Source organism: Falco peregrinus, chromosome 1 (assembly GCF_023634155.1).
Source record: "Falco peregrinus isolate bFalPer1 chromosome 1, bFalPer1.pri, whole genome shotgun sequence".
Lineage (NCBI taxonomy): Eukaryota > Metazoa > Chordata > Aves > Falconiformes > Falconidae > Falco > Falco peregrinus.
The window spans coordinates 65,133,167-65,259,170 of NC_073721.1; the positions used below are offsets into that span (position 1 = coordinate 65,133,167).

Genomic DNA, 126,004 nt, shown 5'->3' on the forward strand with positions numbered 1-126,004 from the left:
TCACCTAAGGATTTTCTCGACGGCAGCCCTGGGGTCCATCCCTGTGTTGTGCTGGGATGGAGAGCACTGTTCCAGAGAAACCAGGGGGTGGCCAGAGGCTGCAGGAAGCAGCAAGGGCTTAGCCACACAGCTGGGGTGAGCAGATGTCCTGATGACCCAGGTTTCCTTAGGAGTACCAAGTCACCCAAGGTTTCCCTGCTGCCACGTAGTGCAAACAGGCTATTCTGTCCTGGAGGCTTCCGAAAAGCTGTACATCTCCTGCAGCATTGCCTTTGTTTCACAGAGGTGGAAGCTGAGAGGTGCTGAATGCAGAAAACCTCCATTATAACTGCGAGATGCCTAACTCAAGCTGACTTGATGAGCAGTTGTGCAGAGCCTTGCTAGATCCTGCTGAGGGAGGGACATTTGCAGGTACTCCACACTTGGGTTGTCACTAATGAGGCACTCCAAATGGCTGGGCAGTTTTGAAAAATCTGGCCTAAATGATGTGCCTGGGGTGGCAAGGCATGTGCGAGGTATAGCTGGGAGCAGCAGCAGCCTTCAGGCAGTTTCCCAGGTCTAACCCCTTTTCCTTTAGCCTTCTTTTCCTGTGAATCCACCTTTGACTGAAGACCCTGTATCAGTGGTTTCCATGCTTACACTAATCTCCATTTTAATTCTATATAAATATATTAACACAGATTTCACGATAGAGATCAGTATTATGTTCCCAAGTAACTGTACGGATTTCTAAGTATTTGATATATGTTGGGAAGAGGGCAGTGGGTGCAAATGGGTAGTACAGGCACCAAGGCCCTTGAACAAAGCAGCACCCATAACGCCCTCTGCTTACACCCAGCAAAGCTGAAGACTGATATGTTTTACATGGAAGAGATGGCTGTCACAAATCAAACATGAGCTTTGCATCAGGGAGTAACAGGCATAAAGCTATTTTACTTATTTCATTTGAGATATAACATCAAGGGGCTACTCAAAACAAAAATATTTCAGAGAAGTCTTGAAACTCCTCTTGCCTCATCTGTCAAAAATTGGCAGAAAATCTAAGCAGTGCCTTTGATTGCTTAATTTGTAATATGCCCCTAACATAGGATGACAGCAGTGACTATCAAGGTAAGTGCCTCTTTTTTTTTGAATGCAATATTTGTCTTTTACTAATAAGCTAATTGAGCTTGGCTGTTGGAAGCCCTGAGTTTTGTCCACAAGGAACCCTGTATGTATTCAATACCTGTCAGCTAGAGGTCAAAAATGAAAGGTATTTTGTCTCCTCTTTTCCTTCCCAGTCAGAACAATTTTGAAGTGATGGGTTTAAAGGCCCACATCAATTTTATTCGCTAAACAATGTTTTCCCCACATTCTTTCAGTTACACTTTCCTATCTCCAGCAGGATCTAAGAGCCTGACTTTAAATCTCACCCAGCCCTAGCTTTCCCTGTGGCCACAGAAGGAAATCTTTTGTGCCAGCCGCTCTGCTGCTCCACCTCCTGACACAATATTGTTTCATCATAACCTGTCCACCGAGCAAATTGCCTCTTTGGCCCCCTCGCCGTCTCTGCACGGGGCTGGGCTATTGATTGTGACAGTGTGCCGGTGTGCACGGGGCGATTCCTGGAGAGGAGGGGTCGACGGCAGCATAATTGCTACCTCACCGGCAGTGATCAGGACAGGGGGCTGAAGCACAGCTCAGCGGCAGAAAAAAGCTGACGCTGCTGCTGGAGCATCTTCCTTCTGGCTGTGGGGTGTTGGAGTACCTGCCACGGGGCAGGAGACACAGCTACGCTGCTGCCAAGGGAACAGGCAGCGGTTATTCCCACAGCAGTGGTTTTGCAGCCACTTATTGAGAAGCAGAGAACGGCAGGCAAGGGGAGAGAATGGATGAGGGCTTTGCATCCAGAAAGAAGGGAAAGGGTTGGTGGAGAATGACGTGAAGCTGCAGGTTGGTTATTCCCCTAAGGTGCATTGCACTGTCACTACAGAAATTAGGTCTGGAAGGGAGACTTCAAGCATTATCCATCCCCCTGCCCCAAGGCATGACTGACTATACTTACACCATTGCAAGGTGGCAATCCTGGCTTAGGACAGCACAGAATATAAAATGGACCAGAAACCAGCACTCTCACTTTTAAGAAAAGACCGTAAGCTTCAAAGACTGTAGCATACAGTGACCAAAATCATGACAACATACTACATGTTGGAGCAATTCATTTTATAGGCAGCACCTCTGCATTAAAGAACACACAGGAATCTTCATATCTAATGGGTCCATTGGTTCATGTTATTCATACCTTCTATGTTTGTAAATATCAGATGCTTCAGAGGAAACTTCATCAAGTAAAGAATAACTGTTTAACAAGGTGCCTATCAAGAAATTCTTAACACTAAACAACAGCTAACCAATGAATACTTTTAATATACTGTGACTGCAAATATTTCCATTATCCAGATAGGCGACTAGCACCTTTCAGTATTCTGCTAAAATCTTGCTCAGACCTTTCATAGCAAAGCAGCTGAATGTCACCAACACAAAACTGGCCTGGAGTATAAAATAAGGAATAATTTTCTGATGACTTGGAAGATGAGGAATCCATAGTGCTGATCAGAGCAGTGACAGTGACTCAGTGGGTAATGCCAGGGGCCTCATTTCTCCACTCTGTGCCTCAGTTTCTCCACCAAGTAAAGAGGAAAACCAGCACTTATCAGTTAAAAGGAAATACCCCGAATGGTTAAGTTCTAATAAACACAAAAGGCTCATACTTTCTGATTTTACTATCCAAATTAATATAGATGACCATAGATTTTTCTAGAACGGCCTGACATGTGACATCAGCCAAAGAAGGAGCTGATTTAATCCTGGATATGGCTGTATTACAACACACCAGAAAGAAATTCTACTCAAGGGGAAGCGAGCAGCCTTTGGAAAAGACTACTTTTCCTTGTGTAGTAGGTATCACAAGCTAGTTAAGAGAAAATGTTGGCTGGGTTTTAATTTTTCTCATATCTTGTCATATCTATCCTCTTAATTTTCATTCCTGCCTATCAACAGAAGACTCTCACTCAATAAATAACAATAACATTAAACATTTACTATAGAACTGTCAAAGTCCATCATATTAATAGACAGTGTCTTATTCTCGCCATCGGCCAAATAGGGAAACTAAGACATGCACAGAGGGGAAATATCCATTTGACGGCAGGGGCAAGCATGGAGTTCAACAATGCAGGGAGATTTATTTGAACAATACTTCTGAACTGGTATGAAGATGAAAAGTCCTAGATGCTATCTTTTTTTGTTTGATGCTTGGATCACTGGCTTCAGTTTCAAAGGCTTTTGAGAAGGCAGGCTTGCAAGCACTGGTTCCTGCACTCTGCACCACCACCACCTCTGCTGAGCTTTCCAAACACAGACACAAACTCAGACCTGCCAAACACGTCAAACTCTGGACAAACTTAGCTACAGCCAACTCCAGCATATCCCCTACCTCAGAGACACCGGCTGTGGCAGCCACGACTGATAGCTTCTCCTCCCCATTTAACACCTTTCCACATGTTGGCTTGGACGTTACTAAAGCTTAAGAAGAAAATCTGACATGGTGCTCTCATTGTATCCATATTTGTGGGTGACTCTCCATCACTGACAGAGCCTGCTGTTCCAATTCCAGCTTTACAGACTCATCCAGGGAGTAAATGCAGGTGATTTATTGTCTGAACACCTGGTGACAGCTGGGTGCCCTCATGCACTAACGCAGCCAGGGATGGAGTATTTTGTCTCACCTCCAATCAATCAACAAAAATCTCTGCTGCAGGCTTGCACCAGTGATGCCCAGACAGGAGCAATGGTGGTGCAGAACAGGGCAGCCAGGTACGAGTAGGATTATGAAAATCACCTCTCGCTCAGTGTAGTCCTGCAGCAAGGAGTGATTGAGGCACAGTGTGGACTCAAAGGCATCCTGAAAATTAGGTTTCCTGAGACCAAAATAAAGCTAAATTCAAACTTCTTCAGCATACAGTGTTAGATTTGGGAATCCAAACTTGGCCTGTTTTTGTCAGCGCTTACAGTCATTAGATTTTTGATTGCAAACACCAGGGCATTTCCACATCAGGAAGTCCCCTCTCAAGCTGCTGCTATTTTCAGAGCCTGAGTGGAATACCTTAAAGACTTTGCCTCAGAGATAGGTGTAAGCCCAGGAGAGCTTCCACTGGAAGCAGAGCCTTGCAGAATCGAAGCCTGTTTTCAGAACTTGGGCACATTGGGCTAGTCCACTTCCTTTGTTTTCAATTCCATTGCAACGTCACAAATTCATTTCTGCCACACTGATGATGTAAAATCGTGGTATTAGTAGCACAATGCCAAAACTCTGAGGCCAGACCATTGTAGCAGCTCTCAAATCTGTGTGGAAAACCATGTCTTCAAAACTCAACAGTGACCTCATGCCAGCAAGCAGACATCCAGCTGGCCAAGGGCCTGAGGTGACAGCCTCTTCCAGTTCACATTACTGCTTTTCTCACGAGTACTATCCCAACTTTTCAAAGCGCCACGTATTGCAAAAGCCAACATTTGCTCTAAGTGCTGCCTCTGTTTCCCTGGCAGGGACTGGGTGGGAAAGAGCCAACACACTGCTGGTACCTCCAGCTCCACCTGGAAGTGGCAGCACCAGCAGTCCTGCCATGGAGTGTCAGGCTTGGCAGAGAGCAGGAAAGCAGTGTTGGGCTCTAACCACCCATGGCAGGAGACACAGAAGAAGCTAAGCCGGGAAGGCCAGTACTGAAACAGCAGCAGGGGGCTGAAGGAAAGCACCAAAGCCCAGCTTTTTTCCAACATAATGTGCAGCAAGCACTGAAAAAAACAGGACCCAGCTGAACCTGAGCTCTGCCATTCCTCTGCTGGAGAGCCTGTCTGCAGTACAGCTCGCTCCACATACACTGGGAAAGAAAGACAGAAATTGCACATGGTCTCTTGTGTGAGGTTTAGAGATCTTTTGTCTCATCACTTGTCACGTGATGTATCCCCATACATGGAGATGCAAAGTCACTTGCTAAAAAAGAATTCTTAACTCCACAACTTCCCCAAGCTTCATCTACGTCTGGCAGCAGGGAGGGGAAGGAGGCAGGCATGCCAGTTCATGTTTTGATCAAAGATTTGAATTTGTTATTGCTTCATCCAAGCCCATTTACGTCCTCCTACCCCTGAACTCTTCCCAGCATCACTGACTGTCTCCAGTAGTTAAAACATCAAGCTAAAGAAATTCCTCCTCAAAACTCTGTGCTGTGAGAAAGCAAAAGCAATGTATCACTCTGAGAAGCTCCATCTTTTCCATCACACACTGGCCTTCTGCCTTCAGGCTCAGCTTGCAGCAGAGAACAACTTTGTCATCACTTGTAAACGAAGTGCTTTAATGTAGATATCACCGAGGGAGAATAAACACAAACCACAGTGCTGTTTCACAGTTACATCTCTGATGTTCCCAACAGAATGTAGCACTTACGTGGTGCTTTGTCTCCTAAGATCTCAAGGCAGCAGACTTGCTGTCAACTTGATGGTAAAAAGGGCTTCTCCCCACACCTCAGTCCCAGAATGAGATTAACAGCTTAGAATGGGCTTCGGAAAAGAGCAATCAGTGATGATGGGACTAAAGCAGCTGATTTCTAAGTTGAAATAAAATGAGCTTGAAATAGCTATAAAGCTCATTTGGTGTACCCATGCTACAAGATATTTGTGATAGCAGTTAATAATATTACCATTAGCTAACCATACATTATAACCATATGATAGAAGAATGGAAAGACAATCTTCTTCAAATCTTGGCAGACTCTCTGAAGAGATAAGTTGTTATAAGAGGGTAAATCTAAATGGAAAATAACAAAAAGGTCATAAAATAAACCTAGGATGAATATTACCATACATTTATTAGAAATTAATCTAGTCCAGTAATCAGAACTGGAGCACTTATTTCCTTTATCTGCTACAAATTCTTGTAGTTTCTGAAGCTAAATCCAGAGGAAGATGCCCATGGTGAAACAACTGCCCATGCTGGAGGGGACTGTATGCTTCACCTATTAATGGGGTGACCAAGCTGCATCGGTCTTCTAGAGAAACCAAGCATAATTCTTCATGGACATTTGGAAGTGATCTCATACTCAATATCACATCAAGTTTAGAGAAAAAAATCCAAATTGATTGCTATTCATATATCAGATGGGCAAACAGACACCAGCTGCAGTGTCGCCCACTTACTCTGAATTAGCAACGACTGTATTGCAATTCAGCCTTTGAGCTTTTCTAAAATATAAGCAGGGAGAGACCATCATAATGTCTGTGATAATGACTGGGTGTGTGGATCATGGAGCTGAAAATTATTTCTCCTAAACTCCTTTCTTAGAAGAGGACATGTGTTCAGATTTGGCTGGTTGGTCTGAAACCGTGCGTGTGTTCATTCATCTCTGCTACATATCCAGTTTGTTCACTGGGACATATCACAATGCTGATTTCAGTTTGACAATATCGCATCAAAGAGATAAAAATCACACCATAACCTTAAACTAACCTTCCACTGCTACATTATTTAATAATTATTATAATCTTGAAGTTACAATTATACCACATAGAAGCCTGGATAAGAATGCCAATATGATTGCACACTCAAAATATCTCCGCTTTTCAGGAACAGAAGTTTCTACTATGGATTAACGTTATAGGCCAGATCCTCACCTAGCATAAACTGGCAGCACCACTGTGCTGCACCAGTTGATATCTGCTGCAGAAGTTGTAGCCCAGTGACTTTAAAATAATCAGATCAGCAATCCCATCCACAGTGCTTAGCAGAACCATACACAGGTATATATTACACATGCCCGCTCACTGTGGGTTATATATTTATAGAGCAAGCTAACTGAAAGGAGTTAAGACTGTGCACTGTGATGCATTCAGCCCTTTGATGTGAGCAACAGGGGTTATGGCATTGTTATATTGGAATTGAATACGAAGGCATGAACACGCAGACGTGGGTAAGCATGACAGCTGTGCTAATACTCGGTGATCTGCGTAGTGCAGGATGTATGAGAATTTGTAGGTTTCTTGCACTGAGAAGACTTTCATCAGTCTCAGCTGAAGGCTATAGGGGTCTGAGGGTAAGGTGGAACATATGCCTGTTCATATAACACCCTTCTTTGCAGACTGCACCTGGATTTAGTATAAAGGCTGGTATGTCCCCTATGAGCCAAAGCAGCAGTTTTAATGGATGCTGAGTCAGATGAAAAGGAGTACCCTGGTCTTCCACATTCAGGATCAACATCCTAGCCTCATGGGAAAAAGCTACAGACACAGCAGGAACTAGATTTTTCCTTGTGCAGTTAAACAAGCTGAACAAGAGAAGACCAAGCCTGCATCAGCAGACCACACATCGGCTCCAGCTCTTAGCCAGCCTCCCACTCTCCCTTCCCATCCCACACAAGCAGTCTAGCACCTACAAATAACTACACGAGGCAAAACCACAGCTTGTAGCATTTGTGCAAGCTGCCCAATCCAGTCAAACACTCAGCTGCTCCAAGAGTATGAGCAGGTACAATCGGGAGCGCTGAGCATTGAGAGTATAGCTTTGCCTTCACATCTGATTAGCAATGCAAAGTTGCACCCACAGCAGAGTCTGCCTAACATACAAAAAAAAAAAAAAAAAAAGTGGCTTATTTTTTAATGCTCTTATTAGCACTGAATGCCTTCCCTCCCTACCCAGACACATAGCTGGGAGAGCAAAAGACAAGGGCTCTAGCCTTTGTGCATAATCAGGCCGGGCAAGCTATCTGACCCACGTGTGCCTCTGCCTCCCCCCTTCCAGTTAGTGCTTTCGTCATGCTGAGCTCCTGTGCTGTGGTTTCCAGGCGAATTTCTACTCGGTGCTCAGAGAGCTGAAACCTTTAGATTAATCCCAGATCTGTCAGCCTCCATCATTTTCAAGCAGGGCTGTGAGCTCCAGGGCACTCTGTTACTTTCTCTAGCACTGAGGAGCCTTAAGCTTCTTGCTCTCACTCTCCTGGAGAGTGGGCAGCCCCATTCCTCTCCCTCACCAACCTGAGATGACCCTGAGTCTGTGCCCAGTCTGGTTGCAGCAGGATTCTCCGTGAATCAGGTGATTAGTTGGTTTCCTTTCCCTTAATGAATGTCAACTTGATCTGCAAAGTTCAAGCCAAGTAGGAGCCAGATGCTGCCAGCCATCCCCTTTCTCCCTTACACATGGCTGCCCCAGCCCCTGAGCTGCAGCCACTCTGGCTGGTACCGTAATCCTGCTTGTTTGCTGCAGGTGTGGAAATGAGCCCCAGTACCCCACACAGAAACTCTTCAGCCATTTCAGTGACAGCTCAGCACTACTCCTAGGCTAAACTTGAGATTTTGTTCAGCTCTGGCTTTGGTTAGACTGAACCTCTCTGATTTGTCTGCTGGTGATCAACTGCTGGGGAAATTTCTTTCCCCTGCTCTAGCAGACCATCGTTGCCAGTTATCTGGCCCCCATCTCTAAAACAGTGTTCCCCGGTCATGCAGGGACTTTGCGTCCTTCTCTCCTGCTTACCTGTCTTGTTCATTTTGCTCTGCTGCAGGCAGCAGCAGCGATTGCTGACCTGAGGCTGCAGTGTCCATGACTGATGCCTAAGACCATATAGCATTGTCCTCAAGATCTTTGTGCTCACAAATCATGTATGAACCATGGGGACCATGGAGAACACCTCCACCAAGCTCTTACCCTGCTGGAGATGCTGTATAGTTAATCCAGCACCAGCAGGACCCTTGTTAAGTGGCAGGCATGGCCATCTGGAGCAAGCAGAAAGGAAAGAAGATTTGTAAAATTACTCACTAATAACTACATTCTGGGCTTGTTGCTGTACAAAGCACAGGCCAGGAACTGGTCTTTACCCCACTGACCTATAATCTACCACATTTCTTTTCAGCCTGGCCCAGTCTATGGAAGTGGGCTATGCTTACTCAACCTGCAGCTGGCTCTGCTGGATTTCCTCCCTTACTCTCGAGTGCGGCATGGGGATGGAAACATTCTGCAAGAGGCCGAGCCCTGCAGAAGTCACCACTGGTAGAGTGAAACTGTCCTGGTCCTAGCTGCTAGGTGTTCGCTGTGACCCACCATCATTCTGGGAGCTGGGAGGCCAGTGTGAGGAGCTGACTTGAACCAGAGTACGTGCACCCCCATATGAGCTTCACAAAAGTGTCTCAGTCCCAAGGGCCAAGGCCTCCCATATCTGTGATACACCTGTGCTTTGACCCTGCAATGATAGGGAAGTGCTGGGCAAAGAGAAGAGCACGATGCTGAAGCCCATTGAGGAGGCAGGAAATGAAGCAGAAATAAAACACAATGAAGAGCTGAAAAGTCTGTCCCTAAGAAAAATTCTTGCAGATGCTAAGAAAGCCAGATAGTGTGAGCAGAGCAGTGCTGGTAGCCACTGCCCAGGACTCCAGGACTTTTAGTGAACTCCTTCCCTCCACACAGGTGCTCTGAGATGGGCTAAGGAAAGCTGGGAGAGGCCCCATGTGCTGGACCAGGCCATGTCCCCGCCATCCAGCACCCCTAGGAAGAAGAGCAATCCCAGCCAAGGGCTTTGACGGGGAATATTTGAAGCTCCAGGTACAATGCAGGAAGCAAAGCCCCATGCATGCCATCTGGATGCTGCCAGTCTGCAGCCCTTACAAGCCAGCCATGGGCAGCTGTGATCCTGCCCTCCGCAGTACTGCCAAGCAGGGACAGGAGAGCTCCTTGAGGTACCAGGCTCACTGCTTAAGCAATTATCCTTCCTGTGAATACCTCTTTGTGTGTGGAAAGGGGAGATACTTGGTGCTGGGTGCTATGAAAAGAGTTTAACTCTTCACCACGTAACAAATAAATCCCATTGTTCCAGCTCCCTGGCTAGCACTCCCTCCAGGCTGTGCTCCCCGAATCCCTTTCAAGAGCAGCTGAATCAATGTTTGACTTGTACAAACAGCCGCCTGCCCGCAATTTGGAAGGGATTCAGATGGGGATTACGGCAAGGCAGTGGATAAAAATCTATTACATGGCAGTATTTATTCTAGATCCCTGTGGCACTCAGTGTGAACTCTGGCAGCATCTCCTGTTCCTTATTCAGTGGCACATGTGCAGGGGATTGAGAAGAACCACTATCAGGAGAGCGTGCTACAGAGCAGTCAGAGGAGAGGACCAGAATCTGGACTGAGTACACATTTTCAAGTCAGACTGACTTGGCTCTGTAGTGCAACCCCCCAGGGGGTGGGAACATCTTTAGTTTTGAGGAGAATTTGATATTGCTGAAATTGTATTGTTTTGATAGCCGTAAGGACCTGCTTCAGCTCCGGTTTACCAAAGACCAATGGTTCTGGCTCAGTGCAGCTGTACCTGAGATCAAAATCCAATCCTGCCTTCTCCCTTTGGGCACAGAAAAGCTCCAAGCCCTGAGCCAGCAGCAGGAGCTCCTTGGGTGCCGGGAGGCTGCCTGATGTCAAACCACAAGAGTGATGTTGCAGCAAGCCCCACACCGCTGCTCCCCACTAGTAGGCTAGCAATCAGGGGAGCAGTTCAGGCAAGGGTTGAGGGGGGGCTATAGGTGGCAGTCTCTGAGATGAGGGGACCCAGGAACAGGACTGCAAACAGCCTGCTCATTGCCCCCAGGGCTCACCACCAAACCACTGCTGCTGGCCCAGACTGGCCAAGCTAGACAGGGATAGTCTCCCAGGACGGGCATCTGGCCTGAGTACCCTCAGTCCTTTTCCAGCACACACACACACATATTCCACCGGCATGAGGGAGCACGAGGAGCACCAGGGCATTACTGCGAGATGCTGCTGACTTAACAGGCTTTGACAGGGCTGTCCAGCAGCAAAGGGAGGCAGAGAAGCCACCACTCTCAAAAAAGAGAGCTAGGGGAAGGGTCCGAAGGGACTGAATTACCCATCCCCAGCTTCGCCTTTTCTTGTGTTGAAAGTACCAAATTTTCATCTGCCGGAAGCACATCACATGTCGAGGGAGACAGACCTCTCTACATCAGCGCAGCAATATTTTCTCTGCCAAGTGATAGCGCTAAGAGCAAAATAAGCGCTGGCCAAGGCCCCCTTGCCTTGCTGCCACCGACAAGACAGTGTGTGCAAGCACCCCACTCCCTGGCAGCAGCGTTTCTGGGCTGAGCAACGCGGAGATGACAGGAACAAATGGACTGGAGAAGGGCTGGAGGAGCCAGAGCCAGTTCGGGCAGCCCCAGCTATGAGGGACCAGCCCTAAGCACAGCCACAGACTTCAAAGCCCAAATTGGCCATGTCCTAAACACTTAACAGCTCCCTCTGGGGACTGCTCACGTGGCTGGATCTGCACTGGAGTCAGCCCCATGCCAGTGAATGAAGCTCTCCCACAAGGTGCTGACACAAATACAAGGTAGGGGCGCTTGCTAGCAGGGAGCACCACGAGCCTCCTCTTCCACAGCTCTTCCCTGGGCTCTGAACAAGTCACTGTCCCTCCTGTACAGCGGTACGGGTGACTACCTCGATGGACAGGCTTCAAGTTAACCAGCATTGCTGTGGCCTGAAATAACGGGTCATTTCCTCAGCTTCGCCATTTGCATTTTTAGTTGAAATTTTGCTATATGTAAACCAGAGATAAGCCTGACCTACAGAGGTGCTGGGGAATTTAATGAATGGAAAGCTTGCAATGTGCTTTAAGATCGCCAGGGAGAAGATACAAGAGACATGCAAAATGTTGCAGTACATGTAACATTTTATCAGATTAGAACAAATTTTAAGGTACTTCATGCACCAATCTCATATGAAGATGTGCTTTATCATACATAACTTCTTACAGGACCCACGCTGCATCCAAAAGATCTAAACTTCTGGAGGGAAACTAGGAAGAGGTCATAACTCGCAGATTTCTGTCCCCCTGACTTACCCTGTCCACATGGTCGTCTTTTTCCCCTCACTTCCTCTTTCACTACAATACACACTTTTGTTATCCCCCATTTCACCCTGTCTTCCTCTGTCTGCCGTTGTGAAGTTATTGCTCACTGGGTTTTGTTTTCATGCAGAAGACAAAAAGCATCAGAAGTAACATGGAGCCCCAGAGGCAAACACACCGGGGCCGCAGCATTCACATCTCCTCCTATGGCCGCCCCGCCTGCCCCCAGCAGTTGCACCAGGGCTGTGGATCTGAGACTCTCCCACCTTTGTGTGTTATTTCTGCGGCCACGTAGGTTTTCTGCAGGGACCAGGCTGAAGCCCCCCTCAAGAAGAGCTTCGCTTTCATGCCGCAGGAGAGCCTCCTTCCTCGTGAGTGTAATTTGGTTCATCCCACTCCCCAGAGACCCTGGCTTACCTGAACAAGCCCAGGTCATCTGCCCAAAGGGATACACGCAGGCATTATGTTATATATTACTGTTAATGAAGTTGCTTTGTTTGTTCTGTCGCTTAGGGGAGTAAGTTAATGTCTCAGAATGCCCTTTAACAGTATTTGGCTTTGTTTATCAAATATTTATTTTGCAAGATAAATGTGGATAAGCGGCTCCTATCAGGATTCCTTCTGGGAGGAGAGAGCGTCAAGAGTCTTAGAGGATAAAACGGTTATAAAGAACCAGGTTGGGTTCTTATTCAGAACAGCATACATACAGCACCCACCCTTTCTAACAGTATAGAAGATAAACTGTTTTGTCTTCCTAATTCTCAGAGTTTATCCCCAGCAGCCAAAAGAAAGTGGATCTGCCATGCTTAGGGGTCTTGTGCTCTTCTCTGCCTGGGGCCTGACACTCCTTCCCGCCTACGGGTGTAAAATGACTACGCTTCCCAAAACAGTGAGAGGGAATCCTACCGGTTGCCATATAGTTGCTGCTGCTACAGGAAGGGTTTGGCGGGACAGGAGGGGAAAGCAGGTATAGGAAGCCTTCAGCAGCAGTACAGGGAGAAGGGGAGAGGGGAAAATCGCACGGATGGAGCACAGCTAGGATTAGCCTGTTCACTGGTGAGCCTGTGGGCTGCATACACACCTGCTGAGCCTTTCTTTGAGTAAGCAAATGGCAGAGGAAATACAAATAAATGCAACATGTTAAGCAGTTATGACAAGAAGTGAGCACTGTGAGCTATCCTGAAACTTTGCAAGACAGCCTCAAAACTCTTCCCTAGCAATGCCAGCAGAGTTTGGCGGGTCCCTGTAGTCACAGTCTCACAGGATCTGACTGAAAGGGGTTTTAGAAGAGACCTCTCGATGCATCCCAATTCCCCCTTTCTGCCCCTAACACCCAGAGAAGAGTAGGCAGGTGGGAAGTGGTGCTGCTCTCTTGCACAGCCGTGAAGATGCCATCCTCCCTCTGCCCATGCACATGGCTGGCATTTGAATCTGGCCTTTCTGGTCAGATCCCACTGTGGCTGTTTGCAGAGAGATTCACCCCCGTGGCATCCTTCTGCTGGGAGAGTGACTCCCCTGGCTTCTCTCAGCTGGAAAAGAGGAATAGCCATCTCTTCCTGATGTGCACTGGAGTAGGGCTGAGAGGGAATGGTGTGGATTCAGCCTCCAGCCACCTGCTGTACAGAACGGGCAGATCATTACCCAGAGAGCTCTGTAATTTTGCTTTGCAAATGCTTGCCCGCTGGCGCAGAGCCTGAGGAGGCTGCTTGCAGCTCTGCATGCCAAAAAGGCACTTTACCACACATGAGGCCACCAACGCTTCTGCAGCCAGCGACCTTGCAGACTTAACCCTCTCTGCTGCTTCCCAAGCCAGCTTTTTGTGACAGGGGAAGGAGTGGCAAGAGGGGGTAGAGAGGGAAAGGGGCTATTGGAAGGAAAGAAATAAAGAGCAGTGCAGGGAAGGGAAGAAGCCATAATAGCTAGGGAAAGAGGGGTGTGGAGGCCATGGAGGTATGTTGAGACAGGAGTCCCTGTAAGAAGTGACAGCACAAAAGGGAGAAGACTCCATTCCCAAGGTCTCCCAAGCAGGCACACTGCGAGTACCCTCTGGGAACCAACAGCGAGAGTGAGGAAGAGCCTGCTTGGGACTTTCTGCTAAGCACAGCAAAGCTTTGCAAAGCCTGCTGCCTGGGGAAGCCTGGCTCATGTGCATATACTGCTTGCAACTGCAGCAGCCTGCCATTCCTCCTGCTTCCCCCACCTCCCCACAGCTTTTAAATTTGTGGGCAAATTTCAGCTAAATCTTTGACACGGCTACATCTCCATCTGGTACTGTATTTTCACAAGTTTCATGAAAACAGGCAAATGGATAGCAGAGAGAAGCCAAGTTTCTAGGAAGGGCCATGTGAAATGTGAATTCAACAGTATTATCACTCAGCAGAGAACCAAAACAGGACAGGGCTTCAATGAGTAAGTATCACAACAAAGGTCAAACTCCAGCTCTCTAAGAACTATTTTTCAGCCAGCAACTGTGCAAAACCATCATGATTTGAGTAAGCTGAACGCCCAGGCTCTGTTCCACACTGAAACCTTCTCTTCTGATTTGGCTTGAGCCCATTCCCCAGTGACGTCCCCCCTGACATGCACATCAGAGATGGCAGCAAGCTGAACCTGCTGAGAACAAGCATGAACCCAAGTGCTCAGCGATCACCCCTTTGAAGAAGCTCTCCCTGCTCTGCAACCACTGAGCCCTCCCCCCCCCCCAGCCGCCCAGAACCAGAGGATGGCTGCATCCTGTGGAGGATCTCTGCAGAGATCTGTGCGGTTTCCCAGGCAGCAGGGCCTTTACTGCCTTGCATCGCACCAAGGATCTGCTGCAGCTTTGACAGAGGTGCAGCCCAAGAGGTCATGTGCGGTGCTGCACAGACAGGGACTCTACTGCTTCCCACATGCCCCAGTTAATCTTCTGTTTTCTGCTTCTAGGCCTATGCCCAACTGGGAAGAGGGTTTCAGTACAGAAGGGAAATAAGGCTCGATTGCTCACACGCGCATCCAGCTCCCACTTTCCTAGTGATCTGAGAAAGCCTGTCCTGCTAAAGCACCTCTAGATGTTCCTTCTACGTTCAGGTAGGTCCAAAAAGGGCAACCTTTGTGCTTTTCAAATGCCATTCCCCAGCCTTGCCTTAAAGGCTCTGCTAAACTAACCAATGCACCAACATCAGAAACATCTAAGAAAAAAATTGTACGTCACAAACAAGCAGGCATTTGGAATCCATGGCCAGATGCTCTCCTTTTTATAGCAGAACACCTGTTCTCTACTTCAGAAATACTCTCATTTTCTAATAATACAAGCCACAAGAAAACTAGACCCGCTATGCCCACCTGATCTATTGTAGCAGCAAACACAAATCCCAGTTCTGCTGGCACTATTACATGCTCCAGTAGCACCCATGGCTTGCAGGATATTTACTTGGCTTAAAGTTACTTTAAGAAACAATAGGATAACATTTTTAATGTAATTTCATGACATTTTGATGACTCACACCATTTTATGACAACTTTGCATCAGCCCTTATTTTTCTAATTATTCCTAAAAGTGTGCTAGGAATTTTTCAAGCATCTAATTAGGGAATCATTGCCCTGAAAAGCTCCAATCTGACCCCTTGATCCTACACGTATACATGGAGGTTTGCCTTCAGCATCAGGGCTTCAGATGTGAAAATGGACAAGGGACAGGCAGGAAGAGGAAAAAAAGCGAGGATGACTAAGAGAGCATTCTACATGTTGGTCATTCTGATTTTTCTCTTTTCCTCCCTTTCTCCTGATTTTCCAGCCAGCTCTCACCCACTTTCAACATGGTGCAGTGACAGATGAGTCTTTTCTTGGCAGAACTGAGAAACTGAAAACCTGAACTTTAGAAAGAGTCCCTTCAGTCACACTAATGCTATCCTGTATGATGCTGGAATACAGCTGGGAATTAATGGGTCAGAACAAAAAATTTTCCCCAAACTGGACAAAATTATATATTGCTGTTGATTGCTTCATTTCTTTCCTAAGTACATGAGGCAGAGTTCTCGTCAATAAGATTTCAAGAAAAGAAAAGGATAAGAAAAACCCTGAGACTTTCTATATTTAGTAGCTTCTGCATTTTGGCAGATTTGCTTGCTAAAAATACTTAAATGCATTTATTGGTGGGGTGGGGGAATCAGTACTTTCTGCCTTTTACCATCCAATTATCCCAGCAACAAGAGAGGTAGACAACTGCAATTTGAGATTTCCTAACAGCTGCCTGCTGAATGTATAGCACTTAAATGCCCGCGTTTGCAGAAGACAGCGAGGAACCCAATCAAGCAGGCTGCCATTGGGGTTAGCATGTAGCTGAAGCGCTCAGCAGCACACCCAGGTGTGCCAATGCCCAGCCCAGAGAGCCAGCGCTCTGGAAATAAGTACTACTCCTCACCTGAGGGAGAGGGATGGTGCCCACATCCCCCTCGGGCAAGGCAGAGTGGATGGGGCCATAGGCCACCAAAGCCAGCAGCAGGGATGCACAGGGCAGGAGGGCATGGCTGGAGCAATGTGCCTGCCCAAACCTCGGCCCAGGACACCCCTGAGCAACCAGGATGTACAACCTGATCCTCATTCCTGGATTAGGATGTAAGTTAATTCTTCAGGGAATGTGGGGCTACGCTTACTCTGTTTCTTTTAAGCACTGCCCCTACATGGTGTCTGTTTGGTAGCCCAGGGTCCGGCACAGTTGGCTGAAGAGCCGAGAACCCAAGCCGTGAGCCTTTTCAGCCTGAGGAGGTTTGGTTGTCACAACCAGACCCATTTGGTGGCTGCATGTCTGAAGAAAGCTACTGATGCTGCCGACATGCATTAGGGCTTGTAACCTGTCTCACTCAAGCTAGTTACATTTTTGAACCAGGACCTAAAGACAAGTTTCCTTAGGTCTGTTCTTAGGTTTTACCTTCTTTGTGTGTGACTGATCAGCAGGGTTTCCTTGGACTCAGTCTTCCCTTCAGTATAAATAAAATTATTAGTAAGTAACTACTTCCAAGCATGAAGTGGATTTTATGAGCAAACATGAAGCTGCTGAAAGCTATTGGTTTGAAGTCTTTTCAATGGGAGAGCCCTGAATCTAAAGTAGAAAATATTCTTAAAGAAAAACATAACAAACAATATGGATTTGCAGCTCTAGTCACAGTGATCTAGTTTCCTTTTCCAACAATTACTCCAACAGAGTAACAGGTCTTGGGAGGCAGCAGGTGCCATGTCTCGACTCTAGTGAAGCTTTTGACACTTTGACATGTGACTCACGATATTCAAGGAAAGATTGTCTAGGTGAACCTACTGTGGGATAATAATATTTGGTTAGAAAAACATTTCTTGAAAATAGTTATTATTATTTCATTGCCAGATGAAAGATGTATTGAGTGGTGTTCATTGGAGGGTCCAGCACTAGTCAATGTTTCCATTAATGATTTGGATAATGGAATAAAGAATATACTTATTAAATCTGCAGATGACATCAAGCTGGGAGGGACTGAATATGCTGGAGGACAGAAATAGAATACAAGACAATCAGAGCAAATTGGACAAATGATCTGAGAACACAAGGTGAAATTCAACCAGGACATATTCGTGTAATTAGACTTAAGCAGGAATAATCAACTTCATAAATACAGAAAAAGGAACAGCTGTCTAGGTGGCAATTCTACAAAAAGGACTCTGGAAGTTACTGTATAGCACAAGCTGAAAACCAGTAAAAACCACCACAGAACAAGCAACTATCAGACTGGGACACTGAGGTTAGTCTGAGAGACCTGTGATGGAGGTTTTTCCCTAGAAGATTGTGTCCAGTGTTGAGTGTCCCACTCTGAGACAGAGACCCATTGGGGAGAGCTGAGGAGACAAGAAGGGGAAGAGTCAAAGGTTTAGGATCCACGGCCCACAAGAGCAGACAGAACACACAGAGGATGTCTAGATAAAGAGAAGATGACTGGGGTAGGACACAGTAACAGTTTTCAAATATCTGAGCAGCTGCTACAAGGAAAAGAATAATCTGTTTTCCATGCCCATGGTGAATAAGAGGCAATAAATTCAACTTCAGCATGGAAGATTTGGGTTAATCTCTTAAGAATAGGGAAGCACTGGAAAAGATTGCCCACAACTCAGTCAAAATATTGTCAAGGGTAAGGGAGGTGCAGCTGAATATGCCTGGGGCAAGGCGATGGACTAGATGATTTCTCAAAGACCTTCCAATCCTATTTCCTATAGCTTTTTTGATCAGTAGTAGCAAGTTTAAACAGAAACTGTTCACAGAACTCTGCATTCCCCCTCCTTCTTATCAAAATATATTCCACAATGAAAGGGGAGAATTTTGAAGCTTTTACAGTACAGCAAAACACACCCACCCCAGTCCCCACCCGGCTTCAGCAAATCTATTTCCTAAATACGCCAGGCACATATTTAGGTGTTCTCAACCCTATGTGGAACAGAGCTTGACACATTAATCTTTCAGCAACAAAACCACAGTCCTTTTCTAACAAGCCTGTGTAACTATTCCTAGGGGTGACTACAGAACCTCAGAACCCTGCGGCTCACTGCACACGCCTTCGTCATCAGTAGCCACAGCTAAGAAAAGTGTTTACATCCCAGGCTTACTGGTCTGTGCAGTCACAAAAATAAAGGGTTTTCGGGATTTATTTTGATTTTTTAATATTTTCCTGTGGAAACTTCTCAGATGTTAAATCTTATGCACCCACTCAACAAACTGAGGTCAAGTCTAAAAAAGATTAGAAAACCCTAAAACCAGTGTCAGTCTCAGACTCTGAGCACAAGACCGATGGCAACTAATGTTTGCAGGACCTGTATTTGAAATCAGCCACCCTTCTCTTTACGGTAAGAGGAGAAGCCCTTCTGCCAAGAGCTAGAGCTGTTGCGGACCCGTTGCGCAGGCAGCTGCCGCACTGTTGTGCTGAGGGCAGATGCAAATGGTCAGGGAGCGTGTGCAGGGAACGCTGCGTCCTGCGGCGCTCCTGCATGAACATGATGCGGGCTACAGACGTGTGTATTACCCAGAGGAGGAAAAGCGACCACAGGACTGTAACTAGCAGAATGAAGGCAGAAAAAGACGTATCGATTCCATCTTAAGTGATCGTAAAACTTTTCTGGTATGAAGACGACCGGGAGTGCATGAAACACTCCCTCACAACCCATAGATGTGCGTCTGTATGGACCCATGGCAACTCCAAATCGAGGTGGTCATGCTCCCTATTCAGTCTGCCAGCGATGAGGATAATTAATACCATTTCTCAGATCAACCATAAAGTTGCAGACCAGCAGCTAGCAAAGTCAACGAGTGACGTATTTTGACACTAAAGAGCTTCTGAGAGAAGCTGTTGGCTGGCCCCAGTTGTCCCAGCTCCTCCTGCGAGGCCTCAGCTGCTGCAGGGTTTCCCCCCTGCACTGGCACTCTGACTGCCCAGCAAGGGGCTAGTGCTGCCACATGTCAGGTGCCCCCCACTCCCAGGGATTTACGGGAAACGAGAGCTTGGGGAGACCCCTTAGGGGCTGCCCAAACACAGCGTGGAGTAATTTTGATGCGAGACAAAACTCCTGCTGCACCTCATGTGGGGAGATTCTTTCCTTGTCGATGCACTCAGGCAGGGAACAGGGACCCGTGGGGCCGAGGATGATCTCCCAGGCTGGCCATCCTTCCTCTCCCATCTCTCACCCCCAGCATCTCTGAGCGATGCTCCCAAGGCTGGCTGTGCCCCTGCTGCTCGAGTTAATTACAGTAATTATACCTGCACTCCTCAGCTCCAGCTCCCTTTTGTTGTCACTTGCCTGCCCATTCATTTGCAAATCTAATGGCTCAGTGGGGTTTTTTAAAGAAAAAAGGGATAGGGAGGGCAAAGATACAAATGAAGAAAGAAAGTATGATTCCTGCAACAACAACACGAGGGGGAACTGAGGACCCATTGAGCAGCACCAGGTGTTTTATGTAGTGCCCCTGCAAGGGTTGCATGACGCTCCCGGCTGACAGGCCAGCCTTGCCTTGGCTACAGCACTAAACCAGAGTGAGGAAAAAAGAAAGCATTGCATCAGCCTCCCCCACTGCCTGCCAAATTACCTCAATCAAGGTTCATAGCAGAGCTCAAGATGCTGCCCGGTGGGTCAGAGCTTGCTGGCCCAAGGGCAGGAGAGCTTCCTGGGCACCCAGCATTCCCAGCACGGCACGATGCCCACGCAGCCACCGTCAACCTCCAGCAACTGCTCTTCTCAGCGCTTGGTCCTACCCGTTTCTCCAGCAGGTTTCCCGTGGGCAAGGGGTGCTGCAGCATCAGCTGTGGAAATCCAAGTCTCTTTTCATGCCTGGGAGCAGGGGCTCTCCAGCGGTGACCCCACAAGAGCCATTGCGAGAGGTGAGTGCGCAGTTCAGGTCACCAGTCTGGTAAGGATAGATTTGAGGTGAATCCTTAGAACAACGAGGGAAAAACAGCATAACCAGGAAAAAAATGGGCAGAACTGGCTTCCTAACTGTTTTCAGGTGCTCTGAAGAGGAAGCCTGTGATGTCCTCTGCCAGCTAACACTGGGACCGGTGTTATATCACTGCCGCAGCAGCAAAGTAGAGCAGTGGGTTTTGTTCACCCAGTACTGTATACAGTTTCCAAGAGAAAAGTACAAAACTGGTTGGGTTTTTTTTTGTCTTTTACTGCCAGTAAGATAGAGGCAGTGAAAGAGAGCAAGGGGCAAAGAGATAGCCTGGTTCCTTTGCACTAAACGCAGCAGTTTAATTACACTGAACTGAAACACTTCCACACCAGCCATTAGACCAGTTCATCAGTGTAGCCACACACTTTTGAGCTCATTCCCAGTATCATCCCAGACACCAGGATTTCCCACTGTGTGATGTTGCACCACTTCAGCGCTAAGGCCGATTTCTCTCATTGCCCATGCTGGAAAGGCAGCCCAGCTGGCTGCAGAAGTCCAGGAGTCTGAGAAGGTGAGGGTTAAACTAACTCCTCTGATAAAGTATTAGAAGAACAGACATTTTTTTTTTTTTTGTAAGGCAGCTGAAAATAAGTGATGTTTCTCATAATCGAAGTAGATGTTTCTTGCCATCGTATGCACTGTACAGAAAACATTTATAGTCTTGCATATCTGCATAGGCAAAAAAACCACTTCTAGAGAGCGGACAGGAGCAGGAGGTAGAGAGCCTTCTGAATCATGGGCAGGCAGAGAGGTAGTCAGGGAAACAGGTCAGAACTGCACAGCATTTGTATTTGCAGGTAATATCCAACTGGAAATTTTTAACTGAAGCGAAAGCAACAAATTCATTTTAGTATAACGGGAAAAAATGCAGACCCACTAAAGTAACGCCCTGTTTCCAGGCAAGAAAAATGAAACACAAGCACTGCACAGATCTGAGCAACATGTAACCGCAGCATGGCAAACCAGAGAGTCTCCAAGTCCTGCGGATGACATGCTCAAAAGGGTTTTCCATCTCCCAGGAGGCTGATTGCTGGGGGAGGAGAGAAAGGACCTGCAATTAGGTTGATTAAAATAGTGGTCCCAGTATGGTCTTTTCTTCACCGTTGCCAGGAGACTAGAAGGCTGGGATGAACTGTTCAAACTTTTTGTAACAAAAATAGGTGTTTACTTCCCCACCGTATGATCTTGGCCCTCTCCAAGGCTGCGCATTCTCCATTAGTTCTCCAGAAAAAAATCCCAACCCAACCTCACTTTCGTAGACTTGAGTTAAGATGGATTTACCACATCCAGACCCACATGGATTCTTCTCTGCCTCTGTCTTCCCGACCCAGTGCCCAACTCCAGGCTCTCTGCCAACCATTTGGTGGGTTTCTTTCACATTTTATAATACTAATCCTGTCTTTCCTTCTTGATCCAGAGCCTAGGCCCACACAGGCAGGTCAATGCCAGGTTACTCGCCCCCATCACAGGATATACATCTGGAGCAAAGGCTGCCTGCGTAGCTCAGCTGGCAGGAGAGGACACCAAGATGAGCAGACATTCACAGGTTATTAAGTGGACACGCACTACCCGCAGTCAGTGACCTACAGAGGATCTTGATACAGAAACCAAGCCAGGCTATCTTAACAACTCACTCCATTTTTTCCCCTCCCTTTTCCCAGCTGATATGGAAGTAAATGATGGTTATAGTCCAAAGTGAAACCCTACTTTTTCCTTCCAGTCCCTTTTGGGGACCATCAAAAGCATACTGAAAAACAAACCAAACCTAAAGTCAGCAGAAGTAGCTATTCTAAAGTTAAAAGCCTGAAGATCTCCATGCATTTGAAGTGCCTCTATAGCCTGATTTAGGCCATTTGCTTCAAGATAAGTTTCATCTTTCCTAAAGCCAAGTGTATTAATGAAACTGAGCCAATGTGCCTTTTCTGTGACTTTCTCTTGTATCTGCTGCTACAAAGACTGTGCGTGCCAAGCAGCGTGCTTTTTTTTTAATGCCCCAATGCCAACATCCTGAGCAGGAGACAAGGGGCTGCAATAGATGGATGGATAGCAGGCACGACACAGTTTTGGAAACGAAGGATAGAGATGACAGTGAAGATAGAAGATTGCAAAAATTGCAGCAAAATTAGCTCAAAGCTTAAGTCTCTGCTACAAATCTGGTAGCATGCATGTGGGGGAAGGGCGCTTGAATTCCAAGAGAGAGGATCCTTGCTCCTGTTAACACAGCAGTAATCAGGCAATAGCTGGAAAGAGCCATTTAAACCTCCCTGTGTCGCTGTGTTGTAACACACCACATAATTACTCATCACGCTCCTTTCCACAGCCTGCGCAGGCTGCCTGCTGGAAAAGCCATACTGTGCATCCATCTCAGCACGGCTCGGCCGCATGACTCCTTGGGTACCCTCCAGATTAGGCAGAGGGGAATTCACATGAGTACCTGAAAGTTTCCCAGCTAAATCCCATAACATGCACGAGGCTTCCATAGTCACCACACCCAGCTCTCTGCCTCCTCGCATCTGGGTGGAGAAATGGCACCGTTCACGTGGAGAGGTACCTTGACCATAAGGGCAAAGCACAGGAGCGCTACCAGAAAGCCTGGTTCTGTCCTTAAGTCTTCAGAAACTTCCCCAGACTCAGGCTGGACACCAGCCCTGTTAGTAGTGGCCCTTCCCTGCGTTTGCTCCAGCGCACGCATTGCTAACAAGGGTCTCTGAAGAGGGCAGCAGGCGCATCCAGAGATGGGGAACAGGCTCGGGTGGGAGCATGAAGGCACAGCTACATTAGCGGAGGATACAGGGAGCCTCAGGTTTCTCACCGGCATTTTAATAGAAGCATTTCTGCTTCAAAACCACCTTGACTGGATGTCAAGGACACATTATAAAGGCAGGTCAATCTAGGTGTGAAGCAATGTAGCATAGCCATAGCAGCTGGAAGACTGCCAGAAGCAAAAAAATTTAAGAACACACCCAAGAAGCCTAAACCCAGCAAGCTCACTGTGTAATTACTAAATGAATTGCTTCCTGCAACCTCAGATGCTAATTACTTGTGTGTTTTAATTTTTGTACTTAACATTCTTCTGTCCAAATTGAAGTAAATCTAATTTAATGCCCCAACACAAGCAGACTCCAAGTGTCTTTTCCCTTGAAGGCTTTTGCTGCTAGCCGGTACCTAGACACCATATCAGGAATAGCATTATTTTAACTTCTAAGTGGCTTTTGTCTTGGGTGTTGTGAACTGGGAAGACAGAAAAATTGTGCAAGAGGTAGAGAAGGTGCCTTCACTCCTGTCTGTCTACTAGCTGTAGCTATCCAGCCTTCAACAAAGGCTACTGGGAGGGTAACACAGCCCAGAGAGACACACAGCTGTATGTTCACAGCATCCAACAGACGCTTCCCAGGTTCATTTCCTGGTTCTGCTGGAAGGGAGAGCCAGCCACAGAGCCCAAGGCTGCTTTCCTAGCCTATCTTCCACAATTCCTTTCTATTTACAATCCTTCTTGGATAGCAGTCTCCTAGCCTTGCTTAAACTCCTTCCGTCTTGGATATCACCCCTCTGACATTGTTCGCTCCTCAAGCTTCTAGAGAGGGTCCTTGCCGCTAAGAGAAACACCCATCCCCTTTGTTGCAGCATCCCCAGCCCCAGCAGCCACACCAGCCGCACGGCGTCAGGCACGGAGGAACCCAGGGAGGGTGCAGAATGGGTTTTCTACAGAACCTGAAAAAAGTCAGAGACTGCTTTGAAAGGTCTGCACAAGCAAAAGCTGTTACTTAGCTTCTTGACAGCAAAGCAGGTGGTGAATTTACAGAACGCCATCTCCCTCCCAAACAGTTTTGCCACAAATTTCTGGCACTTCACGAAAGCTCTTCCCTTCCAACTTGATGATGACCTTTGCCGCTGATGGTAGGAGAGGAACCTGTTTGTCTCAGCAGAGAGCTGGCTTTGCAGCCACAGAGGAATCAGTGAGGCTAGTGAGTAGCTGATGGGGTGGAGGGCGGATAGCTTAACAAGAGCATGGGTTATCTTCATAAAAAATACAGCCTGCCACAGATCTCCATATTTAAGAACATCCTCTCAGAGTCATTAGGCCTGGTAGCTTTGGTCACAACCTAGTATTAGCCCCAACAAAAGTGTCAATTCCTGCTTAATAAAACACGGTTTGTGTTTTGAGTCTCCCAGAGACTTTTCTACCTCAAGCTTCTCCGCACGTGGCCAAAGCCTTTCAAAGCCCAGGGAGCAAAACAGAGGTGCTGGTGAGCCAACGGGCAGCAACGTTTTGAGCTTGTGTGTGCCACATGTTGGTGCACAAAGTCAAAATTCCCCTCAGTGACATGGGTTGAGGAGGAAAACAGGCAGATAGGGGCCTCCACAGAACACAGCAGCCCCCAAAAGCCTCAGCACTGCTTTGCTTTTCTCATACCTTCTCCCACCTGTCCTCAGCTGCCATCACACACCGTCCCAGGCCCACAACCTACATAAAAGACATGATGAAAGAGGACCTCTTACGTACTCATTGTCAGGCTTCCAAAGAAGTCCGAGGAGATAGACACTGTCATGCATTCAAAAGACACCACCATCTCCAGGAATGGGACTTTCCCCAGCCACCCTTCCCTCAACTTTTTCCGCAGACAGAGAAGCAGGGAAATACTTGCCTTCTCCAGATCACCAGGCAAAACAACCCTGCTCCCTGGGACAGCCTCACTGCTCCTGGCTCTGTCCCCTTCTCCCCTTCCTTCTCCACATCACCCACACGTCACACCCAATGAGCTACCAAAGCCTTCAGCAGGTGCACTCGTTACCTCCAGCAAGAGAAAAAAGTAGCCATGACCCAGAGTTGCAACCTCGTTAGAGTTTGTAATGAGCTGACGGGAAAACATTTCTCCCTGATTAGAATCCTTAACAAGCTCCTGATTATTATGAGTGGAAGTTGGCTGGCTTCCTGCTTTGTCCCATCTGTAATGGCAGGATGGCTTCTAGCATCCCCCATGGATGTCTTCCCCTCAGCCCAGCAGGAAGAAATACAGTCACTCTTTACCGATCTGTACCACACCCTGACAACAGCAAAAGAGAAATACTGCCAGTACTAACATGTCAGCCCTTGCTGTAAAACAAGGGTTAAGCTTTCTGCTGCTTGGGAAAAACCTTTAGTCACCAGTGATGTCACCGAAGAAGCCAGCCAAAGGCACTGAGTCATGTTGCACCCCAGAGAGTGCTGTGGTTGGGGGCTCTAAGACCCTTTAACAAGTGCTTGGAACCAGGATGCTCTTTATCCATTGCATTTTATCTATTTAAAAAATTTCCACACACACCCCCCCTCGAGCAATGAGTACTGCCAGGTGATCTGCTAGTGGCAGGAAAACTGCAAAAGATGTATTTCCAAAAGAGGATGCGGTCAGTACTGCACAGTGAGCGCAGGGCTGGGGTCTCCCAAGGCAGACGCGTACAGCAGGTGCTGCCACGCTTCCTCCAGACCTCCTCCCTGCTGGCAGCCTCGGGATGCCAGGACAGGGAATGTCCTGTCGGCCCAGGGGGATCCCTGCAGGGTGGGCTTGTGGTGCATCTGCAAGGCTGCTCTCTGAATCACATTGAGAGTTTTCTTGTCTTCTTTCTGCTTGGGACCATGGACATCCCCAGGAGACCCTGCCCCCTGGCAGCCTCCACGTTACCCCAGCCCTGCAGGCCCACCAGGCAGTGGTGATCAGTACAAGGAGCCAGCCCCTCTCCACCCCACATACAAAGCCTGGTACATGATACTATGGGAAGATCCTCCACCTTCATATCCCATCCATTTGTCTCTGTCTCATGGCCCTCCCTGCTTGCCTCCTCCAAATTCTTCTGCCAAAACCCCTGCAGCCCTCATTCTTGACTCCTTCTCCAAAAGCCACGGCAGCCAGCAGGTCCATCAAGCTACTCCTTTTTCCACAGTGACAGCAATGTCCTTTCTGTAGCTTCCCAACAGTCCTTTCTGCAGCCCAAAAAGCAGGCCAACAAGTAGTAGGGGACAGGAGAGGTGCTCCAAGCCCAGCTTACCTTATAACACAACCGATACAATGGTCACAGGCAGCATCAGTTTGAGTGGAAGAAAACAAACCCAAACACTAATTGTTCTGATTAAGTACAAAAGATGGAGTCTTTACTGTATTTTTTTAAGACTGTCTTTGGAGTTTACTGGAGCAACAGAACTGGGATGCCTCATGTGTTCTTGGTGATTCAACTCCAGCCCACATAAGTACCCAGGATGATCTGGTGATGTGATGGAGCCAGGGGATCCACGTGACTGGGAGGGCTTGCAGAGGACACTCCGGTGACCACTGTGACTCAGTCTTTGCCACTTGTGTCACAAAGAATGGTTGGGCTCAGATAGACATAGCCAACTGGCCAGCCACCGTGCCTTGCACTGGTTACAAAGGTTTCAAGGTACTAATTACTGGAAACAGGCACAGCTGCATTATATGTAAATACATACATACATGTTTATAAATGTTAAGAGGTATAAACTTCCTTGTTAGAAGTTTAGACCTGCTATAAACAGAAGTACGGAGTAGGAAGAAACTTTTCCAGTTGGCAAGTCTTAAGTGTTGTCCCTTTGTGTGGCTTTTCCACCCCCCTCTGGGCCAGCCAGGATGAACTGCTCTTGGAGGCTGCAGACTGGGCTAGATGGAGCATTGGTCTAACGCGGCCTTTAAGGTTCCAGTTTCATGTTGGAAATGGTGGCTTTTAATTGTGACTAGTGTTAATATTTTAATGACTTCTTTCTATTCAGACATCACCGTTGCCCTTCAGCCTGTACAATGCTAGATGTTCGGATCTTTTTCCCTGATTCTCCTCCCCATCACACTGGGAGCAGGGGAGGAAGAGTGAGCGAGCAGTTGCGTGGTAATTAGTCGCTGGTTGGGGTTAAACCGTGACATGGGGCATGTGGTTTGCCCTTCCAGCAAAGCAGAACTAGAAGATTTGTGCCTGGGAATGTTCTACGTGTTTTCTTTCTACACACAGCCCTAGAACAGAGATGGTGAAGAGCCTGCAAGGGCTCTCTTGGGGACCTCAGCCCAGGACTGGCATGGGTTTCCCCTTGAGCTGACATTAATAAAAGACCAAAGCAGAGGAGTGGTGCTTACAAGGCTCTCTCTTTAGGGCCCCTGGCTCTGCCCCAAACCTTGCAAAACCCCTGTGCCATACCACATCCAATTCCATGGCCAAGCATAAGAAAAACAACTTGAAAGACTGTGTGTGGTGGGAGCATCCATTGGCACATGCCTTAACGATATAAACATATCGTGTCTCCTGACACTGGTTATACATTTTTTAACTGGGGCATTAACACTCAGCACTTGTAACACTTTTAATCCATACATATCAAAGCCCTTCTGTGGCAAGAGAGATGCTGCACAGGCTGTTGGGAGCCTAGAGATAACCCATTAAGATTTGGTAATAGTGGCTAATATACTCATTGACCCAGTTGAAGATGTACAGAAAAGTAACAAAACCCTCCGCCCAACATGCAGCTGGTTTGGTGTGAAGCCCAGAATGGCTTCCCTGGAGTAATATAGTGCGGAGTTCAAAAACATCTTTATGTGAATCCTGTAGTAACACAGAGCTGCCTTTTTAAGCTAAATTCTCCCACTTCAAAGTATGGTCTCAAGCAGAATCTGTTGGTCGAATCCATAAGGCATAGAATACCTTGCCTGGGCACTTCCTATCCCCGGCCCAATACAGGCAATGGAGACAGAGATTAAAGGGCGCTCTCTCTGCTCTCCCCACTTCTCCCATTTGTAACCACGTGGCATGTGTTTCTGGGCAGAGCCTGCAGTGTCCCACTGTGGAGAGATCCTGGGCAGCTGTTTTCCATCAAACACATGAGAAACCAATGACAAAATGAGGGTGCTGCTGGAGGCTGAGTCCCACCCTGCTGCAACACAACTCAGTCCTCTTCTGTCCCTCCCAGCCAGACGAGAGCCCTTGACTTTTTGCTCTATGCTGTTATTTTCCCTTTTGCTTCTTCTTCCCCTCCAAACCACGCTGTTTGCTCTTAGAGTTGCCCACCCTCTCCCTCTCCAACCACTGCCCATGCTCAAAGCAATTAACTCTGCCACTTTCTCTGCGTCTGCTCCTCTGAAGTTTACTGTCTCATGTTCGGAGGGGATAATCCATCGGCCACATGGCCAGGGGTCTGACGCAGTCCTTTGGCACTCATGCTGGGAGGTCTCTCCGGATGTATGGTTGTGGAGCATGGAGACGGCGGTGCGCTGGGAGCAAAACCAGCATGGCCTGGAGTTTAGTGTTCCAGCCAGCATGTGCACACATAAGCATAACCACATGTAAGCACGCTCATATGAGCAGCTCCACAGCCTGAAATCTCAGGAAACAGCTGGAAAAAGAGCCTGAGAATCTATTAGCTGTCAGGAGACAACTCGCCTGCTCTCACACTGCAGAGGCCTCCCTTTAAATCAGAAAGGAGAACCCTCCTTGCCAAGAGCTGCGAAGGGTTTCCAGATGACTTATGGAACCTGCATAGCGTTATTATCTGAAGGAAACGTGAACGTGAACAGGAGCTGAACACCGTGCCCGTGCTGAGCCCACAGCCGGTGAGCACACAGGGTGCCTTGGGCCCAGGCTGAGCTGAGGTCTGAGTTACACCACTAGGACCAAACCGCTGATCTTTGGAGCGCTAAAACACACCCAACTTCCCCGCACAACAAGGGCCATTGATAAGCAACATCAGCATCTTCACAATATGGCCTACACCACAGCCAGGCCTCCTTCAGCCTGCCAAGACACCCTGGAGAGGCAAACCAAGAGTGAGAGAAACATCACTGCGGAGGGGGCTCAGAAGGCAGGGTCCAGCCAGCAAAGCGAGAGGAAAATGCCTCGGCACACGGGTGCACCACGCCGTCTGCTCTGGGCAGCTGGGCACGGCCCCAACAGCTTCATGCAGCTGAGATGGGGCAGCATCTGCCTTGCGGCTAAAGCACAGACCCCCAGGAAGCTGCGTGCCCCGTGCCAGCCGGCGGTCCCCCCCTGCGCCCCCTTCGCCGTGCCTGCAGCAGCAGCCAGCCGTGCTGCCGGGTGATGGCACGTGGGCTGTCAGCGCCGCAGAAACTGGGGAGGCACCAGGCTGAGAAAACCGGTCGCAAGTGGGACAAATACGCGAGAAGAGAGGCTGAACAGCTAGATGGAAGCTCCTTGCTGGGAGCGGGGCTAAGCTGGCCAGGCTGCTGGCAGAGTGAACGGACAGCTGGCTGGTGTGACAAGCCATTTAGGAAGTCCCGTTTCCTCTGCTTTTCACTATCTTTTCTTCCCCCTCTTTCCTTTATGTTTCTGATGTTGGTCATTTTTTTAAGGGCAGACGGCTCATCCCATCAAGCTGCCCTGAGAGGAGGGACCAGGCTGTCCGACCCTCTACCAGTTCCCTGCTGATCAAGCATTTATTCAAATCCTTCTCCAGTTCCAACCAAGAGAGAGGCACAGTGATCCCACAGATAATGAAAGTCTCTTAGATCTAATGAAAATAGGTAGGCGGATAGAGGAAAGAGGACTGCCTGACTGTCCCCGCTGTGGCAGAGATTGCAGTATGAGCTAAAATACCAAGCACCAGGAAACCTTCATGGGAGAAACCATGCAAATATCCCAGGCTGCACGAAACACATTTAATCCGCCTCTGTGCTCAGAAGGGCACTTGCAGCTGGGCACGGCGCAGGGAGTCAGCAGGCGATGGAGGCAGGCACAGCCTGTCACGGCTGGATCAGCAGCAGGTCTCCGTTCCGTGGCCTCTGCGCAGAGGGCACGGCTGTCTGGGAGCAGATGCATCCATGGCACCCCGTCTGCTATCGTGCGGGGTGTGGGTTCCCCTCCCAGCACCATTGGCCAGTGCTATGCATTAATGTCCGTGACTACCAAGAGTGTTTAAAAGTCCTCTCCATCTCTCACAAAGGGATGAGCATCCTTATCCCTCTTTACACCGGTCCCAAGGAGACTGTATCCTCTATGCTAACAATGCTGGGCCAGCTCTTTAATGAAGCCACATTGTGCCGCTAATGCTCCTGCATCCTCTAGGCAGAGCGAGGCCAACGAGCCTGCTCTCCATGCAAGTCTTCCCACACCCTCTCCGCAAATAAGTTCATGCCAGGTCATAGCCTGACTCCACCGCTGACTCGGCTGGCATGTGAGTGCCCGCCAGTTCCTTCAGAAGCTGCTGAACAATGTGAACCAGGCTTAATGATGGATGTGACTCTTGCCTGCTCCCTGCAGATTTTCTGTACTCTGCTTGGGAGCTCCCATTTCCCCGCTGAAGGCACAAGGCAGCAAATGGAAGGGCATTATCCCTCCTATTTGCACTGAAACATTGGTGGTGCCAGCACATAAAAAGTGGAAGGAACCACACACCTTCCCCTTTCAAAAACCAAAGGTCCAGGATGCTTTCCAAGCCTAGAAACGAACTTAAGGCCAAGGCTGACATTTCAGGGATCATTGCCGATTAACTTAATGAATAAAATTCTCCTCTTCAGCCATGCTTTGTGCATGCAGGAGAGGAGCTGGATTGTTTTCCTGCCCCAGTTCTGGATAATAATTTTCACTGCATTCACTCGGAGACATCTGTCTGTTTTCATGCCTGCAGTGTAAGCTGGTGTTGAAGTTGCATCTGCTAAGGAGCCTCTCTGCTCCCTATCCTGGGGGCTATTTCAGGGCAAAAATATCCATTAACCGCTCAGACTGAAGCACACACTCAACAAAAGCATGAGCAAATAACATAATGATGCATCAAGCTCCGTACATAACCCATCAGCTGTGGCCGTGCCTGGAGAGATGAGGGAGCGGTGGCCCCGAGCAGGGTGGCTGCCCAGGCCCCCCGGCACTCGCCGGAACCCAGCCCGGCTGCCACGGCTCGCTCCCGGGGCATCGTGGTGCGACTGAAGCCCCCAGCAGCTGCTGGGGTGGCTGGGCTGGGGAGGTGGCTCTCCCCGCCTGGGCCAGCGGCGGGCAGGGGGACACGCACCGCTGCCAGCCCCGTGGTCCCACTCCTTCCCAGCGGACCCGAAGCCACGTCACCTCCACGCTCCTCCCGCCACCGCCGAGGCCCTTCCCAGCCTCGCAAGCGGCTCCTTCACCCACCGCAGCTCAGAGACGCTGGGCAAACCAGCGGCGGCTTCCCAAACCCACCATGAAAAGCGAAAAGGAGCTAGACACGCGGCCGGGTGCGGTGTGTGTTTCAGGGTGTACAAGTGACTGGAAACCAACCCCAAATCCCTGAAAACTCAAGAGAAAACAGGAACAAAAGGTGGGAGAAAACCACACAAGCAAGGGGGAGGCGGTGAGGAGAGGGGTATTGATGTTTGAAACGGGCTCTTTAAAATGGGAGATAATGACACTGAAAATTATTCTGAGCTTTTCAAAGGCATAAATGACCAAACTGCCTCCTGACTCCTGACTTACATTATCCAGAAAGAACTTAATAGCATGTTATTATCGCTTCTCCTCGCTGACAGGATTTCGGCACTGAAAAGACAAACAAGCAGCGCATTCATAATTGCAGCCACGTTCACCCCTGCGATGCGCTGGCCGCAGCTCATTTCAGGTAAGTGTCTCAGCGGCCGGCCAGGGGAGCCTGGCGGGGCTCCGTCACCTCTGTCACTGCCCGAGGGGGACCGGCTGGGTGTCCCCAGGGATGGCCGGTGCCCAAAAGCTGCTGTCTAGGGGAGAAAGGCATGGCCTGAGCTGGCTGGTGGCAGCTGATGGGAACTGAACCCAGTGGGTCACGGTGCCCCCCTGTCCCCACAGGTGCCTGCGAGGGGTGGGGGGCTGTGCGGTGGGTCCCCATGTCTGCTGCCACCACGGCTCTGCGGGCCGGCTGGGGGCTTACAGGAATGGGAGCAAGACAGGAGGACACAGGGATGCACACAAGACAGGAGGACATGTGCGAGGGCTGGGGAGTGTGAGCAAACAACCCAGCCCGAGGTGTGCAGTGACAGCCCCAGCCTTTGGCAGTTGCCACGTACGATGACTTTTTGTGACCGGCAGCCCCAGAAGTAGCAGTGCCGCTGATCCCCACAGCTGGGCGGCCTGGCAAGCCCCTTCCCACTGCCCCTGCCACCCCATCGCCACGTCCTGGTTCGGGGGTTGGAAGGCAGCTCAGCCACACTGTGCTCCTGCCCGAGCCCCGGCCATGCCCTGGGACAGGCACCGTCTCAGCGTAAGCTGGGCACAACCCTGGCGTCACGCAGCACCACTGTGCCACCGCGCCACCACCTGAGGGGCACCACAACGCAGCAGCTGGCTTTGCACCCATTCCTGAGGCACCTTTCTTTACATTTCCCTTGTGTTGTATCAACATGTGCCACTGCTGTCAAAACACCTCTCTCACAGCAGGTGCCCCATCTCCTTCTGAACCCCCCAGCGCTCCGAGACGGGGCCAGCTGCAGCCCCAGCAGGGTGGCACAGGAGCTCAGCCTGGAGGGAAAGGGACGGGGAAGGGAAAGATGCAGAGAGCCGTTTCGTGGGCTCTGCTTGGCTGCCACTGCCTCGGGATGCATCTGCACAGGCCCACCCGGGATGCAGAGCGTGACCCAGCCCCACGGGCTCCCCGGGCAGAAGACCATCACTACTACCATGCCGGCGTGATGAGGCTGAGCTAAACCCCAGGGGCAGCCTCGGCACAGCGCTCTGTGGCCTGCCCATGATTTACGACCCAGGTTTAACAACATTTCGTTTTAGCAGCCATGCGCTGATGTCCAACGTGTAGTCATGATTTTTTTCCCCCGGTAGCACAATATGGCAAATAAATAATCCTTCTCCACTCCACTACAGAGGACAGGCTGTAGAGAGAGCTTAGGCAGCGTGCCCAGAGCCATCCACATCACCAGGGTGGGACCCCCCAGCCTCAGCCTGAGTGGGAGGCTCTGGGAGAGGGGCCATAGAGGAGCACCCACTCCCTTAGGAAAACTCAGGTGCTGCCAGGGAAGGGCACATGGCACAGGAGCACCCAAGCAGCTTTGCTGCCCTGTATCCTCCTGCAGAGGCTCCTCCAAGGTCTGTCTCTTGCCTGGACACTGCTTGGCAGAAAGCGCAAATGCAGCAACCAAAGAAAACCATGGGGAGAAGACCTGGGACAAAACTCCCGAGAGTGAGGTAAGACCATGGAGCAGTTTCCAAAATAAAGGAGTTGCAAGAACCGCGTAACCTGGGCAGGGTGAGGACTGAGGGACAGACTGCTGGGAACAGCCCCTTGGCCAGCGAGGGCTGCGAGGACAACCTTGCACAGCCTGCACAGCTCTCCGTCCTGTTCCCTGGCTTCAGTCTCCCATTCTCGGGGTGCACAATTGAACAGGCAAGTATAATCGCTCCAGGCCGAGACTCTTCTCCCATAAAACTGACTGCTCGGCCTGCCCTGCAAAGTCAGCAGCGGTACCACGATTTTAGCCGCCGGCCCACACCCCATCAATCTGCATTCTTCCCTCTGACATCCTCTGGGGCTCTGTCCAGCTCACGCCAACGGGATTTAGGTGCGCTGATACCCTAAAGTAAATCCCCAGCCCACATCACCTCATTGCTCAGGTCTCCACGCTGGCTGTTGCAGAACAGCTGTTTCCTCACTGACCTCCCGCTCCCGGTGGCTACGCTGGTGGGGTCACCCTGCTCCGGTTTATCCGATAGTCCCACGACGCGGAGGAGCAGCCGCAGTCCCAGCGCAGACTGGGCGCAGCACAGCCGGCTGAGGGACTGGCTGCCCTGTGATATATGCATCTTATATTGCCGAGTTTTCCTTTCAGCCTTATCAGCATGATGGATAGTTTAGCCATGGTGAAGTACAAGACAGTAATAACAACGGCCACGATTACTATTTTTCACGTTTTTTTTTAAGAGCGATATGATATTCCCAGGTTTTGTGCATGTCTCTGTTTATTAGCTACCATTTGGTTATCTCTTCCATCTAAATCTTTGCTTTATTGAAGTTAGAGGCACCGTTGGGCTGAGGGGAGAGCAGGGGCTCCCGGGGCAGCCACCCTGGGGGGACGCTCGCTGACATCCCCACTGAGCCCAGAGCTGCAGCCTGCAAGCCACCAGCAGCCAACGGGCATTTCACATGCAGACACATCCTGCTGGGTCAGACTGAAGTCTTGTTCCTTTCTTTGCAGCGCTCCAGTTATAGGAAGAGGCTTTATGGGTGTTATTTATGCTTATACATATCAGAGCAAGGAAAAGTAGCCTCAGCAAAAAGAATCCGAATCAAATGAAAATAACAATGAAGTAAAATAAAATATAGTAGACTACCAGAGCTCCTCTCTACTCCACACTGCTTGTGTGGTCTGGGCGAGCAGTTTTTACCAGACCACAAGAAATCAAAGCACCTGGGCTGCAGCGAGCAGCTCACGAGAAGCCGTGCAAGGTGCAGCCAGTGAGCAGAGCCTGTGGCCCACCTGGACTGCCGCGGAGGATGGCAAGCACAGCGGTGCTCTCTGGGTCACACAAGCCATCCCAGAAAGGCCGTTACCCTTTGACAAGGTCACCCTGAGCTGCACAGGCTCTGCGGGATGCAGGCGGGTAAGTGTGTGAGGAGAGCAGGATTCTCAGGGGCAGCAGGTCTCCTGCAGCAATGGAACCTTCAGAGCTGGAACGGAAGCTGCAGAGATGGCTGCTGGATGCGGAGCAGAGCACAGCCCTTCTGCTGCTGTGCTGCTGACATTAAGAAGGTGAAGAGCAAACTCAGGCTCCGGTTGCTCCTTCCCTACACCCCCTGCTCCACCTTAGGCACCTCTATTCGAGTGGTCAGAGGATCAGCAGCCTCAAGCAGACCCAGATCTGCCCTGAGGGCTGGCATTCCGCCTCCCAGCACAGGGCAGGGCACCAGCCTGCACCCCCTTATCTCGGTGCCGCTGTTTGCTCCGTGCCATTTGAAAGTCGTCATGCAGACTTGTCACCATCACCCAAGACAAGCACGTCCCCTGGCTGAGATGGGGATGGCCAGAGCTTGGGCTGCAGGGGCAGGAGCCAGCCACAGCCTCCTGCTTCTAGAGAGGAGCCAAGGAGGAAGAAATGTCTGTTCCCTGCTTCCTAGCCATCCAGGTGTCGGGGGATGAAGGGGGAAGGCACTGGCTACCCTGAGGGCTGCACCCCTCCAGGCATCCCCCTCTCTGCTCCTGCCTGCATCCCGGGTGTCCTGGCACAGCCCGCCGCGTGTGACAGCTCCTTGCACGCTCCAGGACCCCGCAGGCTGCCCACACGCCTTTGGACTCAGGGTACAGGGTGGGAGAACGGTGCCGGGGGCACAGAGATATGCAGGGGTGGGGGTGGGGGGAAGAGGCGGGCCAAGTGATGCATTGGAACGTAGCCCCAGTGACCCACCGGGAGTCGTTTGTGAGGGGAATGACTTTGGCGCTGGCCAGGCTGCGTGCCGGTCACGGTTCATTTGCTCTGGGAAGCAGGGAGTGATTCATTTGGAAAGCTTCTTTGCCGTGACTGCACGAGGTTCATCCGCCCCTGCGAGATGGCAGAGGGCACCATGCAGCCTTGATCTGCAAATCTATATGCCACCCACTTATCATCGTTAAAGTTCACTGGATGTGCTACGTAAAGGCTGTGATGTTTAGCCTGGACTCACGCTCTCTCTGGCTCTTTCTTCAGCTGGATGTAAATAAGCCTGTTTACTTCATACCCTCAATTCTCGCAGTTTTGCATGGCAACATCATTTACCCCAACTGCCCCATTTTCTACCTCCAGCCAACCTAAAGATGGCACATTTAGATGCTAGATGAGATGACTGCTGGCTCCCCAACACTTCCAAGAGCACTGAGAACCTTTAGGATGGGAGATGCTCCGAGGCCGCAATGTATTCATATTACAGGAGCTGAAAGTTGCCTACCGGTTTTGCACCCCTGGCCCCAGCTCTTATCCCCTACTTGTCAGCCCTGAGCAAGTCGGGGGGTTCAGCAGCCTGCTGGGCGGCCAGCGTTTACTGCCTGCGCCAAACTTCGGTTCACTCACAGCCAAAGCTGGGCAGACAGCAGCCCCGGTGCTGCCGGCAAGGAGAGCAGCAGAGGCTGTGTTTGCTGGTGATGAAAATACCAATAAATGCAGGTTGGAAGGAGAGGCCAAGTGCACAGAGCTGATCCAGGTTACCCATGTTTGACAACCACAAATTGGGATGAGAAAGTGTCTTTTCAAAACCCTTTTAACACATTCACCTTCGAGAGCTTTCAGCAAAAAGACAAGGCAGGAATGTTAAAGGGTCAAACTCCGGGTGTTTGCTCGTTCTTTCCTCAGGCAAACCCTCATCGATTGGCTGTGGGAAGGGTGAAAGCTGAGCACAGCTGACGGAGGAGTCCCACTGCTTTACACCGAAGCACGCAGCCTGCCAGCAGAGACTAATGACAACAGACAAAGCTCTTCTAAATACACCTCACTCTCTGCCTGCTGCACGCCGCCAAAAAATGACAGTCTGAGAGGCTGCTGGTTCCCTACCACTTCTGGAGCCAGAACCTTCCCCAGGCAGCGGGACTAGCAGTCACAGGGGGGGATTTTGGAGGGTGAAAGACCAGGCAAGGCTGAGAGTGGGCTGGGGGCTCACCAGTCAATGCAAACACCTGCTGCAGGGAGCCTCTCTGTAAGACAGAAGCCTCTGGAAATAAGGGATAGGTCCAGCGTCTCACTGCGGGATGAGCTTTCATGCACAGATGTTCGTGAGACCCAGGCAGTGCTCTGGCCAGTATATCCAGACATGAATGGGCAAAGGCATTTGCAGGGGCAGCTACAAGATGAGGGATGTGCAGCCAGGGACCATTACTAGAGGGTCTCCTGGACTTTACTGGGTACACCAGGCCAATTCCGTGAGTGAAGCTCTACTTGTGAGGCAACCAAGAGAAGCCCACCCACACTGGCCAGCCTACGAGCCGTGTCTCAAGACAGGCACTGATTCAGCCAGACTGCTCACGTGAGCAAAGATTACTCATGCAGAGGCTGCAGGACAATACTCCAGGGCCCCTACAATTCCTTGCCAGCTCAGGAGTCTCGTCACTGCAATTACCATTATTCTGTTCTCTGACGCCACCACACAACCCAGAAGTCAGAGGAATCTCTCTGACGTGTCATTGCACAGGTTGAGGACAAGCTTTGCAAGGACAGTCAGTCTTACTGGGGTTGTTTTTTTTTTGCTCTTAGCAAGTATGGGAGACCACAGGACTCCTGCGCTGCTGCCCCCATAGCAGGAAGGGCTCAGAGATCGAACACCAGGGTCAGGCGATTGACTGCACCAGAGACCAAACCCCACATTCAGTAACTCCCCACCTACAACTCTGTCGCTCACCACTTCTTGACAGCCCTGAGCCAGCCAGCCGTGCCTACACTCTTGCACGTGTACGCAGTCGCTGTTAAAAGCCACGCATCCGCAGTCACCAACCCATCACGCTCAAGCACACCTGCACTCCGGTACCTTTTCTGGATTACATCCCTTCCCTCTCCCACACAGCCAGCAGGAGGATCAGTTCCTCAGGGACTCACACACACTCACACTCTGCTCCCTGCTTCCCTTGCCATGCAAAGGGACTCACTGCGAGGTGGAGTCTCGCACTCGTACAAGCTGGGAAACTGCACACAAACTGAGAGAGCGCACGGTCTTCTTCTGGCTTACTCTCAGGCACAGGCTGGTGCCCGAGTAACGACCCTCAGCTTAGCAAGCTTGCTGGCAGTAGAGGGATGTTCCCATCCTGTCCTTCGTGTTCCCTTCCACCAAGACCGTTTATGAGAAAGCTGAAATGATCTTAGCAGTCACCTCCATCCATCCACCCTTCCCGGCTGCAGGAATCCTCACAAGCAAGCAGGGATGTCTCCCAGGATCCCAAAGACGTCTCACATAAAGGAGGCCTCTGGGTGAGGCTTCCTGGTAACTATCCCACAGCTGCAGAATCAGAGCCATCAGACCTGTCACTTGCACCACCGAGCAAGTGGCAGGTTTTCGTCTGAGGCAAGAGCAGCAAAACCCCACAGGCAGTGACAAGGTGAAACGCTCAGTGTGTGGCACGGGGATGGTGACATCTCACAGATGAGCTGCAGCGCGCAGCCACTGGCAGGGAGGAGGCAGGCTCAGCATGGATCTGGGTGGCAAGGAGTGGTGCGTCCTCCGAGCAGAACGACGCCCACTCCTCCATCCCACCCCAACACGCATCTGATGCAGCAGCACCAGAGGACTCAGATGTGGAACAAACCTCCTGGGAAGAGGAAAGACCAAACGGCCATTTCATTTGGCTTGCAAGGAGTTAACAGTGCTGCCTGGCATCACTCCGTGGAGAAATGGAAACAGGACTGAGGTTAGAGGCCCCAGCATCACCCTGAGCAACGCAGCCAGGCATCCCTCCCCTGAAGGTCTTTGATACAACACATTTATTTTGCTGTGTGGCAGTACTGTACAGTATACATACATTACCAGCAGTTTCAGAGCCCTGAGTTGTCATTCCGCCTGCCTTCCCTGAATTTCAGAAAAGAGACAGGACCATTGTCCCTTTCCCCTATTTCACTTGCAAGGGAACAGGCCAGGAAAAGTCCAAAAACAGAGGCACTTGCTGACAGGACTGGAGACAAACCTCAGAAAGCCACACTCCCAGTCCACCACTCCCACCGTTACGGTCCCCTCTCTGCACCAGGTGCCAGCTAGTTTATGAGCCAGCCCTAGTGCCAGCTCTCCACGAGATCCCACTCCTCTGAGAAACTCTCTACACACCTGAACAGAAATCAGACTAAGGAGACTGCAAAAACTAACATAAACCTCATTGGATTTTAAAGGGACTTCACCACCTCCCTCTGAGGGTCTGAGAAACGTTTTGGGCAGGGTTGGGATTCTCTTAAATTCTCTATGATTGTTTAAGAAAAAGCCAAGGAGAGGCTTTTGCTTCCAGTGCAGTCCCACTGGAATTTGAGTGGAATTTCCTCTGCTCAGATGGGGAAAGAAAGTACCCTGCCCTTCCAGACGCACGGTATCCCACACCTCCTTTTCCTCACCCCTGAAACGGCAGAGCTCCCGTGCAGACTCCACCTCTCCGTGCCACAGAGAAAGCTAATGCTGTAACAGGCAAGGACAGTGCAGCACGTAACGTGGAACAAGACCCAAAAATAGCCCACAGAATAGACAGAAATAGTCAGAAAGGCAAATGTGCCATGGAGAGTGGAAGGGAGGGAGCGACGGAGGGAGGGAGCACCCGGGCCTCTCCCACTAGTTCATGTCAGTACGTGGAATGGTGCGTCCGGCTCAGGAGAGCAATGACCCAGCTCCCCAGCTGCGACCCCTTCAGCCACAGGAAGAGTTCATACAAGTTGATCTGCCACAGGCTCAGGGCTTCTGTGAATGAGATCTGGACTTTCCTGTAAAACGAGTGACTCTTGCTCCTCTGGTACCTAGAATGAGAGAAACAGCTGCATTAGATCCAGCAGGATGCAGCCTGGTGGGAAGGAGCTCTGTCCTATGTCTTCAGTACAAGTGACCCTCCCCAGCAGAGGGGAACATCCCACATGTGGATAAACACCAGCAGTGCAGACCCCTGGGAGCAAAGTTCCTGAGGAGCTGGGAACTGCCTTCCTCGCATGAATCCAGACAGCCTGCTCCCCTGTGAACCCTGTTCTCTCCCCACTGCATGTAGTAACCCTGGGCCACGGCATCCTCTGCTTCTATGCCCAGCTTCCCTTCAGCTAACAGGGACAGATGAATACCCCTATAGCCTTTCCTGGTAGCCCATTCGTAAGAGTCTAGCAATCCTGACGCACTGATTCCAGGAAAAGTAATTCTCTACCTTTCTTTAGAAGCAAAGGTTAACTGCGCTTCATAGGTCCCTCATCAGCCAGAGAAATAACTGTTATTTCTTCTGCAAGGAGAAGGAAAAGGAGTGCAGAAGAATGCAGACATACATTGACTCATAAGACTCACAGATGGAAATCACTTGCGTGACTCCTGTTCCTGGCTTTTAAACATCAGCCCGATCTTCACAGTCAGCCCTAACCCCTCTATCAGGCTACAGAAACTGGCAACAGTGAACTTTCAGATCTTTCCTACCCACAAATACTTCCTAGAGGTGATGCCTATAATGGGCAGGAAGCCCCTTGCCCTCCTCTGGAGGGGCCAGACCCTAAACCCTTACCCTAAGGCTTCCAACTCCATCCCTGTCCCCACCCCCAGGGTGACAGACCTGTCCTCTGAAGAGGCTGATGGGCATGAGAACAGCACAGACAGTGGCTTAGACATGTAACTGAGCAGGGGTAGGACCACAGCAGATGTGCTAATCAGGGGGAGAGGTCCACAGCTAAGAGTAAGAGGTCAAGCTATGCCTTGTCAGGGCCCTGAGTGGGGGGCTCTAATAAGCTTTAATGGCCCTGACTAACCTGGGACTTCCCCCAGTGCTCTGCTCATAGGCCCAGGAGCTCTGGTTAATCTTAGGCCTGCACTTTGAGTCCCTGCCTGAGCTACGCTGGAGGAGTAATGGTCCCCAGCTCATGTCCTGCTGTGAAAGCCCTTGACCTGGACCTCAACTCATGTACTGACCTCTTGGCTTGACCTCAGCCCTGTCTTGTCACCATGGACCTGCTGACAACCACTGGACCTGATCTACAGATTGACTTTCTGGTTTGACCTTGGACCTGCCCTGCCACCACGATGTTACGTTATGATACAGACTTTTGACTGGGTCTGTCCTGCCCGCCTTGCTTAGCTACTGTGGGACTGGGTCCTGGCTGGCCAGTTGGCCCTGGGATTCCCACCTGCCCCTCTGCTGCTCCATGCCTGCCTCTGGTGCGTGGAGAAGAGACTCACGTGGAAACAGCTCTGATGCAGCAGCGAGACATGTTGAGAAAGGAGCTGGCACTGGCCCGTGTGTGCAGGGCTGACTCAATCCCCCTTAACAGGTCATTGGTCTTCAGCAGCAGCAGCATCTGGCGGGGGACATTGTTGAGGAGCTGGGTGATCTGGGGTAGGTAAGCAGCAGCGTTGGACCGGATCTCCACGTCCTGCGGCCAGCCGGGTCATGGCAGGGAGAAAAGAGAGAGAAGATGAGGGTGTGTGGGAAACCCAGGTGCAGATGCCGTTGAGCTTTGGCAGGAGGAGACAGTTCTTCCAGATCGTGACTCTAGCCCAGAAGCTAAAGAGCTCTTTGTCCTGCTTTCCTGAAGACCCCTGGCTGCCCAAGCCCTCACAACCCAGTCACAGATCACTCTTGCCATATCCCACCTGCCCCTCCGTGGGATAAGGCCCTGTCCGCTCACTGGCAGGACCAGCAGCCTCTCAGGAGCGCAGGGCACCCGCTGCTATCTCAGTTCTTGGCCCCAGGCAGCCCACAGCAACCACGTCTCATTACTGCCCCTGCAGCCTTCCGAGCCTCACCTCAGCACCCCCAAGGCTGGCAGAGCTGCAGGGAGCACAGGGCTGCTCAGAAGGTGGAGGCATGCCGCAGGGACAACTGGGCTGCTCCTTGGTTTGCTGTCCCGTGCAACTGCTGGCTTTATGTTACACCGAAGAAGCTGTTTTCAAGGCCTGGTTTAGTCCTCTGTTCTCAACACAACCCAGCAGCAGAGGGAAAGCATTATGCAGTGAAGCATCATGATAACCCAAAAGATCAAAAACTGTCATCTGCCAGATTAAGGGACTGTTTAGACCCATATCCCGTCTGGCAACCGCCAGTAGCAAACACTTGAGGAACGAGTATAAGACCAAGGCAGGCTGTCGTGGTTTAACCCCAGCCGGTGGCCAAGCACCACGCAGCCGCTTGCTCACTGCCCCCAACCCAGAGGGGTAGGGAGGAGAATTGGAAAGGAATGTAAAACCCAAGGGCTGCGATAAGAATAATTTAATAATTTAAATAGAATTAAAAAAGATAAGAACAACAACAATAATAATAGTAATAATAATAGCAGTTACAATGAAAAGGTGGGGGAAAGGATAAAATCCAAAGGAAAATGGAGAAAGGAAACCAAGTGATGCACAGTACAACTGCTCACCACCCGCTGACCGATGCCCAGCCAGTCCCCGAGCAGTGATCCCACCCCGCCAGCTAACCCTCCAAGTTTATACACCAAGCATGATGTCCCGTGGTATGGAATACCTCTTTGGCTGGTTGAGGTCACCTGTCCTGGCTGTGTCCCTTCCCAGCCCCTTGTGCCCCTCCAGCATTCTGGCTGGCAAGGCCCAAGAAACCAAAAAATCCTTGACTTAGCATAAATATTACCCAGCAACAACTAAAACCATCGGTGCGTTATCAACGTTGTTCTCACATCAGAGCCAAAACACAGCACTGTACTAGCTACTTTCTTCAAGTTAACTCCATCCCAGCCAAAACCAGGACACAGGCACAGGGTGATCCTTCATGTTCCTTGGTTCCCCAGCTTCCAACAAATACACAGGCCATGGTAAGATCCCAGTGACAACTGATGGGCTACAGCCTGAGCCACTTCAGATGGGCTCCCCTACAAACATGAGCACCATGCAAGACAGCCAGCTCCCACTCTTCTGCCTCTTCTTAGACCTGAGTGTGGTGTGGAGCTGATTCCACACGCATACCGTGTCCCTACCTCTTCCTGCAGAGGACATGACACGAATCAGCCCCTGGAACATTTGAAATCTCCAGAATCCAGCGGAACAGATGCGGAGGGCAGCAAATGACTCCTGACAGGAAGGAGGCTCCTCTGTGGGAAAGGACAGTTCTAAAACCTCTCCTCTGGAATGAGGGCTGGCTGGCCTGTATTTCATGATCTCACACTCACTGTGAATTTCAGTCTTATTATAAAGGAACAGACCTGCACAAATCAAGTGTGCAGGCCATGATGGTCAGAGATGTAGACAGCTCACCCACCACCATGGTTGCTTTGCTGCTGACAAATAAATCTTTGTGTCCTGCCTCTGTCACTGACAAAATACACAAAGCTTCAGCAAGAAGATGCTTAGCTCTCCTAAATGTTAAATGTTTTGTTCCATTATTTGGTGGCAGAAAATTCCTCCCTGATTATCTCTTATCCCAGGCAGCATCACTGCACAGCCTACTTTATTTTCCACACATAGGTTTTCTTTTCTATTTCTTTTCTTTTTATTTTTAGCTCCAGCTGCTTGTCCACATCACAAAACAACCACACGATCTGTCATCAGAACTGTCATTTTCTGTCAAGGGCAAAGCCTGTGTGCAGGGAAAGAAATGAGCTATGCCACAGGACCTGAGAAAAGCCCCTTGGCTGCCGCCGCTGAGGCTGCTGCAGGATGCAGCAAAACACAGTCATAAAATCAGATGAGATGAGGCTAGCAGCCGCCCTGAGCGGTCAGCTGCCTGGCCCTTGGCTTAAGGCAGGAACAACTACACCTATGGCAATCCTCAAAATTTGCATAGCCTGCTCCTAAAACTCTACAGTGATGTGACTCAAAGTTTCCCCAGACCATCCACACCAGCGTTTTACTGGTCTTACCATTAGATCTGGCTTTCCTTATGTTTAAGCCCAATCTCCTTAGCTGAATTTAAACCCGGTTACTTCTTGTCCTGTTGGCAGCACTTTAACAGATTCGAAAATCACTACCGTAAGACTTCTTGACCTGTGCTTTATTCTGGACTTTTTCTGCCCTAACTTGCTCAGACTTACCTCATGGGCTGCATCTGCTTGACCGCTAGTCCTTGTAGCTTCCTACTGGACTTGCCCCATCAAACCCCAGTCTTGAGATGCAGTGCCCCAGGCTGGACACAGCACTACAGGTAAGATTTTGGTCCAGGAGCGTGCTGCCTTGTCTCACAAGCCACCCTCACGTCAATACATCCTCAAGCACACTCTCTGGAGCTCTGTGCTGATGGTACCTGCCTACACAGCGCTTGGCTCTTGCTGCTGATACAATCTTTCAAATTCACCTCTAAACAAGGGCAGGCAGCAGCTCATTTCCTAATGCCATAGCAAATCTGCTCAGCTCCCCATTATCTGCAGCAGGATTATCCAGTTTCAGCATTAATTGTGTCATGTAGGCAAAGACAACAGAGCTAGTTCCACACACGCAATTCAACCCAATGACAAAGTTCATTAGCCCACACAAGGCACCATGCGGCTGCAGCTACACCTCTGGCATAACCTTTGCAAGCCAGCTGAGGATGAGCAGTGCTTATTAGCTCAGATTCAACACTGGTCTTGTAGTATTGGAGCCAGCTCTGTGTCGATTTGTCTCGGTGCCTCTGAATTCTTTTATGGAGCTATGAGCTCCAGAACTCACCAGATCAAGCCTCTCTCTGCTAGACAGCCACTATATGTTATTTCCAATATGCAGAAAATTAACTGACATAGGAAGCAATCAAATTACTGGGCAATGGGATCTGTTACCCAAGGTATCTGACCTGCTCATTGCCATGGGTGATGGCAATCCAGTGCAGCAAATTCTGCCACTTCCATCAAAATGAAACACCAACCCAAAAGAATTTCCAGAAGAGAATTTCACAGGACAATGCCATAACACTACCTAAATGAGTTTCATCCTCTCTACTACAAATGCGTGCAGAAAAAAACAAACCATAGGATACCACACGTTCCTACCTACGGGCACTAGTCCGTTGGCTGAAATCACATCACTATATGCTCACCTCTACAAACACGACAGTTGTAGGGGCTGCTGCTATTCTCAAGGTGGTGTGTGCACGTCAGGAGTGCAAGGAGGCACAAGAAGGATCCCAGCATGTGTGGACAGGAAAGGGTGGAAAACGTAAGTGACAATTTCCTAGATTTGCAGTGATTGAGTTGACAGGATCTGCAGTTAAGCAACCTTGACTCCAAGTTAATAGGGTTTCTGATTGGGAGGTAATTTCCAAGGGTTTTTAGGAGTTTGTATCAGTGCTGATAGTCATTTACATGCATAGTGATAATGCATTATCCTTCTCGTGTCTTCCCACCAAGCCTTTATGTCTCCTCTACCTTAACCTATCCTCCTTGATGGTTCCCTGCACAGCTGCATTCAACACTTTTTTAAGAAAAGGCTGATCTACAAATGTTTCCCCTGCCAGAACTGGTGAACACTTAGCCATTAAAATATTATACAAAATTTAAGCAGCCCATGACAAGTGAAACTGGGAAATTAAGTTCAGCCACTATAAAACGCATTGCAGAAGGAGTCCTGGCTTTTTCTAGCTCAGCTGTTAATGCAGAATTTGCTACAGAGCTGCTAGGGGTTGCCCAGCATTGTTGCAGTATCAGTGGTGCAAGTGATTACGAAAAAAGAGAGGTGCCCCAGGAGAAGGAAGGGCCTGTGATAGGGAAGGGCACGCAGGACCTACCTCGCTGGCTGAGACTGGCGACCGGTCAATGCCCCTGTTGACAGACTCCCAGGATCTGGCCGTCAGCATGCAGGCAAAGAGGGGGTACAAATTCCCTGCCCCAAGCCGCTGGCTGTACTTCTGCACCCTTTTCATATCGGCCTTGATGAGGGCCTGCCAAAGGCGGCAGTAGTCCATGCGGAATGACTCGCTCAGCACCTGGGGAGGGAGACATGGTCCTCAGAAGTCCACAGAAGACAGGGAACCGGGGGAAAAGCTTTGTGCCCCCAAGCTGTGCCCTATCCCCCATTTCAGAGCCAGGAAACATCCTTGGAGAGTTATGGGAGTAATAGGAAAAATGTATCCATATGGGTTTAGGAGGGTGAAAGGCTGCAGCTGGCTGTACTCCTTCAGCCTGACGCCCACAGGCAGCCTCACAAGGCCCTGGAAGCCCCCCATAGCTACGTACCTGGTAGAGCCCGTGGTCCAGGAGGATAATGTGGGCCTTGCCAGAGGCTGGGCACTTCTTCACGAGCACGTTGCCCGGGTGCGGGTCACAGTGCACAAAGCCGTTCACAAAGATCATTTCACTGTAGAGCTTCCCCAGGTTGCGAGAGATCTGTGAGAAGACAGGAGACGGTCACACACTGTGACCCACAGCAGGGCGCCTGCCAGGGAGGGGACACAGCCCCCGCACACCAGCACTGCAGGGAGCAAGGGCCTGGCACGTGCCCATGTCCCCGTGCAGAGCTCTTGCAGCTCCCCGCACTAACAAACGCACAGCGTGGCTGCTGGCATCTGCCATGGGGTGATCCGGGGCATTCCGGGAAGGATCCATACAGGAGGCACTATGAAGCTGTTTGAGGAGTCAGGGGTTACTTAATGACACTTCCCTGGCACAAAAAAGAGAAAAGACCTGTGGGTAGGAATGGGGTTTCTGGTAATGAGGATGAAAGCAAGGCAGCAGATAGGGGCAGGCAGGCATTCACAGGGAAGGCATGGGAAGAGCTGCTGGGGTGGGTGAGGGGCTGCTCAGAGGAAGACTCGGGTATTTCCATTCGTGGATGGCAGCAGAACCCAGTGAAGGAGGGGGGGAGGTGACTGAGCCTGTCCATCTGCTTACCAGAATGAACACGGGTTCCCTCTCCTCTCCAACACATTGTCCCCCACTCTCCCTCTTTCTTCCTTCAGACCCACTCTAATCTGATCTGTGATGTCTATGAAGATGAAGCAGAACAGAAAGGCTCTTTAAATCATCCCGTCACTGCTGTGTCCCTCCATGCCGCTGCTCCTTATCATCAAGAGATGTTATTAAAGTTAAAAACCTCCTAGGAGCAAGCACACATCTGCAGGGCCCGGGATCAATCCCTTGCCATGCACTAACACCGCACCCTCGCCCTGACATCCCACCACCAGCCCTCCCCACCATCCGAGAGCAGCATGGTCCTCCACAGTTGACTGCTGAATAAGCAACTCCAAGACAACAGTTATGCATGATTCCAAGCATGTCCCCAGGACAGAGTGTAAGCAGCAAACAGGCAGCTGTTCCCATAAGCAGAGGTGGCAGAAGAGGTAACAGGAATACCAACAACAGCTCATCCTGCAGAAAACCCCACAGCCAGGGAAGGGTTTGCCTTACCCCCCTCTGAAATGCAGCCACCTCTGAGAACAGTCTTCGTTACAAAAAGTGCCCAAGTAACTACAAATAAGGAGTTAGGATGGGAACTCTGCAGCACACCAACAGGCACAGCTTTAGGACCAGGTGGGACAACCCTCCATCCCTCAAGTGGGACTTGGAGCCACTCCTGAATCACAGAAAATGCTGCCCCCATGCCAAACCACCCACACAGGTGGCACAGCCCAGCCCTGTGGTCTCCTGTAGTGCAGTTCCCCTAATGCTACACTGATGCTACTGGAAGTACTGGCCGAGAGGAATGATGTTTCCCTTCTGAATCACCAGCAGACATCCCTGGAGCAATGAAGTGACTCTTACAGGTCTCCTAGATTAACAAGCTCTAGAATTGAATAGGACCAAAGTACCAGGTGCGGTGACCTAGAACAGCTGAGCAGCACTTGCTGACAGTCCAAGGACGTGCCAGCTAGTCCCTCATTCACACAGCCTTCCACGCACCTGCACACCAGGGGGAATGGACTTGGACATCATGACTGACCACAGCATCAACCACAACACCCATGCACACACACTGAGCGAACTGCATTTTGCCCTCTCTGCCCCTGCTGTTTGTCCTCCAGGGACCTGGAAGAGCACAGAATTGAAGGTGAGGACTTGGGGACAACCTGGGGTGGCAATATAATGCTTCACACCCATTAAACACAAGTCCAGACAAAGAGCTGGCAGTTCTGTGAACCTGTTGGTTGGTCGTGGCTAAAGCCTGGAAAGCTGTTCATTTGGGGCACGGGAGTATGGGCTGCTTCAAAGAGCCCGGATTCTCCTTCTGTGCTACGGTAATAGCACAGGCTAGGAAAATCAGGCAGTGGAGCAAGTTGCCCGGAGAGGTTGTGCAACCTCCATCCTTGGAAGTTTTAAAGACCTGACTGGGTAACACCCTGAGTAAACTGGTCTGACCTCACAGCTGGCCCTGCCTTAGCAGGAGGTTTCATAGCAGACCTCCTAAAGCCCCTTCCAATTTCAATATATCCTAGGATCCTACAAAAACACCTCTCACCAAGTTATCCATGCCACCCTCATTACAGGTTCTTATGGTATGGCTGTAGGCTCCTCCAGGTATGGGGAAGGTCTCCCCTCTTGAGTCACCATCAGCAGACAGGTCACTGAACAGATCTGTGGTCATAGCCTTTCGCAGCCCACAATGCAACACAAAAAAACCAGCTCAGGATTCATCTTCCCATGAAAACAGAGGGCTTCACAGCCCTGTTCGGACCCACAGGCTGGGCCATGGGTATAAGATAATCCTCACTGCAAGATCCCCATCCTCTCTCCCTTCCCTGCTGTACTTACATTTACCTCTTCCTCAGAAGAAGAACCTTCACTCCTTAATTCACCGAGACTAGACTTTATCGCTTTTTTAAGAAAGAGGAACACATTCTGTATAATTTAGTTAGCATACAGAAGACATGTTACAGGGATTTATGATATAAGCATATAAACAGTCTTTACTTTTGGGAAAAAAAATTACCCAGTGTTAAGAGATGGAGCTGTGCTGCACATTAAAGTAGTTTCGCATATTTTTGTCTGTTGACATGCCTCTAAAATAGGGTAAAAAGCACCAGTATTGTTGAATTCTAAACAAAAAAGGAAGGTTATGTTTCTAGGGCTTAGAGTGTAATATGTGAATAGTGACCTAGCATTATAATTTAGACAAAAGGAGTTCATGTTTCTAGAGAAAAAGTTTAGGAAAAAAACATGAAACCTTTATATACATTAACTGTCCGGTACTGAAACCTTTATATACATTAACTGTCCGGTACTGTGCCCCATCACTATGGTCCTTTATTCCACCCTTATTGAGAAGGCCACTGGATAAATAACATATACAGAAATCACTTTGGAAGAATGCAGTTAGGTGAAACGAGAAAACAAATGCGTGAAAACCTCCACCCAGGAGAAGGGAGGAATTCAGCGTGCATTTCGGCTGTGGAAGACCTCAGGGTGAAGGTGCACCACAAATTAGACAAAAGGTTGCAATTGTTTACGGAAGCAAAGACAAAAGTAAACACACAGGCATTTTGTCATGACATGGAGAGGTCATCATTCCTTTCCCTGTTTATCATCCAACACAACAAAGCCCTTATCATTACCAGGGTTCCCCAGCATCGTTCTGCGGCACACCATAAAAAAATAATAATCACCCTTGGAATCCTGCACTCACTTCCAGACATCTCATTAACCGACAGTAGCAGACTACACAGAGTGAGTCCAGAGAAAGCAAATAAATGAGCAGGATGCAGGAGGAATTTACTTGGGAAAAAGATAAAAAGAGCTGAAGATTCCAAAGTTGGCTAGGGAATGGCAGAGGAGAGGCAGTCTGCCAATGTTAGGAGGTTTGAATATCAAGAATGCAGAAGCACCTTCTGCATTTCTGTCACATAATTCAGAGGAGCCCAAGCTGCAGTATAGGTAGCACCAGTGATATTTTTCTTCTTGTATAAGTACACAGCTGCAAACTGTTGCTGCCATCAATTTTGAAAGCCTGGACAACCTGTTACCCTCGTATGATCTACTAGGAGCTACTTTTGATGAACCCGTATTATACCCCCTTGTATACAGTACCACAGCTGCAAACTCCTGGGCACACACCAGCCCTAGTACACAACTCTCCTCTTAACAAATCAGCACACCCAGCTGACAGAGCAACCCGACCAGGAAGTCCATCACAAATGAGTATCTTTACAAACACCAATACACAACAGTTAGCAAGAAACCTCTCAGAAAGGAAAGAATGCATGTAAATTTGAGCCTATGAATACTGCCACAGTAAAAAGATGGCACGTATGTTCATGAATAGCTGCACTGTAACAAACCAGCCTGGGTTATCCAGGGAAAGTCCCTGATACTTTCCTGGCCTTGTGAGCAAGCTGGAGTAGTCCTGGCTCCGTGCCTCCAACTGCCATGAAGAAAAAAGGCAAAGAAAAAAAATCCTGTGACACGGTCCTGCAGAGCTGATCTCACAGCCTGCCCCTGATAAGTCCCAGATGAAACTGCCTGATAGGGCATCATCCCTTCCTGTCCCACCTCCATCTGTGACTGTCTCTTTAGATCAGGAGCAGATACGAGTCTCTGGCCTTAATTTGGCTGTAATATTTGCCAATTATTTTAAGAGATGGCGACACTAACTTCTATTGATCTTATTAAAAGTAAAGGTCGTTGTGCAGCTCATTTCTCAGGACTCAATATTACCTCCTCAGGCCAAAATAATAGCATTGATTTTGGAATCTTAATCGAAGGTTAATTGGATTGAAGAGTGCATTGGGTTTTTGCTTTCTTTCGTCGTTGTTATTACAGCCACCATCTAAGGGTTTGCTTAATCCTGCTAGGGCAATCCTGCCCAATTAAACTGGTGTCAAATTAGCAAAAGGTGCAGATGGAGAATAGCCACAATTTGGAGCCTGCTCTGTCTGTGCTCTGAAATGGCTCTTCTCCATAGCAGATTAGGATGGTCACGCCCAAGAGATGGGATTTCACGCTCTGTCCTCTGTGATACAGTTGTGAGGATCAAAACACAGAGCTCTGTAAAGCTGTACTATCACTATGCACTGATCTAGCATCACAGCAAGGTGATGTCTGGACACACATGGTGTCATTAAGATACAGGAATAGTTTTTAGGACTCCTGGAGTGTACTCCTAGCATGCCCCATACTCTCTGTTGGGGACTGAGGAAATTATTTTCCTGCTCAATGCCCCATCTTCCACAGCATTTAAGTGGGGAGAAATATTCTGACTCATCCACCTAGGGAACTTGAGGGACTAACTTGATAAGTTTCTACAGATTCTCAAAAGGACACAGGTAGAGAATACCAGCCATTGTTTATTTAATTGTTTCTTGCATCTCTGTCAGACCCAAAATGGCCATGGGGATCATTTTCCCTCGGCTTTAAATGTAGTCATATTTCCTTGGATTTAATGTAAAGCATCTTGATGAGACTTAAGCAATTGATTGACACCGATGTTTAAGACTGACTTTCAGTAAGAAAGGGGTTAGTGTGTAATTTAACTCTTTTACCTGGTGTCTTTGCACAGTTCAGAAGCTGGAAATGCTGGAGGTCACTATTCTTGCTTACCAGTGCCTTGTGAATTTTCATCAAGCTTCAGACAAGGGGAAATGTATGGGAATCTGCAAGGAAACCTCTCCCCGGACCAAACTGGCAGGTGCAAAGAGCAAGAATAGCCTTTTTCCTCAGAAAGAGTGTTCTTCTCCATGCTCAATTTCATCGAGCACTTGAGTGTTATAAGCACAAATACTTGAGACGTGAAAGGTTTCCACACTTGTGCTGACAAAGGGATCCCATCCTGGGAAATCCCACTTAAATTTTAGCAGTTACAAGGCAGCAGCTACCAACCCTTGGCAGAAGGGTAAATCCCATACTGAAAGCATATTTCAAGTTGCAAAGCTGTCAACCATGAGAAGGTAGCCGGGTTCTTTATTGAGCTAAGAGATACCATTCCAGTGCAGAACCCATTTAGTAACAGAAGGAAGCAAAAAGCCACAGTAGGCTGGAGTGACAGATGGCAATAATTGCGCACAGTAGCTCATCTTAAGTACCTTAGCTGTTTGCTTTCACTTCTCAGCTGGACAAAACACTTTCCTGACTTCTGAATCATCCATGGCTCATGACCAGCCTTTTAGTGAGCTGAAGTACACGGCATCATTTCCTTTCCCTGACTCAAGTCCAAGTCAGGGCGATCATGGGGGACTCTCCACTTGGCTACCCGAGCTGGCTGGTTAGCTGGAGGTGATACAGCAAATGCCACAAGTGCATCTGTAAACTCCACAGCTCCCACAGCCTGCTGATCCAGCAGCCTCTGTGGAGACAGGCAGAGCATCCACAAGGAGGGACAGGGAGGACCCATGCAGCAGATCAGAGATAATGTTAGGATTTGTATACAGACACGGTCTCTCTAAATGAAACAGGTAAAATCAGGATGGGCGCAAAAGGAACATTTGTGCCATTTGAGATCTTCTTTTAAAAGTCCATGCTCTAGGTAGCCTTACTATCCTTTCTTCCCTCCTGCATACAAACGTCTTGAGAACTCCTCAGTCTGTTTTTCCTCCCTTCCCTGCTCTACCCACCTCTTCCAAATGTATCTTCCCAATCAAGCTCTTGTGTCTGGAAACAGGCACAGCCCAGTTTCCAGGTGCTCCCCCCTTCTTAACCCTGCCATGGCCTGGTCTTCCCTCAGAATTCACGCCAGCTCATTTCTCGGTAACTCCCCCCTCCAGGCTTCCCTCCCACCATCAATATCCTAGCTGCATGCTCATCCTCAGCTACACTTGCACATGAATAAGTAACTGTTCCACAGCCAGATATTTCAGCGTTTGCACTTGTCTTTAGAAATCAAAGCCTTCTCTGATTAAATGCCATTACAATCCAGCACTTGGACGGATCCAGAGAGATTAATGTGCTTTTGGGCAGCTTTAATGATAATCCTGCTACAGACGGTATTAAGTAAATGTCAGTAACCTGGTTTGAAGGGAGCTTTCACCTCAGGGATCCTCTCCATTTAGAGAGGAGAGGCTCAGCTTGCTTTTCAAGGCTGCATTGTCACACAAGAGAAATCCTGCTTAGTGAAGACTCCTCTTCCTCCACCCAGTAAAACAAACTGGAATAAGATGATAGAGGGGTTGATAGATAAATAGATTGGGACGACTTATAGGGAGCTAATGCATCTCTTGAAAGCCAGAACTGGTGTATATAATAAGTCATGCCATGGCTTTGAAACCTGGCTGGCCACCCCCTCCTCGTGCTCCTTTCAGTATCCGCTGCCTTTTGCTCACCTCACCATCACAATACGCAGCTCTTTACCCAGGGCAGCAGCAGCAACAGCTAATAAGGGACCTTGGTCATATCTGTCCCCATCTGCTGCACCTTGCCAGGGAGAAGTCTGCTCCTACCTCATCTTACTGTGGCCATAGTAACAGTCCTTATTCCCCATCACATGATTCTGACAGGCTCAGTATTCCTTCCGTTCTGTTGTTGCTTTATGGGCAACAAGTAAAAGTTAATAATTTCAGAAGGTGGGGAGAGAAAAGGAAGAAAGAATAGCTTATCACAGGCACTGAGAGAGTTTGCAGAAATTCAGTCCTACTATGGAGCTGACAGATTGCCAGAACCCTCTGAGACTTATATACAACTTTTTTAAAACTACGTCTTCGCCATCATTCAGAGACCAGCTCAGAATCAGCAAAATGCATGGTCGCATTGCTGCGTGGAACCTATTTTGCCAAGACGTCACAAAATGACCTTCCCAAAGGCATGCATGATCAAAAAAAGTGAGCTAAATTTTCATCCTAAATCTCTCCTATCACAAGCAAAAGCCTTTGCAAGTTAGGAAAATGGAAATTAGCTGCTTCCGTACTTTATTTTGGCACACACTGGCAGCAAAATATCCCACTGAAAGGCTAAAGTCATTGAATTTTCCACTCTGGAAAATTGCAAACAGTGTTTTTGCCTGGGCTTCTCCAGACAACTTTGCTATGTCCAGCCGTTTGAGAAAATTCAAAGCAGCAACCAAAGTCCCGGGTAAACTACACTATGCTAGCTACCTCAATCTCGGAATGGATCTGTTTTCCAAGAACTGCGAGGAAGCCCTGCTCCGCATCTGAATGTACATATTGCTCAAGAGTCCTCCTGCTAATGCATCCAAACAAGCCTTTCTGACTATTTCAAGACTTGAGGAATATTTACCGTTGTATCTGAGCACTGTGGGCTAGACTTGAACTTTGCCTTTATAGCAGAAAAGAAGGATAGAATAAACTCACTCAAAGAAACTACTCTTGCTTTTGACCAGCTGATTTGTCCAGGTGAATGGAGCTGTGTGTTCTGCCACAGACAAGGCTTTTAAAATCTCTCTTGATAGCAAAGTCCATGAGCTACCATGTTCTCAAGAGTCACACTGTGGTGCTCTTTGCAGACCAGATGCATCACTGAGGCACTTACCTTGGTAAACACAAAGAAAGATCATTGGCACAAAATAAACACAGAGAAGGAATTGTGTCTACCTCTGACAATGACCTCTGTGATGCCCTGATGAGAGGGAGGAGGAGGAGAAGTAGTATTCCCAAATGCTCCAAATTCTTCCTGATAGGAGACATGAAAGCAGAGAGTCTGCACTATCTGTGGGTGAGGTTGTATTCATTTAAGAAGTCACTTGAATGAAAATGGACCAGGCATCTTGCAGGGAAGAGAGAGCATTGTTCGCTGTTACCAATTGACTTTGGCTTGTTTGTCACAATTACAATAGAAAGACAGTCTCAAAATCTACTTCAACCTTAGACCTTCCTTTCCTGTATTTCAGTGGAGAAACATGAAAAGGTGCCCACCTTTCTGCCTGCAGGGGTTACTAGAAAATATCTCGTTGACTTCTGTGGGGTGCAAGAGCAGAGGAAGGGGCAAAGAGAAACAGGCGGAGAAACAGACAGGTTACTCAGTCCTCCTGTAATTTGGCTGAGCTCTTTAGGCAGAGCTGCATGCTGACGTAGGGAGGCAGCTGAGAAGATACACTTAACGTTCTCTCCTTGTGTGGCATACCAAACTCACATTTCCCCTCCCTTGAGAGGTCTTTGACATGTCTCTAATTGATGCCACACGAACTTTGCCATGGATAGAAAGGGAGCAGAGAGGAGGAAGAGCAGAGAGAGGACACGTTCAGATTTCAAAGGTAAGTGGATGGACAGATTAAGTACAATTGATTTTATGCCATAGCTCTCTGATAGCCAGTCAACCAAATGCAGCTTCCAGGCCCATCAACAGGGCATAAGGCGAAAGGCAAGCAGAGGTACCTCAGTCAGCACTCACTGTCTGGGAGGGCTAGCTTGACACACTGTCCAATGGCTCAAAACCCTTTCCCCAGCATCTTCTCAGCCCTTCCGGGAAGTAATACCTTCTTTCCCTCAAGAATCTCTTGGCCACCGAGAATCCAAATCTCCCAACTTCATGCCACGTATACAAACTGCTTCGCTCCTCAGGGAAATGTAGCCTCTCCGTAGGGATGAAATCTGGCAGCCGTTTAATGAAGGACTGCAAAACTACACAGTAATGTAGGGCCAGGAAGCAAAGAAGAAAACTGTTGCATCCAGAAGAAAAAGGGAGATTTTGGAAAGCAGAAGAAAACAACCCATGTCAGAATATTACACAGAGCACCATGGCTGAGGCTCCAGCACTCTAGTAACTGTGATCATATAAGATCTATGATTTATATCTCCTGGGTAAGGTGGTAGCTGTTGGGATATAAAAGCTACATCCAATGCATTTATCCAGGAGAAAGTCAATGCGGGAGAAAAAGAGGGAAAGAACAGAAACAGAAAGAGTCAGAAGCTGAAGTTGTTCATTTAGGGTAACAGGATTGCCTTCTTGGCACAAACCACGGGTGTATGTAATATAAAAGCATGGTCATCTTTCACTACCTGTCTGCGTGAAGATCCCTCTAGCTGTGCAGCCTACAGGAGTGTTCCACACAAGGTGTTATGTACTTTTCCCAGAAGCACAAGAACTGAGATCTCTCAGACTGATTGCTCTGTTCACACCTGCATGTACTCCCTTTTCTGCCGCATCCTGTCCGTTTTGCATCAACATCAGTTGATGTCAACATCAGTTTTGCATTGCCCACCATGCCCAATTCAGAGACGACTGAGAAACTACCTCATTGACATTGATGCCATTCCTCTCCATGTAGGCCCTGTCGTTCACCTGTCCCCCTTCCATAAACTCCATGAGAAGGACACGCCTTGTTGAGAGCTCCCAGTAGATCCTGGGGACCTGAAACAGGAACAGATGGGTAGGGTCAAACAACAGGCTGGGAAAGCAAGGAGAATATATCACACACAACCCAGAAAAGGAGCAAAAATGGAAGAGGCTGAAGCAAGGGCTTGTTTTTTCTGGAGCACAAGGGAGGTAAATCCATCTACCAGCCTCTTCCGCAGGACAGCAGTGATGTGTGCAAGGACAACACACCAATTCAACGGCAGCAGGATCTGTACTCATGCGGCATTTCTGGCCATGTTCTACACGACTTTGACCATCCCACTCCCACTGATGTCTGAGAGCTTTCTTATCTGCTCTGCAGCTCCTGTAGCTGGACTGTTTAACTAGCACCTATTGCAAGTTTCTGAATCACCTACTAAGCTCCTTTAGACAGGAACAGCACCTCGTTCGCTACGCACAGGGCCCACTTATGCAGCTCTAAAAATGATAAGCCATCATCATAAATTGTTTCTCCGCAGCACCCCTTGGAACACAAACACCTTTAGGCTGACAAAACCTGCGTACTTAGGCCATCTGCAATTGAACTGGGAGAAAAATCAAGTGTCACAAATAAGGGGCTTGTCACAGAAACTGTGGGAGACCCTAACTATCTTGTTTTCAATGTGACACAGTAACAAGCGTAAAATGTCAAAGCACTTTTCATTCAATCTGCAGTAAATCAAGCTGAGTGAGGTACCAGTAAGAGACCCTGTGTCACCCGGGGAGGCAGTGACGCAGGCATTGCTCAGGCTGGCTCCCGCTTTCCAGCCTCTCTCTCCAGCCAAATTCTTTTCATGATGAAGTCCCTACTGTCAAGAATCCTTTTGAAGTTCCCTTTGGATATTCCTCACATCACTGTGCTGACCAATCTCCCAAGCTGTCCAGATTTGCCTTTGCGCATGGGTGCAGCCACACAGGTACATTTTACCAAAGATACAAGGGAGCTCCACCATTCCCATTACTACGCCCCAGTACAGAGACACACATTTTGGACCCTGTAAAGAGAAAGCCGGTTGTGCAGCCTCCTCTCCTCACCTGCCTGACTCAGCTGCGGACTGCAAGGTTCCAGGACCTCGGGGCAGGCAGGAAGAGGTGGGAGGTGAAGTCCATCTAGTGCCACCAAAGCCAGGGGAAGCAGTCAGGACACCATAGCTCACCTGAACCACTGAACAAGCAGCATTTGTTTCATACTCTGCTTGTAACTACTGACAGTGTCTCAGTTCCACGCAAACTATCTGCTCCCCCCCACTCCTGTCCTAGAGAGACCATTTTCCCAATGTCACCCACTTCTACCTTACCGTGTGTGTGACTCCTTCGCTGAGCAATTCCAATGTCCCTCAGCCCCACCGTTCAACACTCCTGCCATACTTTGCATGTTAACCTTGCCCAGGCTTTGACACCGGAGACCCACTGTGGGCACAGGGGATTCAGTTACTCGCAGCCTTCCCTGCTTACCTGGACGTCCATTCTTTGCAGTTAGATTGGTGAGAAAGCCAACCACCTCCAAAACTACAGTTCCCCAGCTCAATTAGCTCACCGATCCCTGCTGCCTTAGATCATTTCAGATGACACTCACTCTTGTCTCAATATTTACAGAGGTAAGTCAGTGGGCTTTAAAGCACTATCCGTGTTGTCAGAGATGCCCCTCTCACTCACAGCCAAATTCTTCAGTGATTTTTTTTAAATACTCACAGATATTAGGCTGCAATGCTACTGCATGGAAACAATTTATCTCCGGCTTTAAAAGCTCAAACAAGTTCGCAGCACAAAATCTACTTCTCAGCTTTCTAGCTTGTTTAGGAAAATTAATGATACAGGAGCCCAATTCTTCCGTTGCCTCTGGGTGATGAACGTGTCTCTGAATTGGCAGGTCAGACAAGAGGATCCATTATTTAGCCATCTCAAGCCATTTGTTATTGTTACACATATTGATATCATGATAGCTCCTTAACCCAGCCAGGAGGTGATTGGCCGTCTCCATGGGGATTTACTTCACAGTATCCTAGTTACAGCTGCAACGGATACAGCTCTCCAAGGTGCATCACTTCTGATAAGCGCCCACTCAGCAAAATCATTGGCCTTTGGCCTTCTGTAGCCCTGGTTGCTTTTAGCTATCTGTGTCTGAGGAAAGGCCACTGCTGCCACGGGGCTCCAAAAGGACTTCCTCAAACCTGGAGTCGGGTGACAAGGAATTATAGCCCTTGCGTGGAGGAAGCAAGGAAAAAATGGATGCATCAGCCTGTAAAGCCTAACAAAACTCACCTCGTTTCAGACATCTGTCACTTTCATCTTGGGACTTCTGCATAAACGGGAAGTGAAAACCTCATTTTGATGTGTGTATGCAGGAGGGTTCAAAGGGTGCATTTTTTGCTGCCTTTGTGTACGTGCAAATGCAGTTATGTCAGTGACTGCGTCACAGCACCATGTGTGCTTGACCATGCTTGTGTATTTCCAGAACGCACACAGTGGAGGCTTGCACCTCTTGTATGTCAGCAAAAGATTTGTGGGTGTGCGAGTCTGAAGATGTGAGCTTATGTCTTTCCAAGAATGCGATGTGTACATGTCTGATCGTACTTAAGACATTTGTCAGTGACCTTAGTTGGTTTGTAGCAGTGGAGGTGGGGTAGGAGTGCTGGTGAGGAACAGCACAATATGGGTGCAGTTGAGCTTGTGTATGATGGTAACACAAATGCACTAGCCATGGATGTGTATGAAGGATGTGTGCTCAACTCCAGAGTGAGAATGTGCCTTTTTGCAGGAGGAAGGATTCATACAAACATGCTTCCTCCTGAGATACAGTGTCCCCAGTCTACTTGACATCATCAGCTTCAGTCTAGCTTCTCTGGTTTATGTCCATTTCTTGGCCTCAGTTGTGAAAAAGCCCAGGAAAAGGTACCATCAGATGGCTCAGCAAAGAGTGGCAAATTCACAGGTCTCTGGACAAGTTCAGAAACAGTGTTCAGGAAAATGAGTAACAGGCTCCAGAGACTGCTGGCCCCAAGCCACCACTCCTCATCCACTATATGATGCCTACAGTAGGAAACGGACAAGGAGGAAGCATGTCTCAAAGCAGTTTCTGGTCCATATCATTAGAGCAGTCTATGATGAACAACACGGAGGGACCGAACTTCATTCTCCCTCTGTACGGGTTCCTCCAGGTGGTGAATGAGGTGCACAAAACACACAAAGTGAGACTATCGATGCACATACATACACAGAAATATGTGTTCCCTCACCTTCAGGAAGTCAAAGCTCTTGAGCATATGAGCAACCTTCTCAGCATTCCTGCCTTCATTGAGGAAATCCAGCTCCAAGGGCAGATTCTTCTTAGCTTCTTCCACTAGCCACATGAACTCAAAATCTGGAAAGATCTGCTTCACAACCAAGAGGAGGACCTGAGAACAAAGAATCAAAGAATCAGCTGTACCCTGGCTCCAAAGCCACACAGCTACACACAGTGCTGTATTGATAGGATTGTTCCAAGTAACTTACAGATAAAAAACCCCAACCTGCATCCCAAGCGCTCAAAGGGTTCCTGCAGTATCATAACACAACACATGGTGTCATGTCTTGGTTCTGCAACACAACTTTTGGCTTGCCCTTCCACACAAGCACATCTAGGAGTTACATGATGGCACAGAAACCAAAGGGAGACTATCTGCCTGCTGCCTAGAAGTAAGAGAACAAAGCCCTGGAAAAAGAGACCACATGGCCAGATCTCACCAAGGGCATGGCCCAGGACTCTCTTCTGAGTCCTATAATTGTACAAGTCACTGTTCGGCTTCACTCGAACAGCCCTCGGATAATGCAGAAGAAAAAGATCTAAAGACTTGTCACCTCTATGTTACTTCTTCCACTGCTGAGCAAGAATTTTGCTAGCACAGAAAATGGACTGAGCAGTTCAAAGAAGACAGTGGATTTTGGATACAGCGAGTAGGCTAGAGATCTTTAAAGGACACTTCTGGTGGGGCTCAGAGGACAAGGTGCTCCCCAATGTCAGTCACAGCTTCCTCACCAATGCTGAGGTGGTGTTTTCTAAATATCATCTATCCACCACCTGGCATCCCCTTCTTCTTAAAGGGATTACGTATTCAGCTGCACAGGGCCTTGCAAAGGCCAACCGAAAAGTTCCTGGAAATGTTCGCTTGAAGCAACATTAAAGGGGCAAGAGACGGGCAGTCATTCCTGAAGAAAATCAAGATTATGTGATTGGATAGTATAATCAAAACTGCACAGTAGCCAAGCATGCCTTCTGTTCAAATGAAAGGCCAGTTTCTCAACCAATGCCACAAATTTACACAAGCTGACAATCTGGACCACATCTTAAGGAAAATAATTCGTTTGGCTTTTTTTAACTACTTGAGTCACAGAACAAAAATAAAGCATAAAAATGCAATCCACTTTGCTGTCTTTATCCGATGATGTTCTGTACATCCATCTGAAAATGAAAACAGACTTGTCAGTGTGTGTTCCTGGACAGTTTCCCTTTCTAGATCTCCACCACTTAGGTGGGAATTCCTGCACTGCAGGAGGAACATTTAAAGCACACACCAGAAAGCTGCTATCACTGAAATGTATGACAAAAAAATAAGTTTATGAACCATCACTACTCCTGTTCAGCTGTGTAAAAACGTTTCTTCTCCACCCCTGTCTCTACTTCTCTTATCTACGTGTCAGTTCCAAACTCAATGTTCCTTTAAAAATGTAATCACCAGGTTCCAGACACTATTGAATGATTTTTCTACTGTTATATCTAAAGGCATAAATCCTTTCAAATTTATGTCACCCAAATGAAATGTAACCAGCGATCTTCCTGAATGTGTACATAAACTTTATAGGGGCTGCAGGATTACTTCGTTGGTGCCTGATGTGAGAAAATTCATGCATTGTTTTTTCCTTGCTTTAAATACTCTTTTGAATCAATTTGCCAACTTGACGATCAGCAGGGACATACTTAACAAGTATTTGGCCTGTCCCTTTTCTGACATCTGTCTAACATATTGTCTGGAAATAAGTATTGATAAGAGAAGAGCAGTGAGGTATCTCTCTCTGGATTTATCAGATGCTGTACTGATTTTTAAAGAGTCAGCACTGATGCTATGAAACCTCAAGTGAATTTAGGAATTTTCCATCTAGCTTTTCCCATTCAGATTCCTTCCCATCAGTCTCTAAATAAGCCATCAATATTTAAATCAACCTCCTATTTAGCTGCAACGCCTGTCTGATTCTTAAAGGACCAGAACTTCAGTGCACATAGACCAGCTTTCAGTGCAGCTTACAGAAAATCAGTCCCACACAAGGATGTGATGATGCATGTAAGACAGCACTCCGCAAGAGACCCTTGAAAACCAAGACGGCATGTGTCCTGTTGTGAGCTGCTTTCCCCTGGCTGTGTGTACACAACAGATCTCGGGGATGCAAACTAGACTGTCTGTAGAAGATGGACAATACTAAATTGCCAAAAGGAAAAGCACTGGTTTAGTTTCAAGTTTCCCAGGAAAGTTAGTCTAAAAACTGAAGACAGTGATCATTCTAAAATTGTCTTTTACCAGTATAACCAGCAATCATGCCAACACAGTATGAGGGGAGATATTTTTGGCAACAGTCACTGTTAAAAGGGAAAATGTCCCAAGGTGGATCTAACCTTGTTCATACACCATCCTCTTATGGCCCTGGTCTCACCGCCTTTCATTACCTGCTCAGACTTCTTCCTTGATTACTTAGTTTCTGCCATCCTGCCCTGGGCAGGAGCGAAGGATGCCATAAGCCCCCTAAGAACTGCTGTGCATGTGATGACTCACAAAAGCAAACTCATCAAGCAGACCACTGCAGGCAGTCCTGGAGAGGACCCGAACCAAATCCAAATCTACAGATGGACCCAAAGCCAATTCAAACAGTTCTGTGTTCTCAAACCAGCACTGAACCAGACATATCCCATCTTCCTGGGATATCTTTATTGAACCCAAAAATTTCTTTCACTACGAGTTCAAAATAAATATTCAGCTGCAAGCTAATGTGCTTCAGCTAGAACCAGCTGTGCTTCTTTGCAGACTAGCCAGGATTGCTCAAAGCAGGGTGTTTTAGCTGCCTAAAGGAGCTTTAGTTATGTGCTTCTCTGAGAGGGTGCTGGCAGGATCTTTGATTCCTGATCTCCTTCAATGGCTAACTGTGTGTCATTGCATCAGCAGCACCCTCTAAACACTTATCAAACCTCCTCAGCTTAATCTCCCCCTCTTTAGTCCCATGGACATGCCTGTCTGCCAATGGATGTGCACATTACTGTACTGTACATAGATATATGCTTATTAGAAGAGCTAAAAGCTTTACTGCTACCATTTACAGACCTAATCCTTCCCCTCTCCTCCACCTCAGCCCTGTCTCCATCTCCTGTTCCCCACTACACCACTGGCACCTTTGACTATTGCAACGCAGTGCAGTGCCACAGCTTTTCTCCCTTCAATGGGCTAGACTGAACTTTGGGAGATGTTACAGCATTGCACTGGGAACACAAGTGGTACCCACCATTCAGGAGAGGAACAGGAGACAGGCACTGAAACTTTTTTCCTAACTGAATCCCTCATTTGTGCATCTGCCCCTGTTAGGTGACCCTCTCCATATTTCACTGTTTTTGTTTCCAGCATGAATCAGTTCAGTATTAAGGAACTGATCAAGAAACACAACTGAATTACAGCAACCTCAGCCACTGTTGAATCCACATTGGAATTTAACTGAAAAAACACACACTTATGATGGAGAATGTTTTTTTTTCTTGGTTACACAGACCTGACTGCCAGGTGAACTGAGAACAGTTTAATCAACCAGTTAATGGGCACACAAGTTGAAGAGAGACATCAGGACTCTACTTCTTAAATCTCACGTGGACTTACTCTGATGTCATTTACATTTACTTGTCTTCTCCTTCTGCCCTCCTTCACTGCTACCCTCTTTTCAGTCTCTCTGTTCACACAATCACCCGCACTGCAACCTTCACCAACCCTGTATTATTCCTGGTTTCAAAGCTACAGGATGGTGGTGTTATACCTGCTTACACCATGGGTCCCCACTCATTTCAATGGCAATCACTCTGTAAGTCAAAGTCAACGAGTATTTTTACCTCCATAAGCAAAATATCCTTGGAGCTCTGAGCTTGAACCTTTGGGTGCTGGACTTTCACTGCCACTGTTCTTCCATCCTGCAGCACTGCCTTGTGCACCTGGGCTAGCGATGCTGCTCCCAAGGGAGTGTCCTCAAAACTCAGGAAGAGCTCTTTTATCTGCCGGGAGAAGAGAAAGAGGTATCAGCTTGGGATGCCAGAAACTATCCCAAGGAAAACCCTGCCCACAGGCCAGAGATAGCATATGCCAAAGATGGACAGCCTTTCATCCTTCCTCTGTCGCTTGCCTGAGCCTTTTCACTGCTTGGCCTCCCAGTGAAGGAGCATATCAGCACAGTTAATTAGCTCAGAGCCAGTGCCAACATGGTTATGTGGCTTCAGGCACAGAGCTAGTTCATGTAATGCTAGCAGAGGGGGTTTGTCCTGCTCTGTAGAGTAAGGTGCAGACAAGCTCTGAGGTATCCAGAAGTCAGCAAAGGGAACCTGTCCCACTCCTCCCGCAGGCTGAGCTGATTTCGGGTGAACAGTTGAGAAGCCGTTAATTTATGCAGTAACAAAAAAGAAAGAATGTCACTGCATTTTTATAACCTGCTTTTTAAAAAGTAATTAAAGATGGGAGCTGCAGTGAGCTAGTAATTAAATATGAATAAAGACCTTCTAAGCAAAGTCTTCATGCAAAGTGTTAAACGAATATTCTTTTTGCTGACAAGGAAGAAAAATACTAGACAAGGAGCAGCCTGTTCCCTCCTGCAGCTGCCAGGGAATGAGCCCCCTCCCACACCACCCTACCCTTTCTCTCCCAGCCCCTTCCACAGAAAACTATTGCTAGCAACAAACCCGAGCATTTGCTGCAATTAGATCCAACAGAGACTCAGCTGCCTCCAGTAATTCACAAGGAACGTGCATTTTATTTATTTAATTAATTCCCTTTGGTCCTAGCAGCAAAATCAATTAAGTAGAACAACTGCATTTAAAAACAAGTAGTTATGTGTTTTTTAATTACAGCAAGTCCATAATTCAAACCTATTGACATTCACGTCTCAAGAGAAAAAAAGTTTTTTCCCCTCTTTCCCCTCCATCCTTTCTTTTCTCTCTCACTTTTAGATTTTGAGATTCTCATTTCAGATTAATATATAGACAAAAGCACCTACAGGATGACAGATGGCTCAGGGGACATGCATTCAAGACACAGACTTCTATCTATATGTGAAGTTTGTCTATCAGCTGAAGAGAAGACCTGTTAAAGGGAAGACACTTCAGCCGGCCAGGAGCATGCTGGGCTACGAGACCCCATAAGGAAGGAAAAAATGCAAACAGAGAATTTGCCACATGAAGTTGAGCTGCGGCTTTCTTCAACTCTCTGACTACCCTATACACATCCTCATATTAAAAGGATGTACCCTTTACAGAGCAGCAGCCGATATTACTAGTCTAACTCTCATAAAGGTGGTAACATCCTCCAAAAGTTAAAGCACGGGAGTTCACTGGCCTGAATCCAGTAAGGTACATTTATAGTAAGACCATATATAAAATGAAATTCCATCTGCTTCGGATTTCTAAAGCTCTTAATTGCCTACACTGTCAATCCAACTATTTTCACTGGTATTGAATGCATGCAGGGGAAAAAAAAAGCTGCACACATTGCCTGTGGCAGGAATAATATATACAATATCCTTGTGTGACTAAGTTTTCTACAGCAACACCATTTGAAGAAAGCTGTGTCTAGGAGTTCTTTTGGGCAGAAGGATTTCATTAAAAAAACCTGTTACTTAGAACATGAAAGCCAGGTTAGCGGTCATGTCCATAAGAGCCAGCCGAGTGGCCCTGCTGCAATTCAAGGGGGAATTTGTGTGCACCCACAGGCTGCAGGCAAGGGCAGCAAGGTGAGGGACTGCAACGGGGCCAGAGAATTGATGGCTTCTCCCGGAGCAGAAGGGGAGAGCATGCACATGGGGGAGGGAGCATATCACAGCCAGGCCATTACATGAGCAGGTGTGAGGCTGAGATAAAGAAGTAGCAGCACAATTACAGCTGGGCTCCAGGACCCCCCACTTAACAAATCACCCTCATTCATTATGAAATTGTCCTTTCGCAGCTTGATGGAGGCAGCTAGCACCTCTGATGCAGGCTGTGTGTCCCAGGCAGGCAATAGCAAGAGAGAGGCTGCATGACATGAAAGCAGAGAAGAGGTGAGCCAGGGAGCGGGGTACTTCCCAAGGGAAGGTGGCTGCACCCATTTCCTGCAGGCAGGGAGCTCTTGGAGCAGGCTGCAGGCTCTTATTGTTCACAAGCACCCAGCTAATAAGTACCCTTAACAAAACCCCTAACCATCATTTCCAGGATGGATAATTAGCAAGCAAAGGTCTAGGACAGTCTTAGAGCCCACCTGACATGGTATTTAAGGAACCTTCAAGCTTCTTTCAGGCCACAGCTAGCCTCAAAGGGCCTTCTCAAGCTGGCTGTTGCCATCCGTAATCCTGGCATGAGATGAAACATACATAGTTTCCAGACAGGTTTAATAAAGGTTTAAAAGAGAGAAAAGGAACTTTAGGGCTGCTCTTTCAAAGGACAGCCAGCTGCAGGTTTACAGCTGTACAGGTGAGCGGTGTCCCTGCAGGCAGCAGTTTGCCTCACTAGCCTTCCGCACACCCATCGGGCATGTGCTCAACAGCAAATGAACTTATGGATCACTGTACTTCACCTGCTGGAAACACAGTCCTGACTGTTTAATTCTAAAGAATGAAGCTCATTTGATTTTAAATATGCACAATCTTTTCATGACTGTTGTTATTAGTATTCACACCTCAGGGAGCCGATATAAAAGCTTTTACAGGATCTACCTACTTAGACACTTCTTATGTATTTGTGCTGAGGTTGCACCTAGAGACCACCATTAAGCCCAGAGTGCCACCGCACAAGGTGCACAGCCACTCTGGGCCCTGCACAAACTCCTGCTTTCCAGGAGTCCCCAGTTGTCACCTACGCGACTCCTCATGCTGAAGCGCCCTCCCAAAGCACATACAGCTCTGCCAGAGGTGCATGGCACACGCCGCGATGCTGAGCATCAGCATGCCTCAGTACTTGCTGTGAATCCTGTCCTTAAACACTTAGGAAGTTACTGGAAGTCAATTGGATTTAAGGTCCCAAATCCTGAGTCCTTTCTGAAAGTATTACCTTACACGACCTACCCAGCATGTTCTGAGAAGTCTTTGACAGAGCTGGGATTTAACCCAGACATCCCAAGTTCCAGCCTGATGTCTTAATCTCCAAACCATAAACGTTTAACATGCATGTCTCGCTAGCTAATTTCTTTTGAAATATACTGCCTCTTAATCCCAACCTTTTTATATCCATGTGCTGCATAAAATGATCAAATATTACCGCCTGGTTTCAATCTGCCCTCTCCACAGAGAGGTATGTTCCCTTCCCTCTCCGGAAAAGCCGCTAACAAGGTGCCCTTGGAGCAGGAGGCCAAGTCAGGGAGCCCCTTCCTGGCCCAGCACTACATAACATCATCCCGAGTGGGATGTGGTGGCTCTGCTCTGTCACAGTGACCAAGCAGATCAACGGTGGCCGTGTGTCAGCAGTGTGCTCAGGACAAAATTAGAGTGTAGTGGGATGCAGGATCACTAATGGAAAGTGTCTCAACAGCCCAGCCCTGTACAGCTGGCAGGCTGAACCCCTTTCAGCATGGTGCTCCAGTGTGTGTGGTGTGGCCAGAATGGGGCCACTATGGGGGTCTCAGTAAGAATATTTCGCATTACAAGTCCTATCCAGGCACTTTACAGCAGAGTCCAGGACAGTTTGGAAAATTCTGGTTTTCCACAACCACTTACAAAGAACTTTTTCTCAACTCTGCCCGAGCTGCACCAGTCCAGTACAGGTGGTGTCAGTGAGGAGACTTTCAAATGCTCAGCATTTCCCAGGGGAAGAGTCCTTCACCAAAGCATTTCAAAACTGCCTTCAAAAATTTCCCAAGACTTCAAAGGACTCTTCAGCCTGGAAAGAGAGACAATGGGGAGGGAATGTCACAGAACTCTATAAAATCACTTTTGTCACAGAGAACAGGATTGGGAATGCTCGTCTCGTTCACTCCACAGAAGAACTCAAGAGCAGCAAATTGTGGATTAGCACACAAGATTACCAGACAGCAGGATTAAAACAAGCAAAAAGAAATATTTTTTCCCCACACCAATTAAGCTGCGGAACTCATGGCCACAGGACATTATGAATATCAGAAGTCCAGGTGGGTAGATAGATCGATGAAGAAAATCCATCACCAGGTGGTGTTATTAAACACCAAGATCCAATCTCTGGCCCAGGAAACCTCCAATATTCAGATTATTGGAATTGGGAAGATCATAGAAAGTAAAGCTTAACTGTATGCCTGCCACGCCTTCATAGCCTTTGCCTCTCAGCCAACATTGGCTACAGCTGGAGGCAGAGTGGCGGGCTTCAGCTTTTGGTCTGATCTGTGCAGTCACCCCCTATGTTCTTCAGAAGCTCTTCCTACCAGGCTGAGCGGTCTCAATGCCAGCAGGATGGACAATGCAGGAATTGTTTCACCTGCTGCCAGCCTGGGACTCGGTCACTGTTTCACAGCCTAGAAAGTTACTGATAGACCCTGTAAGTTTCTGAGTGCAAAAGGTATGGGGAAACCGCAGCTGGAAGTGACCCCGTCTCCAGGGTAAGCCCTGAGCTCTGGTAACAATGCATCTTCATGAAATGTCTGTCATGTAACATTCAGACAATACAGTTGTTTCTGTTACCAAAAGTATGGTAAATATGCCAGAACCAAGTGTAAATATGTCCACGTCAAGAGACTCTGGCACATCTGGGGAACATGCAGCAGGAGCTAAGACCACCTCAGACAGAGGCCATCTCCAGACATTTCACTGTGCTTTGATTTGACAATCACAGCCTCTCAAAAATTATTCACAAAAAGGGGCCCAACAAGTATGATGCTATTCTATTACCACCAAAAAAGCAATGCAAACTGAAAGATTCAAAACCTCAACCACAATTTCACAGCAGATCTCCTCTTCTGATCACAGTATCCTATAATTGTTCCTGAGTCTTGTATTTTGTATTTGGAGATAGCAATCTATGAGGTGACCTGCTATTTCAGAAGGGGCTGACTAGGCAACACAGGATTAACTTGAACTTCTTGCCTCCAAGATCCTCATCACAGGCCATGATACAACCAAGCTCCATTAACAACAGTATTGTGCCGCGATGGCTGGGAGCAGCTTGCAGTCTCCTAGCATTTTGATGCCATGCAGCAGCACAGGAAGATGCACATGGGGAAGCTGGAATCAATCCATTCAAGACAAAGCAAATCGCTCAGTTGGGAGACACATCCATGGAGGAAGCCGACAGCCAGAAAGTGATTAAGGGAGGTAAATTTTGCACATCTCCTTGTGCTATGATTCTCCAAGCCGGAATTCCCTTGACAAGGTGACTCAATTCATCTGTTTTTTCCATTCCTGATAGAGACAGCACCAAACAGTCCCTTCTTAATCATGGCTCTATGGATGGCAATTTGCTAAGGTGAGCTCCGTCTGCAGGAGCTTTCAGAGATTTACACAGGGATCATGCTGTCTGGAGCCTCCCAGCCAAGACTGCGTGACACTGTGATAATGGGATTTGTGAGTGTGCTGGAAAACAGACCAACACAACACCACTCTGGAAAGAGAGCAGGTTTCCCAGGGAAGTTTTGGGGGCTGCAGTGGCCATCTTAACACTGCCAAGTACAATGTCCCCTCTATTTCATGTGGCAGAATGGCTGAAGAGTTACACAGTTCTATGTCTGATACAGCATTTCTAAGGCTTGTGGCTCACAGAACTTCTAGAATTCACTTTATTGACACTAGGACCATATTGCTCTCAATTCTGAATGCCTTTCCTGGACTAGGTTTAAGGGATGTGAACCTCATCCTAGGCTGGTTATCTTTTCAAGAACATACACATAACTGTCCGTGGCACCAAGGACTCACTGATCCCCGCAAGTCTGCAAGACCAGAGTTCTAGGTGTGAGAAAATATTACCTCGGAGTAGAGCGACCTACTTCCCAGACAGCAAATGGAGGGTTTTTTCCATTGTCTCAGCCCTTCTATCCCCTCTACGAAAACAAAATGTCACAGTGTTGCTCCAAGAATTATTAAGACAGCAAAAACTGAAAGATTAGATTTATCGCAGCAGACAGTGGATTATGAAGAATAATTCATCAAACGTCAGAACAAACAGCCTACAATTTATAGGCGGCTTTGTTGAGTCAGTGAAATCTGATTGGACTTCTCCCCACCTAATGAATGCCAAGCCTAATTGATGGTTCCTAAATGTATCTGTCAAGAACATGTATTTATTAACTCAATATTTTTAATAATATTGTAGATATACACAGAATAGTGGTTTTCTTCTAAATGGATTCCGTGGTGTTCATATTACATATACATGTAAGTGTGCATGTACACAGAGGTATCTACGGCATCCAAATTAATACAGGTAAAAGGTACGTGTGTATTCTGATGCACTGAAACAATTACGTATGGCTTATTGCACAAAATCCCTGCATCTTTCAGTGCACAGGATGGCAAAGCAATGAGGTCCATTTCAAGGGGAGATGTGCGCTAAGATGCCTGCCGAGAATTTGGAAGAGCTGAGCTCTAACATTGTCTCTACCTGATATCCCATGCGATGTTGGGCCACACCATGTCACAGCTCATGCATGGAGGAGCAGAATTAGGACTGTCCAGTCAGCTATAAACCCGCCCCTATTTCATTTTTCAGGACCAAATATGTAACTTTAATATCTTTTGAAAAATCTATCTGTATAATACATACAGAGCAGTTATTACATCCACAGCCACACAACTTCATCTGCCAATGGTACCCATTTGCTTGGGGCATGCAAATCACTGCTAACTTGGTTAATCACTGCTAACATTGCACCGCAATAGCGCAAACCAGAGCTGTCCATCAACCACCAGCCTTTCTTCTGGGAAAAGGCTGTGAGCCAGCTGGGGTATGAAGTCTATCTTTTCCTGTTATTTCTACCTGGTATCACCTTGGTACTCTGCAGCCCACTACCAGCTTCTCTGGGATCCTTCCAACAGCATTTCCCAGTCACAAAGCTATGAATGTTACAGAAAATGAACTCTGCTAAAGGAAAAGTCTTTGATACCATCATCTGGGCACCAAAGCTGGCTCCCTCATTCACTGTCTGATACCTAGGGTCCTGGCTATTCCCTGTTCTGCTCACTTACCAACTTCTGTAGTCTCTTCTGACTAGAAAAGCAGTGGGAAAGCCTACATGAAGCCACCATTGCTGTCATCTCATCCATCCAATAAGCAGTACAACAACTGTATCAGGCTACTTGATATAGTACCTTTAATTGTTACAGAGCCATACTTTTGAGAAAAGGTGCCTTTTGTTCCATCCCTGATGACTCCTGCTTAATAGTCTGCGCTCAGACACACATATGGTAGCTTCATTTATTTTCCTGAGTAAAGTCAGATCCTTAAGACAAGGCAAAACTATCTGAGAATATCACTCATCCTGGATCGAAACCAATCTCAATAGTGACAGCTACAACAAGCATTAACAGCAAGGAGCAGACAGAGCTGACGTACATCTCCTGAGACCCTACCTGTGAGGCAGATCTCATCTCCCACCTCTCCAAAAGGTGTGCCACTTACACATGGCTCCCACAAACAAACAATATTCAGTCCAATAAAAGCAAGGATTGTTGTGGACAGACGGGAGCCTAACTGGCTCAGGAACATCCTCCTGATTGGCACAAGGAGATAAATGTTTTTCATCAATTAAGTTATTGGGTGTCCTACTACCTTTCCAGAGGCACAGGGTGCCAAGATTAACAGACTGGCTCAGTACCCCAAGACTCAATGCTTTCAACAGTTAAGAGTTCTGCAAGTTTTCATCATCACAGCCTCTTCCATGCTTAGCTTCATTCAGCTGTTCCTCTGTCCAGGTGCTGGCTTCACTAAGCACTCTGAAAGCAGACAGTTCACTAAGCACTCTGAAAGCAGACAGACTGCACATCAGGCTTCTGACATAAGGCAGGTATCAAGCTGGATAGTAGGAAAGCAGAGTGCAGTCATTACCTGCAGGGCTAGCACAACGCCTTCGGTATACTGCAAGCACACAGGACAAACCAAAGAGAGGAAACAGCAAAGCTGGGATCTCTCAAAATGAACCTCTAACCCATCCATTCAGTGTACTGAATGTACAGTGTACACTCGTATCAAGTGCTTCAGACAACGCAGATAGCTTTTCCCCCTTGCCTGTAATCCCATGCTCAGAATTAAATTCCAGGCTATTTCCTTCCAAATTGTCCATTACCAAAGGAAAGATTTTGCTGTTCAAAGCTGCATGCCCAGTTCACTTCCCTGTAGAGAAGCTGGAAGGTGGAAGAATGTTGCACCACTGAAATCGGTGATTTCCTCAGGATCTCCCTGAGTGATAACAAAGTACCAGTCCCTCTAACCCTGATGTGACCATTGGGAAAATGCTCATTTCCTGTTTCCAGATGCAGTTAATCAGCACAGTGACTTGGCTTGTTCAGTATCCCATTTCTTTCTACCTCAGAATAAACATCTTGTACAGATCACCGCCTTCCCACAGTCCCGAACCACTTCCACAGCCCAGTCTGTCTGTGACTGGCCTCCAACAGCAGCCAGTCACAGACTGATCCAGAGAGTCAAGCCAGAGTCCGCACCAGCAATGATGCTTGTGTGGAGATAAATGTCTCAAAGCACACACTAAACAGTGTCACTGTGCACTCTATTTTGCATGATATAAACATCTTATAGTCTATGCAAAATGCACAGACCAAAACAATAAAGCTGAGGCATGTATATACATATATCTTCCTGTTCCCTTCTTCCCATTCCATCATGCTGAAAAAGAAAGTAGTGACTTATTCCCCCCAGTAGTGCAGGCTATGGAGGAGATGCTCCAACCTGCCACATGTTCCCTTGCCCTCCCCTTGCACATACCAATGTTTCCCTTTATTTGCTCTTTCACCTTGAGCTGTCCCCCACTTGAAAAATGCTCATTAAATTCACTCTTTTCTCTCTGTCTTTTTAGAGAGATATTACTTCACCTGCATCTCTCTTGTCTGTGAGGATGGAGCCACACTTGTCAGTCGTTCAGACTGGAATCACAGTCCTTCAAGACCACACAACTTCTCCAGTCCCAGCCATTTTTTGTGTTTTAATTGAAAGCACACTTTCTCTTTCTTTCTTCCCCTGCTAATAAAGAAGGCTTTCACTTGTTTCACAGTGTGCAGCGAGAGCAGCGCAGAAGACAACTCTTTGCTGCCAGTAAAATTCTTTCTACACCCTGTCTGTCCAAAGGGACTCCTATTCCATTGTTCAGTAGGAGCAGTGGCTGCTTCTACTGAGATCTTTGAAACTTACCGAGCTCTCTGCAGCTCTTCAGCTCCCAAGCAATAGAGCTGAAAATGCTAACATAGCAGGAACACCCCTGTAGTTCCTAGGGAAGGGAGCCATTTCCTCAGCCTTCTGCTCTTCTAATGGTTCTGTTAGCATGTCTGAGCAGCTTCCTTACCCCTTTCCCAGCTTTCTGGAGATGTTCCACAAAGCTCTGCTCACAGCCCCTACCCCCACCACTGCACCTGGATAATTGCTCACATAAAATTTCCACCCTCTTTCTGGTGGCTCCTAGTTCTACCTCTCTACTCTAGTTCAGCCTGCCTCTAGCCAAACTAAAATTTCAGCCTGTCTTTCAGGTAGTCACCTCTCTGTTCACATTCAACAAATCTAAAGCATGGTTTCTAGTCTTCTCACTCAAACCATCCCTCCTGTCTCCTTTCTCCTCACAACTGACAATGTCACCAACCTTCTGTCACACGTGCCTGCAGCCTTGGCTGCGTCATCAACATTGACCTCCTCGAGATATCATTTCCAGGCCAGGTCTGAATCTAGTAGTAGACATGGAGTACTAATGCTCACAAGTGACAGGTGACAAAAAGCCAGCTGTTGTCGTGTGTCCCGTCCCCCCCCCAGGTTCTCATTTCTCTTGAGCTACACACAAACTAAGACACATGGGAGTCCCTGAACATACTCAGAACCCCTGGGTCAATTCCTGCAGGCATATTCCTAAATAACATATCATGCCTACAGATGCCAGCAGCCTGCTGCAAAGACAGCACACTTGGAAAGAATCACCAAATCATACAACAGCTCAGACTGAAGAGACCTCAAACGATAATCTGGTCCAACTTTTCATGGGAAAGGGAACCTAGATGAGATTATCATGTCCTGAAAACCTACAGAGGTGAGGACTCTACCACATCCCTGAGGAAAGTTGTTCCCATTATTGACAGTTATCTACATAAAAAATTTCATTCTTATATCAAGATAAAACCTATCCCAAAATGCCACAGAGACTGGGCCAGTTGGCACATTTAGGAAGAAGGTAAGACTTAAGGAAGTACCCCACGCAAATGAATTTTCAAGACAATTTTGGCTTCAGGCATAAACACATCCCTGCCACGCACTGGCTGAAACCCAAGTAGGAAAGGGTCAACAAACCCACAACAAACAGGCTCCACATTAGTCACAGCCAGGCAGAGGGAGGGTCTGTTGAGGACTGCAGAGATGCCCCAAGGGCCCTGTCAGCAGCAAGCCTGCACAACAGCAGCAGCCCTGTGAGAAATAACCAGCTACCAGAGCCTGAGGATATACAGGGACCTTCGGGAACACACATCACCTGTGCCTCATCTCAAATGCTTCTGATTCAGCTTTGAAAAGTGTATGAGAGAAAGGGTAGTGGTGGAGAAATGTCTATGGGCAGGTTTATGTGACTATATGGAGTGTAGTGGGGAGATGTCTGGGGGTATGTGTTTAGAAGAGGTGGGCTACAAGCATCTGCTTGACAAGCAAAGCTGTGCTAGGGCTTGCACAGTAAGTTATGGAGGGGGAACGGGGCTGTGCATTTGTGTGTACAGCTTGTGTGGAGAATGATAGGCAAAATCCTCCATCCACAGAGAGGCAGGAGAAGAACAGGGTCAGGACAGGTGTTTGCATGTGAGTGTAGAGGCAGCATGTAGATATATATCGAGCAGGACAGCACTGCATACATGTAAGTATATGCTACATTGACAGACCCTTCTACTTCAGCTCCTAAAATGGAGAGAGAGGCATACTCCCATGAGTATTATGTGGAATGCTTTGATGTGTCTCCTCTGAAAGGGATCAGGACCTAGGACAAAGAACAGGAACAATCTAGCAGTCTGTCACCAAGGTGGACAGAGGCACAGTACAATGAAAACATGCAGAGGGCAAACCCCAGTCCCAGACAGATTCTGCCCAGTTACGTTCCTTCCTCAGGCTTCAGTCATAATTACATTGATGTAAGCGTGATAAAGTTCTATTGAAGCATAGCATTGTCCCAGGGAAGCAGGAGTGAGGATCTGAGGTAGACATGGAAGTACATGTAGCCTAGCAGATGTGGGCAGCTCTGCCTGAATTGAATTCGTATCAAGAAAGGGATATAATGAAGTCACTACATTAGAAGAAAGATGCTAAAAAGGTAGGAAAAGCCCTGCTGAAGATGTAAAGCTCATAAGCCAGTTACTGGTGATGACTGTACCATGATGAGATCTTGAAACATCAGCACACCTAGCAGGCCAGTCGATGCAAAGAGGTGCAGCTGTACAGCAGTCCACACCACAGAGAACAAGATGCAGGGACTGAAGAGAAGTCAAGGGAGAATAACTTACAAAAACATCCGGACGGGACCCTGGAGTTCCCACTGTTTGCAGCCTGCTCTCAGAAAAAATGTGTAGAGATCCAGAGAAGTCATTTGAGGGAGACAACTGCATGGCAAATTAAATCCACAACCAGCTGCCAACAGCATCATTGGCACCATGCTGGGGAAGGGGTTCTGTATACTCCCTAACAACCAGTCCTATAAGCCCTGGAGCCCAGAGCTCTCTGCATCAATCCAGAGAGGAAAGTCCCGTGCTAGGCCAGCCACATCATTACCTGCTTCTTTCTTGTTAATCTCTCCTCTGAGTATCAACCTCTCCTTTCTCCTCCTGCCCATATTTCCTTTATTTTTCATGTCTCTGTTCTGATCCATCTGCTCCTTCTATGGTTTATTATTTATTTATTTTTTATTATTATTATGGTTATTTATTATCTGTCTCTTCGTCCTCTGCCTCCCATGTTTTTTTTTTCCTTGCCCCCAGATCTTCTTGGTGGGCTGCCAGGTCCCTGGTTCAGTGGTGTAACTCAGCTGATTTACTCTCCTTAGAGCAGTATCTGCTCTCATGTAAATCACACTCCAAATCCAGCCTGTGAAATGGGCTTGTTCACTAAACTCTATGAATAGGAAAGTAGGCACAGCTGGCCTATTCATAATCAACATAAAAAATAGATTAGCACTTTACAGATTAAACATTATCGTTTCAACAGTTAACATAAATCAACTACACTTACAGGCCCAGCGTTGCTGCTGCCACTGCAGGGTGACAAGCGTTGCAAAAGGAAGGGCTGCCAGTCCGAGCTGCAGTGGGAAACAGCTTGTTTGAACGTAAGTTACCCTCTGGCACCCCCAGGGTGTGCCGCTAGAGGTTGTTACAAGGAGAAAAGTGAGCTAAGGAAACAAAGGTAGGGGGTTAATTTTGATTAATTCACATGCATTTCCATGCAATATAGCAACCTACTATTCTAAAGCCAGAATCCAATTGCCCTGCTTCCCTCCCTATGGCTGATGCAGCTCAAAAACAGATGGAGCAACAGAGTCAGTCTCTGGAATAGGAACAGGACAGGGAGCCTCTAAACACTCACTGGTATTTAGCTCTGTCTCCTACAGTTTAAAATCACTGGGCTCCTGTGGATGAGGTAAAGCAGTTTGGTGGATTCTATCAAATGTAAGCAGGGGCACCTATCCCAAAAAGCATCTCATCATAATCCAGGGAGCCACCTTACCAAAGAAGGGCTGAGACTGGGATCCACTCCAGACATACCCCACAGAGAGCAAAGTCAGGAGAGAGTAGCCCAGAGCCTGCTACTGGTCAGCCTGCACCTCCTTTTTCATTGGGTACAGGACACTAAGACACCGCAGAAGCTCAACCCAACACACTGTCATCAGTGTGCTACAGTTGTGTAGTCAACAGAGAGGTAAGACCCACAGAACCAGCACAGTCCATACCCTTCCCTTCCTTCCTGCTCACTCACTGAGAACCATCCAGTGTCTCAAATGTTTAGCTTGGAGCAGCCGATTTATAATTCCTGAGCTGGTCCTTATAACTGCAAGGGAATGGCAAAGGCCTTTGACAGGATATCCCATTAAAAACCAGCCTCACAGCTCTTTCAAACAAAAAGAAGAAAAAAAAAAAAAAAGAGGAAGAGGCTAGGTTACAGTCCAAAGGACAAAAGACAGCCTGGGACAGGAGGAGTGGGTTTAGGGGTTTTCTTGGCAGCCAGGGCAAAGATACTAGCAGTTGACAAAGGAAAAGGCAACAGAAGTTACATGAAGAGACTTCTTTAGTATAACCCCTCTTAACAAGCCCTGGTAATTTTAATTGCTCTAGCCTCCTTCTAGCCTTTCTTGATAAATGGGAATAAAAGTCAATAGACCTGAACCAATAAGTTACATCCAATAAGGTGTTTGGCAAAATTAGCTTTGCTCCCCGCTCACAACTGATACCACCTCAGTTTCATTCATTATCTCAGATGAGCCAACTAATGTATATATTCTACTAATCATTTGAAGTTTGGAAGGGTTGGTGCTGAACAGACTCTTCCAAGAACTTGCCAATTTCAGATGGAGTGGTTATGGGAGCTTTGTAAGGGAGAAACTCACGGGTTTGCTTCGGCTGAGCTCTCCTGGCACAAGCAATATATCACGTGAGTTTATTGCTTCAGTTGTCACAGACAGCTTCACAGGTTTGGCTCTGAACCATGCATCCTGTAAAACCAAAGCACTGCAAAGCTTACAGAAGATAAGTGCAAAATGCGCTTAATGTTCACAAACATAACTTGATTTCCAAAGGGAACATGAGAAAACTTCCTCTCTCTCAGACTGGCCTGCCTACTAGGGACTGATGCCCTTTCTTTACTAATGGTGGAAAGACCTTTGAGACCTCTTAGGTCCCAATTTTTGCTTCAGTTCTCAAAACATAAAAGCATGTTGAGTGTGAGGCTTCCCATGAGGAGAATTTCCAATGTTCTCACCCACAGCAGCTTTTTCACAGGGAAGAAAACCTAGATTTTTTCCTCTAGGAAACCTAGGCAGGGTTGAAGTGCTTTCTATGGTTCAGCAACCGTACATGGAACCAGGAGTTGTCTCAGACAGATCCCAGAAGTGCCATAAAGCAGAGCTTATTAGATCACTGTATATCTTAAAAATCCATAAAAACACTGTGTCTATTCTGCATGTTAGGAAAATGCAGATATGTCAAGGTCAGACCCTATAACTCATTTCACCTTATGTCATCTGTTTCATCTACAAATAACATTCTGCCATGCCGAAAGTCGCCAGACTCACTGCATCATGTGTTCATGTTCCTGATGGGTCAAGAGCCAACTGGGTAGATGTAAAATTCTGAAAGCAAACAGGAGATGCTAACCAGGCAGGATCAAGTAGGATATTAAAAGATCAGTGAGCAAGCAGATGACAGGATTCCCTGCTCTCTCAGAGAAAAATCAGGCATACTAAACTCAGCCTGAGTCTAGATCAGAGCATCAAGTGAGAGTATTCCTGAGTGTATCAGCAGCAGGCTTTGAAACAGAAGCCAGTCCCGCTACATGGCAGCTCAGTGTTTCTGCCCCTGCCCAGATCCTGCTGTGTCATAAACACACAGACACTGCTGAACAAACGAGACACAGACTATGTTTGAAAAAAAAAAAAGTCTCCATATGCAAGAAGGCTACATAAGGACTATTAATCCCAGTTACAGATAGTGATTTCCAGTGATTTGTTTGGAACTGGAAGGGTTACCCATGCGCTGAGAGGTGGTTCCTGCCGATGGCTAGAGCACTGTTACGCAGCACATCCACCACCTCTGCAAAACGTGGACACTGAACACAGCCTGACACAGCTGAGGTGTGCATTGCCAGCCAAGATTTATTTGCATCAGAGCAACACTTCAGGTGTCATCAAAACTCTGAGATAAACCATACCGAAGAGAGCGTACCATCTGCACACAAGACCCTGTGAGCCAACAAATTCCATGCAGGTATGTCATACACTAACCCTCAGGCACCTAAAGAATTTGTAAATTAAAGAAAAAAATGTCACTAAGCATGCAGATTGGAACTACTCACTAGGCCATTCCCCATCGCATCTTCTGATCTCAAATCTTCCACTTCCTTGCAGAAGGCCCTCCAAGAAATCCTTCAGAAAATCCACCATCCAACCTCCTGTATCGTAAATCTTATTAACTTGAAGGAAGCCAAAGGAGATTATCCCCTAATCTAGCCACAAAACCTTCCCTCTCTTAGGCAACGGGGCTTTGAGCACCCAGGAAGAGGCTGCCATGAGCAGGGCTCAGCCAGATTCTCTCCCAGCAGCTGTGAGCGGAGAGAAAACACATGGAACGAGGGAACAGCCTGTCCCAAAGCTCCCGGGGCAATAAAGACACCAGCTTGTCCTTGGCATGACTCTAAGGGTCAGTAACACCAGAGCTTGCAAATGGAGCGAGCAAGAGGACACAAGGAACCAAGCAAGGTGGACCACCCAAGCCACACAAAGCTCCCCACTTTCCCCACCTGCCCTTGACAGTGGAGCAGCGGTGCTGGGCAGCTACTGCCCGCACACGGGCTGGGTGTGGGGGCAGCCACGCTGCGGTCTGTCAGCAGCTGGGGCCTTTCACCCGAGGCAGGGCAGGCAGAGCACGGCGGAGGCTGTAGCAGCAGCGGGACCCGCACAGGCAGCTGCTCTTGCCTTTCAGTTGAGTAATGCAGGCCCATTTGTTCTGGGTGACAGTAATGCTATTCACCATCCATCTCAGACTCTTTAAATTACCTTTTTATGGCCAAAATCCTTTTCGTAATTGATAAAAATCTCTTTTTTATATCCCGAGTTATTGAAAAAAAATGTGAACTTTTTTTATTCCTCATTATAGTTTTAATACAAATGTGTTTTTTATTGACGGCTGCTTGGAAGCCCTGACGGGCCTACTGAGAGAGGCTTAGGGGGCGGGAGAAGGGCCAAATCCTGCTGTCCCACTTCCCAGCCCCTCACACTGTCAGACTAACGGCCACCATAGCCCAGCCTCCCCTCTGGTGGGTAATGTCATGCAGGAAGAGATTTCCTGTGATGGCCATACCACCCACAGCAGGCAGAAGAAGCTCTTGCTGACCTAAATCTACTTTCCCCATGTCTGTTAACGATGTATGAGAGATCCAACTTCACAGAGCACCCCAGCACAGCATTGCTGGAGTGGACAAGCTACATGAGACCCTCGTGTTCAGCAGAGCCACGTAGCATCAGTCCCACAGCCCCCCAAGCAACCACGAGAGCAGCCGTGCACTGACTGTGCCACACATCAGTGCTTTTGGGAAGAACACTTGACCACAAGTTTGTGCAACACTGGAGGGAGTAGGCACATGTCCTGGCATCCTGCATGGGTTAAGACAACACTGCCAGCTTGGGAAGAGGCCTTCTGGGGCCATAACAGGATCTGCAGCATCGTGACCTGAAGACCTTGTGATCTAGCCGGGTAAATGAATCTTCTATAGGGCAACATATGGAGCCAGCTACAGAAAGTGGCTCCTACTCCCTTGGGAACAACTTGGATGCTGTAGGACATGCACTGTAATACCCAACAGCCTACTGGAGGCCTAGCTGCTTTCCCACAGGGCTCAGCGCTGCTTCAATAGTTCTGCAAATCAGAAGTAAGCATATGTCTTGCCAGAGCTTAAAATGCTAATTAACAGTTCCAGAAGGAAAGAAATCAGTCCGTCCTTCTCCCGTCTCTGACACAGCAGAGGCTGCCATGCTGTACCAAGAATGCATACAGAAATAGGAGTAAAAAGAGGAGCCTTTTCTATTCCGTCTGTCTTTTCCCATACTCCAACAGTTCCAGGGCAGGGAAGTCTCTTGCTGTGGGGATTAGCACCTTGCTGCGGTCTCATTCTAAATCTTTCCCATGGCAGGTTCACATGGGCATGTGATTTTTGTCCCTCCCTGTCAAACGACCGCATGGCATTGCTGCACATCACTGCAGTGACGACCATGCTCCCAGGTGTACCATCAACAGTGGATGAATAATGTGTACCCGACCTAGAAGACACTTTGGGAAACTTGGGAGCAATTTAAAATAGAGGGACAAAGGGCAGTAACCTTATTAGCCACAGTTTTGCTGCAGGGACAATGGCTTCTCAGACAAGGAGTATCTGTTTCTTACTGCATAGCACTGGTGCCATGCCAGGTACAATGGTAGGAATCCAAGGAGAGCAAAGCCCTTTAACCTAAGGCTGAGTCCTCCAAACATCTCTGTGAAAATGCATCTTGCCTCACAAACCTCAGCACAGGAGGTTCCTCTACCACACGTGCTTTGCTTACAAATCACAGTCAAACCGTTGACATACCCTGCCCTGCTCAATCAGCAAGCTCCATTACTGTATGGCTGCAGGAGGTTTCTTGCAAATGGCAAAATAGTCCTTGAAAAACAGGTAAAAGCTGCAATTAAATGTGGATGAAAAGGATGGTCTCCTTGGAGGTGCTGGCTAATAAAGCAATTAGACACTACTTCCCATTACCTGCACTCCCACAAAGCAGAGCTAGACTGACATCCTTCCAAATGACTGTCTTTCCAACTATTTAAGCCCTTTATACAATTTGGCTTCAGCAAAGACAAGCCTTGACCTCTGGGGTCTCCCCAGCCCTTTCTCCCAGCTTTGAACACAGCAAGCACTGGAACCAACACACTCAATCACTGCTGGGTTCTCCCTACGGGACCCTGTTTTGCCTCTCAGCCTTCCTGAAGCACAGCAGACTGGTGGTATAAGTATGTATGCAGATGTGGATACCTGAGGTCAGCATTTCTTGGGGTCCCTCAACAGCATCTGAGACTACTCAGCTTCAGCAGTTTCCATTCATCTCTGTGACAGCTTCAACAACTGTTAGCAAGAGGCCAGAGATGTGAGGATAAATCAAGGGGCAAGGAGGAAGGAGAGACCCTCACTCCCATGGCAGGCGAGACAGGCCCAATGCCCTGTACCAGCCCCTCGCCCCCCAGGCAAAGACACAACCTGGACACAGAGCACCTGGGCAGCCATGCCACACAGGTGCCCTACCAGCATGGGAAAGACCCTACCTGGGACCACACTGGCCTCAAGGAGATGCTAATTTTATCCTGGTCCTAATCCCCAGCTGCACAACCTCAGACCAGACACAGGAGCAGAAACCCGAGAACCAGCCTGATGGGAACCAGCCAGAAAGGAGCACAGGTGGGGGAACTGAGGTATTTCTAAAAGGACAGTGCTGAGAGATGTGTAGGGAAGGAGTGTCTCCCCTCAGGAAAAATTACCTTCAACGTGAGTTAAAGCCTGGGTAGAGTATGGAGTACACAACACACCAAGAGGGACAATAAGGAGTCTTGGGGGGGAAAAGTCATAAAGTTGATTACAAGATGCCAATGTGTGAGGATGGGCTGGAAGGTGATGAGCAATGGGCTCTGGAAAATGATGTCTTGCTGTATACAACAGAGGGATTACAGTGGTGATGAGGGGGTAGAGCTATGCTGTGGCCTACTGGGATGTGCAATATGACTGCAAACAAGGAGGTATTTTAGGACTAGAAAGAGGTAAAAGAGCATGTTGGCATAGATAGGAGTATACAATGAAGTGAGGAGATGTCACAGTATCTAAACTCATTATCATTGCATAGCAGCAGAGAAGCAAGACCCACAGAGCCATATGAGGGACTGCACTGGACAGTACCAGAGCCAGACAACAGAAAGGCACCAACAATATTTAGAAAACCAGGGCTGTAAAAGCTGCCAAGTCATTCTGCAGCTATTCAGTCCTATGAGGAGGGATGCTCTGGAATAGCCTTGATCAGAGCAGAGAGAAGCAGATTTACTTTTGAAAGGGGAGAGTTTCACAACAGTCTGACCAGTCTTTAGCAATGAGCAATTAGCTCCTCTGGGCACCCTGTCCATGGAAATTACATACAGAAAGACCTACAGGAAGCCTTTCTGACAGACACCAAAGGGCTGTCAGCTGGAACTGGCTTGGCCAAACTCAGAGATGCCCTGGGTTCTGCATCTCTGCTCTGGGACTGAACTGGCATCGCCTCCCCAGTATCCCTGTATCCCATAGCCACAAACCAGTCCCTTCCAACAGACCTGCCAGAGGGAGGAAATGCCCTTAATCCCAGTGCTGGTAAAACATTACTTCCATCATTTCTAGTTTCTAAACACAATGATTTTGTGCTTGTAAGGTGCAGCCACTCTGAAAGATTTATCTTCCAGAGCCCCTCATCAGTCTTTCTCCCTGAATGTCTGGTGTCCACATTTCACCAGAAGTTGCCTGGCTCTGCTCGCAATGCACTTTGTTGAGTTAGAGAGCTCAGCTGAGCCAGCCATCTTTATCTGTGTCATTAATAGCTCTGCAGAGAAAAATACAGTTGTGGGGTAGGGAACATACACATTTCACTTTCATTTTCCACACTTGACACCTTTTCATTTTCAGAACCTTGTTCAAGCAAGGAAGATGAAAATAGAGTAGGAAAGACTCTTTTATTCATATCTCATCACCCATTTTATGCACCCATATGCTTTTCCCAATTGCTTCAAGGAATCCAGAACGAGCCCAGCCTGCGGTATCTCCACTGTCTCCCCAGAAGATTCTTACTCTATGATCTTGCTAGTGATCCAGAAGTCATTGTAAAAATTTCTTTCTGCAGCCTCTCCCACTGCTGCTACTCATGTTGCCCTCAGAATCCCACCCTCCATCTCAACCTCTTGCATACAACACTCAAGAGAATGATCACTGCCCATCACCACTTAGCCAAACCACTGTGGCCAAGATCAGAAAGACAGCATCTGCTCACTACTGATTATTTTTATCCCAATGATCCCTGATAGCTACACGGATTCCCCCTAGACTTAAAACAGGGTTTGACAGGTTGCCCTAGTCAGCATATATGATGCACCTTCTACGTCAGATCAGCACACCTGCCATTTGCCTTTAAATCAGTCCATTAGCTCATATGGCAGAGCTCCACACTGCAGCTCCCAGTCTCCAGCCATGATGCTGGCCAAGAATGGGAGATCCACGATCACTAGGGTGTCACGCAAGTCTGTAGGGTGACAACAACCACATTGAACTGCTGTAAATCTACCTCACAAGCCCTCTGTCTTTGCTCAAAGATCAGTCCCATTGGCATGATCTCCAGTTATGCCAGTTTTCCCACAAAACCGCTTCATTTGTCAAATATCCAAGCCTCTGATAAGATTCTCCGGCATAGGTCACATCAGAAGACAGACTGCTCCTAATTGACTGAAGACACAATGCTTCTACACATAAAATTGGCTTTTTTTGATCTTCAAGCCCTTTTGGAAGCTCTTGCCTAATTTGTCGGCTTGTCACATTCCTCCCTAGGTATCTCTGTATTTCCAGTTGCAATTTCTTCCATTTGTTCTGCATGGATCCAAACCGTATGTAATTACTTCTTGCCTACACTTGAGATTCATGTGAGGAGCCAGCTCTTGCACCTGATGGGGGAACTGGAAGTCTTACCACTGAATTCGAGAGCAGCAGGGTTAGGCCTAAGTGCCCTGGGAAGCTTCCCTCACTGTTATTTTCTCTTCTATTTTAATTCATCTGCAAGCTCCCAGGTGAGATGCTGGCCCCAAGGGGGAAGATTTCAGGATCCATCTTTCCACTCTCCTCTACCCTGACACTCCACCTTGCCCTTCTGCCATTTATATTTCAGCTAAGTACATCATATTTAAAATGTACTGAGGATGTAGCTACGTGGGAATTAAATTTGTTCCTGAAGTCACCCTATTAAATCCTCTGGGCTCCAGCAAAGACAACTTTGGTGCATTAGGTTCCCCCAATCCTTTTTGTTTTTTAAATACCTTGCAACTGATGAACATGGGCATTTACCTCAGCTTTTAATACTGCCCAGTTTCAACAGCTCCTTTATGTCTATACATGTCATTCTCTTCATTTGTGTCTTTTATCATCACTCTCTCTCTCTCATTAGCGTTTCCCCTCTATCTCCTTCTTCCCATTTCTACCTTTTTTTCTCCCCCTCTTTGTCTCTTCAAAATTAAATATTGCCCAGCACTGCCCATGTGGGTGAAATGAATGCTAAGAGGGAAGGCTGCTGTGGAGACTGATTTCGAGCTGCCTCGCTGGGAATCAATGAGGCATGGAGGGTTCATCTAGCTCCCAAAAAGCTTAAAGAAACCAGGGCGTATCAGTGGCAGCTGAACACGCACTTCAGAGAAAAGAAAAGGGCCCGTCTCCGAGCACCTGCCTCAGCCTCTGAGAGATGCCACACAAACTGAGCCATAGGTGGCTGCTCTGGTAATTTAATGGGGTCTAATCCTGGGGTGGCTTTCCACAGCTCCTGCAGAGGACAGGCTGCCGGATGGAGGCTCACAGAGCAGCAGGGAGCCTGCAGGGAGCAGCTAGCCTGCCCTGCTCCATCTATCCACTGAGCTATGAAACACAGCTGGTACCGGCCAGGCTACAAGGCTGCAGTGCAGAGAGAGGGAGCATCTTGCAGGTCAGGGGCTGACATTAACCCTGCCGTTAAACTTCAGGGGAATATTAATTGTCATTGCTGACTGGACAATACCTAGACCCTTAAACTACACATGGGCAGACCCACCCCATCCAAATCTGCCCATAATATACCCACTAGGTGCAAATACTTCAGTTACCCCCTCACATTCCCCACATACCTCCTTACCACACAGTCAGACAGACCAGAACAACCCAAAACAGCCCCACAAACCTCTACATATGAGCAATAACAGATGTACACACTGCTTGCCTTCTTCAGCCCCCTGTCTTCCTCCCACTCACACGCACCTTCTCTACCATTGCCTTCACACACTGTTGCCTCCTGCCTCTCTCTTACCATGTCAGTTGTGATCCTTGAAATATCTCTCCTCAACATGGGCTGGAGTGAGGGGATATCTTCTTGTAAAGGGCAAGATGCAAAATATCGGAACATCCTCTCTACTGCAGTTACTTCCCTTACATCTAATGAACACAGGCACCTACATCTGATATCAGTGCTATGGGTTGCTGAGGGTTAATGGTGACATAGACTTCTGGGCTACTGTGTTACCTGACTGTAAGCACCAAAAGTGATTTATGCTATTATTTTCTTTGGGGGTTAATTAGGGGCTTGAGAAAGTAAAGGGCTGTCACTGTTAGATGGAATTGGTCCAGTGCAGCCAGAGGAGAGCAGTCCCTCACAGAGCTCTGCTAACATATCTTCGCCCTGAACACGAATACCTCCAGCTCCCACCCCTCAGTGTGGCAGATGGCCCTCCACCCTGAACTCCAGCAGCCCTGTGAGTCTCGGCATAACCTCAGGGTACGCTGCTCTGCTGAGTCCTGCCATTTCCACCTGCAGCTTTCACATCCTTAATCCACTCTTACCTTCTCCTTTCCTAAACTTGCTAATAATGCCCAGCAATGGACAGGGAAAATTCACATGGCCTTCTCCCAGGGGCAAGGAAGAGATACCTCCTGCTTGGTACCTCTTGCCACTGAGAACTACCAGGGACTTCCTTGCTCCTGTTTTCCTTCCTCTAGCTGCCCAGGGCTCGCTGAGGCCTGAGAGCCAACACAGGCTGTGGCTGCCCCTACCTCTTTGCCCAGATCCTCACGAATAACTTGCTCAATCTCCTGCCTGGTGCTCTGCGGGGCCTGGCTGTGCAGCACTTTGAGGGTGCGAGTGTACTCCTCAGGTAGCAGGTAATCAAGTGCTCCCAGGTGCTGTCCCACTTTGATGAAGGTGCCTCTGTTGGTGCAGCACAGGTCCCGGAGGCGCTCAGCAGAGCGCAGATGCACCTGCGGAGAGACCAGAACATCAGCTAAGCCCTTTTACTGTCTGTTACATGCACACATCCATATATATATACCTTTATATGTCCAGTATTCACACAGCCCAGGAATTTCCTTTCTTGATTTTGGGCATCATCATCTAATGTGTCAGCTAAATATTAGGACTCTGGCTTGATTTAGAGGGGCTGAACCAGACCAGGACAAGATGCTCCAGAGTATAAGGGGCTTCAACACTTGTTTGCACAGGCACCACGATCAGTGACAGCACATTACTTTCTGGCTCTGTCCACACTACCTCCTTACACAGAATAAGATGTCTAACCATGGGACAGCATTGGTTTGTCACTGTGCTCCACCGCTATGATGCACAGATTGGGAACCCTTGTCAACAGGCAAAAGTCAGGACCAAAACCATGTATGTTAGACTCTTAGTATGAGTGCCGTGAATTAAAGCAAGAAAATGAGATACCATTCCAGAAACTTCCAGGAACTTGGAAGCAGAATCTGTTAAAAATCAAAACTACAGGTGTCTATTTGGCAGTGAGGACGACAGCACGCAGGCAGTCCTTCATCCTTCTCAGCTCACTGACACACCACAAGGGGAAATCACATCCCTTCAGTCCACCCAGGTCTTGGTCTTACTGTTTACATTGCCAGCAAAGTCTGCAGTGACAGTGGTTTTAGAAACTAAGAATTAGAAGACTTCCCAGCTTTGCTCACATTGGCCAAAATGCAGCCATCAAATTACAAAACCTATCACCAACCATTTGCTTGGCCTGGATTTCAGCTCCTGAGGTTCATTCCGCCTTTCAAGAACAGGCCAGCCACCACATCCTTCAGTGACAATGATTTATTCTGCCTTTATTACTCTCACTAGACAAACCTCCTGCCAAGGACACAGCTACACTCAATATTCTTTAATAAACTTCAGATAAGTTTACTCTGATACATTAATAAAATCTAAGCACATCAATGATGAAAAATAACTCCGCACCCATCTCCCATTAATGCCTGACACCTATCTGCATGGAGGCTCCTAAGTCCTCTCGCTTCTGTGTCAGAAGTCATTGAAGGTCAAATCCTGTATCTGCAGACCTCATCTGCCCAAGACCCTGTGGTGTGGGACTCCACCAAAAGCCTCAAAATATACGGCAGAAAGGAACACCACCACAAAGGTGGGAACACCACACACACCCCATTCCGTGGCTATCTTTGACTTCTGTGCAAAGCAGTGCTGTGTCACATCATGGACAGGGCGAGTGTCTTGCACTGGGGAACATATCAGGGGAAAGACTGGGTGCTGAGCTGCAAGTGCATGAAACACAGGCCTAGGGGAGTGTGAGGAGAAAGCCTAATGTGCAAGTCTCACACTTAGCATGTGAGACTTGACAGCTTGATGCACACATACGCACGCGTGCACACACACTTTCCTAGGTGGGCACGCACAGGCAAGCATAACTTGTGCTAGGTGCGTGAGTTTCCCCCAGCGTATTGCCTGCTCAAAAGCACTCACGAATACATAGGCAGAAAATAACATCCACGAGCATACCTGAAGTCTCCCACATTATTGTGCTGCATTTTACACACCAACTCTAAAGCTCCTGCTGTAACAAGCAAGCCTCTGACCCGGCTGTTTCCCTGCTCCCCTCCCCTGTTGTGTGGCAGAGGCAAAAGCAGGCCAGAAGGGGACATGGAAAGGAAGCTGTGAAAGAGGATGAGAGAGCAACAAAAGCAGGGAGGGAGTATTGGGATGAAAGAGAAAGGCAGCAGGAAGGAGGGAGCCAGAGCAGCTGGGTATTTTGTCACAGCATCAGGAGTGCAGCCCATTACAGGGAAACAGCTTTTATGCAGCTTCAGTACTCACACTCTGCCCGCTGCCTCCAGCCATGGGGGAACTCCTCCAGCAGCAGCAATGGGGAAGGGGAGCAGTGGCCGGCCGCGCTCCCCCAGGATAGCCCGGGATACTGGCAGGACACAGTGGCAAGGCTCCTTGCAGATTCGTTCCAAAAACCCCAGCACTGAGCATGAGCCAGCACAGCACCCTGCAATCTCCTGCAGGCACAGCAGGAGCCCCTCAAATGACTCCAGGCTGCAGCACGGCCCAGGGCAGAGCGACAGCAACCCTGAGGCTGCAGCGCAGTGCTGGGCATGAGGCTGGGCAGCCAGCTCGGCATAGAGGTGCTGCCTCCAATGTACCTACCCATCCCACACAGATTGCCAAGGGAGATGGAAGAAACAGGATGGAAAACTCATAGCTGACAATGCAACTGGTTGTAGACACACTTGGATGCAGGGTACATCTCCATGTCGGTCACTGCTGAGAAGGAGGGAGAAATAGTCTCTCCTCTAGCACCAAGCGAGAGGAAATTTTGGCTCTTCCAAACATATCTACCCTGCAGAGAACCTGGTTGGCCTCATAGACACAGCAGTCCCAGCCAGGAGAGACAAGAGCATCCTTACAGAGAGTTCCAGGAACAAAACAGGACAAAACTCCCATGCACAGCATAGAGGGTCTCATGTTCTCACAACTGGCTTGGCTAAAACTCCCAAGAGACAGCTGCCCTGGCTGGCTGTCCAGACCAGGGAATGCCAGCTCCTGCCCCTGCTAGACAGACAGAAGATGACCAGACAACTTGTCTCAGAAGAAGGAAATCTGTCTGTAGCCCTACATTTTACAAAACTCCAGTCCACGTTAGAGGCAGAAGTACAGTGAGAATGAGGCAGGACTGTGAATGCAGCTACCAAGGTCTCTTTTCTTACCAACCAGGTCAGGATTTTTAGCAGAAACATCTATAATTAATATCTATTAATTGCCTGGATCTCCCCAAGCTAGGTCATGGTCCAGATGCAGCACTTGTTTCTCTGATAGATGACCTCTCCTAATCATAGGCAAAGCAAGAGTGTCACTTTCCTACAACTGTGTCCAATACTGCTGACAGGTTTCTGTCCTACCTTGGAGAAACTGCAGGGTAAATGGAAACCCATAGAATGGCTCAGAGCTTTTCTCTGAGGAATCTCACAAGATATTGCTCTTCGTTGCACAAGCAATACCTTGAAGACTCTTCTTATCAGGAAAAAGAGCTGGGAACAACAGCTGGTTAGACATGGACCTGCTTGTATCCATCATGCCTAGAAGCACACTGCAGAGAAAGGAAGCATTTCACGTACCAAGGATTACCAAGAATAAGCCTCCCTTGGGAAACACTTCAGATCACAAATGCTGTCTGAGTGTGTATATGGTTCTTCCCTCAGTCCACCTGGGCATCTCCTTCTGTCTCAAATCCCCTCCCCAAATTTCAGCAGGACAAATTCTCCGTTGTCCCACAGGATGGCCAACAGACTCCTGTAGTCTACCTAAGCCCTGCGTAGACTGGGATTAACATAGATTATTAAAATTGTTCCATACGGGCCACAGTGAAAGTTTAACAACTGTCAGGTATGGAGAGGAGGCACCTCTGGAATGAAGCACACACTCAGCAAGCAGAGCTTTAATTTTTCCTTGATGTACAAGCAGAGCTGGCTTCTCAAGACATATTGATGCTTTTGAAGGAGCCTTTATTCACAAAGACCTTGGCAAAGAACTGCTCTTCAGAGCACCAGACATGCAGGTGTCACAAATTGGCAGATACTAATCTCGTCTTAAAAACAAAGGAATTAATTTAGAAGAAAATAAATACCAAAGTTAAAATAGTCTCGTGAAAGCTTGAGTATCTGCTGTCTGGTGACAGACCTGGTGACAAAAGGGCTCAGAAGAAAGGCCACTAAAGACAGTAAGGTATGTGGTGGAAGCCACTCGTATCAAAAATCCTTCAGAAAAGTCATTCCAGCCCTGAAGGGCATACTCATAGCTGGCAAAATGTGAAATGAGGATTAGGAATGCAGAGAGAAAATTTGAAATTCAATTAGTCAAAGACATAACAAACAAGTCACCACAAATTCCTGGTGATGAGTGCTGCCTCCAGGAACACTGCAAACATAGACATCTCACAAAGGACATCAGGCTGGATTTCACCCAGAGGACAGGGCTAGAAGGGCTGCTCCTCTTCCCACCTCCATACTGGACAGCACTCTTGTACAGGGGAGCAGGAACAGCTCCACACCACGTGGTGCCTGCTCGCATCCCACCTACTTCCAAACTGAGCAAGGGAAAGGAGGCGCATTCTCCTTCTGCAAGCAATTCCCTGAACAGAGCAGGATGCTGAAAAGAAGCCTGGCCATCACTGCTTACAATGGAGTTACACTCTCCTAGACAGTATTTCAAGGAAGATGTCTTCAGAAAATACCTTGAAAATTTCAATCATATAACAATTACAGATTAATTCAAAAAGTAGCTGAGATGCTAATAATCATAATAAAATGGTCGCACATTAAAACCATTAGCTTCCAGAGGACTGAAGGGGAACAAAAGTTACCCTGTTTTTAAGAAAAATCCAGAGTAATCTGGGGAATTATAGTCCTGCAAGCTTTTATTCTGTATCAATTAAATTAGTTGAGATAATAATTATAGAGTCCTAAAAATCATCTAGCGAAATGTGATATGACTGAAAACAGCCAACAGGAATTTTAAGAGGAAAAAAATCATTCTTCACCAGTCCGCTAAAATACTCTAAGCATGTTAATGCAATGGTCAATAGAAGAGAAAAGGGGGATATCTACTGGGACTTTCAAGTGGCTTTCAACAAACTCCCACACAAAGAGTGGAAAGAAAACTGAGTAATTATCAGAGAAGATGTGACATCGCTTGCTCATTTTATCCCATTCCCAGCTCAGCATTCCCTCTCTGCAACACCAAGCCCAGCTCTACAGACGTCAGCAGTGGGGGACTCTAGTTAGGACAAGGCTGCAACATTTAGTGATGTTTTTACCACAGCTTGATTTCAACCTGCTCTGAGCTCTTTTAGACAAGGTGATACTGTGGAAGCCTTGCCTACCTTAGCACTTGCAATGTTGTTACATCCAGTGAGGCTGAACCAGCACTGGAAACACTGAGAAATGTGATGGAAAGGCAAACAGGTCTGGGTAGCACCCACAAGGCAGAAGGGTGCTAAATGAGGTGATACTGCAGAAGCCCTGTCCATGTTAGCACCTGCAATGTTGTTACTTCCAGGGAGGCTGGACTAGCGCTGGAAATACTGAGAAATGCGATGAGAAGGCAAACAGGTCCAGGTAGCACCCATAAGGCAGCAGGGGCTCTCTACTACAAATAGACTGACCCACATCACTGTCAAGAATAAAGAGCAGTGTCCCATTAAAACCTTTCTTACACCAAGATTTAATTTCCCTGCTAGTGATCTGGCAAAGGAGACAGTGGTGCAGTGACAAAAATTCCATGAGATGCAACAGAAATTATTCACCGCTATGGAAAAATAAGCCCTGCCAAGTCCCTACCAAAGATAAGTGAACAATCAATAGACTGGCAGCTCACCCTCAGCATAGATGGCTGCAAGGTTACACATATTGGAAGGTGCGATTTATCCTCCCTGCACACACTGATGGGCGCTCTAAATTAACTGTAGCCACCCAACACTTGCATCACATTGTTGTGGATGGCTCAGTGAAGGTACATGCTCAATGCACAGTGGGGGTCAGGAAAACCACGACAAGCTGTTTGACTGTGTAAAGAAAGGAAAAGAGAAAAACATTAAAAATATTAAAATGTCATTATTTAAACTGAAAGCACAACCTCACCTTGGATTCTGGACATCCCATCACAAAAAGAGGTACAGAAGAAAAAGAAGAGGGCAGAGAAGAACAAGGAAAAAATTAGCATGGACTTGAAAAGAGTCTATGAAAAAAAGAGATCTGAAATGCTAGAGGACTGTTTAGATTAAAGGGAGCTGATGCATAGGAAAGAAGAGTTCTATGAAATAATAAAATATCCCATTCCTATTTCCAGCTCTCACAAAATGGCCAATAGTCGGGCATTCCACAAAGCAACAACCTTTTCAAAGTTTTTTTTACATGCCATTTTACACAGTACAGCATTAACCAGTGGCACTCACTGTCAGAGGACAAAGAAGCCAAGAGCTTAATGGACTTCAGAAAGACTTTAGACATTTATGATAAAACAACCATACCTGACTTTATATGGAGCGCTTTTCATCTCTACAAGTGCTTTTACAAAGCTCTTTACAAAACTCAGGATTGCTATCCCCCATTTTACAGACCCGTAAGAACATTACATGTAATAAAATGTCTAAAGGGCTTTAAACACTCTTGCTCAAGGCATCAAGAAAAAAAATTACCCTATTGATTGGCCACAGCGAGAGGCAGAATGCAAACAGGGTGCACCATCAAAATCTTTAAAGAACTTATTTGGTGTATCCAGCTCCTACATTGCAGTTAAATTGGCCACCCCTGCTGCTGCAGTTCAACCTGCTTCCAGGGGTCTTCTGTATTTACTGAATTACCTGCCATTGCAAGGACTTGGGACATTGGTGATGGACTCTTGCCTTCTTTCCATGGCACTGCAGAACTGCTGCTTATGGTCTTTCATATTAAGCCTTTGCGATGCTGGGAAGTATCTTGTGGCACACAGTCTGTGAGAGCGTCCCAGGCATATATGCTGTCAGCCATCCTGGATGAGACAGCTCTTCCAGGAATACCTGCAGCCACAAGAGACTGGACTGGAAAAGCATGGCTGTCCCTCGGACTCCATACAGAAGGAAGAGAGGATGTCATTATACCTCTGTAGCGGGTATCCCCAAAACACAGTAAGTCAGGGAGGGAGAAAAGACATGTCAGAGAAGATAGGAAAGGAATCTGGTCCTTTTCCATCCCAAATCATGACAGGGCCATATGCACACGACTGGTAAAACTACAGAACAGTTTTAGATGACCCAGGACAGCACAAACCAGAGAGGAACAAAAGGATGCCCATCTCATTTTAACACAGTGAGAGCCTGAAATCGAGTGTCAAGCCAAAAAATCTGTGAAGATGTTTAGGGAGGATGCAGGCTGGTGAAGTGACTAGGGTACTCGGGTGCTTTAAGAACAGCAATAGAAAACCTAGAACCTGTTACAATGACAGTGTACTTGTGTCTAAGGGGCCGTTATCTCCTCTTTCAACAAATTTGAATAAGCATACAGTTAATATAAACTACTATAGCCTTCATTACCACTATCAGCCTGGTAATCAAACTGACTGACAGCAGGGATGCTGCAGGGAGACACACAAATCTATGGAATTGTTATTGCCTCCTTTTTGTATTATCCTTCCTGCCTACCTTTTACAACAGCTCGTTCCTAGGCACACCAGGTATTTCCCATTCAAATGCTTCCTTATACCAATACCATGGGATCATACTGCCGATCATGGACAGATCCCTGTCTTTGGAACTGGGATAACTCCTGGTGCAATGTACCCCACTAGGTAATAATTCATTATTTGTGTAAGTTATATATAACATTCCTAAAGATCTTCCTACGGGTCTCTGCCTGCCCACATGAGAGTAGGGCATTCCATATGTTCCCACATTATCTTTTCAGATCTTTTTAGTTAGTTCCCCTTGGTGTAAATGCTGTCAAAAAGGCATCTCCCTAATTCTGTTGACTTCCATAGCTCAAAATAGTCCAAGCAGAGATTGATATTCTTCAGAAATTCTGGCACAACAGTTGGTTGCCAGTGGGACAGGCAGACGTGAGAAAAACAGCTTTACAGCTTGCAAAGGATAAAAGACAGAGATGATCCCCTAGACTAAAGCAATGTTTCTTAGCTTCAAAGTTTCACAAACATGGCAACAAGGAGTCACACAACTAGCAAGATAGCCAGTGAACCCTGGATAAATGGAAGGATATACATAGGGACCCTGCATAAGGCAGCTGAAATCTGGTGTTGGTGCTGTGGCATTGTATCACCAGTGCTAAAGGCAGCTGAAATTAAAGCAAACACATTTCACGATTTGTGCAAAATTTCCCTGGAGATCACAAGGGACTTTTCCAAACCTAGGTCAGCCCATTTCACACCAAACAGACACACAAGCTTCCACCCTCCAAGCCATCAGGACTCTGAATTTCAACACACAAGCACACACAGATATTGACCTCCCCCCCATGATCTTCCCACTAATACCCTGATTCACAACATGGTTCCTCACAATCTGTAGAGGTGACTAAGGGGTAGCCTAGCAACAAACCCTTAGCTTGAGATGTCACTTGGTTCAGGAAATATTTACGCTGGGTTGAGGTCCATCTCTTCAGCCAGTCACTTCCCAAGCTGCTCTGAAAAGCAGGGAGCAGCATTGCTCAACCACAGCACAGAGCACCAGCAGTCACCTTGCTGAACCCTGCACTTGCTGGCTGGTGTATGCACAACCAGCACCGATTGCCTGCTCCGTGTTCCATCTTCATTTTGCTCCAAGCTCGGTCATTTGTGCTCTGATTATCTCTCATTACTGACGACCTTGCTGTAATGAGTTTTAATCTGCCTCGTATTAATTAGAAACATTTTCATTAGCCAGCTCAATTTTAGGTAAATAGCTAATAGAACCAACTGAGCTGCAATTAGTTATCTGTGGGGCAGTTCAGGAGAAAAATCAGAAGGGAGCAGCTGTTTCCCCTCTAGACACCTCTGTGATATAATGCACTATTCTGTCTAAGTCTCCTGAGTACAGAGACGAAGGAGCACAGGGAAGGGATGGTCGGAGACAAGGGGAAAATAACATGCTAAAATAACTGGGGTGTAGCACTTCTATAGCTACAGCATTACCTGTCTATTCTCCCCATTAACAGTTCCACATCCAACTGTTGAATATAGGAATTTGAGAGTCAAGCTGAGAGCTTTACACTTACAGACAGCACCTCCAGTGAACAAGGTTCTGCTCTTGAAGCTGCTTTGCCCTGTTACTCTACAACAGGTCCTTGACAGGCTCTAATTTGGGGTGTGTACACTTACATGAATGGTACTTACACGTGAGGATAAGATCAGACCAGAATCAGACCAGATTTGCATGAGAAGGAAGGACCAGACCTATGTATACACAGATGTATAACACCTGCAAAGTCAGCAGGTTCTCAAAAGTGCCCTCAGTGTCTTGTTGTCCTGATAGGGCTACTATACAAAGAGATCTGTCCTGCGCTTCATTGCAGAGCACCCACAGAGGACAGGATTCAACAGCATGGCTGCAGAAGGCACAGGGTTACAGAAGCTGCAGTGAAATTAGGCACGTGTCTCGATCCATTGATCACAGTGCCTGCAGCTCCTGTTCAGAGGCAGGTGAAATGATAATAAATTTGACACGGCATCTCTCAAAATCTTGCTAACAAAATTAATTCAGCTCAGCTTGGATCAGACTATGTGGGATGACAATGAAAAGAAAACCTGAGGGCTGAAAGACACCATCTTATATGGCCTTGTCTTTAGCTGTAGTGGGGGACTCCCAACCATCAGTCCTATTAAGCCCTATTTTATTTGCTATTTCCAGCAGCTATAAAGAATAAGATCACCCAAGATGTGTGTTACATTCAGCAGCGTTCCCTAAACAGAAGCTGCTGACAGACCCTACAGAAACTGCACAGGCGATGATGGATGCTGTGCAGTAAAAATGACCTTAAGGGAGAACACCCCCCCGGACAGCTATGTCTAGGTAAGGAGAGCCTGGGAAGACAGTAGCATGTGAGGGAATAGCATCAGTAGGAAATGAGGGCTGGTCCTGGGCCATGAGGAGGGTGGGGGGAAGAGCTCAAACAAGACCACATTAGGAATTAGCTCTCACTGAAGCTCATGCAGTTATGGCTATGCATAGGGAGGCTTCACACTAGGGAGAGAGGTGTAGGGATGGCCTCTTCACTTAAAGAAAGGTCTGAAGTTCCAGATAGAGAAAGCAAAACAAACAAGGAAGAGTACATCAGGAGCCACTGCAAGACAGATGAACTGGTATGGTATGAAAGAGAAAAATTTTTGTGGTGTGTCCTCAATAATAAAATGTGATTCTGCCAAGAAGGCTGACCTGGTAACATTTTCTAATTAAACAAGAGGTCAGACACTGTAAACAGGAAAGGAAACATACAGGGTGTTACTAGGGTTAGTGAAGAGGTGGAAGACGAGATGAAACAAGTACCAAAGGAATCTGTTCAATACTGAATATTCTTGGACTTCAAAGCAAAGTGAAGGATCCTAGCAGCACAGATGAGGATGGACATCTGACAGCCTGATCCCTTAGTCCCCACACCCCACCCTGCAATAAAATGGAGCTGGAAAAGTCACGGACCCCACAGGAAACACCGACAGACAGAAGATACACTGAAAGACATACTGAAAGATGAAGTTTATCAGGATCGATGGCCCAAGAACTGAAGGAAAGATGGAGAAAGCTCAGCTAAGTCTCATCTACTTCAACAGCTGAGGGTCAAGACAGGGTAGCTTCACACAGTCTGCTCTCCTAGTGTGGGTGTGCAGGGAAGAAGGAAGCACAAAGGCAGCCGTTGCAGCTGGAGGGGAGAAATCATCACATCCACTTTGTCAACGCCGAAGAATTTGGGCTGACATTTTTCTCTTCCCCAACAGTCAAATCCCACCCTACCAGCTGCACGTCACAGCTGACCTCCAGTCAGGACCTATCTGAGTCAACGTCAGACTATCAAACCATGCAACAGCAGCTTCTCCCTCCTTGTACATATGCAACTTCTCCCCTGGCAGGTCACTCCAATGGCCAGAGAAGCAGAGTAAGTGGGCTCCCTCTCTTACAGCCACACAGACAAGCACCAGCATTGAGCTTGGTTACAGAATCCAGAAGGAAGGGTTTCCATTGCAATCTCTCTAGAGATCTCAATACAGCCCCTTACCAAACTGAGAGGCAGATTCCTTTCCCCTTCTTTAATCTGAGAAGCTCTGACCTTTAAAGAACAGACCCTTCCCACAGGGACAGGATGCCTGAAGAGGAGAGACACAGTAACACATGAAATACCTAGAAGTGATTAAATTAGATCGACAAAGAAGTCAGGAAAGATAACAACCATGGATTATGCTGTCAATTCCAAAAACCTGCAGTGACTGTCATAGCCCCATATCCAACAGATAGAGAGAGGCTGTGGTGCCAGTAAGTCACCATCAATGGCAAAGTGCAGTTCTACTTCTAAAAGTGCCTATGTTGAAAAAGAACCCAAAACTCAAGAAATGTCCCCTTGTCACTCAGCAGGTCTGTTCCCTTCTAAGTACCAGAGTTGCTGACCTCAGTGAAAAAAATATATATATAAATTACTGCAGCTTTTTCATCCAGTTAACATCACACAGCTCCACACCAAGAAAGGCAGCCAGTGTCTATTAGCATCCCAGCAATGTCACCACTGTGGGAGAGTGAGCTGGTGTCTCTTTTGATTCATACACAATCAATAGACTTGTTAAACTGCAATTAGAAGGTCAGATCCTTCCTTGCAGCCACTCTTGTGCTTCCTCATTGAAAACAGTAGTTTTATGCAGGTGCCAATGGAAGCATAAGCAATGGGCTTATGGGGATGTCCGTGAAGGTAGCATTTGGTCTACTGAATCCTTACAGGTGCTAGGAACACAAGCAACAGATATAACCTATATTAGCTTTGAGTGTGTCACTTTAAAATAGCATGAGATAGCAGTTTAATAAAGAAAAACGTGAATATTTGACATGGCACTAAACTGAGATGAAAAAAAGGAGAGCCCAGGTGAAGCCATGTGTTGGTTATTCATTATCCAGAGTAGATTACTTTTGTTCCCACAATAAGCAGAAAGAATTACCCCCAGCAGTACCAGAGGCAATTTTCATTATTGCAGCTGGTATCACAATGAACAATATTGTATATGTCTCTCCTGCACTTGGCTGTGGCTCACCAAGGTTGTGAAGGGAATAAAACTGAGATCATCTTTATATACAATTACGTGTTCAACATTTTGCCCTTTCCATTGCCAGTTGTTGAGTCTTCCCTCTCATCTAAGAGATGAATGAGCATCCACGAGGCAGGGGTGCTGCATTTGTAAATGTCAAACATATTGTAAGAACCTAGAGTAAAACAGTCAGTTAAGCTGTTGGATGTCTGGTCTCATTCTAATTTTAAGAAAACGGAGTGTCCCTCCACCTACAGACTCACTGTCAGCCATTACTTTATTTACGAAGAAGTGGGTGCAACAGGAAACATTATCAATGTATGGAGAGCTGGGCACACAGCCAAGAAGAAAAGGAGCAGAAAGCCTCCACCGCCAGGTTACCTGTTCCATCCAGGATCAACGTAGCTAGTCAATATTTAAGAGTGGTTCAGCCTAGGACATTATAAAATAGATTTCTGTACAATTGCCTGTGAAGGAATATCCCTACCCTTATCCCCCATCCTTCCAAAGAAGCAATTACAAATAGCAGGAAATGGGCTTTATCAAGCAGAAATCTGGGGTGGATTTTATCCTCATTTAAAAGACACTGATTACCATAAATCACCTATGCACATATCTCAAGGGGCAGGGTAAGGGAAGCCTGGTCCATCATTACCCAGTTACAACCTCCCTGTGGAGAAAACTGCAAATCAGGCAGCACTTGCCACAATTTGAAAAAGAATGTACCATATAGGAGGCCAGGTTTCAGTCTGAAACTCTCATAAACAAAAGTCAAGGCTCCTTTGTCAAAAGGGGGAGAATCTGGTATAAGAGGCTAACATGGGACAAGAAAAAACGAAGATGACGCTGCACTGGAGATAATAGGCAAGAGGCAATCTCCATCAACAGGCTAGTCAAAGATAAATGATTTCTAACCTTGGCTAGAAGGTAAATAGTAAACTCAAGACAAAAGGCTTATCACAAAGGCAATCAGCACAAAACCTGACAGAAAAAATCATACTGACAAAGATCCTCCAAACAATCAGACCTTGCTGGCAAAATACAGTCACTGCGGATAGTCCCAAAGACAAAATTTGCATGCCAAAAAGGCCCATAGAGAATCAACACTACACAAGATGGACATGAAGCAAAGCAATGAAATCAGATGCTATTAATTCAAAAGTAATGCTATCTGTGACTTCTAGCCTCAAATATTTAATATTAAAGCACTTACACACTCCATACAGAGATACAGAGATCCCATGAAGAAGGATGAAGTCACAGTGAAACTGGGAGTTGACATTAGCAGGCAGGAGAAGATGGAAAATGGGATAAACGTGGTCTTGATTCAGTTTCGCTTCACTGTTCTCCCATTATGGAGATCAAGGCACGAAGCGGGGTTGTGCGTTGATCACCACTGAAGATTTGTTCCTTTCCTGGGCAGGGACAGAGTGCTGCATGTACAAGCACTTGGCTGGAGGTGGTAAGACGGGACTCCAGTCCCAACTAAACAGATCCTTTACCAAGACTCTACTGCCTGACGACTTGAGTGAGACAGCAAAGAAGGCAAAGCAGAGAATGTGAACAGGTCTCCTCCAGGAGCTTCTTTAAATCTAGGCCTTCTCCAGGAATTTCTTTAAATCTGTATTATGCCTATTCTGAAGACTAAAATAGGCTCCTTTTTAACCATGTGCTCATCAGCACCTGGGATGCATAGCATCCAATAGTAGCCAGTCAACTATGAGATAGACATCTAACTGCCTCTTTAGGAGCACAATTGCCAAGACTACATGAATTGCTGTCCTGACAACACATAAATTGGGTGAGCTTCTAAACACAGCCATGAGTAATCCAGATATTTCAAACTCCTCCTCCCCTGGACTTTGACAGAACACTTCAGGCACAGGGAGGCAGGGTGCCTTAATCACCTCCACAACAGGAAGGCAGTCATCTATGGGCCAAATCACAACAGTCCCCAGAGAGCACTCCACAAGAATAATTTTGGGCAGGTAGTCTGCAAATTCCAGGGGGACACAGAGAGAGAGAACATCATTGGCCACTTAAAACTCCACCAGCACATCAGATCTGACCTCCCTGACACAGGGAATCCTTAGTGGCAATAAAGTAGTCCAGATAATGATTTTGTGTCTTGTTCTAAAATCCATCAAAGCCACAAGTCCAGCATTCCTCACTTCCAAGCCTTCATGATGCTGCTCAACCATGACACAAACAGAAGACATTGGTCCAACACCAACCATGAAGACCTCCCCTCCATATGGCAATGCCCAGATTCAAGCTCATTTTGGCATATGGTACTGGGAAACCAAAAGCTCAGGAAAAGCAAGCTTGGAAACCCACTCTATACTCTAGTTCTGGTTTTGCAAATCCCCCATCTCCAACTAAATATGTGTTGGCTTACAGAGAAGCACATGTTTCTAGCAGTTATACGGAGCTGTTAGATTTTACTATTCAGTTGCCTGGAAGAAGAAAAAGAAATCTCCTCTGTTGCCCTATTAATCTGTCATAACAGGATTCTTCATAATTAATTTGTCCCTAACAGTTGCTTTGTAATGGTAGCGAGAGAATATTTCAGGAATGGCAATTACCTCTGGTGTCAAAATGATGAGGAAAACAAATGTTCAACCATCAACAAAATGCAGTGCCTTTTCCACTCCCACCCGATGGTGGGTGACAGCACTGCACATCAGAATTACAGTGCAGTTAATTACTAGGCATGTTGCAATTGAGAATTCATTTCCCCTCTTGAGATTAAATTTGTTGAGCAACGCAGGTGGAAGGAGAGGCACCTGCCATTGGGACAGGGGTTGTGTGGGGAAGTGGTCTTACCTACACATTGCTGCTGCTTTAATTTACTACACTTATCTCCAACAATTATAAGCAATGAACACTGTTTAAAGGAACTTTTCTTCATTAGCTACACACACATCCCACCATTTCAAAGACGTTGCAAAGGGACAGAGCTTGACTTCTTTGTTGTTGCTTTATTTAAATTTAGTATCCTTCAAATAAAAATCACATTTTTCAATACTAATATGAAATATAATGGGCTTCTAGGCTGTTTGTAAATGGAAGAGTTCCCTGGGCTGTGAGCTCATTTGATTTCAGCCTGCTACAGAATCTAACATCTGACTGTTTCTGGAGTGAGATTTCCAGGAATGAAGCTAAGATACACACAGCGTGGAGCTCATCTTTCCAGATGAGGACCAAGCTCTGCCAAAGCTGGGAATCATACTGCAGAAAGGAACTGGGAAGGGCAAACCTGCTGGCTTGGCTGCTATCAACACAGGTGTGCAAAGCCGCAGGCTGGGAGAGCTGTCCTGTCTGGGGCTGGCAATGAATCCACCCAGCACTTGCTACCCTAGAATCAAAACCATGGTTTAAAAGAATCAAACATCACCCTCACTCCTGGTACAAACTCGGCCCCTAACCTGTGGCTTTTGGGGCCAGTGGAGGTTGAGGAAAGTTGCGGTGGGTCTATCCCTGCTGGTCAGGGAGGCAGGAGGTGGTATAGCTCTTGGCAACCCTTCACATGCATCAGGTTGCAGAAACCCCTTGTCTTCAAGCACACAACCTAGTACAAGCACCAGCTCAGAGTGAGGAAAGCACAGTTCCAGCTAACAGCCTTGCTGTTTCTCACCTTCCATCACTCAGGAGCCATCATTTCATTATAAAAATGTTCCCCAGTCAAGGATCACCATCCCATATATTGGCAGCAAGTAACTCCCAATTCAGACTGCCACACCAAAACCTCAGCTTACTGCAAAAAATAGAAGCAGGGAAGCTGTCCAGGAGAGAAAGAGGAGAGACAGAACAGGTGATACCAGGGCATTGCAGACATCAAACATCTCCTGCTGGGCTCTGGAAATGCCCAACTGTGCTGCCTGACTATGAATACAAAGGAAAGGGCCCAAGAAAGGAAAGGGTATCTTCCCTACTTCTCTTCACACAACAGTTCTACGATAACCAAATGGAAGCGCAAAGCCTGCTGCCCTTCAGCAACCCTACAAAAACCAACTTGTGTTCAGAGTAACCCTACAATGACAAACAGGCTGTACCATTACAGAGTTCACAGGCAACTGAAAACAAGTACATTTTCAAACAGAGACTGCAGGGGCAGTAAAGACATTTTAGGAGCTAGCTGTTTTCAAAAAGCAACTCTGCTAGTGACCTTTTCAGTGAATTTACCTCTAAACTCAGCAAAACTGGCAAGACAGTAAAGGGATCCAGGCTTAGCAAGAGGCATTTCACAAAGCACTGTGCATGTGTGTATATGTGCAGGCTCACACGCAAATTCATCGTTAAAGTGGAGCTAGGAACAGAATGGAGGCTGTATAAAGATGACCCTTGTCACTATGTTTATCTGCTCCCTGTGGGCCCCTTCCAAGTCACATCAGCTCAGTACACTGACAAAAACAAGTTGTTACTGGTGTCAGACCTGCCAAGATGATGCTGCTGCAGAGAAAGGAACAGCAAGCTGCTCTGAATGGTGCACCATCAGCAGAATTTGCAGCTACTGACACGGGACTCTCAAGTCAAAAAAGAAACAAGAAAATAAAAAAGGAGGGGAAAAAAAAAAAAGCAATCCCAAACCAGTTCTATGGGACCAAAAGTAGGCTTAACTAGGTTAGCAGTGAATGGGATTACCATCTTGGATTCACTCCTCCAAAGCCACCTTTGAACTTCTGACTCTGTCTTGGAAGTGGTTACTTCAACAGAAGCACTCATATCTGAACACACAGGCACAGGTCTGCAGGCAGACAGATGTGCCTGTCCAGATGTGCAAAAATGCAGAATATGCTCACATCAGCAGATTCCTAGTCAGGGCACCTGAACACCCTAGTACATAAAGGGGTAGCTTCCAAACTTGGCATTGAACTTCACATTTTGTTTTGTTCCTAGACTAAATCAGCAACTGCTCCAACTGAAGAGAAACAGCTTCCTTTCTTCCTAATTCCCAGGGCTTCCTCAGCCTGGCTGAGTCCTGCCTTATCCTGGGGCACCAGATGGAGCAAGACAGATACCTTTCCCTCAAGTATGCAAACGACCCCCCCCACATAAGTAAAAGGGTTTGCCTGGAACCCACTAAGATGCCTTCAACATTGCCAAGAATTCCAGAAAAGGGTTTGCAAGACACCACTCACCACAGCAATTCCCTCAACGCTGCCTTAACAGACTAAATGAAGACACTGGCTTGACAGGTAAGATAATTGTGTGCTACCCTCCAGCACATTCTTTTATCAGTTACACTTTGGGGAGAATGTGATAAGGTCACTGGTTTAGCAGAGCAAATCTACAGTATTCAGTCCTACTCTGAAATTCCAGCTCGGCCTGATACATGAAATACTCTCTGCACGCCATGCTAGTCTTCTCACTCCTGTTTTTACATCTCTGTACTCCTAATTTGGGGTCCTTCACTTTTGTGTTTTGGTGTTTCACTGCAAGCTGACTATAACAAACTTAGGAAGGGGAACAGAATCCACACTATGGGTCTTGTTAAGGACTCAAAGGACAAACAAAACATTTGAGCAGCCCAGTTTGCCATAACAAGTACTGATATGTCCCTATCCCCAAATGAATATTATTTTCCTAGTGTCAGATAAGATTATTTCAATTCTCAAGCCAGTTGTCTTCCTATTCTTAAAACAGGGAAAGCATCAGCTACCTGTCAGCTCTATTGATTTTACAGGTGGCCTCCAACAACCAAGCCATATAAACTGGCCAGTAGTTCAAGGCTACATAGTCCTTCATTAAGAAAATATCCTTGATTAGAGCCTGATCCAAAGTCAATTGGACCAGGCTTAAGTTACTTACAGAGGTATCATAAGCAATTCCCACTTTTTGTTTCCCCTTCCCTCTTTACAGAGACATTCAACCCTCTAAGAAATCCTACGTTCGTATCTATTTCCACCGCTCGCATCCAGGGTGAAAATTCAGGCAAATAAATAAATCTCAACCATGAGCTCTGCAGAGAAGATACCATCTCTTGCCATATGTCTTGACTTTGCACTGCTGAGTGTTCATTTCACACTGAGACTCAAGGCGTAGTCCAAACACTAAATAAAAGATTATTTCTTCACTTTCCATTTGCTCTTTTTATAGTGCTCCTCATGGTGCAGGCTCCTTGTAGCCTACATCCTTCAAGGGCTTCCTAATGGTTTCCTCACTGTACCGGTTGAGATGTTCTTCAGATACTCCTCTGGCTATTATACCTCCTCCGTAGCTCTAAAGAAGCAAAGTAATGAGGTCTTCAGGGATTCAAATTAAAAGGGATAGCCCCACCTGGAGGAGAGAAGGCTGAACGTTCCCAAGGCACACGGTTTCACTTCTGCTGGAGAGGTGCAAGAAAGATGCAGCACTCCATCAGAGTGCTGTGCCTGGCACCTCACGCCCTTGCTCCTGGAGTGAAGCACTTCAGGGACAAAGGTGCACAGTCAGGGAAGAAGGCGCAATAAATGAGACGCTGCCTCTCTCCCCTCACTTCTCTCCTTCTTCCTCTTCAAAAAATGCCACAGTGAGATGGCTTGTTTCTCTGAATATATCACTGCAGAGGACTGAAGAACATCTTGTTTTATAGGCACACATTCCCAAAAAAATGGACCTTCCTGATGCTCCAAAATTAAAACCTAGAGATGCTATGGCCACAACGTTCAGCTGACACCACTCTAGAAAGCAGGAGGAAAAGGAAGTGTCTTATAATTATAAGATTTATTTTACAGCTTGTTACGTGTTTTCAGTGCAAAGCTTTCATGCTTTATGTGTTGGCAGGAAGTTTGCTAGACAGCAGCGCTCAAATGTAGAGTCATCAAGCCACCAGCTGGCCCTGCTAGTAGCTTTTTTAGACTGCATTAGTGTCGACCATGCCTTTTAGATGAAGAGATATCCTGGGGAGTACATAATAGGGCAACCAAACATGATCAGCTCAGGGACTGTAGATGGGCTGTGAAGCTCTTCACCTCTGTATTACTGGTTCCCATTTAGCTTGGTGACAGAAAGTCACTGCCACCTAATGGCTATTCCATGTCTCATAGACAAGTTAATTTGCTTCTCTAGTTCACCACAGGCTGAAGCACAAGCAAAAAGAGCCACCACCACACGCACTGGCTGTGGTGCAGAACAGCCTACCATTCCCCATATACAGGTACCTTTTTGAAGGAACTCAATGGAGAGCCCCTAGGGATTTCTCTCTGCAGCTGCAGTCCATTTCCATCATGAAAAAGCTGGTTTAGGACATCACTTCCTATTATTTAAGGCACATAGTGTTACTGAATCATGAGAAAAGTCCAAAGACATGGGCTATTTCGTTGGTCTGAACTATCCAGAAACTGTGGGTTATTTTTTAAAAACACACGTACACATACACCCGCTCATTTTCTTTCCAGGATCCTTCAGCTGGGCAACTTCACTGTGAGATGCAGCTCATTTTGAAAACACCCACCCCACCATGAGAAGCAAACACAACAACCGCCAGGAAAAGCCTCCAAGGACCAAGAAACCATATCTGTGTAATGATGGCACAAGGTTACACCTTCCAAATATTTGCCCAGATACTGACAGCCCAATAACCAGGAGTTTGAATGAGGAGAACTCCTCATTCTGCTCTCAAAAGGAGGAAAGTTAATTAACCTCCCCAAATGGCTTCTCCCTGACAAAGCAATTCTGTAGCCAACAAAGTTAATTCAAGAATGGATTCCCACTGTCTCCGGAGACACCTTGAGCACAGATCCCTTCTCTCCTTGCTGTCTCCTATCCATTAAAAAACCAAACCTGTATCCACATTCACAGCAGTAACCTTTTGTCTTACAGAGGAAAATGACAAAAAAATGCCCTGCTCAGGATTTTCAAGAGTGGCCACTTGTGTGGAAATCTGCAAGATGACCAACCCATTGCAATCTTCTTACTACACTGATAACAACTCAGAAACCCATTGATGCCAGCCCTTAAACAAATTGCATGTTGTGCAATACCTCCTGACTGACAGCAGGATCAACAGAATGCCAGCAATAAGGAAGTGTCAACCAAAACATCCAGGTGCTACGATGAGAGGCACACGGGAAATGTCACAGGGTAGGCTGACTGGAGACTGAGCAGACAAATACTCAAGGAGGCAGAAGAATGTCAGAGAAATGCAACTCTCTACAGAATAAAATGGTTTGCTGAGAAAGCAATAGATAAGGAAATGGCACTGAGCAGGCTGCCTGCCTTCCTCCTCTGACCCAGTACAAGCAGGGGCAGAAATGGGAAGAAATACCCAAGTTTACATGTGCAAAGATGGCCAGAATAATCGAATGCAACAGACGTGAAATGAAGAAAGCTATCTCCCCTAATGTGCCTGACACCAGCCCTACAGACATCTGATGTCTTGGGGCTAACCATGACTACCACTAGCCTTGACATCAGTACACTGGCATTATCATCACAGGCAGAAAAAGGGCAGACATCCCAGGAAAGGGTCCTTCACTCAGGAGAAAGATCAAGTTACCCACCTGGTCCAGCCACCAGTGGTGAGATGAAGCAACCACTGGGATGGACATAAAGCCTGACCATAAGCAGTTTTATCCCCGTTACAGGCAGGGGCAGGAATGGAAAACTTAAGACATTTCTTTCTCGTGCCTGTTGCTGAGGAAGTTGTGTGTTGCTGTGAGTGCCGTCAGGAAGGTGGGATTTTCATATCTCCTGGCTGAGGCGAGAATCAGAGAGAAGCAAACCGAATTCCCAGCTACTGCTTCCGGCCTCATGGGAAGTAGTAAAACACCCCCAATCTTCTGGCCATAAAAAGGTGCTGAGAAGTGAGGGACTGAGAGCATTAGCATCAAAAGTGGTCCATGAGGGACAGAAAAACAGAGTAAGATTGAAGAGAATTCCTTGGAGCTAAGCAGGAACCTGGCTAAAAGCCCCTGGGAACCCATTTCCTTCTCAATTTGCTTTGCATTTAATTGTTTCCTAATGACTATGTTCCTGTTTGGCCCCAACAGGCTCAGTGACTGGCGCTGCCACTGAGACTTCCCATCTCTCATCTGAGGCCATGAGTAATTTAGAGGCTCCAGTTTAATGGCTAATTGTGACTCCATGGAGAGCGAGTTAAGCATTATTTGCACTGGAGTAGCACCCACCAGTATGCTGAGTACAAGGAGGAGATGAACAGAAAAAGTGTTTTTCCACTCCCAGCTGCAAGTCTGTCCCAGACACACATGCAGTTACACCTCCCCACCAGGGAGAGAGGCACAGCAGCTGCACCCAGACCCGCTGGCACTGACTGCAGTCCCAGGGTCACCAAATCCCTGCCTCACAAAATCTCTCCTCTAGGCACAGTACCAAAAGTGAGGCTGGAAATCAGTAACAAACTCATATACATGCTTAAAAGAAAATTCCAGACTCTCAGCATACAAAGAGGAGGTTAAGCTGGCCTCACTAGAAGGACAGAAAGCAAAGAAAGCACAATGCATGGCTAAGAGCACCAGAGATCTCTCCAGGACCGAGGCTAGCAGAAGCAACATCTGGTTAAGTATCCTTCACACACAACACTTACTTGGAAGGAGCATTCACATCCTCTTGGCCCCATCCAGTGACTAATCTTTAGTAACAACTCCAATGGGGCAACTTTTTACAGGTCATTCTGAGTTAGTTCAAGACCAGCAAAATGAGCTCCCACAGTGTTAAAAGACCTGCAAGATGGTAAAGACTTGGTTGCCATCCACTTAGAGCTGCACCAAGATAAAGAGGATATGGCATCTAACTGCCCAGGCCCAAAAAATTGCCCCATGCCAAACTGACGCTTTGCTAGCACAAGCTCCACAGGGATATTGCTGAGGAAGCCACAAGTGCTGTCCCAGGCTCACTGGTGGCCCTCCATAACACCTTCCAACAGCAGGACTGGTCTCCAGAGGCCAACAAGTTTTACAGACTCATGCTATACCCATACCTACTTCCTCCTGTCTCCCAGTCTCCCAGTTCATTCCCCTTCATACAGCCAAAGGCTTGTGCTGGCCATGCCACAGAGTCCTTGTGTCACGCTGACATGCTGTGCTTGCCACTGGCTCTGCCATGCGCAGAGGCTGACTCAGCTAGTCTTAGACGCCAAGCAGGGAGACCACAGCTCTGTGCAGCGCCAGCAAACAGGGCCCTTTCTGGCTGCTTGGGGCATGAATTGACAAACCATCAAAACCTGCATGACAGAGGTTAATGAAGCCACAAAAAGACATGGCAAAAGGTCAAGAATTTGCAAGGGCTGCTGCAAACTGCTGCCAAATGACAAGCTGTCCACAGCACTGATAACTCCATAACTTGGGTGTCGCTCAAGAAAGCTACAAGCAGCCCTTCTGCAAACGAGGTTTCAAAGGCATGTGGCAGAGACATGGGCAGATGGAAGGTGAAGCTCCAGACTCCGACACATCTATCTCCATTTATGCCAGGGCATCAGTGCCCCTCACCTGGGATGAGATGTTACAGCATAACAGCTTGGCATCTTTAGACAGGAAAGGACGAGAACAAGCCCAAGGAAGCCACTCTGCAAACTATGCCAAATACTCTAAGACTGTACTGATGATGTGGATTTTCTGCCAGGGCAATACTAAAGCATGCTGGAGTCCAATGCCACCGATTTCTACCTGGCTCACCACTGTTTCCAGCTTTAAAGACCCTCCAGTTTGAGAGTTCCTTGAGAGTACCACCCCATGCATTACAATCATATCAGTGGCCTAAATCCTACATGCACTAAGAAGAAAATTTAGGTTAAAGACCTTACTTCAAACATACTATGCAGACTGGCCTAATTTGGCACAAGCCGTTACTTCCCACTCCAAAGAGGCCTTCAGCTGGAATAGCAGAGAGACCCTGCCTACATACACCACACACACACTAAAACTCAAGGTATTGCACCCACAGCTCAAAGTATTGTAGGGCTGTAGGCTAGAAAGGTGCACCACAAGACTGAGAGGAGCAATAGGGGTGCCTTAGCTTCCTTCTCACTATAAATGCTTTTTCTATTAATGTTCATTACTGATATCAAAACACAACAATGTGTTTTGCAATGAGATGTATATTTCTTTGCCCAATTCTTACTTCTTGAGAGATCTACAAGCTTGATTCATCCCTATCACTTCCCCTCCAACACACTTCTTTTACTTAAATCCATCAGCCTTCATGTCATGGCCATTACCAACCAATAAGCAGGGTAAAAAAACACTGCCAGGCCCCTCTCAGCAGCTGACCTCCACACAACCAGTCTGGACAGCACAGAACCAGTGACAGAGCCCAAATGCATCTTATCCCATACACCAAGCCCTTGAATCTCTAATGGACACACATGAGTACTGGTTGCATGTAGCTGCTCTTGACAAGGGACCTTCTCCACTGGGCCACGCATGTCCTGCAAGAATCTTATCTAACATGCAGCACAGTTTGCTGTTAATGAATTGGTAGAAGGCATATTGAATTATTAATGGTTTGCTTTACAGCAATGGCTTTTTCAACACACCTGTGCCTTGCAGAGTTTCAAAGGAACACAGTCCAGTGCTATCACCTACCTGTGATTTGAGGAAGTCATACTCCTCTGATCCATATGGGACACTCCGAAGAGAGGTGAGGTAGTCATAAGTGATAACTGCCGTCTGCAAATGAAACCAGAAACATTTAGCAAGCTCTACAGTTATCAAAACAACAAAACTTCTGTTAAGGAGAACGTGTTAGCTTAGGCTCCAAAGTTTAGGCTCCACAGTGAAGTTAATGGTAACAGACTCATACGAAATTAAATGAAAAGTTTTTAATTTCAATGAACATTTATAGAAAGCAGTGCAGGGACCTCATTGACACGGAGCTATTAAAAATAAGCAACACTTGGCACCACTCCTATACTACCTTCTATTTGAGAAGCTCAAAGCATTTTCATCATCTCTGTACAGCGCCTTGCACAGCAGATTCCCATTCTCAGTCAGCCATCTGGGGCTTCCACAATAAGGGCTGCTGCTAGTAACAGCGATCGTGCAGACCCTGTTTGTGCCCCGAGAGTCATCCCACACTTCATCTTCACACCTCCAACCTGCCTAACCACATCAGTGCACACTGAGCTCAGTCTGGGTAGATGGCTCAGCAGGGAGCAGAGTGACTGAAGGCAAGCTCACCAATTAGCACAAGCAGCAGTATTTTTGGGGATATTCAACTGCACAAAGGACTAGAGGGCCAAAGGGTCAGATAGCCAATTTCAAAACAACAATATGGGTTATCCAGCTAAAGCTTGTTAGCTAGACATAGCCACAAACAATAGCTAAGTGCCTTAATGATTTCTGAAAATGGATCTAGGGTACTTTACAATTTTATCCTGTGACTGAAGTTCCTCTCTTTCCACAGTCAGAACACCAGCAAATGGAACAGAAACATACAGGTCATGTTTATTAATTTTACTTGGAAGGAGAGAAGGGAACATACATCTAAATGAGCCTGTTCACTAACTTGCTGTTTGAATTTCAACTGGTAATTCGGATCTGAAGTCAGATTTCCTAAAATCCCTCTACTGAAGGGGTAGCATCCCATGCTGGGACAGGATACTAGCCCCACCTTTCACCGCAAGCATGCCTAGGAAGGGCATAAAGCAGAGCTGATGTATCGCGAAAGCCAGGGAGGCAAGGGGATCAAATCTGGTTTGAGACAAGGTCACTGGAACTGACAACAGGGAAAAAATCAAACGCTCAGAGTTGCATCCAAGAGGGAACCAAGCTGGGAATCAGTTACAGATACAGTCCTTCTTTGTGGAGGTTACGTTTCTCATGTTTCCCATCTTGCACATCAAATTTTTTTTCTCGCTTTTCAGACTCTCTTGCCCCTGGTGAACTCAGGAACTGCACAGCTACACAGAGACCCATTCAGAAGAAAAATTTTTCAAAGCATCTTCACAACCTCAAAGAACAACTTTGAAATGGAGGGAGGTTTGAATCGGCCTTGCATGAAGGCTTGAGCTGGTTCTTATTTTATCTCTGGTCCATGAGGGTAATTATCACCTCCAACTTGAAAAGAAGCAGCTAACAGATTGGCCTGTATTACAGAGGAAGAGGGAATTAATTAAGCGGTTGCTAATTACATCGTAATCTTAAACACTAAATTAGTGTTATGATGATCCTGATAGGCAACTCTGACATTGCCAAATCCCTGCTAGTGTCTGAGATGTATTGTAGCTACTGCACAGAATGTTCCTTCCACATACCCAAAACAACTGGGATACCCTCAAAGAAACACAGCAAACGCACAACTGCTCTGCCAGGTTCCTAATTCTACCAGAACACAGAAACTGTCTGAAACATGATGCTGTCCATGCCACTGGCTTTGTTCTCATCCAAGACTAGTGCTGTCATTCACATTACAGTGTGAGACTGAATCTTGGAGACATAAAAAGACCTACAAGATTAACTAGTCCCCTCCCTTACAAATGCCAGATTACTTCTTTCACAGATCTTGTGCCAGTCCAGTGTTAAATGTCCCGAAGACTTGAGCTACACTTCGTATCAATGAATTCTCAATATTTTACACTCTTCCACCACTCCTAAAACTATCCTTAGATCTTACCAAGTCATGGAACAATGTTCCCTCTGAACAGTTGTCTACCCACACATAAGCGAGAGACAGTTCCCTAAACTGAGGCTCAAGAAGAAATCTTCTGCTGGTGCACGTCAAAGTCTGCAAAGGACTACCAAACCAGTATGCTTAAAATACAAGCAGACTCAAATCCTTCTAATCAAACTCAGATGAAATCTGTCCAGAGCCATGTAGTTCTTGACCTCCATGTGTTCTTTTCTCTGGGCTTTTGTTTTGTTTTGCTCGCTACACCATAAGTTGTCTTAATTTCTTGTGTGTGCTGCTGCTGAACTTAGCTTTTAAGAATTACAGCCTCTTCATTACAGCATGCCCTTTCCTGGCTATGGTCCAATGATTGAATCAAGCATCCAGGTAAAAAGCCTGGGCAAGGCTAGATTGAAGGACAGACACTTTAGGTCCACCTAGATGCCACCAATATCCAAAGTTGCTTGTTTGCCACAGTATCAGCTTTCATTTACAAAAACAGCAAGTCTGAGAAGCTCAGCTTCTTAGAAATGAACATGTCTAATTGCTCTATTGGCTTCATCTGGTTCATAGCTAAGGAATAAGAGCAGTCTGGGCTGCCAGTGCTCAGATGAGAGCTGGCCTCTGACCTTCCAACAAGGAGCAGACCCCAAGCTGGGAAGGCAGAGGTCACTGCTGCAGCAGGACTAAAGAATCTCTCAGAAGCAACCTAACCATACACAGTCCTATGTATTAGAGGGAACACAGAATTCAAAAAGAGACAGAAAATTCTTGTTTGAAAAGTACACAGACACACAGAGATAAACAAGTGCTGCCATCACCTACAGGAGACCAAGCATTGGTAGCTTGGTTTTGGAGGTCACTGCTTGCAACTATGGGTGCAGAACCCTCTAATGCATTTAAGAGCAGGGCTAGTGAAGTGCTTTACAGCCCACAACTTGTGACTTCCCTGAAGGCAGAGGATGTGAAAGTCAAGCATGTCTTCAGATTTGCCAGCATCTAGAGCAAGGAAAATCTCCTTTCCCCTACTTCCTATTCATCAGGAAAGTAATCTCTCACTGTCACTCAAAGCACAGCTTTGTCACTGCACTTCTCACTTATTGTCTTAAAACAGAAGATAGCCACAAAAACACTGGCTTCAAGAAAGACTGAGAAACACTGGTCAAGCAGGCAGAACTCAAGGGCAGACTGGAGAGCCCAAACACCCCGAATAGCAGATTCCCCTCCAGCCACAATAAGCTGTGCTCCCTCTCCATGCTTCAGTTTCCTGTGCAGCAAGAGGGAAACAGCTGCTCCCTGCCACCAGGCAGCACTGCCTTATGGTCAGTGACAGAGCTCGAAGCTTAGCACTTGCTAGGTAAGAAAGAAAGACTAGAGTTTGTATTTCTGCCCTTACCCTTTCAAAATGAACACTCATTTTTCACAATAGTTCATGGTGTAGCTTGCACATATAAACAGCACGGCACCTGAGCCAGCCCACAGAGCTTGTTTCTTATTGCATCTGCCCTCAGGAGCTGACTCCCTGTAAAACCCATTAATGAAGTGCTTAGAAGTCATAGAATATGCAGACAGACAGCTGCTTACCACTGGGGGTCTGTAAATGATGGAGATTGTGGCCTGAAGTGACAGATGTATAATGCAAGTGAGGTATAGAGAGACTGATACCCCCTCCAGAGCCTCTGTCCTCCTTGTTCCTGGCTGTTTATGGATTCATCAGTGAATATCCTCAAGGATAAGGCAGAAACCTGTTTGGCTGGCAGTCTCGATTCTCAGGTTTTCTGGAGCAGTGATCAACGCAAGGGTGAATGATGCTAGGCAGATGAAGCATTTATTTTACGATTCTGGAAACTAATCCAATCTCAGAAGTACATCATCTCCCATCCTCACTTTATTCTTGCTTTGAGAATGGTCCTCAAAACACCTTCCCTCCTCCTCCCAAATCTCACATACTAAGGGTTACAGGGCAATGGCTACTGTAGCATATCAATACAACAACCATGATCCTTAAAACAAAATGTTCCAATGTAAAAAACGGTATATGTAGACAAGACAATTTGAACTAGGTCACTGTTAAAGGCAGCAGGACAGTGTACCTGGGTGACTGGTGGCTGATGATGTGGGCCCAGAGTGAGCCCTTGCTCTTAAAGGTCCTACCCTATTCAGGGAAGCAGTGACAGTTATCTGCAGCCCAGTATTTCTGGGTCTTTCCAAAATGTGCAAACGACAGCTCTGTTCCTTATATGCTTTCACCTCTTTTCTCCCCACTGTCAGAAACTTGAAGAGCTCCCTATTGACCTTCTGACTTCCAGAGCCAGCTGCCAACTGGAAATGCTGAGAGGGAATGCAAGAAATCCAAAGTTCTGGTGAAGTCCGGTTCCCTTACCCACCTAGAAATCTTCCTGCACATTACTAGGGTGACACTTACTGTGGCAATGGCTCGGCCCACACGAACAACTCCAAAATCATTGGGATCCACGAACTTGTTTCCATACAGATAGATGCCAGAAGCAGCTGCTGCCAATGAGGCCAGTTTCAAGGCCCTCCGTGCCATGACTGATGAACCCTGCCGAGACACAAAACAGCAACTGTAACGTCTGAGAAGGACGTAGTGATCTGATGCCTACAGCCCCAAGGGACCTGACAATCCAAGTTTTAATTGCTCCTTTGCTAATGATGTATCACTAGCACTGCCCCCAGCCAAGAGCTCAAGCAATCACACAGCAAACGAACATAAGCTGTTCTGCTGTGGTTCCATTGCTGTTCCTAATTCAACAGTGTCTATGGGTCACAAACCCAATAGTAACTCACCACTAGACCTTGTGCCCCCACAATATTTGTTTGTGGTCCCAAAGGCTTTACAAGGAAGTACAGGTGGACAGAAAGAAGGGAGTACAAGCTCACCAAAAGTCAATTCTGATCAGAGCAATAGGCCACCCCTTCAATGCAAATGTTTTGAAGACATCACAGGATAGGCAGATTGCGGGGGGATAACAGAAGATATAAAAAAGCAGGGTTTACAAAGAGCTCCTGCAACATCAAGAGCACCCAAAACTTGTTGGAAACTCTGCCAGACTAGTGAAAGTGCCTCACTGCTGATGAGTGGTAGGAGAAAAGGGGATGCATCCCTGGAGGCTGCATGCAACACCAGCATCTGGTGGCAGACAGCCACACACAGTGCAGGGGATGGGGGACCAGATCAGAGTGACCAAGCAAGGCTTGTTTTCTCATCATCACCATCCTGTCCAAGGGCCAAGCAGGGGTTGCACTGGTAGAATGGACATCTGCAGGAATCAGCCGCCTAATCCTGGCTCTGTCACAGGACAAGCACAGGCCTGGGGTGAGACACTTCTCAGTTTTTCTCTGGGAGACAAGAGTGGGGAACAAATGCATTTCCCACACTAAGCACTCTGAGGCACTGCATTCCTTGCTTACCGTACATATAGTGTAAACATATAATTCAATACATGTGACATATATATATTACAATTCTTTATGTCACTTCAGAGGATTCAGACCTGAAAAAAAATACAATTTAGGTATATTTTTCTTTCCTTTCCCTTTGGCTGGTATTGTATAGAAAATATGATTGACCTTTTTTTCTGCTTACACCACAAATCAAGAGGCATGGTTCACCTACTCTGCAAGGTCTCAAAACCACCCTTGACAGTGTGGGCTTTTACCCCATCAAGATGGAGTCCACTAATCCTCCCACTCTTAGACATGATTGAGAAACTTTCCTACTTCTCACTGTGAAGCTTTAGCAGGGTCAGCCTTTTCTCTCGGAAGCCTTGTAACCAAAAAACACATGGAGTGACACAGGTCAAGCCTTTCCAAGTAGTTCACAAGAACACAATCGGCAAAATAGGCTAATATAACACAAGAGACCTCTGCACATGAACCTTAGCAAAACTTTATTATTTCCTTTTATTCCCTTATAAGCCCTTGGTAATTCTGAGGCAGAAAAGCTGAGACATTCAGTCAGCACCTGTCAGAGCTGCCTGCAGCATCCCAGCTCCTTCCCCTGTTGGAAGGGGTAGCTGACTGATCAGGACTCCTCTGAATCTGATATGATCAAACACAAGAGAAAATAAACCTGGCCCCCTGACTGCAGCCATACGAACACACATTTCCCCAAAGCAAAGCTGCCCTCCTCCCCCTGCCTCAATGAAATTCTAGAAATTTGGGGGCTTCTTTCTGGAAGACTGATGTCTTTTGTACAGAAAACTCTTGTATCCTCTCTCACCTTCAAAAGACATTTTCTGCAACGCGTTTTAATTAAACCATTCCTGCTCCTTGTACATTTCTGTAAAATTTCATTTATTCGAAAGCGAAAGGTGCAGGCAGTGACTTTTTTTTAACACAGAAAATATGCCTCTCTCTTTCATTATTTTTTCCTTCACTTTCTTTATTACTAAAAGAACATTTGCTTGAAAGCAGGATGCAAGTCCATCTGTTCTTGCATCTTATTCCTACCTGCAGCTATAATCTGCAGTTCGTGACATCACATCTATTGCCATACCCGCCAGCTGTACGTCACAAACAGAAGATGGGAACTTTAGGTAGCAAATAACCAGGCAGAGCAGTTGAGCTCTTTTAGCAACAAAGTTTTTTCACGCTTAATGTGTTGTACCAATAAAAAGGGGAAAATTAAAACCCCTTCAATATAAGGTGCAGAAATGGAATTGTCAGAAATCAATTGTATTACGAAGTTTTGCATAAGGTGTCAAGGAGCCTTTTCCATGTAAATGAGCCACCCTAGGGGTATCTTAAAGACCCTGTCAGCTGTGACACACAGCTCAGGATGTCACCGCCTCTCCTTATTAAGGCCTGCGTTGATGAATCACCTCCAGCTCTTCTTTGGCCGAGCTGAGCCGGCTGTTTCGCCTTTCACACGGCTTCGCACACGCAGGGCTCCCTCTCCTCCCGCCGGGCTGCTCCCACTCCTGCTCGGGGGAGCCGGGCCGGGCGCTCACCGGCTCCTCCCGGCGCCCAGGTGTGACAGCCTGGGGGCCCAGGGCCGCCCCCGCAGCGAGCGCTGCCCACCCCCGCGGGCGGCGGGGACGACGCGGCCGGGGCCGCCACCAAGCCCCAGCTGGGCCGATCCGCCCCTCAGCGCCGCGGCCCGAGGGCTCCCCGTCAAGGACGCGAGAGGCCGGCTCCGGCTGCCTGCGGTTCCCCCTCAGCCGTGCCGTAACGTGCCGTGCCCCCCGGCACAGCGCCCGCCCCCCCGGCTGCAGAGACACCCCCGAGCCCGCCGAGCCCTACGGCAACCAAGTCCCCGAGCCCGCGGCCTGCAACAGCTGCCTGGGCCCTGACCCCTCTGCCCGGCGGCGCCGAGGGGCCGCACCGGGCCGCGGTGCCCGAGGCCGCGGCGAGGGGTGAGAGGGCAGCGAGGGGCCGGGTCCCCGCCCGCCGGACCCTGCGGCACCACGCCGAGCCCGCAGCCGGCGCACGGAGCCGGCACTTACCGCCTCGCCGGCGCGGCGGCACTTCAACTCCCGCGCCCCAGCCGCCTCCCCCCGCTTCGCCGCGCACGTGGTACTGCCCTGCCCGCGTGGCGTGCTGGGACATGGAGTTTCCGGCCGCGGGCGCTGGGAGCGGCGGGGGCGCGGCGGGACTGCAAGGGGCGGCCCTTGGGCGAGCCCACCGGGGAGCGGCGGGGGGGCTGTCACCCCGCGCTGCCCTCACGCCCCGGCGCCTGCCGCAGGGGTGCGCCCAGCTGCGAGGGAGGGGGTGCATGGGCAGCACCCCCCGGCCCGGGGTGCAACGGGGTCACACAATCTCCGCTTTAGCAGCGGGGCTTCCGACCTGGCCCCGGCTGCTGAGAAAAGCCGTCTCCTGCACTCTTAAAAAAATCTCCAAAAAATACTTCAGTAGGCTTTTGGTGTTTTGTCACTGGAAGTCCTGCAGCTGGGAGAAGGGATGTATATATGTATCCGTATATACATAGATATGTACCAAAAACCATGGGAGAAGGTAGAAACACCACACGCGGATGCCAGGGTGCTCCTTTCCTACATCTATGCGGGTGCTGGACGGGCACTGATGCGCTTTCATTGACTAAAAATCAGAACCGCTCCTTAGCGAAGGGTGCGGATTTGCCCAGGGTGCTGTGCGAGTCTGGCTGTCGTGACACATCAGGGTCAGGTGTGAGCACCGGCACCTACAGCTGTAGCACGTGGGCTGGCAACGCCGTGTCTGCTCTCACCGCTTGTCCTGCTGCTGTTAAACACAAAACAATGTCGTCCATCGAGCGGTCAGATCCTTAAGCAGCATAAATTGATAGCGTAAACTATGCAGCTATACTTAGCTTTTGTCATTCAGGGAAATGCACACATGGCTGCCTAACATCAGCTTACATTTAAGGGTATAATTCCAAAGGCCAAAGAGATGTGCATCATAAATATCTCAGAAACTGCTGTTCTCTGTCCAAGAGAGTGAACCAGCAAAACAACTGTGTTCATCAAGAATAAAAGAGCTGTTGGCGACAAGAAAAATAATTGCAGAATGAAACAAAAAAACACCTTCTCTGCGGCTAACCTTTAGCTCCTTACTATAAGAAATGAAAACGGTAATAAATTTTATTGTATTCAAGGTTCAATGCAAAACCAATCTTTTCACCAAAGTCTTCTGACAATAAAGATTACAATAAGAGAGAAAGAACCAAGCAGAGAATGAAAAACTATTGCTGAATTGTCATAAATAGTGTAAGAGAGACATATTCCCTGAGGCAAATACCTAGGTTGATAGTCACCCACTTAAAACCCAGCATTCCTGATTGAACTTTTCTCCCATTGTGAAAAGAAAGCAGCTCAACATTGTTTCCTGTCAATATCTTTCTGATAAAGAAAACATGCAATTCAATAACACCTAGGAACCTATCATGGAAAACTGGAAGTACTTGGGACAGAATTAAGGACACAGCCACCACAGTTAATCCTGAATACTATAAAAGGATGCCAGAGACCAAAACCAGAATGAGACCAAAAGGAACTTAGTAATTCTTTGAGAGTTACTGTTTCCAGCAGGATGCTGGAAAGACTGAAACAAATCCAGGAAAACATCACCACAAGAAATATCCATTCACATTTGCAGGGATACAGTTGCACGGAAAAAGGTAGAGATGGGGGGAAAAAGGGATCTAGAAACACTTGAAGCAAAAGGTCTCAGCTGCTAGAAGTAATAAACCAGGACATGGGGCTCAGGGAAAGGTCCTGATGACCAGACTGTCTTCCAGGATGAACAGGTTTTTCATCCAAACTCCTGTGGAAAATGTTGTACAGGTAACCTGTCCACCTTCTCCCCAACTGTGGGACAATAGTATATTAAAGATTTTCCTAAAAGATCAACATAATATTGGGAAACTTTGCTGGGTACCCCTTTTGTTTCCATCTGGCTTCGCTTCACTTTTGTTTTCCTCCCTTGTCCCCTGCAGCAGATATTAACATAAATACCTGCATAATGTGGGCTTCCTGATAAATATTATCTCCAAGAAACAAAGCAGCTACAAATTACGAAGGGCAGAGTTAAGGGCGATTACCCTGCCAGCACACTGAGGGTACAGGGCTCACATGGCCAGTTGCTGCATCAGCCATATGATGGCAAAACTGCCTACAATCCCATAAGTTTCTTTCTCTTCTTGGACAGATGGGAGCTTTTGAACTGATGGGGGGCAGTGAAGCATCCCAGCTCAGTCCTGGACCATTACCAGTTGTGTAGGAAAGACTATTTTTGGAAGGAAGCTTTACAGTTTAGAGGGTGATGTTAAAAGAGGAAGAAAATAAAAACTCAGGGAGATGTGCACATGAAGTACTACTGAGAAAATGAGAGAGAAATGCGTGCAGTTTGCGTGAACGTGAAGTAACCGCTCTGAACCACAGAATAAATAAGAAATACAGGAAAAAGATCTACTACTCCTGTATTTACTACAGACTGTGGAAGTTTTGCTGTAGATTTTTGTGTTTGCAAATTCATGACCTCCACAGCTCAGGCTGATACTGAGCATAATAGCAGGGCATCCATTTAAAGCTACTGTGCTACTGCATATAATAATCCAAAATAGAGAATGTAACCTCAGCACAGCCACTGATTCCTGATCACAGCTCGCTGCTTCTACCCGGGATACTTAAGACTGCGGCCCAGGCTATCAATCCCCTGCTTTAATCTCTAGACAGCACATGTTGGCAAAGCTCCCAGCAAAGGGAGCAGGTCAGTATCTGATTTTTGCTGGCCTCTCCTGGAAAAGCTATGGGAGGTTGCATCACATTAATTCTGTTCCTCGCAGCTCTAAGTTAAACAGGCTGATGCTGGGTCTGCTGCGGAAGGGGGGGGGAAGGAGGGGGGGAAAGAGGCTTTTGTAGTATAACAATGCCGTGTGCCTATGTGCAGTGGGCAATTATGTAACCAACGCTAGATCTTTCTATAATTGGAACAAGCACCTAGTTAGAGTGATCAGAGCTCTTTTGTGTGAGGCTGCACCGGGGTAGGCAAGAAAAAACTTGGCTCAAAAGAAAGATGCTGGCTTGATTTCCCTTTCCCTTTCAACTGGTGAATAAATTCAATCTCAGATTGCCCCAAATTGCTGTGAAAGACGAAAATCGGAAAGTGTTTCCTTTTCATTCTTGTTGAAGACATTTGCATCCCAGGTGTGAATCTCACAAAATGCAGAAACAAACCCAAAGACTCAGGCCTCTCTGGCCCAAGCACCAGCGCGGGAAGAGCAGCCTGACTGCCTGAACAGAGGACAGAAGGTCAGTATCATCCCTCCCCAATGAGAATCAAACTCTTTTAGGTTCACTTAGAAGAACATGGCAAGATATCTGGTGGGTCTCACTTATACTGGATATTCCTCATGTATGGGAGGAGACATGGGAAAAAGAGATCAAAACAGTCCCAGAAAGCAGGTCATCCTATGATTTTGTGGACTCAGGGAACCCAGTTTAACAAGGAAATATGAAAATATATAGGGAGAAAATGCTACCAGTGCAGCAGGAAGAACAGCTTGACCCAGCAGGTCCTTCACTTTTCTGTTCTGTCCAGCCATTCTGTGGATGGTCGGCAACACAAATATTGAAGCAGATCCATCTTCTGCAGCTATAAACTAGTTCAACTATAAAAGTCACTGTAGCAATGCCAGTTCATACAAGTTGAAGGTCTGGCGGGTGGGATCTCTGCTGCTAGAGGTCTGTACTTCTGAAATTACTTCTGGTTAGTTCAGGTCACCAGAAGAAATATTACAAATACCTGTGTATAAGGATTGACAGTTGTGCAAATCAACATGGAAGACAGGAGGCAAAACAACCTACTTGGAGCTAATTCCAGAAGATAGCTTAACATCCTCCCACAGGTCTTCTGCTAGGCCAAACCCACCCAAGTTCTTGGTCCAACTTCAAACGGAGATTGGCAGGTTTTGCCTCTCAGCAATGGAAAGCTCAGAGTTGACTCTGGGAGCCATCAAATTTTAGAATAAGATCTTCTGACCAATCCTACTGTACAGAGCCAATATTTGGATAAGACATCTCTTGAAAGAAACATGCCCATTGCCCCAGGTCATTCAGTCTCTTCCAGTCAGTAGTGACCAATGTTTGAATGTGACAACAAAAAGTGATGTGCTGCTTGGAAAGCTGTGCTTTAGGTGAGCTGCAAAGTCCATTTCTACTAGTATTTTGTTCCTTTAAGGCCTCTGCTCAACCTTGTTGCCCAATATCAGTTTGGACAAATGCACACTGCCTCCATAGTGCTCTCTTGTAATTTCTGTTGGCAAAAAAATTCCCCTTTGCTAAAGCTGTTGGTGACTACAGGATACTCCACTTCTTCTTGCAGGTCACGGAGAAGTGTCAGTAGGCCACCACGTCCTGCGTGAAAATAAGTTTATCAAGCAGGAGTGGAATGTATCCAAAACCATGGCAAAACACCCTGGAATATGGAAAGTGTTACAGAAGTACAAAAGACCATTTTTGCCTATCTGAGAAAGTTGACTTCTCTACAAAGTACAACAAATAATAGAAATTAAACCAGCCTCCCTTTCAGTCTTTCCAGAGAATACAGATAGGGCTTGAAAAATTTAAAGATTTTTACAAAAGCATTAATAGACTTCCTGATCTTTTTTCCCCCAGCTATAATTATTCCTCCTTAATGTCGCCTGTAACCCGTAAGAGAATATGAAGTGCAGGGGTTGCTGATGTGGCTGAACCTTTCCATCAAGGTAAATCTCTTCTTTTTCACTGTTTAGCATCTTACCTGTGGCATAATTTATCCCCTGAGTTGAGAAGTGTCATTTATTTTGAACATTTTTTATTCCGCAATGTGCAGTGACTGTTAGGCATGCAGATATCTGATATTAACAATAGCTTATTCCATTACTTTATATTGTCATCTTCATTTCTTACAAGATATTTCATGAACCATTTAATTCTGCCTTTGCAAATGTGAAAAGTGCTGAAGCAGATTAAAAAGGTGCAGAGGATTTAACAGCCTAAATCTACCCCAAAAGACTCCTTGGAATGCATCAGAAATATGCTCTCAAAACCAGCTGTGGTATCCGCATCAAACTAAAAATGTCCCTGTTGGCAGCCATGCCAAGGATTAAGTCCTCCACAGAGCCTGAACTCCTTACTCACCATACAGAGGACCATTTTGGCGTGATCATTTTGTGAAAAAGAGATGTATGTGGAAACCTGATAGCATTATTGTCCAGAAATGTTCAGAAAAAAATATTATGGTAAGAACAAAAAGGAATTCATCCTTCTTTCTTTGAGACAGATTTCTTTTGGGGGAAAATGTGTTTAAGGATCTCAAAACCATTCCTTGCCTAATGTTTCTTTTTATCAAGGCTCTGCCAGAGCTGGCATCTTTGAAACATTACCAGGTCTGTTCAGAAAAAGTCCCAAACTGGGAGAAACATGAAGATGCACAAAGGTATAAATTCAGAAGAGAATATTATCTTTTCTTGTCTGATGCTGTATATACTGTGGGTCATTAAGTTTCAACTGGCTATGGGCCCTGTTTGCTTGGGCTTGCCCAAAGCAGATCTTCAATAATGAAACCATTTCTTCCTGAGACTTCAGCTTTGATTAGAAGATAACAAGGGATTGACAAGTGAGCACCTCCCACGGTCTCCACAGGTTAATCACTCTCATTGTTAAATATTTCTGCCTAATTTCTCATTTGAATTTCCCTAATTTCTACTTCCAGTCACTGGTTCTTGTTTTATCTTCCTCTAAGAGACTAAAGCATACTTCCAGATTTCGCATTTTTAACTTGTACCAGTACACATACAGGATGGTCAAATTCTTCTTAATCTTTTGGTAATGAGAAAAATATACTAAATGTTTTACTTTGCTCGCTCAGATCATTTATATTTGTAATGCAATTGACAATAAGGATAGATAAATAGAGTTCACCTCATTCTAATCTAGCGATGTAACATTTACCTCTTAACATTTCACCACAAAACAAGTTTTCTTATTTTATTTCCCCTATACTTGCAATTAACACTAGCCTTATATTATCTTTGTAGTCTTCTAACTCTATCTTCCAGTATTGTTTTAGAAACCTGAACACCAGGACAACACAGGGTCCCTCTGGAGTTCACCATATCCCTACTTCTACATCCATAGGCTGCATGAGAATTTTTGTTACTTCACAGCACAAGAAACTCATGTTAGGCTGCTTCTTTCTCATAAACCTCCTGGATCCTTTTCAGAGTCACTGTTGGCCAGGACAGTCTGTACTTAACCCCCCCACTTCTTACTTCCAGATATAGAAGTTTGCACAATGTGATATTAGAACACGTCTCATTTAAATGGGCTCTACTTACCAAGTAATCTAGCTCACTCTGGATGACTTTCCTCTCAGTATTACTGAACATTTTGCCATTCATTTTTAAATCTATGAATTTTATGAATAGCAATTTCATATTGATTGGGAACTGATGAAAATGGTGACTAGTATAAGTGTCCCTTCCTCTGTAACTTCGTCAGAAATACCTTTATGTAGCACTGATCCACCACTGGTGATTGCTTTTTGAGATGCCAGCCAGTTCTCCATCCAGGTAGCATAAGTCTTCAGGTGTTGCATAGTGCTAATTTGTTAAGCAAAACAACATGAGAAGTAGAAGCAGAAGTAATGGGTGGTGTACCAGGTCAGGTTTGAGGACAACTATGTGAATAAATTATTTCTTTGGCCTGGTGGCTAACCTAACATAAAAAATAAATTGTTTTCTCACTTCAAGAAGAAAATGGAAAAAAAACAAAAAAAAACCCCAACAACCCCAAACCAAAAAATGGTTCTATGTAGGGGAAAAAAATTATTAGCTCAGAAATTAAACACGTTCTGGTTTTAAAAATTTTACCACTTTCAAAAAAAGTAAGCTCATTTGGACTATACTTGGCCAACAAACATTGTTTTCTACCAAAGCTCGAGTAGTTCACTTTGCAAATGTTTAAAAAGGTTTAAACTTTCTAAACTCCCCAGTTTTTGAGTTCAGAACTTCTCAAAAAAACCACCCTTTTTTTACGCCAGCAAATATTTTTGACCAGTTAAACCATACATGTAAACATTTTCTGCATTTGATACATGATATGTAATGCAGAGCAGGGACAAGAAGTTATTCACAGCTGGATTAGCAGCATGTGCATAAAATAAAAGCTGCGATATGTTTCCAGAGCCATATGGTATTGAATAAGCTTGTACAGTCCCTTTGTACCATATGGTCCACTGTACCCATATTCACAAACTCAAGATTAGCCACCTCAGACATAAAAATTAAACCACAAAAAGAAAGACGTTCAAGAGAAAGAAAAAAGTATTAAAAAGAACCAGTTTTTCTTATAGCCAGGCAGCCATAAACATCTGCAATCACGAACAGCTTACTGTCTGCAAAGAGGAAGCAACTGCACAGTTCTCAGAACAAGCCATGAGACTGAGGAAACCAAAGGAGTATCTCCCTAGTGCAGGAGCTGAAGGAGATTGTTTACCTACAACTTTACCTGCTTATCAAGAATTTTGTATCATGGCTGTCATATGAACTGTGTTGCAAAATAGTTCACAAAGTTGTATATTCGCCATACAGCATTAAATATTGCATCACAGCAGAGGAAGAAGGAGAAATGTCAAGGTAGGAGGGAGAAAAGATAATTTTTCAGCTGAGACCAGTATAAAAGCTGGAGATAAGTGACCCTGGCAACTTCTGATGGTGAGAGGAGGCTCCTGAATCAGGAGGCAATATTGCCAGACGTGACAACAGCAATTCTGTTGCTAAATGACTGACAGAAATGGGTAGGAGAGATGACTGATGAGTTTTGCTTAGGAAAATTATTGATAAATGATATATGTCAAAGTCTTATATCTTTAGCTTTGTCTAAAGTGCTCATAAGAGGCCAGCTGTCTTGGAGAGAAGGGGAAGTATGTCATTCATAGAGCTGATGACAGAGCTGCTGTCACCTCAATGCAAAGCCAAAGTCTGATTCACACTGCAGATTACAAGAGTTTTGGCATAGAAAGACTGCACCAAGACTGTCCGTATCTTCCACGAAACCTCCACCATCCTAGAAATTGTAGCAGACTAATTCAGTCTGCAGCGTTACTCTACCTTGCAGATTAGATGACAAGACAGACAAAATGACTAGAAGACTGCAAGACAGACATTTAGTCTGCCTTACAGTCTTCCTGCCTCTTACAGTAATTTTTTCCCTTTCTAATAGACCGTGTTTGTTTCTTAATCATTCTACCCTTTTCTCCTCTGGGCAGCTTCTGTTTCTTTTCTAGATGAACCATGCCTAGCACAATGGGAGTCTTCTCCCTTTGATTCACTAGATGCAAATGTAACAGTGGCAGTTACTAATTAATAACTAAATTTCTTTCTTTATATATGATACCATATACTGTCACTTCAACATAAATAGCAACTTAGTCATTTAAAGCTCCAGCTAGTTCCCATCTACTACAACTTCCTGAGAAGTGTTTTTCCCTATTTCACACGTTAACTGTAGAGTACATCTTTGCTTGATTGTAAAAAAATTTCTATGTAACATTATGGATGCCCATTAAACATAGACAGTACAATTCCTGGCATTTAATGCAGTTAAATCTATTAATTTTTATATCACTTTCAATTTTTTTCCTTCTTTCTCATGTGCCAATTTTTAAAATGGCACCTAAGTAGCTAATATCAGAATAAGAAATTTTGTTTCAGTGAATCTGCGCTGTATGTTCTGCTTTTGACTTGGGATAACTTCAGCTGGATGCATGCAGTTACTGAACTCACTGGAACTTACCTGAATGTCTGAGGGGAAAAAAATAAAAGAATACTGTACTGAGCTCCTTTTTCTTCCAACCGTGCCTAAGGGATTTGTATGGCTCTTGCTTTCCTGGCACAGCCTTGTTGGGATTGGCACCATTGCCACTGGGTCCACCTCCTCTGCCCAAGTCTGCTGAGGCCAGCGATGGCTGGGGAGCTATCCAAGTGGGACAGACACACGGTACAGAAGT

At 47.0% G+C, this 126,004-nt stretch overlaps 1 protein-coding gene across 2 annotated transcripts; it reads right to left on the reverse strand.

Moving 5' to 3' along the window:
* Positions 1 to 38,703: 38,703 nt before the first annotated feature.
* On the reverse strand, positions 38,704 to 117,068 carry ADCK1 (aarF domain containing kinase 1). Of its 2 annotated transcripts, XM_055813799.1 has the most exons (11): positions 116,983 to 117,068; positions 113,940 to 114,077; positions 109,492 to 109,575; positions 85,978 to 86,181; positions 63,136 to 63,294; positions 59,258 to 59,416; positions 55,920 to 56,036; positions 46,050 to 46,199; positions 45,602 to 45,799; positions 41,134 to 41,327; positions 38,704 to 39,728 (listed from the first exon to the last, which is right to left on the reverse strand). In XM_055813799.1, exons 2-11 carry the CDS (start codon positions 114,063 to 114,065, stop codon positions 39,557 to 39,559), a joined length of 1,563 nt encoding a protein of 520 aa, XP_055669774.1. In that variant the 5' UTR covers positions 114,066 to 114,077; positions 116,983 to 117,068; the 3' UTR covers positions 38,704 to 39,556. The 2 variants fall into 2 exon arrangements, with proteins under 2 accessions (XP_055669774.1, XP_055669780.1); XM_055813805.1 differs by lacking the exon at positions 85,978 to 86,181.
* Positions 117,069 to 126,004: the final 8,936 nt, after the last annotated feature.

Coding starts and splice junctions, on each gene's coding strand:
- ADCK1 (XM_055813799.1), bottom strand. CDS start 114,065: ATGGCACGGAGGGCCTTGAAACTGGCCTCATTGGCAGCAGCTGCTTCT. Junction 56,037..59,257: donor AGAGCTTTGACTTCCTGAAG/GTGAGGGAACAC, acceptor TTCCTGTTTCAG/GTCCCCAGGATCTACTGGGA. Junction 41,328..45,601: donor CGCCAGTCTCAGCCAGCGAG/GTAGGTCCTGCG, acceptor GGCTGGCCGCAG/GACGTGGAGATCCGGTCCAA.